Source organism: Apus apus, chromosome 1 (genome assembly GCF_020740795.1).
Source record: "Apus apus isolate bApuApu2 chromosome 1, bApuApu2.pri.cur, whole genome shotgun sequence".
NCBI lineage: Eukaryota > Metazoa > Chordata > Aves > Apodiformes > Apodidae > Apus > Apus apus.
In genome coordinates this window covers 6,371,203-6,515,381 of record NC_067282.1, presented here as the reverse complement: position 1 = coordinate 6,515,381, position 144,179 = coordinate 6,371,203, and the positions used below count along the sequence as shown (strand labels likewise).

Here is a 144,179-nt window from a genome sequence, read left to right as displayed (position 1 = left end):
AAGTGTGGAAGATTCTTCACCAGATTATAACTCTGCAAATGCATGAAACAATTTTAAAAGTGCCAGTGAACAGAGAAAAAAAAAATGCCTTTTCTCTGTGCTGCATATTTACTTAGACTCTGAAGAAAGGTGAAAGGAGCATTCTACTGAATTCCTTTTGAACATAAACTTCATTGCACTCACCTAGCTGAAATATAACTTAGGTTAATGGTGCCACCTGCTGACAAGTCTTACTCGCTGTTCCCATACCTTGTCAAGCAAGAAAAAAGAAATTCATATGCTATATATCTTGAGAGTAACCCCCCGAAAAAACCTGCATCGACTGCAATAATTACTCATCCTAAGAATCGTGGTGTATTTTATGCATAGAAAGAACAATAAACAATCAGAAAGATAATATTTCTTGAGAGTTTAATTTTAGATGCTACCAGATACTTTGAGCTATTAGCTTGTGAAGAGAATGTGTTTAATAGTAAATGAAGGGAAAAGGGAGAAATGACACTGATTTATCTGAATCTGATTATGAGGTGGGGCATTTTGTCAAGCTCAAAAACTTCTTGTTCACTCTGGCAGCGTGTGAGACTTAAACCACCTGGAAGGATTTTACTACCCCCAGGACTGCAGTCCCTAAACAAAAAAAATCAGTGTCTGAGCCACGTGCTCATTGCACCTCACCTGTCAGTGATAATTCACAGAAGAAATTAATTCTGAGGCTATAAATTGCTCCATGGATCTATCTCAATGTTGCAACACTGCTGAATATGATTTTTTTTTTAAAAAAAGGGGGAAGGTCCTTTTCTGGAGTCAAACTCTCCCCCCCTTTTTACTCCAGGTAAATCAGAATTTACATTGGAGGTAGCAGTATGTGGTGGGGGAAGCACCCAGGAGAAGGAGAGGGCAAGCATGGTCATGGAGAAGGAACAAACTTAACATCATGTCACTCAACTTACAGTTGCTATGATAGTTGTAAGATAAAACAGCCAGGATTTAGGTTATGGATCATATTCATGATTTCTCTACAGCTTTGCTCATATGCAAAATAAAAGTTCCCAATCATTACTGCACAACCACCAGTTTAATTACATTACAGTAATGGTTATAGGCGAATCCAGTCATTTAGTAGCCTAACTGCAGCTTTACTTCTACCCAGCTGCCACAGTATCCTATTTAAAATGTACAGTTGCAAACCTGCACAACAACTTCAGCAGGATGAATGCTGATTAGTTCATCACACTTATGAAAAAGAGGACATCAACCTTCTGGGGCATGGACATTTAATAGCAAAAAAGTGTATTTAAAGGCAGTACACTTGCTTTACGGTTTGCCATGTTCACCCAAACTTTGCTAATTATTTGCTAAACTCACCTCTTTGGAAGGGCACGTGAAAGTACCAGACAATTTTTAACTGTATTAATGATGTTCTGTGCTCCTGAATAAAGAAAAACTTCATCCCTTCACCCCCAGGACCTTTTAAAGACTGGGGTTTCCCTTCTATGGAACCCAACAGGGACCTCCTCAATTTAACAAAATAGGAATATCTCAGCTGAATTAGGGACATTCTTCTCTTAGAAGCCTATTTCACATAATAGTCACATGCTGCATATGCAAATTGCAAAACAAGTATCCATATGCTTAATTTATAGACTATTTAACCAAACTGGCATAATAAATATGTCTAGTTAGATACTTGCAGTAAGTGTACAGCTGTCTGGAAGGAGGTACAAAATCACCATCAGTGAAATCCAAACTGCAGCTGTCATTAATCAAAGCTTTGTCCTTGAACATTCATCACTGTGATATTGCTGTGACAAAGTGGACTTTTACTGCCATTTGAGGCAGGAAGATTTTACTTCCTTAAAATAATTCAATTCTCTAGTGGTGCAGATGTTGTGAAAAAGCCAGTTTTCATGTTTGCTCTCAACACAGCAAATAAGCAGAGGAAGGATCATCAAAATGTTATAGGACACTAAAATTATCTGTAAAATTCTGCAGATTTAAATGCTGAACTTTTGCATGATATGTAGAAAATCTCTATTGAATTTATTTGTGTTGAATAGAAATGATTAATGTTTCTTGGATCAATGAACTGCAGATACTGCAGGCAGGAAATATTTGATTCTTAGGTCAAATGAAGATTTTTACAGTATTGAAAAGGTGGTGCAGCAGGAGCTTGAGTCAAGAAGAAGTTCCATTTATAAAGATACACCATTCACTCCACCCTTTGATAAGAAAAGAGCAGTGGCTGCCAAAATGATTCACTCATTGGACAGACAGTGAAGGAGAGTTTTGGACAAGATCAAGGTGTGAAAACAGAGCAATCCAGAGAGCTTTCTCATGCTGAACATGGTCAATATTCACACCATAGAATCACAAAATGGTTTGGGTTGCAAAGAACCTTTAAAGGTCATCTAGTCTACACTTACAGGGATAGGGCATCTACCACTTCTCTGGCCAACCTGTTCCAGTGTCTTACAACCCTCATCATGAAAAATCCTTTCCTTGTACCTAGTCTAAATCGACCCTCTTCCATTACCACTTGTCCTATCACAACAGGCCCTACTAAAAAGTCTGTCCCCATCTTTCTTAGAAGCCCCCTTCAGGTACTGAAAGGCTGCAATAAGGTCTTCCTAGAGCCTTCTCTTCTCCAGCCTGAATGACCCCAACTCTCTCAGCCTGTCTTTGTAGGAGAGGTGTTCCAGCCCTCTGATCACCTTCAAGGCCTTCCTCTGGGCACAATCCAAGATCTCCATGTCCTTCTTATGTTGGGGATTCCAGATCTGGACACAGTACTCCACCAAAGGTTTCAAATTCCCTCAAGGTGCCACTGAGAGCTTTTAAGGATATAACCTACTTACAGTGAACTCTGGAAGTCTTTGCTGCACTATGGAAATTGTACTTCAAAGCAAAATGCTACATTTTAGCCAATAATTGTTGTATGTGTCTTGTTCAGTGAAGGTCTCCTCAAAACTTTGTTCTTCACCCAACAATTGTCAAATATCTTCTGGTTTGGGAAAATGCATTGCAGCTCCTGACACAGTTCTAGCATACAGCAATAGGTGATGAGCAATGGGCCTGACATAGATGACTACCATGTGTCTCATGTCCAGTGATTTTCAGGGAAGACAATGAAGAGGAGCTCTCATATACTCTGAGGCTCTTTTGCAGCACAAAGAAGAGATCTGGCAGAGCAACTACTTCAAGCTGTAATATTTCTCTTCTCACCATGACTGTTTTTGTACTAATGCTTTTCAGATGATGAGGACTGGCACTGAGGAAGCTGGAGGAAGTTGACAATTTGAATGAATGACAATCCTAAAATATGCATTAAAGAATTATGAAGAGATTTTAATGCAGGAACAGCATATCTCCTGTCTTTTGGCAGGGCTTAGCATGTGCTTGCCTTCCACGGTGACATAAGACCTGTTTCAAAGGAAGGTTCTACCAGCAACTTTTAACATTAAACTTATTTTAGTGCAAACTAGCAGAATATGAACGCTGACTGAAAAATCTTGCAGTTCTTGTATGGATCTTTGAAAGTGGTGCTTGATGAGAGCACTTTGCCAGCACAGATTGTCTCAAACACATATGACACAGCTCTTAGTGCTCATTATTTACAAGTCTCTACAAATTTGTAATGCACTTTGAAAATGAGTTTATTCCTTTGAGAACTGAGTATACATGTCTTAGCATTCCTGTGTGTCTTTATCTCTAATTCTTTATTTGCCACAGTGTTGCCTAGCAAAAGCTCAGGAGTGGTCCTTTTGTTGACCCAGATGTGCTCCACTACCTCAGGGTTGTCTTGACTTAATGTCAACTCCCCACCTAAATGCAAAATACACCTGGCATAACATACCTCATCATTACAGCACTACTACTGTGTTGTGCCTCACAAATCCATTCCTGTTTCTCCAGAGATCTGTCTCCTCACCACCTGAAAATCAATAAACAAAGCTACAAGCACAAATATAGATATGATATTCAACAGAAGACCACTAGAGTTCACTTCTTGGACCTCTCTAGTTAAAGTCAGCCTGCAAGAAAACAGGGTACAAAGACAGAAATGCAGCAGTTATCTTTATTCTTTTTTATTAGTGTGAGGGTGGTGAGACACTGGAACAGGTTGCCCAGGGAAGCTGTGGATGCCCATCCCTGGAAGCGTTGCATAGCAGGTTGGATGGGGCTCTAAGCAACCTGATCTACTGGGAGATGTCCCTGCCCATGCAGGGGGTTTGGAATGAAATTATATTTAAGGTCCCTTTCAACCCAAACCATTCTGTGGTTCTATGATGATTCTATTACACTGTTGCTATCCTAGGTCTGAGGAGCAGTATGTCAAAGAAGAGGTGATGCCTTCAAAAAAGCACAAATCCCACCATTCTACTTGAGTTGTGGAGGCCAAAGGTGAAAATGTATTGAAGAAGATATTTAATTCACAATATCCTTTTTAAATGTACTAACTGGTTCTATTGAAGGACAGGGAACTGCTTGAAAGAGCCCAGCGCAGAGCCACAAAGATGATGAAGGGAGTGGAACATCTCCCTTATGAGGAAAGGCTGAGGGAGCTGGGTCTCTTTAGTTTGGAGAAAAGGAGACTGAGGGGTGACCTCATCAATGTTTACAAATATGTAAAGGGTGAGTGTCAAGAAGATGGAGTTAAGCTTTTTTCAGTGATGACCAGTGATAGGACAAGGAGTAATGGATACAAATTGGAGCATAGGAGGTTTAAGGTCAATATCAGAAATTTTTTTTTTACTGTGAGAGTGACAGAGCACTGGAACAGGCTGCCCAGAGAGGTTGTGGAGTCTCCTTCTCTGGAGACATTCAAAACCCGCCTGGACGCCTTCCTGTGTGATGTGCTCTAGGTGACCCTGCTCTGGCAGGGGGGGTTGGACTAGATGACCTTTTGAGGTCTCTTCCAACCCCTAGGATTCTATGATTCTATGATTCTATGATTCTATGATTCTATGACTTTCTCCTTCAATTGAAATTTTAAAAATAATAAATTATCTTGAAATAAAAGGTGGTAAGTGCCAGAAGAGATAACAGAAAAGCATCCCAATGGGAAACTGGTGTTTGGCAGTAAGTCCCAAACCAAAAAGTCTCACATGACTAACAAAACACTTAGCAAAGCAAAACAAATTATGCTTGTCCCTCAACTTCCCCTGAGCCCTGGCAGTGACTTTATCTCATTAAAGTACTGGATGTCCTTATCCCATATTTACAGTCCTGTTTATAGGCTCCTCTAACAATTGCTATAGTTCCAGACAAGTAGTCAATGGAAGATGCATATAATTTAAAATTTGCGTGAAGCATCAACTGGGATTATCATGTTGTCACTAAAACACCTCCCTTAATTCCCAGGAATCACCATCAAAGCTTTTGAGACATCTTGTCCTTCTCACTCTCATGCAACATTTGCACCATACACAGGACAGATTTGCTTGGCTTGGTGGTTTGGATGTTTGCATTTTGACTCTTCCAGTAACAAATATTGAAATTTGTGCAAAAAGTCCATTGTACAACTAGATACCCAGGTCAAGATCATTCCTTCTCCTTCAAGTGTGCCTGTTCACAAAAATAAGGATATTTCAGAAATAATTCCAGCTCCAATCAGAAAAAGATAGTTTTAAGGTATGTTTTAAAGCAATAGTTGTTTTCACTGTTCTTGTATATTTGCTATTTTATTGTTCTGCTTTCCCTGAATTCTTAGTACAGAATTCAGCCAATCTAACCAGGTCATCTCAGCTCAGGCAAACAGGATCTTTCTGCTTTCAAAGGCACCATCACTTTCCATTGCCTACAGAGAGTTATACCCTTATATTACAAGTATAACCCTCATTCCAAAGGCCAATCCAATTAAGGTGCAGACTATGTGGACTGAATCTCACTTTGCAGGTTTTTTTGGCCTGTGGATAATGCACAACTGTAGGTTACAGTCATCCAGACTGACCTCTGCCTCTAGCTCAGCCCACGGAAGACTGGGAACTAAACAAAACCAGTGGACCCTCACTCACAGATGGCTGGAAAAATAGTAAGTAGAATATTAATAAAATATCTGCATTTAATTTTGTATTGAACTTAAAATATTGCTCCTTCTTGCATTAGAGTCCACAAAGCTGGTTTATTCAATCATAATCAGTCAGATTTCAAGCCAAAGCAAGATTTGCAGTAAAAAGTCTCATAGATGGCAGCTCCATCCATAGATGGACTTACATTTGTCCATACTGTAAGACAAATAATTTCCAGTAATTAACAGATTTGGAAAAAATGAATTTATCATGTCCAATGTGAAAATACAGAGCCACATATTTATTAATCATTTGTACACCAGTTATAGCTCACTGCTCCCTCCTATTTCATATGTTCCAATTTCTAATTACTGCCTACCATTTTCTGCCCCACTCTTGCTCTGGATGGACATCATATCCCATGTGCCATAGCCAAGATAACAAAACTGAACAAGAATAGGGCCTTGGTCTAATTTCTCTGCAAGAGAATGAAGTCAGACAATGTTTTCCATTATAACTTCAGCCTGACAGCCTAAATCTGGATGATCTCATGGTGTGATGTAGGCTTTGGATCCCTCAGTTAAGCTCTGTGTTCAGTCACAAGTGTCCTGTGATGTCTTGAGTCAGTCACTAAAGCCTTTGTTTAGATCTGATGGGTTTTGCAATCTGTAAACAAAGTCCCGGGAGTGCCATTGACAGCTGGGCACCACACCACAAGGACAGGATTCCCTGGGGGCTTCTATGTTATTTAGACATGGATATAAGATGTCTCATGCTCACCAAACACACATACTGGGATGTTGGTTAGGTTGTTAAGGGGAGGCACTGAGCATGGCCAGATGTAGGGTCAGGGAGCACCGTGCACAAAGACACCTAAAACTTCTTCTTGATGAAATGGGGGATATTAGTTATCTCCCTGACCTAGAGGAGGGCTGTGAGGTGGTCTTCAAAATAAAAAGGGGCTCCTCTAAAGACCATCTAAATTTCTCAGACTGCTCATCCTTGTTGCAAACTCAGGTGTAGCCTCAGGAAATGCAACGTTGACCTCACATAACACATCCATTTTACAATTAATTATACACCCTGAGTCATGAGGAAAAATTAACTGTCTAAAAGGGTTTTCTGATTTCTCATCTAACAAGACTCTATACAGAAAAGCAGCTGGAGCTCTTGCTCATAATTACAAGAGAAGCAAAAGAATTAGGCTTTCTAATCATAATAAATTAGCAAGCAGCAGACATAATAACAACTAGCAAGGTCTCCCTATATTGCATTGTGTTAATACAACCCTTTTAGTAGCATTTATTGCAAAATGCCATGCATGCAACTAATTAAGTAAAGAGTATTTTTCTCAGGTTAAATAGAGAACCTACACTTCTGCAATTATTATGCCTTTTGGAAAGTCTGTCTTGATTCTGTTTCCATTCAAAGATAGAAGAGAATCCAAGCCAGCTTTACAGCAACATTTGCGTGATCACTCTCGTGCATTTAGTAAGTGGTCAAGATGGCCAGGTAAAAGAGCTCTAAATAAACAAACAATATTTTTCACAGCTATAGTGCCTCTCATCAAAGGACTTTAGTGCATTTGATAAATATCAACTCCCATACTGCTGCCTTGTGGTAGGCAAAGGATATATTTAAGTATCACTTTGTTCGCTTCTCTTTGCATTCTCCCTTTCTGCTCTTGAGCAGGATGCAGCAGATGTTTAACAACACACAGGAATATTAAAGAGTTTCAGAGAAGTAAGGAGCACTTAATCCAAAAGAAACTCCAGAGGGATTTACAAGGGTAGAAAGCAATTACTTAAAGCAATGGCCCCCAAACTCCATGGGTGACTTTGTTCTCCTTCAGCCACCTCCATTTTCAATTTAAATTTGTTGTGGCTCTTAACAATACTGGAGGATCTTGCAGGAAGCTTCTCTCCTCTGAGCTGTAGAGAGAGAAACAGTGGCACAAAATCTGGGCCAGAATTGGTAGAATCTTGTTTTTATTCTGATAAAATGAGCCAGGAACTTAACTGATCACAGCACACTAGTATTTTGTCTTTCTATTGCTGAAAGAGGATATGAATATCTGGTTGGAGCTCAGAAGAGTTAATAATTAAGCCTTCAAATAGCTATTCCTTCCTCCAACCCAAACACTGCCTAACAGATAAGACCTTATTTTCAACACACCCCACCCAGTATGGAGTTCCATACTCAAGAGCAATGGCCACTGGCTGGCTGGGGGGTTCTGCCCCATTTATTTTGGTGGCTGCATCACTGTGTTGCATGTGCCAGTGCAGAGAATTCACCACCTGGAAGTCACAGCTCTGGGGAAATGGGTGGTTTACACAACATCATCTCAGCCTCATGTTCTGCTTTATGGGGATGCTCTCTACATCTACTTAATTTCTAGTGTATCTATCTCAGCATGAAGAGTAAGTTCTTGCTTGGGCAGATGCAAAATATTAGAGAAGATTCAGATCCATAAGAGGACAAAATTCACCTGGCAGCCATTCAAAAACTGCAGCAGGGACATTGCTGTTTGTGCAGCAGAAACCACATTGAAAGAGCAGACAGCTTTCCTTTACCATGAAACATCATCATCAGACATTTCTTCTTGTGACAAAAAGAGAGGCCATTCAAACAAAATTTTCATTAGTCTGGTACTTGACTATATCTACATATTTCTGTATTATTTCAATAGACAGTTCCTCTGGGTGGAGGCATTTTGCCAAGAAAATCTCCCGCTTTATCCCTCTAAATGCATCATTTGTTCACACTTGGAATACTTCAAATACAATTTTTACAAGCTTTTCCTAAACTGTATTTGATAAATTTAACCAGTTAGCCCACTATGATAGGCATCCACATTATTTGCTTAGTTTTACACCAAATCTACATCAGCTCTTCCAGTTTCATTATTGGGATTATATTAACAGCTTAACTCGTATTTAGTTACTAATGAGAAACAATTCTGGCAGGAAAGCCAAACATTCATCCTAGTGGAAAACATCACATCTTTATTTTTCCATCAAATTAATAAATGAGGTCACCAGATGGCCCTTTTAGAATCACTGAGTTGGGCTTCTTCGGTCTGACAATCCTTGTGTGCTTTACCACAAAGCCAAAATAGATCCATGGCATTGCCAGCACAGGATCACAGAATGGTAGGGGTTGGAAGGGACCTCTGAAGATCATTGAGTTCAACCCCTCTTCCAGAGCAGGACCACCACAGAATGTGGAGCAGGTCACACAGAAACACATCCAGATGGATACTGAATGTCTCCAGTGAAGAAGACTCCATAACCTCTCTGGGCAGCCTGTCCCAGGGCTCTGTAATCCTCACAGTAAAGAAGTTCTTCCTCATGTTGAGGTGTAACTTCCTGTGCTCTGGTTCGCATCCATTGCCCCTTGTCCTGTCACAAAGCACAACTGAAAAGAGACTGGCTCCTCCTTCTTGACACCCACCCTTCAGATATTTATATTCATTAATAACATCCCCTCTAAGTCTTTTTTTCTCCAGACTAAACAGCCCCAGGTCCCTCAGCCTCTCCTCATAAGACAGATGTTCCAGTCCCTTAATCACCCTTGTAGCCTCCATTGGACTCTCTCAAGTAAATTCCTGTCCCTCTTTATCTGGGGAGCCCAAAACTGGAAACAATACTCCATGTGGGGTCTCACTAGGGCAGAGCAGAGGGTGAGGAGAACCTCCCTCGTTCTGCTGGACACACTCTTCTTAATGCACCCCATCACATCAATCATTTGCCCAGCAAGGGCATTCTCCCATGACCAAAATAATTCAGACAAAACCCTGAATTACACAATCACAGAATCCTTTCCTGAATCAGGTCTTCTGTATTCACAACATATGACAGCAGAGCTGGGACCACCTGTTAAGCATAATGCACCATGAAGCAATTGTAGAGGGACTTTTTGAAAGGGCTTGTAGTGAGAGGATAAGGGGTAATGGATTAAAACTGGAAAAGGGAAGATTTAGGCTGGACATTAGGGGGAAATTGTTTAGTGTGAGGGTGGTTGCCCAGGAAAGTTATAGCTGCCCCATCCCTGGAAGTGTTCAAGGCCAGGTTGGATGGGGCTTGGAACAATCTGGTCTAGTGGGAGGTGTCCCTGCCCATGTAGCGGGGTGGACCTACATGACTTTTAAGGTCCCTTCCAACCCAGACCTTTCTGATTCTATGACTTTCCATTATACATGCATTAATGAATCTGCTCCCCTGAGAAGATTTCATTTCTTAGAAAGGTCAAGTGTCTTCTGCTGAACAGAATATCAGCATCTTTCTCCTCAAGAACATGGTATAAGCATTGGAATTTGTAGAGTCAGATTAATGGCTGGTATAGTTAGGTTGTGGCTGCACTCAATGATCTTGAAGCTCTTTTCAAACCTTAATGATTCTGTGATCTGAGAGACAGTACCAGGTAGTGCTTTGCTTGACCTGACAACAGCTCTCAGTAGGGCCACTGCTCCCACATTTCTGCAGAGGGCTTCCCAAAAGAAAAAGCAAATCCTACATGTTTTCCCAATTCCTTTAAGGCTCTAATCCCAAAACCATTCTACATCCCCACCTAGCACTGAAGAGATTTGTATTTCTTTGAGAGGTCCTGCACAGAGCTGCAGTTTGAGCCTGTGCCAGGCATTTTGATGAGGTTTGGAGGTGGTGCATGTTACACCACCTAGTACCTTGGAGTCTGATACACAGGTAGAAAGTGTACACACCACTAAACTATGGATCTTAAATGGGCTGAGTCATTTCTACATTAACAAATCCTTCATGTCAGCTGTCTAGACATATTTATCTTTGTGTACAACTAAGCAAATCTTCGGATAGCAAATGAATTAGCACAAACAGGCGTTGCTGAGAGATGCTGTGCTCCTGCTTGCTTTGGCACCACGGCTAATTGAAACTTTTTGAGCTATTCCAAGAGATAGTCAATGGCTGGAAGAGCACCAAAACATCTTAAACTGGAGTTCAAAACACTAGGAACTCACAGGTATTCATGGGATACATTTCATGCAGCAAAAGACAAAGCATGCCTGTAGGACCCTTACCCCCCATGGCAATGTTTTCTCCCATCTCACAGAAGCCCTCAGGATACTCAGAAGTCATTATACCTTCTGCTAAGTAACATTTTGAAACTGAAAACACTACACTCACAGTGGACAAAATAAAATAGTACCAACAGATATGGAGATTTGAATTCAATGTTACCACAAGATGTCACTCTTTATTTAGAGAAAGGATTTAACTAACATTAAAGAACTCAGTGTTGCTTTTTTCCAAGTATATTTATTTTCTTACACATTGTATTTAAAAAACTTAAAACACAAATGATTTTTTATAAGGAAAAAACAACTAAACAAACATGAGAAATACAGTATCACCCACCCAAACTCAATGGTAAATCCACTGAAGGCAGGCTGGGTATGAAATGATGACAAAAATAAAAACCGAACAGGCTTTTGGTTTTAAAGAGGAAAAAGAATGAAGCTACAGTTTCATATAGTCCAGTTCAACACTGGAGATTAAAAATAATTCAAGAAAAAGCATGACTTGGGAGAAAATATCCAGTACACAATGTAACTTTGTATCTATCCTGCTGTCTCACTGTAATTAGGTTGGATTTCTCCTGCTATCTAATTATTTTCTCTTTTGAAAGATACTCCCCTGCAGTGATTCCTCCTACTACCTGCAGGTATTTGGGTTCTGGGAAGACAATCAATCTCCTAACTGAAAATTTTCTCCTTACTGAAAATGAGCATCCATATATACGAATATATATGTAAAAAAGATCAAATTTTATCATGCATGTGTCTATATATATGTGCATGTGTGTATGTATATGCATATAATGCTGCAAATATATGTTATTTGAATGTATATATAACCAGAATTTTGGTGGTAGAAGGCAGCAAGGGCACTCCTGAGCCACATCCCCACCTATCTGTGGTGGAGGCAGAGGACTGTCCCAGGGTATGAAGCAAGGCAGTGGCAGTGCCAGGATCTGGAATTGAGTCCCCCAAGCAGAGCTGCTCTGGCATCATCTACTCAAACATTTCCATGATCAGTAACACATCAAAAATGATGGTGATCCCAATCCCAGTACCTCCAAGAAAAATGCCTTCAAAACATGTATTTTGCAGAAGAAAACCATCAAATTAATCTAAACCACCTAGCTGTTGGGACTTTGGGATAAAAATCAGAGTTAAGAGAAAGGAAACGGTACCTTCAGTACTGTCAGCATCTCCATTAGCTTAAGCAGTGAAGGTTGGTGTGAAGTGTCCATCAGTTTTGACATTGCTTTAAAATATGTCTGCTATGAATGTCACCACACAATGGAATTTTTAATGAGAAGCTCTTTTTACAGTCCTTCAAGTCTAGGAAAACACTACGTAAAATTAACTTCAAAACACTGCTAAGTTGTAAAAGTAACTCCCAAAGTTAGACAGTGTCACAATTTAAGTATATGGTCACATTCCATTGTTCTCTCTGCTCTGACATTTTATTCAGGTAACCGAATGGGCTTGCTCTGGGGAACTGTCTGAGAAAGCTTTTGTACCATTTATCTCGGGAGTTGAAAGGCGTAATAAGATTTCTTGAAGGTTCTTTGGCTTAAGAGCATTAAATGCCACCCTGGGAAGTAGATCCTACCTCTGACTCCTACAGACAGACTCAGTGATAGCTGAGAAGTCATGTATGCTGTATTTTTCAAAAATTATCACCCATCAGATGATCCTCATGTTTTAAGTGCCCAAAATGAGACATGGGGACAATCTTGCTGGAATAATGATACTCCCTGTTGCAGCTGGAGTTGTGGTCAAACAATGACAGTGGTGTGTGTGTTGATGTAACTGGTCTGAAGTGTCTCTAATCAGTCCTCTCAAACAGATATTTTTACCTCCATTTCTCAGGGCTTTGGTACCATCTTTGTAGCACAGAGCTACAACCACCATTCACACAGGAAATAATGCTGGGAAAGCAAATGGATTAAATTCTTGGTCATGAGCTGAGTCCTGGCACTTCTGCACTCTGAGTGAAGCAGGATTTTTTAAGGAGTCTGAGGGTAGATAAATAAGAACTATCACACTGTATATATGTACAGAAATTGAACTCAGTTCACAGGAGTTACCTTAGTTATACCACTGCCCTACCTCTGACCACCTAATTCTCTGCTTTTCACAAGGTTTTGAAATACCACACTATTTCTTTGTGACATAACAGAAAGGTAAGTGTTACAACAGCAACTTTCTGTTTCTAATGCCTGGGATTTTATGCAACAGAGCCTAAGTCAACTACATCAGCAGAAATTCAAAAGCACACAACTATGATGACAAAATGCAGACAGAAGAGAATGGATGAAAGACATAAATTCAGTTGTCTTTGAAGAGAGCTCACAATTATCTCACTGGCAGATCAAGGGGATAGAGCCAAAACACAGTCACAGGAAATGGACCACAGAACAGAATAGACACACAATGGGAATGAACAACACAGTCCAGCATTTCTTGTCAAGACATATTTTAATACCCAACAGAGCACCAAATACAGTCATGCCTGAGCAAATTACAGTAGAAGTTTGAGATAAATATGATATCCACAGTTACCTGTTACTACATATATATTCATTTTTATAAGTATTATATATATATGTATATATATACCCAAATATATACATATATGCATATGGAGGATTAACTAGTTTATTTCCATGTATGTTACTATTCCGTGCTCCATCCTCATTGCATTTAATTCCCCTACATCAGTGTTTTCCACTGACTCTCATGACAGGGAATGCACAGGGTTAAGAAAAAGAATCCTGGGATTCCAGAAGAGCCACGGGGGTGGCACCAGACAGCAGATTTGGCTCATTTATAGCAGTTTTGAAAACTGTAAGGTGTAGCACTCTTCAAAGCTAAAATGTTTCTATGATTTCAAAATTACCATGCAGCTTCCTAAAAAGTTACATTCACTAAACAAAAATCACAGTCTAGCCTAAAATGACTCTGCAGACCAAAATATTAGAGAGGGAGAACAGCTCTGCTATTTTAGAGACAAAAATAAGCATCAGGATTACTGATGGAACAGCTTGCTCCAGATTAATTTCTGCCATTTTATTAGTAGATGTACAAACTACATTAGCAAGTTATTAATCCATTATTTCTTTAACGCCAAAAAAAATCATCTATCTCTTTGTTCTTTTATATTCTCTCAGCTTGAAAAAGGCAAATGCATTATTCAAAATAAAACCAGATTATCTAAATGCATCTCTTAATTTGTCTCTAGTTCTCATCACAAACCAGCAATAAAGGGCTACCCCTACTTAATGCAAAGAGAAAGAAAAGCTTCACACTGGGACAGCAGCCACACAGCAACAGCTGCTTTAACTGCATTTTATTAATTCTAATTATACATGGAATCCATATGGCCAAGACACACTTTAGAAAAAAAAAAAAAGCACACACACACAAAAAAAACAAACAACACACACATAAAAAAACCACCTGAAAAACCAACCAACAAGCAAAACAAAAACCCACTACAGGAGCAAAAAAATTCTTTTATTCCTTGCTGGATATTTAAAACTGACAAACTAACAAGCTGAACAATTATCACGTTGCTCGTATTAAAACCCCATATTAAAAAAGGTTTCTTTTTGCATTTTAAATGAGAAAAGTCCAGAAAGCTGCTGAATTCCTTGGCTGTGATGTCAATGCCATCAGTCATTGGTGATGGCAGCAAAACACCAGCAGAGGGTTGTGTTGGGATGACAAGTGTTTATGTCCTACACAGGTTGTATCAGGGCTGTAATCGGTTTCTTAACCTGATAGGCTGAGAACCCAAATACAGACCTGGGCTTGGATTCTGAATTTTCCAGAGCCCATCCGTATTCACAGCCAATATTTCTGTGCAATTATTTAAGGAAAAAGCAAACAGCAAGGACGAGATCCCAATCAGAATTCTCACCAATGTAAGAGGTATCAGGGCTTTGCTTTTGGATTTGGGTCTTCTCTGATAATTCACAAGCTTTTGATATTTAAATTCTTTCAAACAAAAACTCATTTGGAGGTACCCACACAAAATTCCCACATCTTCTCATGCAGGCTTTCTCTCAAAGTGGAAAATAACCAAATTAACATTAAGAACTTGTTGTGGTAGGGCTCCTCACATCTCCAGGTTGGCCAGCAAGAACAGGGAGTGCCATGACCTGGCTCTATTTGTTCCTCATCTCTACCCAGTAGGGTATTGCTATAACACCTCGTGAGTCCCAAAGGCAAACGTAAGTCTGAAATTTTTGGAGATACAGAAATATTGCAGTTCCTCCACAACTAAGAAAGACTGGATAACATTTCAGACCCCATTGAAACTCCCCTCTCTGGATATCATCAGCCTGGTTTCCCTATCGTGACATGATGTCTGCCTGTCCTTTTCCTGCATGTGCATCCACCTGCCAGCTCTCACCGGTGAACTTGGAACCCTCTGCCTAATGTCAATGCTACTTGAGAGAAGTGAAGAAGCTTCAGCTCTTACAAGGGATCTGCAGATAGCATGGGGTGGGGAGAGCTAGAAGAGCTGGGGAGAAATGAAGATCCTGCAGGGTATATTTCACTGCCATGGGGAGCAAAAATAGTGGTGGACCAAAATCCACAATAAACTATTGGATCTGTTATTTTTTGGAACAAATAGTTCACTTTGCACAACCAGACTTTTGCTAGAGAACCACGAGGGTTAGTTCCTCGAGCTGGCTGCCATCCAGCTCACCAAAAAAAACCTGATTACACAGCTTCAAACCCTCCCCAAGATGTAGCACTGCTACCTTTAGCTCTTTTGAAAGAAAGCACAAATTTGCTTACTAAGAGAATTGGACTTGAAGAATAAAAGCAGCTGCAGCTGTCTTCAGGCAAAACAAAAGCTGCTCTTGAATTTAAATTTCAGTTCTGCTGTAATTTATGCTGCAACAAAGAAAGATGCCAGTTTGGGAAAGTAGGACTCTGTACCCAGTAATAACAGGCTTCCCCATTGTCAGAGATGTCATTTGAGTGCTTCTCAAATGTGACAGAGCACTGAAGGGTTTTTGCAAATTTCTTTTGCTCCTCGACATCTTTAATAGTCAGGGAGGGTTTCAATATTTTTAGATACAGCTATAAAAGAATCTTTATTTCTCAGACAGGGAAGATCTGAATATAAATCTGAAAGAATCACTTCAAGACATGATCCAAGGCAAGTGAAGTCAATGGGAGTTTTTTTCTATTGACTTTGTGAATGCTGGACTCTGGCCCTCAGCGAGAGGATTGTCTAACATCCCTGTGCAGGACACAGGCTTGGCTGCACAGGATTAACTCCCAAGGAATTCACTGTCATTACAGGAGGTGAAAGAGCCTGACATGCCCAAAAAACCAGTTCACTCAGATTAAGTCTAGAGAACAACGACGTACGAGATCAGTGACTTTCCATTCAGGAGCACTGTAAGTAGCTAAGTGTGCCACACACATGAGCAGACTAAAAACATCTTCTGTGAGCAAGCCTGGCAACTATGAATGGAGAACACCCAGTTGTACTTTCCTATTGTAAATTTTCCCTAGACAACAACTTATGTAAAATATTTTTCATCTCTGTTACACTGACACAGCACTAAGTGCTGAAACATGCTTCCTCCTGTGGATTGAGGAAGATTGGTACTAGCAGGGCCACCATTGCCTCACAAAGGGGATTGTCAGTAACGCTCTCCAATTTGATATCCTCAACTTAGCAGGAGCCTTGCGAAATTTGGCATTGCCTTGTTTTCTGTGGTGCCAAGTATGTCAAATTTTACATTTGCTCGAAGGAAGAGGTACAAAAACCACAAAATACCACTGCACTGAGTGTTTCTTTAAGACAGATCACAGAACCAGACCACAACCTGTGGTATTTTATAATTATTTCTAAGCCTTTTGGATAAATCTCATAAGCTTTTTAACACTGAAGGCCAGATTTTATGACTAGCACTAGATTTTTGAGGTGTTGCATGATCCTAACCTTTCCTCTGACATCTATAAATGTTCTTCAAGACTTATTTTGGTGCAGGCTCCATCTCCAGCCCAGGACTGTGTTGCAGGTCTCCTACTTTTCTCACCATTTACCCTGCTGTTCACACATCTATTCCCCCGTCCTGACCCACCTCCTCTAGTCTCAGATTTCCTTCTCTCACTAGTTAAAGATTTTCTCCTTAAACACAACTTGCTTAAAAATTTCCGTGTATTTCCATTAATTGCTTGAATATTATTCTTCTCTCAGTATGGTCAACTGAAAAATTATTCTTCTCAGCATTAAAGCCTAGAAATGGGGGGACTTTTTACCATTCACAGTTGACATGTGGAGCTGTACCTATCAAAATCCCTCCCATTTTTCACTCTTAGTTTTCCTTTTGTGGCAGGGGCATGTTCCAATATCCCATCACTATTCCTATGACAGGTTCCTCTTCAGTTTCTCTCATACCTAAACCATCCTGAAATTTAACCATTGCTTTAATTCCAAGGGGAGTTTCAGTGCCAGCTCACAGCTTTGTAGACACCAAACTCAACCAAATTAAGACAAAACCATAGGAAAACAAACTCTTGACATGCTTCATACTTGCTAGACTCAATGTTTGCATTTGTCAGTGGCTATGTGATTTTTAATAGATTTGTACATCCTAAAATAATTAAAGCAAAGGGGGAATTCCTTTGGCTCTCCTAAATAGTTATAGTTCATACCTTCCTTATATGCCCTATCTGTCCTACAGCACCCTACAGTAACATAGAGGACTGCAAGATACAACTAGATTCCTGGAAGTTTGGACACCAATATAACAGTATTGAGTTACACTGCCACTTAACTGATATAAACTTTATAGAAAAGTAATATGTTGTGATAGCATCATAGAATCATTATGATTGGAAAAGACCCTTAAGATCATGAAGTCCAGCCATTAATCCAGCTGACAAGTCCACCACTAAACCATGTCCCTCAGCACTACATCTACATGTCTTTTAAGTACCTTCAGGGATGGTAATTCAACTACTTTGTGGGCAGACTGTTCCAGTGCCTGACAACCCTTTTGGTGAAGAAATTTTTCCTAATATCCAATCTAAACCTCCCTTGGTGCAACTTGAGCTATTTTGTCTTGTCCTATTGCTGGTCACTAGAGAGAAGAGACCAACCCCACCTCGCTACAACCTCCTTTCAGGTAGTTGTAGACAGCAATAAGGTCTCCCCTCAGTCTCCTTTGCTCCAAGCTTAACAACCTCAGACTCCCTCAGACACTCCTCAGTAAGATCTGTGCTCCAGAGATCTTTGCAGAAGAATAATCTGACTTCCTTTTTAAAAGGTATTACTGCTCTTTTAAAATCAATTGTTGTAATAGGGTTTATTTAAAAGCGAGCTGAATGAGGTAAAGAGTCTAAAAAATCCCTCTTAATAAATCCACAAAATTATATCTTAAGTCTCTAAATAGAGGCTGTGGCACAGATGACCAGTAAATTCTGTAATCCTCACAGTAATGCTTAGTGCAGCAATTTTTATATAGGAGGGTTCATAAGATCCACATTATTTTGCAGAAACAGTATGATAGTATTTACAAAAAAGGTTATGCAGATTTTAACTGAATATATGCAATTTAAAAACTCAGGCAATGGTTTTTGCAAGCATGAGAAAAAAACATAACACATGGTTTCAAAGTCCTCCGGAAATACGTCATCCAGTGCAGATTGGGTTTATCTGAATTTTAGAAAAACCTATTGAGATTAGTTTTTACCTAATACTGTATAAGATGATTATAGCTATTTGTGGCACTTTAATTCCTTCTGGAAACAAAATTATGTTTTATAGAGATGTATCTACAAAAAAAACCACCCCAACACACACACAAAAAAGCACCAAACAAATCCAACCCCAACATAAACCTCTTTCATCCATTCTCATTGCACAGAAAGGCCTTCTAAGCTGCAAAATCATGCACTTTTCTTAATGAAATGAAGCCTAGACAAAAATACACCAGAGGTTTTTAGAAATAAATTATACTAAAGTATGCATTGCATTATAAAACCCGATTAAGTTTCATAAAGAACAGAACTGCAAACCAAAAAGTTTTGGTTGCTTTGACACATCTGGATGCCTGTTATTACTCTCTTTCATGGTTTTTATTTTTTATCTCTGCATGGTGCCTCCAAGATGCCCCATTATGAGACAATCCCAACAAACAAGGCATTTGTATTTCTTCAGGTTTCATTTCCTCTTCCTTGCAGGGTTTTAAAAAAATAAACATTCACATTGGATCAACGTGTCCTACCATCTGAGAGGACCCTGTGATTTCCACATCATCTAGCTATGGGTGACCCTACAAACAGCAGAAATCCTTATGAGCTCATAATAACCACAGTACCATACTCCTCAGCATGCACAGATGGATTGGTACCACTCTTTTGGTGAAAATAATTTTGAATTAACTTAAGAGTAATGTCATTATCTAAAGATGTGTTCTTCTCCTTGCATGCTCCTTCTGAAGAGTTTCTTCTCCCTCCTCTGAGGGCTGGATTTTCAAAGCATTATGTTTGGGCCACTGGAGTGTAAATGGGACTCGAGAGACTGCAGCTCCACACATTGCTTTGAAAATGGGCCTCTCAGCAACCAACTCGGCTGTAACTGAACACAGTGTCTCCAGCAAGAAGTCCAGCAAAAAGAACAGCCCAAAGGGAAAAGGAGATGCTTTTGAAACCAAATTAAAATGTAAAAGGACAATCCTTCAATAATCCTTCTGTAAATCACTTGCAGGACTTTTCCTTCCATATTTGCAGTCACTTCTTGCATGTGTAGAATATGTATTTGAAAAATACTGAATCCTCATTTTCCTCGTGTTACTCCCCTGTTCAGTAATCAACAGTTAATATTTACTTCACACATTGAAGATAAAAACAATCACATGCACACTGAGAGCCCAAGTTCAAAGACAGCTTGTTGAATCAAATCACAAGCAAAATTTGAGAACTAACAGAATTGGACAACACTACATTTGAAAAGTGCCTCTGATAATAATTATTTATCTGTTCTTGTTATACTCAACTTAAGTCATCCTACAGATTTCTAAGGTGTTTTGGAAGCTAACTGAACACATTTAAAGGGCAAGGATGGTTACAGCAGCTGAATTTATTCTACCAAAGCTGTAGGACCTACAAAAATTTAATTTGGCACATAAAATTGTGTTAATTTTATGTCTGGTAGGAACGTGTACTTCTGCATGCAGGTTAATGATTCGATACAAAAATTCACGTTTTTCATCATCAGTTACAGCCTAAATATTCAAAAGATCAATCAGTTCTGGACAAAACCAACCTTTGAGAGCTGTAAATGAGATCAAGTTTTGGAAAGCAATGAACACTCAGGCTCTGAAAATTAAGTCTAATTAAGTTTAGGCACTCAAAAATGGACACTTTCAAGACCATCAGACATTACATGTAGAGATAAAAGACAAAGTAACATGAGCAGTACAGAACTTGAAAAGACCAGAAGCTCTGCCTTTGATATTTTGTATGGCAGTCTGATTTATAGGTGAATGGAAGAAACTATGATGGGAAGCTAAAACAGATGTCATGGAACTGGGTTTTTTTAAAACAAGTATTATGCAATATCGTTGTTATAGACTGTGTAATATCATCATCTACCACACTTACATTACTGATGAGAGGTCACTCTTTTGTGTTATTCAAGAACCTAGACCACCCAAATAGCAAATCAAATGTAAAACTGAGAGACTTAGAACACATCTTGTAATTCCCCCATCTCTTTTTTAAAAAGAAGCATTTAAGAACAAGGACAAGACATCCAAAGGCCTACAAATTAAAATGCTGTCTAAATTTTGTAACATCACACCCCTCAATCTGTTCTTGTGGCAATCAAAAGATTTAATTTATTCTTTTGGATTCAACCTTAATGTATCTATAATCACTTCTTCATTTGTGGCATATGTAATACATCAACAAATATTGCAGTGTAGACACACACAAAGCAGAGATGTTGTTTAAAACACTTTGAAGGAGTACACCAAAGTATTGAAGAAGTAAATGTACAGCTTCTGTGACCTGTGTATTTCTTCAGCACGTACTTCCACATCCTTAGTTACCATCATAAAAATAACACAGAAGGGTCCAATCTTTTTTTCATTATTTAGTTCAAATCTATCTATAACTATTTGGTAAATTCCATTCAATTATGAATCTGTTTCCTTTTTTAAAGAATACACAGAGATTACAAATTATGTGAGGTTTACAAAATTGAGCTAATCACTTTAAAGAAACTGAAAGAAATTACAAGTAAAATGGCACTGACCTTAGTTACTTCCATTTGCAGGAAATGTTAGAGACTGGTAACATACATTTTTCAGAAATGGTACAGAAATTACTGAAACTGTTCCCAGACCTCCATCACCTTCACAGTAATAGTGCAGTATTGGTGTGCTTCTACTTTTATGATGTATAATCAATTTTCCTCCCTAACTGCTCCTGATTGTAGCTCTGCAGCAAGCACACTTGGAACTCTGGCTTTGAAAAAGTGTAACTTGAAGGTACGTGTGCTTCCACAAACATGATTTCTGTTGAGAAATGTGCCCTTCAGACTAGCTCTGCAGAAAATTGGCAGATGTTTGCTAAGGAACAAAACACCAAGGGGCCAATGGAACGTGGGTGAGAAGGCATAGGGAGGTAGAGCAAGGGTGATGCACAGTTACTGTCACCACTCTCCATGACTGGAAGCACATGCACGACACAGCACAAGGGACAACAAAGGTGCTAAAGCACATGGGTAGGTTCATCACCTTGAAAAAATTACATATAATAACTTATGGAGGTTATTTTATATGAAGCTGCAAATCATCAAGTTCTCAATTTTGACAAATTCCACAATTTACAAAGTGAAAAGGGGAACTTCAAGTAAATGGAAAAAAGACTGAGTGATCCTCCAGCACATCTATTTGAACACTGCAACATTGCACGGATGGGAACATTCTGCCAAAATGTCTCTTGTGTCCTTGAGCATTTTCCTTGACTCATTTCTGAGTTTCTGTGGCTGACATTTTTACAAAAACATAACACCAATGACACAAAGATTCTGGATGCTGCTTGGTCCCAGTGAAATCAATGAAACTTTGGCCATTTACCTGTATGGAGATGGCTTCATCTTCAACTTCGCATAAACAGGTCTATCTTACTCTGGTTCAATAACTTCCAATAAACAAAAGAAAGCAGCAAAGTTTAAGAATAACTATTCAATGCCTTATCTTTTATGTGGGTTTTTTTTTGTTACTCTTTCCTTCACTAGAAATAAGCAAATACATTTGAAATACCAGGACAAAGAGTTTCACCACAGACAACCTGGAAGGATCATCTCAATGTGCTGTTTCATTGTAAACACAAATTAAATAGTGACCAATTTAAAAAGATACTAGGTCTGACCTAGTAACTCTAGAAGTCCCTATGGCAAGAGCACACATCTAGTGCTAAGTATTAGTACCTACCTAGAAGTGCCTGAAACAAGCTGCTCTTAAAGATGCCCATCACCTTTCTGATGGCTTTTTTCAGTTGTTGCTCTTCTGGCTTCTTTAGTCTCTTACAGTATTCTTCCAGCAGCACCAAAGCTCGGTCAGTATCTAAAAATGAACAAGTACCAAAGAAAAAAAGAAAGAAAGAAAAAAGTTTTTTATTGGCTCTGGAAAGTATTTAAGTGTTCAAATATTAACTCCATATTTCTAAAGCCATTGTTCACACATGTAAGGAAAATTTACACCAAATGCTGTTGCCTCGTGCCATTAGCTGTATTCCTTCAGCAACACAGGCAAAAGGGAGAGATTCAGCTAACACCAAACCAGAAAGATTGCTGCAGATCTGAGATCTCCCTGCAAATGTAAAATGATCTTTTGAATGGCATCGACAAGAGTCCAACTTTCATTTATCCAAAACCAGCTGGAAGCTATGGAGTTTGGACCAAATTACAATTTGCAGAAGCTACAAAATTATAGACAATAACCATTATGGAGAGCCATGCAGGAAAGCTGGCCTTAAAACATATTCAGAGAAGACACTGAAGTGTTTGCTTGGCATCTGCAATACTCAGTTCTCTGAATAGCAAATGTGTATCTGAAAGGCAGGTGTTTGAGGGGGTTGTTGGTTTTTATTTTCTGTTCCCTCCCTACATCAAATTGCTATCTATCTCTTGAGTAAAAATGACATTTTGAGAGCAGAATTCCATTCATGTGTTGGCTCAAATGTAGCAATCCAGCCTTTCTGGAAGTGCTCAGAGAAAGAGAGCTTCATTTCTCCTACTGCTATTATCTTTGTTTAGTCACTTGCCAAGAGCATGAGTGACGCATAAAATTGTATGAAAACCAAATATCACCATCTTACATATAAGAAAATAGAGAAATATGGGGTATAAGACTTCATCTTCATCCTAACTATCTCACAGAAATGTCCACACATAAGTACACAGAATTATGGCACTGAGATATCTGCACACACTTTTGTAATTATACCGCCTCCAAATTTGCAATAAGATTAACAAACAGTAATAAAAATACAATTTATTTCTAGTGAAAGAAGTTCCTCAATATAAATCTCTTACAGTAGAGTTCAGTGCAAGCTTCATTACCGGGATAAATTCAGAATCCTTAGTTAGATTAAACTCAATAAAGTTGGAAAATCAAAATAGCTGCTCTCACACTTTTTTCTAAGTGAAATAAAACTACATAAAAATGGATCATCTTTGCTTGTCCAAGGATCTTCAACACGATCCCTGTAGCTTGGGCCTTGTGGTGTGACAATTAGGTGAGTTCACAGTAGAGGCAGAAACATTAGTTGTATTCTGGAAGTTGATAATATTCTCAAATAAAAAGGGGGAAATATTTCATAAATTATTAATGTTTAAGAAGATGTAATTTGTTTGTTTGTTTGTTTCACCTCACTGAAATTCTGGCTGGTCACAAGCATTTTACCAGAGAAATGAAAAATATAATTAATAAGGAGTGATGCTATTTAAATGCATGTGTGTGTATATATATGCACACAGATATACATACCCAAAAAATTATGTATATATCACACATATATGAAGATTAGGGAGCATTTTACGGCAGTGCAGACATTTATAAAATGAAGCAGTTCAAAGTTCTCTGCTTCAATCACACCTTGAGGGGGTCTCCTAGAGGAATCCCTTCTTTCTATGAGAGCTGTCCTGGGGCAGGTAAGGGTGAGGCAATTGCCTTGCTTGCACCTAAAGGCACTTAATCACAGAATCTTAGGGGTTGGAAGGGACCTCGAAAGATGATCCAGTCCAACCCCCCTGCCAGAGCAGGATCACCCAGAGCACATCACACAGGAATGTGTCCAGGTGGGGTTTGAATGTCTCCAGAGAAGGAGACTCCAAAACCTCTCTGGACAGCCTGTCCCAGGGCTCTGTCGCTCTCACAGGAAATAAGTTTTTTTCTGATCTTTATGTGGAACCTCCTATGTTCCAATTTGCACCCATTGTCCCTTGCCCTGTCACTGGACATCACTGAAAAAAGCCTGGCTCCATCCTCCAGACACTCACCCTTAAACAGAATTATAAACATTGATGAGGTCGCCCCTCAGTCTCCTCTTCTCCAAGCTAAAGAGACCCAGGTCCCTCAGCCTTTCCTCATAAGGGGGATGTTCCACTCCCTTCATCGTCTTCATGGCTCTGTGCTGGACTCTTTCAAGCACTTCCCTGTCCTTCTGGAACTGAGGGGCCCAGAACTGGACACAATACTCCAGATGCGGCCTCACCAATGCAGAATAGAGTGGGAGGAGAACCTCTTGACCTACTAACCACACCCTTTCTAATACACCCCAGGAAGCCATTGGCCTTCTTGGCCACAAGGGCACATTGCTGGCTCATGGTCATCCTCCTGTCCACCAGGACCCCCCACTTAAGGCCCACTTACAACCTACAGAGAGACATAAGCTCTTTTAAAGGCCAGGTCAGAATACCTGGGCAGGGCTCCCATCAAGGATCACCCAAATGAAAAGCATAGCCTCAAAGTTATGGGTCCAGGTGTGATATGGTTGGAATATTCTGTGTACCTATTCATATTCGACATATGAGCTCAACTTCTTTTCCATGGAAAACCTCAATCACAATGTACCTTCCACTGACTTCATAAGCATATCTGACCCACCTGTGACACCTGTGCTTTCACCTACGTACTGGCTCCTGTCTGCAGAATCATTAGCTAATAGCTTAAAGCAAGGGTTGGAATCAGGCATCCATCTTCCCCCCAATATACACAGGCATATGCAAAGAACACATGATTATTTATAATCATACAAAGCAGAGAGTGATGGAAAACCACTGCAGAGTATCCAGGAGTGAGGTCACTTTTCAGAAGTGGACCAGCTGAGAAATGGGGAAGCGGGGATTTAAATGCCTGTCTCCCTTTGGGAACCACACAAGGGACACCCAACCACTAGTCCTTCTTTCTTAGTCATGTGGTGAGGCATCCTGACATGCTTCATTAATCATTCCTCCCCCAAAGTGTATGGTTCTTATTTTAAAAACAGCTAGAAAAAGTAGCATCCTTTGGGAGTATGAGCAGAGTTTTATTTTCATTTTATTTATTACTTTTCAATTAATCACGATGAAAAAAATGCTACTCTTGCTTGACCCAAAACCAAGTCCTAAAATCTACAAACTGAACAACGAGCAAGAGTTCTAAAGTTAACTCTAAATCCCAGCTAAATCCCAGATCAAGTAATTGTCTTCCTGCCTGATTTTCCTCTCTAGCTTTAATAGGATACATTAATTTTTACTCCCTCACTGAGCTCCTGCATGGAGTTACAGGTTTTTCCTGCACAGTTGGACTCAGCAGCAATATATCTAGTTTTCCAAATAATCTGTAGTGTCCTGGGAGATCCAGCCACCCCCAAACTGACCTGATTTTTCTGAAAGCCACCACTGATGTTCTGATATCAACTGGAAACACAGTTTGACTAAGAGTATCACAGCACGTCAGGGAAGGTGTGGTAACCACTGCTACTGGGGTTTATGAGGACTATTTGAATCTCTAGCCATCCTGGCATCAGACTAGGTTTTCAAAAAAGCAACCTCCAGCCTTCTTGACAAACTTCAGTGGTTATGAATAACTTGGGACCAGAACTTCACATGGATTTGCACAGTATCCAGCACAGCGGGGCATAATCCTGTTCAGCAATGCCACACAACATCCATACCTCTGCACAACAACCAAACAGGAATATGAAGTAGACCAGTGATATGGCATGTTTGAAGAAAACTAAGTAGTCCCTCCAAGATGATAATCATCTTCAACTGCCAGTTATACCCAAAGCAGATGGGGACAATCAGAACTTTGCCTTTTGGGACTGCCTGACAGCTACAAAGTTTAAATAATACTGCAAGAACTGATTGCCTGGATTGAAGCACAATAGACAAATAAGAACCACATTCCCTGTGACCCAAATTAAACCAAAGTTTCTGAAGCTGAATCCATACACATTCTTCTCATCAAGAACAGCAGATGGTGGTTTTCATGAAGGACTGGATCATTCTGTGCATGGGATGGCAGTATCCAGTGGAGCACACAAATCATTTGGAGCAGCCAAAATAAGTCTTGTACCTTACAGTCAGAGTGTATCAAAAACACATCCAAGAAATTTTTTTTCTATGAAACCACAATTCTTCAGTGCTTCCACCAAAATCAAATTCAAGCAAGACCATAAATCCACTGAGCAGACAACTCAATGTCCCAAGTTGTGGGCCTCTGTGTTGATCATTGATAGGTCCTTTGCCTGCTAACAAAAGACCACTAAAAAGTCAGTATCACTTGGATATAGATCTAGATCTTCTTCCCATTTCTTTGCATATTATGATACTATTTTCAAAATTGATTCTATTGGCTTTGAAAGATGACTTTGACAAGAACCATTCAGAAGATAGTCCCACAAAAGCTCACATATATTCTAGACAGTATGTGTCTAGAATAAGAAATAATAAGAAAATTTTCTTTAATTTTATAATAAGAAAATGTCTTATTATATAAGAAATAATTATATTATAATTATTAATTATAATAATAATTAATATTAATAAGAAATAATAAGAAAAATTTCTTTAAGGATAAAACAGAGTTTATGGTGCCACAGTATCTTGTCCAGGAGATGACGGATTAACTCAAACTAACCAGCAAATAGGATGGCCACAAGGTTGATCAGAGGACTGGAGGACCTACCAGATGAGGAGAGGCTGAGAAAACTGGGTTTGTTCAGCCTTGACAGAAGAAGCCTTTGGGGAGACCTTATTACCATGTTCCAGTACTTAAAGGGTGGCTACCAAGAAGATGGAGTCTCCCTATTTACAAGGAGTCACATGGAAAATACAAGGGGTCATGGGCACAAGTTGCTCCTGAGGACAGAAGAGGCAATTTTTTCCCCGTGAGAACAGTCTCCCAAGGGAAGTGTTAGATTGCCCCACTGTGGACCATTTTAAGTCTCAGCTTGACAGGGGGCTGAGCTATCTCATATCAACTACAGTATTACCTAGAAAGGTTGAACCAGATGATCCTTGAGATCCTTTCCAATCTGGCATTCTATGACTCTATGATTCTATGAACAATTCCGTAGATCCTATTGCTCAGTCACCATAATTTTTAAACAGTTCACAAATGTTGGTGGTTTGCATTACTCATCAGGGAACGGGCAACCAGAAATAATGTGATACTGAAAGAAAACTGTAGATTAGTAACTTTGCTTATTGAAATTATCTGGAAGACTTTTTCCACCCTCAATCTAAAGTTTTACCACACATGAAGTTGATTTAATTTTTCCTCTACAGAACGAGTCTCTGTTTAAAGTAATCTATTGATCTATAAAAGAATTTTTAAAAAGGCAAATCCTTTCCTTGGGGTTATTATTCTAAGCCACACTTTATAATCCTCACACTTTACAGACACCCTTTTATGTAATGTAGGTTATTAAAGCTTCATTATTATAGAAAATACACTGCTAATACTACCCAAGTCATATTTGAATGAAACACAGCATCACTGTAAATTCCAGAGAAAAGATTTCTCAGGGATACTGTCAACAAGAGATGAAGCCGTTCCTACCAGCAGGTACAAAGTAATGCACACGGCTCATACAACATGACTTCTATAGGAACAGCTATAGGATACAGGAAAGAGTTCTTCTCAATATCTCCCTGATGTTACTCAAACCATTTATTCTTCAGATGAGTGAAATATATGTGGTCTAAGGTAATTTAGGAATACCTATGGGCTTCAATAACTAAATTGGAAAAGATTTTACTAACAGGATCAATTTAAAGTATACAGGGAAGATAAAGCTAATTCAAAACCAATCTCCAAGAAGTTCCGTTTGTGAAACCTATTTTCAAGCTCTTGTTATTCCTTCTGGCCATAGTAAAGGCACTTAGACCAAACTCTATATGCACCCCTATACAATATCAGCCAGGATCAATCACTGGTTTTGCAGATAAATTGCTATGCTTTGAACACCTGCAAGTCTGCCAAGGGCATCTGCTGCCTTCCACAGGAATCACAGAATCATGGAATAGAATCACAGAATGGTTAAGGCTGGAAGGGACCTTAAAGACCATCAGGGTCCAACCTCCCTGCTATGAGGAACTAGACCACTTTGCACAAGGCCTCAATGATCCTGAAGTGTGATCCTGTCACCCAACTCTTTCTACACAGCAAGGTAGCTCAGAAGATGCAGACTGAAAAGCAATACAATTCCAAACCCATTGAGGAGCTGGAAACTTCTGCCTTGCATGTGCAAGAAATCACAGTCAGCTGGTTAACAACATCCTGCACCAAAACAAAGCAGTATGGGGCAGTCATTGCCTCTCACGGAACATCAAGCCTACAAAAGCCTGTGCACAAGTGTAGGATCCTTGCATCCTTGCATTTCTTTCCTCCCATTGGCATTAGAGTTTGTGAATTAAAAGACTCTTGCAGTGCAATGGTATCGAAAAATCTTGACTTAACAGAAATATTATTTCATCAGTGAGAAATGTTTAACATTAGCTGACGTCTAACCATAGCTGCCTTGACAGGATTAAGGGTGTTTTTAATTTCTATTTCTTTTCTGTTTCTTTGTTTCCTAATTGTATCTGCTCCCTTTCTGAAGAGGGTTTTTATTTATTTTCTGACTTGCAAAGTCTACGCCGTAAGTATCTTTTTAAAGAAGAACACACCAACACATTTCAGGAGACCCTTTCCATCTTCTGGACGACCAGAACTGGGAAAATGTAGGGCACTGAAATTGGAAAAGGCATGAAGAACGGGGGAGGAAAAACACAGCAGCCAAAATAGAAGTGAGAAATTAAATCAGAGCACCAGGAAAGAGAGTAGAGTTTTCTCAGTGAACTTTGATAACTTTAGAAGAAAAGGATCTTAAAAGGTACTTTTACTTTTGAAGCGTTCACACCTTCATTTAGATGACCACTGACAAAAAAGCCAGAGGTCTGAGCAAACACTGTTCCCTGCCTCAATTATTTTAAGATCTCTTGCTTCGAACCTCTGTATTTTAAAATTTTGAACCTGTATTTTAAAATCTGCAGTTTGTAAACTGGAAGTATAAGCCAGATAAAGTTTAGAAATAAACACAAGAAACAGTACACTAAGATGGCTGAGGAAAACGCATGCTGTAGGCTCCAATGCTTCAGAAGGCCAGACAACTATTAGACAAATGACAACCGTAAAATATTTACATCTAAACACAAATATGAGGTGTAAATTAATCTAGCAGATTGCACAGAGGGAAAGCAGACAGGGAATATGTTGCCCTGTACAAACCAGAAAGCTCTCAGCATCTCAGGCTCTTCGTGTCCCCAATAGGACTTTAATGAGCTGTTAAGAAAAGGCAACATATGGGTAATGCAGCCTTGAGGAAACATAAGGCATTACATATGTGACAAGTACTAACACCCAGTGTGATGAGCACTCGCAACAAACAAGCAAAAGGGTTAAAAATAACAGCTCCTGAGAGTACACATGACACATAAACCCATCTTCTGTCTTGCTAGGGAAAACAAGTGGACAGAAAAAGAGAGGTTTAATTGGGATTACCAGGCAGACTTATTTCTGGGGTTTCAGCTTTTTGGAACCAGATCAGCATACAGAGGACACAGAGAAGACTGACACGTGTATGATTACTCTTGAGCCAGTGGAGAGATTCTTTCAAGGAGCTATAATTAAAGTTAAGGTTGCACTCTGAGTTGCCCTTGCTTTCACTTAACTGTAAGAAGTGTAACATCCCTAAATTACCTGTAGCCTTGGTGAGTTCTCTGCACAGGCTGCTTTCCCACAAAACACAAATTTAGGAATGGTCTAGTTTGAAGTGATGTTATTCTAGACCTTATGCTGTAGGCAGACAAGAAATGGGCCCAATACACTTTGAGGAGAACTGCTATGCAAGTACCACAGCACATTTCACAGAACAAGGCAATACTGTGTGCTCAGGTATATCACAGCAAAACTAGGCACCCAAATGTCAAGGGAAACTGGACTAGAGTAAGGAGGATGGGCAGCTCTGTGCTGAACAGTTCTAACATGCAGTTGCACAACCAAACAGTGCAAAAGGCAGCCAGCAAACAGCAGAAGCTGCACAGCAGTCTCCTGTCACAGAGCACTGATTTGTGCAGATGACGCAACGAAGAGCTGAATGGTCTGCGAGTCAGATCACTGTGAGGGGCAGGAGCTGTGCTATGATGTGTCAGCTGAATTCTCTGAGAAACAGAAATTACAGACACATGGAGCCTATAAGAGCCCTGGTAGGTTTTCAGTTTGCCTCCCTGCTGTGCAGGATTTATATCCATCCCACAGATGCCTAACTTCACCGGTACCTTCTACAAAGTCCACAAGATCCTTCATCATCTAACTCCACTGCTTGAAGGTTCTAGTGCTTTGGGGTTTTTTTCTACTATGTAATGTACATTTTTGTTTGCTATAAATCAGGGCAACTACTTCTTGTCATCCAGATGTCAATGCAGAAAGCAAACCATTATTCCCTTTATAGCCTCTTCTATATTGTGTGACTTGTCGTGTCCCTCCCCTGCTCAGTCTCCTTCCTAGGTTAAACAGCTCCATCCCCTGCAACTTTTGTACACTGCTTACATTTCCAAAGCCTGTTCTTTTCTTTTCTGGAATTCAATTTATCTTAAAGCACAGTCTCTAAACTTTGGCTGAAAGCCCAGGAATGCCAGAGAACACTGACTGGTGGATGGAGTTGTGTCAGTTGTAGGAATCATCACCCACACAAATGACCAGGGAATTGAGGATAATAAGAGTGCTTGGGTTCTTGCTAATAATCAAACTTGTATCTAATTTACTATAAGTAAAAATGGTTCCTTACAAAAAATTCCAATTATAAATTAGTTGTAATGTAAGGTCGTTGTCTACATATCTTCATGCTTGATTTTACAACATATAACCATAAATCTCGTATGTTAAACTTCTACCTTTAAATACTTTTTAATTTTTAACGTATTTCTTGAAACTTAACTAAATGTACTTACCCAGGGAACAGGGTAACTATATAAAGATTAGTTAGTCACTGGCTCAGCATAAAATCACAAACTTTTCTCCAGCAAATTACAATTCTTCTCCTGTAAATGACAATTAAATCTTTTAGAAATCCTTAGTATTCAAGTGTGTAATCTGTTCATTTTCTGCTTTACCATAACAAGGAAGAGCTCACTCTGGGACCTGGATTCTTCTTCCTACCATATCACTTCTCTTCAGGAAGCACAGAAGGGCTTCAGCAACTGCTGGCATCAACTGCTCACCCCACCAGAGCCCTTCCTTTTGTTCAATGAACTCTCTTGTCTCCCAGCCCTGCTGAAGGTAATGTGGAGCTTGATTGCAAATCATCCTTTCTCAAATTGTTGTGGCCTGGCTAGGCAGACTGTTTGTGTCTCAGACAGTAGAGTGAGCAGACTCTGGAGCCCTGAGACTCCTTCTGTAACTGGAGAAACTCTGCAAACACAACTAGCTTCACCTGAACTACTTCTTTCTGCATTTCAAGTGTCACAATGTTAAAATCTAGGTGTATGAATGCTGATACTAAATCAACAATGTAAATATGAAGACAGAATGAAAAATGAAGCCACAAACCCCCCAAATGATGTAGAATCAAATTAAAATATCTTATTTATGAAGCAGAATAAATGTAAATTGACATCTTAACAGTATAAAACTATTAAAGAGCCCTGCTTTGAAGAGCTTACAATCTAATTTTATATAACACACAAAACTAGTGCAACTTGATGTGTAGTTGCAAGAGTTAAAATAGAAGTTACACATTTAATATAGCTGCTGTGTTTTGGCTTTTGTTGTTTGTTTTTTTTTTTGCTTTAAGAGAATAGTCAACATCAGAATTAAGATAAATGTGAAAACTGGAATGAGAGAGAAAGCTAACAAAAAACCTGTCTGTTCAGGACTAAATAACTTCCCACCTCATACATACAACCTCATTATATCACATGAAAGAAAGCAATGTGGAATTAAGAAAACCCAGATATAATTCAGTACACTAACTTTTTCTAGTGATGCAAAAAAGTAAAATGGAATGAGATTAAATCACCTTTATTTATTACCAAAATATGCATTGTGCTCTTACATCTTCTCACATTCATGTTTGAATTTTTAATTTAAGAACCTTTGTACTAGACTAGAGTCTCTGAATTAAGAGACAAAACACATGCCTCCAGGCAACAACAGAAAATTAATTCTACATTCTGGACACTAAACAACTGAATCTGTAGATCTGCAAAGTTTGGTTTGGGGTTTGTTTGTGGTGGTTTGGGGTGTTTTGGGTGTTTTTGTTAAAAGCACAGCTCAGCAGGCATCCATCTGCAAGACAGGAGGATTGTAGTACACAGCACCTAGGACTTAATCAGAAAGTGACTTGAATTATTCCACTGCAGCATAATGCAATATATGCCATATAGCCAGGGAAGAGATGAGCCTTGTAACACATAAAACAGTGGTTTCTGTTTGTAAAATCATAAATTGCCCAGATTCCCTCTTTCCAGGAAACTACTGATTCAGTTCCCTGATAAATGTGTTTTGGAGGAAGCACTGACCTCTTCATCCCAAAAGTGAAGACAGACTTAAGAACTTTTATACTAACTTGTCCTGGTGAAGAGAGTTTAAAACCACCAAAAGCTCCTCTAGATCACAGCCATTGGGAAAAAAAAAAACCACACACACACAAAAAAACACACACACACACACACAAAAAACAAAAACAAAAACAAAACCACCACAACAAAAAGCAACCAGTAAATGGTTTCTTCATATATTTTGTATGTTGTTTACTACTATCCTCACCCATCAGGTCAAGGTAGCTTTGCTGGCTATTTCTGGGATGAATATGGAAAGAGAAAAAACATGATCTTTATTTAAATAAAAATGTTGTTTGGCACTGTTTTAATCTACAGTAAATAAAAGAAGATACCATAGTGAAACAGACCTTAAATACTTGCAAGAAGCAAGAACCTGGTATGACCGACCAAAATAAGCAAATTTGAGTAAGGCAGATTTTTCTCATTTTGCTGAAGCAGGGACTGCAAAACCATCTTTTATCACATTTGGCCACTAGTTACAAAATCAGCTTTTTCTCCATGGTCACCCTCTGACATCTATCTTGGCCATCTGGAACAAATTCAGAAGGAAAAGAAGAGAGGATGAGAAGGAGAAAAAATACGCTTATAATGCAAGACACCATTACTTCTACTGAGTGCAATATGCACTTAACAGGAACTGCAGAGAGGATGCACAGCTGCCTCTTGTGTCTGTAACACCATGGTTGCCTCCAGTTCTAGTGACTAACAGTACAATAATTTATAACAGGTTTTTTCCCCACAAAAATAATGAGTAGTGTTAATTTATAGCAAACACACATTGGCTGTCATTAAGTATCTCAGACAGGGAGATGTTTTTTTCCACTAGAATTTGTATGAGAGACTTAGATATCATCTAACTGAGGCAAGTGAGTTAGTGTGGTTACCTCAAGTTCCCTCTATGGTCTATGGGAAGAGAGAAGATGATGAGTGTCAAGAAGACACTTCACATCTTAGGTGAGTTTAAACGCCCTTTGAAGGCAGATCTCTGTCTGCTGACCAAAGCAGCCCTCCAGGGCAACAAGCTGGGCACCTTACATAGGTGAGGCAACTAAGATGGGATGGATCTGTGTTAATCATCTGACAAACACCAGAACAATGGTAGAGCTGGAAAAAGAATATAAATATCACTATTTTGCTATTCACTTCGCTTTGAAGCCTGCATTTACAGAACAAAGACTTGTTCTGTATTATGCCTACTCCTATAGTCCTTTTGTGTGCAAAATGCACTGTTTCTCACAGAGTCAAAAATGGTTGGCTGGAAAGAGATTACTGCCCTAAAAGCAGCTACACCTTTAAACTAAAGCGTTATGGTGAAAGTTGGCAAAGTTTGGGCAACAATTTTCTGCCATTTGTTTAACTCCTGAAAAACTAAAATTGTTCATTCCACAGTCTGTAAACATAACCTACAACTTTACACTGTAACAACTCAGAGGTTTCGGAACAGAACCTGGAGTGAAAAATGTGTCCTTTTAGCCATGCTAGCCTTCTCAGTATTTGAGAATATTCATTCAGCAACTGAAGGGACAAAAAGCTTGTAATACCAACAAGTTATTAGAAGAAAAAGAGAAATAAAAATATCTAATACATGCTGGATTTCCTGCTGTAAGGAGCCTACAACTACATTCATTAACATTTCTGAGCACAGAAAGTTATAAATTTAAATTAAAATGTTATTACCTAAAAATAAAATGCCACATTTATAGAGATTTAGTGCACAAAGAACTTCAAGGCATTAATGGGAGCTAGTCTGGTCCTTTCTGAACTTTGCTTTACAAGTTCCTGCTGAGTTGGCTTTAGACCTCTTCCTTTCAACAGACCAGCCACATAAATAGCATTGCCACTACAGACTCTACCATTTCAGAAAGCAGATCTGTTAGATTCTTCTAAATGGCACAGGACTAGTCCATGTGGGATCAGATTGAGACGTTTTAATTCTTGACATTGATGTGCTTAATAAAACACATCCTTGAAAACATTTATTTATATAAGAGGCATGATGAAAAAAGTTATTCCATGACAAGCAGATTCAGCATGTCTTTATAAACTGGATACAAGGTGAAGGGAGTCAAGATGGTATTAACAGCACCCCACAGGTTTCATCTGGCCAAAGATACAATTCCACTCACTCTCAGAGACAGGAGGTGGGATGAGGGCAGTATCAATCCCAACATCCAAGTAGCTCTTACTGTCTAGACATAGATAGATGTGTAAAGAGTCTCGAAGCACATGTGGAGCCAGGCACCTAGATGTGGGGGCTCTTGCCATCTCCATGTGAATCACAAGTAGGGTTCCAACACTGGAATCTGGTCTCCATCACAGAGGAGGATGGATCTAATTAGTTCTTTCCACCACTGTGAAAGACATGAATGAATTACAGTAACATTTTACACTCTTAACTATTCCACAGATGAGTCTGAAATATATGCAATTACAGATCTAAATATAGTCCCTTACAGTTAGCAGAAATCAATGTGGCTAAGTAACTCTGGGAGGGGTGGAGAGAAGACATGTAAAAACACACAAAAACTTGACCTCTCTTAGTAACCGGACTTCACTTCTTCTGTATGGTAGCACTATTTTACTTTGAAGCAAAGCTTTCCTCAAGAAGTTCCATAAATTCATAGTTGTCTTTAAACATATCCCTGTTTGCTTGTGAAAGTAAAGTAAAAACGAAATGAAAATAATTAATATATTTACTTCTCAAATTTGTTCATCCCACATCATCTCTAAATAGCCCCAGCCGACAAATCATTTTGTAACTAAAATCAAATGTCTGGTTTGATTAAAAAATTTTCAATGTACCTAAGTGAAAGACGAACACCCCAAACCAAATGAGAATAGTCGTTTGTTTAATCACATAGCAATAGTGAAATAATCCATACAATGTCTTGTCCCTTATCTAAAGGGAACACATTCAGTGTCTGCAGGGTATTCCATTCTCCCTTTCCAGCCCTCTTTTTTTTCCCCTGACTCTGACAGCAAGCCTGCCAACTCTGTGAGTATTCCTCAGGATGTGGAGCCTTATTTCCCTTCAGAATGGAGTGAGAAAACAAAATCTTTTCACCCTAGCAAATCAATGACATACTGACACAACCATGATCAGAACCAAGAGCAAGCCTTTTTTTTCCACATCCATAAGAAACCAATGCCTCCTTTAAGCTACATGGTTTTTACTAGTAAGTAAATTATATTTTTCCTGACTAAACAGGCCTAGGCTTTTAAATGCAAGAGGCAGACATTGTATCAAACAGTAAAGCATAAATTTGGTCCAAAATTATGTGAAATGTGAAGACCAGTACTGGATGTGAGAGTTCTTTCAAAGGCAGATTCTCAAAATGCATTCACTGTTCTTTAGAAAGACCCAGAATGGGTCAATGCCAAAGAAAGCAGTGCTCAGTAACAACTTCCAGTGATAAATATCAGGATATTTTAAAACTTGTTTTTACAGGTTTCTCTGTCTCAAGACTGATTTTAGGAGAATATTTTTACTAAATCCAAAACAGCAACAGAGAGAGAAGTGCTGAAAGGGAAAAGGATAATCCTGTCCTTAATGCTGCCAATGAAATACATCCTTTTGCAGAGGCTAAAGAGAGTATCCCACTGAGATTTCTACAGATGAGCACGGGAGAGAACAGTAGACATGAACTCCCAAATACAGAAGACCAGAAAGGGAAAATAAATCATCAACAGATATATGAAACTAGTTAGACAAAAAGTGCTGTCACAAAGCATGAAACAAATAAATGGGGGGGGGGGGGGGAAACCAACAGGAAAAAATCCGCTCAATCTCCCTAATATTCATAGGAGTATTAGGGATTACTTGCAACAATAGATATTTCTTTTTCAACAGTAGCATGTTTCAAGTTGCCAGCAAGGTTTTAATTACATTTAGAAAGTTAAAGTAAATTGCATGAACTAGAAAATTGTCATTCAAAATAATAATAAAGTTGCTGATTAGCTAACGTTTTAAATCCTTCAATTTATATGCTTAAATACATTTTTAAGGATATCTTTTTAGTACTCAAATACATTCACACTGGCAACTTCGATACACTGACTGATGTGACAGTTTAAAGTATTTCTAGGAGGATATTCAGATCTCTTTGAGTTCGTATTTTCTAATTGCCAAAATACATATCCTTGTAAGACAGAAGAAATTAAAGCCTTGACGTACATTAATACTGATCCAGACTGTCATGAAACAAACAGGAAATCCACAGATTTTTAGGGCCAGAAGGGACTGCTGTGATTGCCAGCCTAACTTCCTGCACAAAGGAGCGCAGAAGAGTTCACCCCAAAAAATCCTACAAGTATTTTGTACCTGAATTACAGCTAAACATCTGCACAGAAATATCCCCAGTGCAAACCTCCTAAATCAGGATTAAGGCTTAAAACATGTGAAGTCTTAATTTTGCTTTTGTGAACAGGTAGAGCATACAAGCCTCACCAGAACCTCAGGGTGACATGTTCACAGCACAGCAGGATGAATTATTAAGGGATGGTATTCCTTCACACACCTTCCCATCTTTACTACATATAATTCTAATTACATGAATGACAATATGACTCATTAAAATATTTCGGTCTGAAAATTCATTTCTACTCTCTCATCTGTTAAAATTCAACCATAAAATCCCATTTATTGCTTTTTGTAGGAAAATAATTCTGGCAGTCAGCGTGTTTTTATCATTATTGACACAGTAAATTTTAACTCAAAACAAACGCTGTTATTCCTGCAAGGAAAAGCATCCACAGTCACAATGACTAAATCCCCTTTTCTGTTGTGTAACATTCACTTTTTGCTCCTTCTCCCACATTTTGGTATCATAAGATCCAGGGATATATCAGATCCAGGGACATCTGGATAGATGAGCTGAACAGAAACCGTTCACATGCCATTTACTCTATGAGCATAACATGAAAATTTAAATCACTGTCAAATTTGCAGGGAGCCAGAAACAACCTAAAGTCCACAAGTGTTTTCAGAGTAAGATTTCAACCTCTTACATTCCCCAATTCTTGTTTGAACTCTGGAAACCACATTTTCCAATGCTGTCTCTATACTTTTTGCAATCACAAACTTTAGGAAGGAAGGGGCAAAATGTAAGGCTGGTTGTATTTTCTTAAATGCTGCCATACAACCACTCATTAATATAGTATAGTATTGTTTTAAAGCATGGAAATGGAAGTTAGTTAAAATTACACTTCAAAAAAACACCTTCAAAACACAGCCCTCATAACTTTTATTTAAAACTAGCCTTGAAACTCAGTTTATTTATGCTGCTATTGATGGCTGATGTTTATCTGCCAAACATGTAAAGAATAGATAACAGACTAAGTCCAGGATTTTAAAATTCATTAGTGTTTGTAAGAGAGGCTTCTCACAATGTTAAATGCCAAGCTTTTCCCTTGGTGTCTGTTCAAGATCTCCAATGGCTGATCTTTGCAAAAATACCTATTTGAGGCTGAATTTGAATCTTAAAACACAGCACAAAAATACTTTTTTTTTTTAAAGTGCACATTTTTCTCCCATTTTCAGCACAAAAGAAAAACTATTTCAACGCCCCCCCTCTCCCCCCCGCCCCCCGCCAGTTCAAACGGTTTTAATTTGCAATTTTAAGTAATAGAATACAACAATCTAACAAGATGAAGATGCAATACGAGATATGAAGCTTCATAGCCCACCTTTCTTCTTGACTGGCATTCTTCTTCCTACTGCTGAATCTGGCTGCAAGCCCTTATGTACAGGTATGAAGGACGTACACCTGGCACACTGCGAGGTCTGAACTGGCTACTGCAACACACTTCTACAGTTCAGTTAGGAAATGCAGCTTCAGTCTTCATTTCTATCAATACTTGCTGTTTTCTTGACTTGGACTTCTGATGCTTCCCACCAGTAAGGAAAAAAAAAAAATGGGGGGGAAAAGAAGCTTTTTGATTTAAGAGATGTTTTCAATTTCTTTAAAATGTATTTCAATCTATAAAAAATACCAGAGAAAACGTTCCTTGGCAGTATAAAACCTTATTATAACTCCTCTTCTGGCAGCAAAATTTGAAAATTAAAAGGTTTTATGTAATATAATTAAGGCACAGTCCATCTCTAGGCAGCTGTCTTAATACTCCACCTGTACATACTCAAAAACATATTATTGGCAGGACAAAAACTCCCAAAGAATCCAAATAAGGAGGAAGACAAAAGCAATCCAAAGTGACTGTTTAAACTTCTTGCACTTCTTGAATGAATTCTGCTAGCTATGTATTAAGTGACTACACAGCAGACTGAAAAGGTCCCTGTTTCCTCACCAGACAAGAGCCTTTAAATATCACCCTCTTACCCAACAGAAGTCACTGGCCAGTCACTTCCATTTTTATTATCTGCAAGCCACCCAGCCTTATGGTCTTTAATGTCCCTCTGATCCTCCCATGTATTAAAAGAGAGGATTGAAAACGAGGAAAGCAATCCCTTGACCTGGAATTATTAAAGTGACAGTGCTGCTCACTGGGCACTTGGGCAAAGCAGATTGCTTTACTGGAGTCATTTACTTCGTGCCATTTCTTCCCTTGCACAGCAGCCACCTCGTGGAAAAGGAATAAGGAGAGTTAGGAGAAGAGCTTCACATAAGGTTCATTTTCAGAGATAATGAAGTATTAATTAAATAAAAAGCAAGCCATGAGATCAGTCCAGAGTTTCCCACTCAGAAGCGCAGCTGGTTGGCTTCAACATGAGCCTCTCTCTCTCCCTTTTTCTGGAAGAAAAACAAGAAAAAAAAAAAAGAGAAACAGAAACGAGATCGATTTTCCTCATCTAGCTCGTTAAGAAAAAGTATGCAAAAGGTGGACAAGCTCCGAACGTTTCCCTTCCCCGCCTGAGGAACCGCGATGCACATGACAGGGCTTTGCTTTGCATCGTCCTCTCGAGGAGCTGGACACCGTGTTTGCGAAGGGGGCGGCTCTGTTCGGCTCTTTACTGCTCAGCTGGATCTGTCTGTCCCCGCTTCCCTCCGAGCAGGGACCCTCCCCTCCCTCCTCGCCTCTCCCCAGACCGAGAGGGGCCGTCTGCTGCTTTCTGAAAGCGCGACGAGGCGGGCAGGGCTGGCTCGGTGGCCGCAGGACTGGGACGGGGTGCAGGGGAACCGGCGGGGCCGGGCTCGGCTTAAGGAAGAGGCCAAGTTCTCCCGGGTTGCTGAGGGGAGCGGCAGGAGCTGAGGGAGGAGATGGGAGATGGGGCGAAGCGAGACGCAACCGAGGCGAGGGGAGCGGGACGGGGCGGGGCGGGGAGCACACAGGGACTGGGGGAGAGGGAAGGAGGCGGGCAGGGAGCGGGCTGGGGGGGAGGCAAGCGGAGAAGGGGCGCAGGGCTGCGGGGAGGGGGCCGAGGCCGGGGTGAGGGGAGGGGGTCAGCGGGTTACCCCGAGGACTGGGCCTCCCCCCATCGAAGGCTCCTGGCTCCGCCAGGGGGAGTCCCCGCGTCCCGGCCGCAGGGTCCCGCTCAGCCCCGTCGCCATGGAGGAGCCGCCGCCGCCATCGCCGCCCCTAGCAACCGGCCCCGCGCCGGGCTGACCCCCGCCCGCCCGCCGCCGCGCTCCTCCAATCAGGAGCCGCCATGCTGGGCCGGCCCGGGGGCCGCCCAATCAGCGGTGTCATCTGAAGCCTCCGCGGCACGTGATCGGGCAAGATGGCGGCCCCCGCGAGAGGCGGTGAGGTGGGAGGAGCCATGTTGTGGGCGGCGGGGCCTTGGCGGCGGGAGCGGCTCGGTGAGGGCGGGAGCGGCTCGGTGAGGGCGGGAGCAGGGACGGGAGAGCCGGGGTCCGCCGGGCACCGCTCAAGGTCGTGCAGGTCGGAGCCCGGCCCTGTCGGGAAGGCCCTGAGGGCGAACGCGGCGGGAGGGCGGCCCTGAGGGGGGTTAACGGCGGTCGCTGCCGGGTGCTACCGGCTCTCGGTGGAGTTTGGAAGCGGGGCGGGGGGCTGCAGCCTGCTTCCGGCCTGAGCCAGGCCGCGGCGGGGCTTGCGGGCCTCCCGCTGTCTTACAAGGGGACGAGGAGGGTGGTGCTGCGTCCCGGGCAATGACACCTCCGCGACGTGACGTCTGCGGGTTATTTACCTCAGGAACAGGCCTGGAGACCCTCCTCTTGGACGGGGCAGAAGCGGGAAGCCTGGAGGGTGGCACCGGTCCCGCTGATCCCGGGTGAGAACCTGCTGCTTGTCCCTTGGTCCTGCATCCCGCCAGGCCCGCGTCAGAGCAAGCACGGCCCTGTGGAAAGGCTGTAGGACACAGGCTTCACGTCACACAGGGAGCCTGGAGTAAGTACGACTGGCAAAGTGAGCCTGGGAAACTTTCCTCTAGAGGAAAGAAGAACATCTATAGAAAAAGCATTTTACTCCATCAGGTTTAATCAAAAGCCGGGTCCCCACCAAGCCACTCTCTCCCTCCTCCTCCTCTGTCAACAGGACACGGGCAGAAGATACAATTAAAAGCCCAGGGGTGGAGGGAAGGACTGGGAGATCACTCACCAATTACCATTATGGACAAAACAGACTAGGGGTAATTAATTTAATTTCTTGCCAATCAAATCAGAATAGGGTAATGAGAAATAAAATCAAATCTTAAAACACCTTCCCCCCTCTCCTTTCTTCCTGGGCTCAGTGTTACTCCTGATTCTCTCTGCCTCTTCCCTGTAGACTGCACAGGAGGACAGGGAATGGGTGTTGTTCATGATATGTTGACTCTCCTGCTCCTTCCTCCTCACACTTTTCCCTTGCTCTAGTGTGGGATCCCTCCCATGGGAGACAGCTCTCCGTGAACTTCTCCAACATGAGCCCTTCCCACAGGCTGCAGGGGAATCTCTGCTCAGGTGCCTGGAGCACCTCCTCCCCCTCCCTCCCTGGCCTTGGTGTCTGTAGGGCTGTTTCTTTCACATATTCTCACTCCTCTCGTCTGGCTGCTGTTGTGCAGCAGGTTCTTTTCCCCCTTCTTAACTACATTATCTCAGAGGTGCCACCACCATCAGTGATGGGCTCAGCCTTGGCCAGCAGTGGGTTCATCTTGGAGCCAGCTGGCATTGGCTCTGTTGGACATGGGGGCAGTTCCTGGCAGCTTCTCACAGAAGCCACCCCTGCGGCCCCCAGTCCCACCACCAAAACCTTGCCATGTGAACCAAATACAGCTTGTGCTTTCTGACTTGAAATGTGTCTCTGGCTAAGAGGACCAAAAAGCCAAAAGTCCCTTTTTTGTGGAATATAAAAGCAGAGTAGAAGTCTTCATGATTTCTTTAAATTGTTATAAAATACAGTTGTGTTTGTTTTTTTCTCTTATGGTTCTTTTTGACAGTTAAGTCAGTTTAAACCTGGAGTATTGCCAAAAGCCATTGTCCAGTTAGGATCCTCCCTCATGTTTCAGGCATTAGGGATCATTGTGTTAGAAGATGATCCAGCTGGAAAAAAACAAGTACATTGCCTGTTCTTCTGAGCAGTTTTCATCTGTGGGTTTCTTTATCCAAGCTGCTGTGTGGCCCAAGGGTTGGAGGTGCTCAGGCAGGAGGGTGAGACTGTCCATTTTCACAGAATCACAGAATGGTTTGGGTTGGAAGGAACCTTAAAGCTCATCTTCTTCCAGCCCTTCTGCCATGGGTAGGGGCACCTCCCACTAGACCAGGTTGTTCTCCAAGCCCCATCCAACCTGACCTTCAACATTTCCAGGATTGGAGCAGCCACCACTCCCCATGGCAACCTGTGCCAGTGTCTCACCACCCTCAGTGAAGAATTTCTTCCTAATGTCTTATCTACATCTCCCGTGTTACAGTTTGAAACTGCTACCCCCCTCATCCTATTGCTGCATACCCTTAGAAGTCCTTCCCCAGCTTTCCTGTAGGCCCCACACTTTTACTATTAACACCAGCAGCTACGAGGCTGAATACAAGTTAGAAATTCAGAGGTACTGGTTTTATGAAACTGAATTTAGGGACAAAGATACTTTACATATTATAAGATGTTCCAGGATTATGGGAAAAGTGTATGTATGGAGGAAATTCAGTTTCCTCAGAAGTCAAGATGGGGAAGTCATCTGCATTTCTTCCCCTCACATCACATTTTCATCACAGCAAGTACTTGAGCTGGTTAGAGCACCTGTCAAACCACAGCTGCAACATCACTAAAGGAAGCAGTTTGTTAGGGTTCATGGAGTCATCAGTATCATAGAGTTCTGGAGCTGGATTGTGCCCTTTGCATCTGAAAACACTGCCATGAAAAACAGGAAATGCATTTGTGATTGCACAGTGCCAAGAGACTCTAAATGTTTATTTGATACATACTGGGACTGTGTAACTGATTACATTTGTTTGTTTGTTCCTTCTGATCCAGGACTTCAAGATGACAGGAAGAGAGTTTCTTCAACTAGATCCTCCACACCGAAGCCTATATTTGGAAAGATTTAAGCGGATGGAAGTCATAAAAAAGCTGTTTAATGAGCTTCCTAAAGCAGATCAGTAAGTGCTGGTAAAATAAGTGCATTGAACATTTCAAGGCTTCTGGAAGCTTTTCTTTTCCCTTACTCTTGTATTGCAAATCTTCCTTGAAGCTACAAAAATATTTAATTGTGAAGATGTTTATTCTTGTTCAGAACAGAAAACTTGGTTTGCATTTCTTAAATGTGGTTAGTTCACTGTTCTCTCTGGTCCTGCTCAGCTGGTTTCTGGCACATGCTCCCCAATTCTTAAGGTTCTGGAATGGCTGATCAGCCCTGGCTGGCTCTGAGCATTCATACAGACCTATGCTAGAGCTAATACATTTTCTAGCAAACTGAAATGTTGGACAGGATAAGGCTTGTGATTCTGCAGGAGTCATCTTGTGTCCAGCAGGGCTGGCCTAGAGCCAGAACTGAGTGAGCATCAACCTGCTACTTTCATTCTGCACTGCTCCCTGTTTCAGGAAGGCAAGGCTGAGGTATCCAGGTGGTGCTGGGCAAGCCAGCCGGAGTCATGCAGGCTCACCAGCAGGGTTCTGAGGAGCACAAAATCAGCTAAATGCCTTCTGGGCTTCACAGACAACCTTTTTGTGTTTTCTGATACTGCATTTCACTGCAGAACTTTACTGGACCCGGGCTGGTTCTGTAAGGAGCCATTTGCACATATCATACTGGAAAAATTCTGTATAAATAAGAATAATTGGAAGCTTTTGTTTCATTTTTTAAATAGAACTAAATTGCTGGCTAAACACATAGCCAGTGGTAACCCAGGGCCCTCCCCACAAAGGTGAGAAAGAAAAACACCAAGGCTTTATCCCTCCTGTTCAGTCAGTGCTGCAGCTTTGTGTAGGATCTGCTGCTCTGCCACTCATAGAATCATAGAATGGTTTGAGTTGGAAGGGACCTTTAAAGATCATCGAGTTCCAACCCCCCTGCATGGGTAGGGACACCTCCCGCTAGATCACGTTGCTCAGAGCCCCATCCAGCCTGGCCTTGAACACTTCCAGGGATGGGGCAGCCACAACTTCCCCAGGCAACCTGTGCCAGTGTCTCACCACCCTCACAGCAAATAATTTCTTCCTAATGTCTAAGCTAAACCTCCTCTCCAGTTTTAATCTATTACCCCTTGTCTTCTCACTGCACTTCTTCCTCAGAAGAGCTGGGGAGCCAGCATGGGAGGCAGGTATCTCAGTGGTATTTAGGGACCACTGAGCCTTGGAAGGAAATAGTTGCCAGGGGTGTGAGCTTTTATTTGAAAATGCCTTAGCAGGACTTAAACTGTATGTCCAGAGGGGAGGTCACTAATGGCTGGAAGGGAAGAGGAAGCATGCTGCAGTGAGACAGAGAGTTCCTTTTAACACTAGGGATCTAGTATTTAAAACAAACAATAAAAAAACAAAACAAGAAAAATAAATGAAACAAACAAGAAACGCACAACAAAAACCCCAAAGCCTTTCATCATCCTTTCCTTTTGTGCAGTGTAGCAGGTCTGTACAACAGCAAGCCTGAATAGATTCTTTTGGTCCTGGGTACATTATTTTGGATTCTGCTGCTAAACTTTAATCCTGGTCCTCCATATTGAAGTATATGTGCACATGCATTTCACTGCCTGTGATTGTAAACATACCAGTAGGACGGAGAATGGAGGCTGGTTGGTAGAGACTGTCCTCTGGGGACATTCTGTGAATGATACCTAGTATTGGGAGAACGGGGATTTGAAAAGCAAATATATTTTTAAAACAAAAAACCCAAAACAATAAACATAGCTCCTAAATTAGGGCAAGAGCAATATCTCACCAGTAAAGTTCTTCTGCTATATAGCATCAGAACTGACTTGTTAGTAGCTTATTTTCGTGTTTGAAAATCTGGTATGTACCAAGGATGAAAGTATTTTCCTGTTCAAAATCAGAAATAGTTGGTGACATTGATGTCAGGTATTTTTAATGTTTAAAGTTTTGCAAGATTAGCACCTACATCTCTGAAGTCTTTTTTCTGTGACTTGTCAGTGCTTAATGTTACTCTAAGCATTAAAATGTAGAAGAATTTTGGGGTGGATTTTTAAAAATCACATACTTAATTGCTAAATGGTTTAGAGATTGTCACATTTGATACTTTTGCAAATAAATAGGACATTTGGCCTAGTGTAATTTTTGGGACTGGTTAAGCAAATTTTTTTCTTTGAGGCTTTAGCCATAAATCCAAGTTATGACACACTTTTAAAAGACACTTTTAACATCATAATATTGGCAAAGCCTTCCAGTGAATGGCTTTGCCTGGCAATAGTTGGGAATTTTAGATTTGTGGAAACCTAAAGCAAAGAGTTGTTTCCCCTAATCAACTGACTGTGCCAGGTATAATGCTAAAGATAATGCACAACTTCCTTCTGCAAGTGACAGAATCACAGAAATCAAGTCAAATGAAATAAATCCAGACTGCTCATCAGGCTTGCAAGACTGGCACGCTTCCCCATTCCTTCTCTTGTGTTACCTGCTGTGATGGAATGTACTCACATGGGAACTGTTTGTCAAGATATTAAATGCTGACTATCTCTGCCCAGACTTAGTTCTGTTCTGCCTTCATCATATTACAGATTGCTGACAGGAGTAGCTGCTCTAAACCATATGTTAAAAACATGGTAGGTTAACAGAGTCCAGTCCCTCTGTGATCAAGGGAAAAAGGGAAGCTCCAGTTCTGTAAACCAGGATGTAACCTTGAACAAGCATAGCCTTCTAGCAAGGTAGGACCTTAAATGTAGGTGTTCCATGCACACAGGGAAAGCTTACAGCCCTTCAGCCTACAGGGTCACTACAAATGATCTGCCAGCAGCTGCTGAGATGGCTTCTGCAAGGTGTCAGTTGCCAGCTGTCCCACCGGATCTGTTGTGTAAGCTTTTATGTTGAAAGTAAATCTATAATTTTTGGGTAAGCAGGTTAGAAATAAGGTTGATGACAGGAGCTAGCTGTGATTATAGATTATTTTTTTAAATTTCTTTTGAGAAAACAGTCTCCTTAGAAACATCTTAATTAGAAGAGCAAATTTCATAGTTTCTATTAGCCATAATAGAGAAAAAAATGTAGAAAAGGCTTCTCAGCCATTCTGTCACTTCCTTCTTGATGTGTGTCTAAACTTGGGCATAAAGCAAAGGATGGTGCTTTTGAAAGTAAAGTTTTGCACCAGTGAGAGATTTACATCTCTTACCTCTTAACTGTAAAACATTAAGAGGTGAATTGTAGCGCTGAGTGAACCAAACCTTTTTACAGTTCTCAGTTGCTGAAGTGACTTCCCTTCTTTCACAGGAACCTTTGTAATCACGGATCATACTTCCTTGCAGCAAATTCAAGCTTATGTGGTTTAGCAGCAAATAACTTCTTCAGGAACATCTTACACGTCAGGAAGGCTGCCTTTGTGTCTGCTTTGCCAATGGCTGTTGTTCCATTTCTTTCAACTGCAGCAGCTTATGAAGTTTTTGTGCGTGAGTCCTTGTTTTCAGGTAAAACCCTTATTATTCCTTGTTTTCAAAAGGGCTTTGCTTTCTGTATACAGAGTAACACCAGAGAGGCTTTTCCTCTCTGCACAACAGTGGTCTTGAACTGTTGTGGTCTTGAAGACCCTCACTTTGTAAAACAGGGTTTGAAAAACAGATTATTTAATGCATTGGACAGCAGTGAGTTCTTGAAGTTGAATGGGAAAGGAGATACATGTGTTGAATTAGATATGTTTATAAAAAAATTATTTTAAACATCACTGATTTTTAGCATTTTTCATTCAAACTCATGTCAAAGTGACTGCAACCAAGCAGTTCAGTTTCCCTTATCTGTATGATTTCATTTGAAGGTCAGCTTTAAAGTGATAAATTCTTCATGGGTTGGAAGGAAAGTGAGTGAGTGACTGAGTGACTGAAAAAGGAAGAGTCCTTATTTCCACGTTTCTTGCATACCTGTACAGCTTGGCCATTTCTGTCAAGCGCCAGTTTCCATGTTGTTGGACACAGCTTATAAATGTGTTGGAGCTATGTAGATACTGACAATGAAACATTTTGTTTGTCATGCAGGTGAGCTGAACTGTGAGGTGTGTGCTGTGGTCAGAGGAGGACTGATAGGAGCTGTTGTGGGTGGGCTCTATCCTATTTTCCTGGCTCTCCCCATGAACGCAAGCCTCGCAGCCAGGTACGTCTTACTAACCTGCAAGGAGTGAAATGAGTGTATTGGTCAAATCTGCAGTTCTCAGTTTAAATTGTGTGGATTTTCGGTCTAGGTACATCTGTCACCTTGTAGGCTTTTAGTACGTGGAAGGGGGATTTACATTAAGGTCATCTAGTTACAAGGCAGTTAGCAAGAGCTATGCCAGGCCTCCAAAGTGAAACAAGATCTGCAAGCTGATACACTGCAAAGCACTTGTGTTGAGCTAGAACCTTACAAGCTGCCCATGAGGTACCTGGGTATGTGAAATTGTGGCTCCTGTCCTGCCAAATGTGAAAATTGTTGCTTAGTGCTGTTTGGCTGGATGGCAGAGAGACCTTACTGGGCTGTGCCCAGCAGCCAGACTCCCTGGCAGGTGTAATTGTGGACTGGGACAGAGCACAGCGAGGGGATGGTGAGACTTGGCGAGACGTCAGTAACGTGGTCAGGATGGTTTATAGCAGTTATCCAGAGAGCTCAGCACCACCAAGTGTATTTAACTTAGGAGAGCATGAGTATCTACCTAAATATTTCTAATCACTGTAATGTTAAATCTTGATGCTTACATTGGATGGGGAAAAAAAGTAAGTTTCTATGACTATTTCTGTTGTTTAGGTATTCTTCATCTCCCCTGCCAGGGAAGGAGAATCTGTTACGCTACTGGCTCACAACTGCTCAGCCTGTCTTTAGAAAGATGAGTTGGGCTGTACTTGTACAGCTTCTAACTGGATTGTATCTTGCCACTAAACAGCATGGAATATATATTAAAATACTGCAGCAGATGAACACTGACAGGGATCTCGAAGAGTTACAAGCATGAAGTTAAGCAACTTTTCAATTGCCTTGGATAAGTAACCATAATAAACAAAGAAAGAAGTGGTTGCTTGCTGCCTTTTTAATAGAAAAAGTTAAGACTGCACTGGTGTTCTATTCAGTTGTGACCTTAAACGCAAGTTAAGTTTTTGATGATGTCCAGTTTAGTGTGTACACCTGAATAACAGCTTTATAAGGGACAAGTGTTTTTTCTTTGGAAACAGGAGGGGGGCAGTGGGCATTTCTATTGCCTGCTTATTGTTTGGCTCTAAAGGGATGCTACATCTTTCAGAAGCTGTATAAATGACTGTTATGAAAAAGGTTTTTATTCTTCATAATGCAAATCATAGTGATTTTTTATTTTTTAAAGAGGAGGACAAGGAATGAAGGCAAGTTTTTTCTAGAGATTCCTGAAGATCTGAGTATTTTTCTCCATTCTGCCAGCATAGAATTTCTGTCACATGATTATACTGTTCAGGCTATTGCAAGGGTCACTCTATACCCTGCAGAGAACAGTATTCACAGAGCAATCAGGAGTGATACTTGTGTCAGACTTCCCCACATATAAAGTGACAAAAAAGAAAGCCTAGTCAGAACAAACCTTGTCCTTGCAACCAGTTTGCCTTGAAAATTAGTATTTTCCTGAAGCAACAAACTGTTGAGAGGCCTCAAATGCCTAGTGCTGCTCCTGTGGCATCTCAGCTATCCCTAGTTTTAAGATGAGTGGTCCAAAGGCATTCATTTACCCATCAGGCTTGTCTTCACATTGGCAGCTGTATGTTCAAGAGCAATATAAATTGTTAGTTTTCCTACTGCATTAAACTTGTTTAGTGAATTCTGCAGTTGGAGAACTAAATCAGTAGTTTTCCTACAGAAACAATCATGTCAATTTGATGTATGGTCTCAGCTGTAAACCCCATACAATTACTGGTCAGCAACCATCTACACTTCAGTAAAATTCTAGTAACCTCAGAGATGCACATGGAAGTATCTATGAATGAGAATTTAGAATTCAGCATGAACTTTAATTGAATTAGTTAAAAAATTACAGAATCATAGAATAGAATCACAGAATCAAGGTTGGAAAAGACCTTCAAGATCAAGTCCAACTATCCGCCCTACAACCCCTAACCACTAAACCATCTCCTGAAACACCACATCCACCTGTTTTTTTAACACCTCCAGGGACAGTGTCTCCACCACCTCCCTGGGCAGCCTGTTCCAAGGCCTCACCACTCTTGCTGGGAAGAAATTTTTCCTAATACCCAATCTGAACCTCCCCTGGTGCAACTTGACCCCATTTCCTCTTGTCCTATCTCTAGTCACCAGGGAGAAGAGGCCAACAGCCACCTCACCACAACCTCCTCTCAGGTGGTTGTAGAGAGCAATGAGCTCTCCCCTCAGCCTCCTCTTCTCCAGGCTGAACAGCCCCAGCTCTCAGCCTCTCCTCATAAGACCTGTTCTCCAGACCCCTCATCAGCCTAGTTCCCTTCTCTGCACCCTCTCTGGACCTCAATGTCCTTCCTACACTGCAGTGCCTAAAACTGCACCCAGTGCTCGAGGTGCAGCCTCACCAAGGCCAAGTAGAGAGGCAGGATCATCTCCCTGGTCCTGTTGGTCACACCATTCCTGATACAAGCCAGGATGCCATTGGCCTTCTTGCCCACATGGGCACACTGCTGGCTCATGTTCAGCTGCTGTCAACCAGCACCCCCAGGTCCCTCTCTGCTGGGTAGCTCTCCAGCCTCTCCTCCCCAAGCCTGTATTGCTGCTGGGGATTGTTGTGGCCCAAGTGCAGGACTCAACATTAGGCCTTATTGAAACTCCTGGTATTGGCCTTGGCCCATTGATCCAGCCTGTCCAGATCCCCCTGCAGAGCCTCCCTGCCCTCAAGCAGATCGACATTCCCACCCAATGCAGTGTCATCTGCAAACTTCCTGAGGGTGCAGCACGCACTTATGCTCCAGCACTGCTGAAGTGTCTTCTAAAGGAGTTTTTATCATATTTATCTTTTTTCCAACAGATTTGCTGTTGCATCAGGAAGATCATGCAATTTATTTCTCTCTAACGAGGGGTAGCAGCCTGATGGTGCAGGGAAGCAGCAAAGACAGACTTCCACTGCAGCAGGGGTTATATAGTTTAGTTTTCCTTAATGCAAAGTATTGCTGTACCATGTGTTGTTCTGATACTGACCAGTATCTTAACAGCATCTAACCAGCCATCCTGGCCTTACCTTCATCACCTCTGCTTTATTCTCATGGAGCAAGTATCTTACATGACAGTGAATTATGGTATCTCCAGATGTCATCAGACTTTAACCAACAGAAACACTTACCTGTGGTAATAAAAAGATAAAATAAAGCTATTGCTTCACAATAGTATCTTTAAGAATTAACGGCTCAGTTAATTGTGAGCATTTCACAGATATAGTTAAGATACAGTAAATGGATCCTAGTGCTTTTCAAAAGCATCTTCCATCCCGTGTACTATTTTAATTATCACTTCAATTGATACCAAATTTATTCTCAGTCATCAAAATGCATGCTTGGACAAGCTACATTTTTTTAGATATTAATTTCTTAGGGTGAAAGGTGAAGACTGTATGTAACAACAACGACAATACTCAGTGTTTGCACTAACTTGCAAAGTCCAATCTTTGTTTCTAGCCTGACAAACACATAATTTGCAAATATGTATTTTAAGTCTTCAGCATTGGTCACATCAAAGGTCATGTAAATGCTCCTTAGGCCAGAAAGGTGTTGGATTTATAAAAAAAGTAAACTTCTCAATTGTACCCTGTCTACTTCTCCTTAACCAACTGCGGCAGGGAAAAAAAAAAGTTTTCAAAAGTAAGTTAAAGAATAAAGACTGAAATTTTAGAATTCAGGACACCGAGATACTGTCAGTTAAGTTCTGGCTTGTCAGTTAAGTGTGAAGGAGGGTTCTCATGCAGATCTGGAAACATTCCTTGTGTTCCCCGCTTCATGCAGGGGGTGCAACACACCTCACACCTCTAGAAGCCAAAGGATGAGCTTTTACCAGCTACGGGATTCCTCAACAAACTGTGCAAACACTGCGTCCCTGTTGGAAAGTCTTGAGTTAAAACAAGTTACAGTTGTCTCCTTTCTCCCACTGGTTTAGTAGAAATAAGCCAGTCATGGACAAGGTGTCACAGCCACAGCTTGTACAGCATTCACAGAATGCACAACCCAACATCATGGACTTGTGACTATCCAAACCTGAGCTACTGCAAGAAGAATGCCAAGAGACTTGGCCATAGAAAATAATAAAAAATACTAAAATATCACTGTCTTCTGTATGTACTGGGTTTTGATGCTGAATCTCAACATTACAGTTTCTTCCACATCCTCCTCTCCGCTCTACCCACCCTAGTCCAGCTCCCAGCATCCTCCTGCTAATGAGCAGACACAGAATTATTTCTCCAAATCTGCATATCCCACTTAAACTAGGTGAGAAACTGTAGAATCAGCTACTGTCAGTGTGCAGTTTTACACAGGCTGTTATTTAAACAAAGCCCATTTGAACATCTCCATACCCAACACATCCTTCAGACATTTACAGTCTAATGGCAAATAACAACCCTATAAACAGTTGGTTCTAGCAGAAAACATATTAAACTACAAGCTCTAGAGAATGTCTTTAAAAGTCATTAAGTTTACTATAGCCCTTTGTGTTTTGCCAAGGATCTCTGTTTTGCAAGTAAAACTGATTACAGTTTTGACAAGTGGCATGAGAAATCTGATAATCTGCCAAGTGTTGGAATATGGTTCCCTAGATTTACTTTGATATCACCTCTCTGGGCAGCTAGAGATTGCAGAAACACCAATTTGTTTCTCCCTCTCAGATGCTGCTTAAATTCTTCAGAGCAAAGAGAGTAGTTAATTTAGAATGCTACTTAGTCACAGTACTGGAATCAAACTGTAAAAGACTAACATGAGCATATAACTGTTTCTTATTTAAGTGCTCAATAGTCTTCAAGCAGCTGTGGGCTGGAGAAATACAGGAAAATGAAGGTAGTGCAGCAGTTTGGCACTAATGGCACTTGGTTCTGTGGTATGTAACAAACAAATTTCAACACTGAACAGGCTTTCCTACAACTACTATTACATTCTTAAGCAATTTTTTTGGTCAAGTGTTCCTTTTTATCAAGCTGCAGACAACCTTCACTAGAATGCCTGGATGCTGCAACACCAGCAAGCTATTTTAAACAGCCCTCTACAGATGAAGAATTTAAGTTGAGCAGAAATCAAGAGACATGTGCATGGCTTGCTCTGCAGCTCTAGAAATGCTCTGTCCTTTCAGCACCCTCAAAACTTTATTTACTCTCACTCCAGTGTTTAGTGTGGAAATAACCACCTGATGAAAAATTGTGGTTTAACAACATATTCTTAACCAGTCATCAAACTTCAGAACCTAAAAATGGGACAGAAAGGAGAAAGATGCCAACAGATCATGGAAGTGTTTATGTAAGTTTCACTCTGTGGTTTATTGATCAAATGATATCCACATTAATAAAATATTAAGAAAAACCACTGTAAAACAGAAGGAGTGGCGAGTCTCAGAAGTACAACTCTACGTCATTTTGCCCTCACCACAAACTTCAAGTTGAAAGACAGATGAGGAAGAACTTTCCTCCTGCAAAACCCTGCTCCATTTTTTTCTCATGTTCCAACAGATGACCCAACAGCACCAACAGCCATTTACCCTTTCCTGTTTTCCCATTTTGTGTCACAAACCACTAAACTGAAGCAAGGCATTAGTGAGAAGAAAAAGGTGACAAAAAACAACATTTGAGCCCATAAACTGAAAGATCAACAAGTCTGATTTTATTATATTGTATTCTCATCTGGATGGCACAAAAATTACAAAGAAACATTTACAATATATTTTCAAGTATTAAGTTATGTCATTTCAAGGCTTCCACTTCAAAAAGCTACATTAATAATACACCATACAGATAGTACAGTCAGTTTAGAATTTCAAATAACTTCTGCCCCTCTATTTGGTTTAAATATGATTCAGTAGGCACTAGAAATGCCTGCAGACACTTACTTTCTTGGGACTTGACCTTGTTCTTGTACCAGCATGTATCATTTTGCATGTCAGAAAATCAGCTACTCTCAGACATATCTCACAGGTAGTTCATGACTAGTGATGTGCAGGTTCACAACAGAGACCTGAACTAAGTCCCTGACCTCTACTGTTTAGCAGTGATGTGGAAAGAAAGAATGCATATTTAAGTTAAATTAAAAAACACTTCTACACTGAAGTAATCGTAAAAATGCCATTTTAACATTTCATACTTGCTACATTAGTGTTTCTCTTCTCATCAACTGAAAACTTGATTTAAACTTAAAGCACATTCACAGAATTCTGAGCTAGGCAGATGGAGCCTCGGTTGAATCTAACTCAATTATTTCCATTTTGCATATCAGTCAGTACAGGTTTTGATGGTTGACTCTGGTTCTGTGGCACTAGTACAACCCATCAGTTCCAGCAGGGCTATACAATTTAAGACTGCAACTTTTAACATTGCTGTTGATGCCACCACTGAGGTGTAAGGTAACACATATCCCACTAAGCCTTCTTTGTGCTGGCAATGTACCCTGAACAGATGGAAATCTGCATACAGTGGAGTAAAACCTGTTTGATAGGATATTTTGTTTAAAAAAAAACATCTCAGATGACAGTAAATGATCCCAGCATTCAACCTTTTTTTTTTTTTTTAAACCAAAGACAGCAAAAGCCCTGTTACCTCTTTATTCTCATTTCTTATACTACCTTTTAAAATAAAGCAGGAAATGTGGCGAGCAGCTGGTCCCGTCTCTTCTGCCCCAACACAGCTGAATCCACTTTAGCATAAAGAAAAACAAGGATGCTAAATACACATATACTTTATCACACAGTGATGTTTCACAAAGAAAAATCAAACTCCTCTTATACTGATGAACACTTGATAGGGTCTAGCACCAATAAAGCAAATGACTGGGAGAAAACACTTTCACCTCTACTTAGCCTTAAACACAAAATTTAAGGCTTTAAGAAACAAGACTTCAGAAACACTAAATAGAATCTTTTTTTAAAGAAGTCAATAAATCAAACTGGTTTAGGAAAAATCTATTCTTTGTGAAACCTCACTTTACATATTAGCATTTTCACATTTTCTTCCCCCAACTGACATACATATAAACAACCTAAACATTATCATACAACTGAAAAAACAACCCACTCATCTTCTGTCATAGGGAGAAACACTGACTAGTACAAGAAAACACATGCTATTGTTTGCCAAACTATTTTTCCTCCTATCTCTTAATTATGAAGCATTTTTCAAATCATTAGCCTCAAGATACGTATTTGTTCGTTTCCAAACAGTGCTTAATTATTTAAAGTTATAGATTTCTGGATACTGTAAGAGGCTATATGAAGAATTCTCCAGTAAAATTAAGCACATGCATATACATGCAGTATCCTTAAAATTTAAAGCTACTTTGAAGTAAAACAGGAATATCAGTGTGCACGGGCAGAACTTTACTTAAGGGAAGCTAAAGTAACAAGTTACTTCAATGCACTGCATTCTCCAAACCACAATTCTCATTAGAGGTCCATGCAAAAAAAAACCTGACTCCTCTGCATGAGGACTCCACTGTACAGATATAACCAGTGTGCAGGTTCAGTTTAATCAGGGAAAACTCCACAACATGAATTGGAGTAAGCTAGAGAAGGGCTTTCTATAGGTACCGTGCATCCCTAACACTAGACAGTATTTTAAACCAACAGGTCACAAATTCTGTTTTCCCATTTAAAAAGAAATTTACTTAGACTTTTGGGGACAGTCCCCTATGAGAAAAGGCTGTAAATATCACATCGTTCTTATTAGCATATTTCCCCTTTTTCAGTTCATCAGATACTTAAGTTTAATAGGGAATTCCAATTTAAAATGGCAAAAGCGCTTATTTTTTTCCAATTAAAAACACAGCTTGTGTATTGGTTGCTATGCTCATATTCATTTAAAAAAGGAAACGAGGGAAACAGCTAATTAGAATGACACGATTGTAATCTTCACTATTAGTTATCATTCAGGGCTAGAAACATTTTGGCAGAGTAGGCCAAGGACCAGAGAGATAATTTCCTGAACCAGTCATTAGAACAGACCGGCCTAAGCAAAGCAAGCTGTCTGATACCGCATTATGGGAATATATTGATCCTTACCAGGTTGCGAGGTGGAAAACGACTGTTCTTTAACCCCTACACAACGGAGCCTGGCAGGGCAAGCACCTAAAAGAGAAACTGTCAGAGAGGTTTTAATAGTAATGTATAACTGAGATGCAGTACAATTTTATATGCATGCTTTCTTTTGCCGATCATTACTATTTTCTTAAGTCTGTCCAGTGACGATGTCTTAATGAAGATTTTGGTTTGGATTTCTAAGCAAGCATTTTCGGCTCCTCAGGATAAGCAGGCTAAACATTATCTGACTCAAGACCGGGTAGTCAAGTGTTATCTTTACTGGCAACTGCGAAGCGGAGCCGAGCACACCTTCATGCGTCAGGTCGGCATGATCTGTTCACCCAGGTGCTGCAAAGGGGCTCTGGCGGCACCTCTGCGTGTGTGTGCGCGGGTCAGTTCGCACGGGAACGATCGCAGCTTCGCGCGGCTCTTTACGCCCACCAGGCACAGACCACTACCGTCCGCACGCCAGACGCACACGGCCTGCAACCAAGGCCACCATCTGGCTCCCACTGTGCCGTTAAGAGAATCTTTTTTTTTTTTTTTTTTTCCTTTTGTTCACCCCAGCCACTTAAGCGCCAGGGCCCCCTCCTCTCCGTCTCCCCCAACACCACCCCGTCACCACTGCCTTTATGCTTCTCCTCCGCACCAGCGCCTGCTTCCTCCGCCGCGACGCGAGGCCCCTAGGGGCGAGAACCCCACGAGTACTTGCAGCAGGTACTTGACCCTACATTTTGAAGGAGGCCGCCGCCCGCCGAGCACAGATGGAGCAGAACTCCACCGACACCTGATCCCGGTCCACGTGGAGGCAGATCCCGCCGGGGGACGCCCACTCCTCCTCAGCCTCCGTCACCACCGCCGCCTCCTCCAGGCCGGACGGCCGGGAGCTGGGCAAGGCGTAGTCGTGGTCGCTGCTCTCGCCGGCGGGCTGGAGCTGGTGGTGATGGCGGTGGGGGCTGCCCGTGTCCCTGAAGAGGCTGGTGCTGAGCTGCAGCCCGCCGGCGCGGGTCCCGGCTAAGCGGCTCAGGAGCTGCCCCAGCGCGCTCTGGTTGGCCAGCACGGCCCGCAGGTAGCTGCTCTCCCGCTCCAGCTCTCGCAGGCGGCGGCTCAGGCCGCGGTTGCGGTCCCGCAGCTGCCGGTTCTCAGCAGCCAGGCCCTGCAGGCGGCTCTCCAGCCCCAGCACGTACTGCTTCTTCTTCAGCCGGTTCAGCCGCGCCGCCGCCGCCGCCTTCAGCCGGCTCCCCGTCCCGCCCTTCCTCCGCCCGGGCGCCGCCGGCCTGTGGCCCTGGCCCGGCGGGGGAAGCGGCTCCGGCTCCCCACAGAAGCAGCCGCTCAGCTCCGCCTCCAGGTCCCAGTCCGGCCGGGCCGCTTCCAGCAGATCTCCCAGCTCCAGTCCCGGGAACCAGTCCTCTTGCTCCCACACCTCCAGCGGGCCGGCGGGCGCCTCCACCTCCTTCTCCTCCCGCCGCGGCGGCTGCTGGGGCTTAGGCCGCGCGGGGCCCGGGTCCCCTTCCCCGCCGCCATCCCGCCCTCTCGGGGCCTGCCCCGCGCCGGGGAGCGGCCGGCCGGCACCCGAGGGGCTGGCCCCGCCGGAGGAGCCCGCCAGCAGCTGGGCCAGGCTGTGGCGCATGGCGGCGGCGCCGGGCCGGGGGCGAGCGGAGCCGGGCGGCGGCCGCGCTGCCTGCCGGGAAGCGGCATTCCCGGCGGGACTGCGCCCGCGCGCGGGAACGTGGGGGGGGGGGGGGATGTCACGGAACCCCGGGATCCCTCCGGTTGGAAAAGACCTCCCTCCCAGATCAGCGGGTCCAGCCCTTCGCCCCACTGTGAGATGGGCTTACCCGATTCGCGTTAAAACGGAAAATGCGTTCACCTGATGCGTGGAAAACCGCAGGGTGAAGAGTAATCCTTTACAGAACAGTGTTAGAGTCCCAGAAGGAAGGATAATCCTTTGTATAGAGTATCTCTGCTTGTGCTGCCTCTTTTTGTGTCACGTAACAACATTGGTACCTTCTGCTTGGACTGCTGCTCTTGTGTACCTTCTGCTCGCGCTGCGTGGGATTTTTGTGTCACGGAGCAAAATTCCTGAAGTTATTTTTTAGCATAGACCGGCTTTGTTGTAAAACAATGAGAATAGTATAAAACAGATTCTTGTAAATCATTAACGTAAGCCGACCCTTTTCTCGAAATGGTAGTGCATGTGTATTAGTCAAAAAGGATAAAAACAGAGATGGAACTGTTTGGGGCTCGTCTTGGTGGAGCGGAGACTCCCAGCGTGCCCAACGCTGCTTGCTTGCTTCCGTTTGCTTAATAAATTACTAATTTAGGGAATAAAGATCCCACTTGGGAACGAGTCATTTATCACCCTGCTCTGCCACGTCCCCAAGCGCCGCTAAACACACCCAGGGATGGTGACTCGAGCACCTCCCTGGGCAGTGCGTCCCAAGCTCTGACAACCCTTCCAGTGAAAAAGTTCTTCCGAAGGTCTAGTCTGAACCTCCCCCCGGCGCGGCTTGAGGCCGTTTCCTCTCGTTCTATCACCAGTTACTGGTGAGAAGAGACCAGCACCTGCAGGCCGGGCGAGGGGAGGCCCGCGGGATGTCCCCTGGCTTGTGGGCTCCTGCCAGAGCGCAGCGGGGCCTGGGCTGGGGCCGTGTGGGGCTGAGCACAGGCAGCAGGTGTCCCTGCCCGCTGTTAGAAATGAAATGTAGTGTTGATTTTGCATTCTAGTGTTAGAAACGTAGTGTCAGGTTTGGTTCATATATACATATATATACATATATACCCTAGTGTTAGGAATCTATAGTTTGTTTGAGATAAGTGAGGTATCTGCACATTCCAATTACATCAAGAGTGGCTTACGGCCCAAGGAACTGAGGGACTGAATTGGGCTCCATCTCTGGGATCCGAACACGGAGAAGGATTTATGGCCCAAGATCAGACCCAACAAAGCCACTTCTATCTTGCTCCTAGGGGCAGGATGGCACCAGTAGGTATAGATAATTTGGGGGATTGGGAAGACAGCCAAGGGGGCAAGAAAGGTCAAAATTTTACCTTAAAAGGTAAAAAGTAAACTGCTAGAATGGAATGTGTAAACAGGGGCGGGAAACTTATAGGATAATCTGAAGCGTCGGATGGGCTGTAAACCCTGGAGTACCCAGCCAGTGGGGAAACGGGAGGGAACTTTGCATCGGGAATAGGGAATATAAACCATTATTCACCTTACTATGGGTGTGCCTACTTGCTTAGGTCACCCATTCTTGCAAGAATGTAAATAAACTCTGCTTCGCTGAAGGATCTGTGTGAGCCTGTCCATTGGCACGACAGACGTTTCTCACACCGCGCTGGCACTGCTCACGTACCTGTGTCTAGGTGCTCCTGCCGTCACCCGAGGGGAACGGGCACCACACTCACTGCATTTCAACTCATTAAAATGGAGCAGCCAACTCCAAGTCCTACCGCGTGTCTTCCTCTCAGATTGCCGGCCTGGTTTGTAGCCTGGGTCAGGTAGCATTTGCACTGCAGATTAATTAATATTAATTATTAATTTGATATCTACTACTTACTGAGAAGTGACATGTAGTTCAGTAAGTCCTTGACATAAACTGCTTGCAAGCTGCAGGATCTTCTGGCCGTTTCTGTGCACTTCTGGACACGTGGCTCAACAGATACCAAGTCTGATGCAGTGCTACTGCTTTGTAGATGCTCAGGAGCAAGAACAAGCTGAACAACTAGCTAAACTAACCTCAAGGTATACATGCGTGGGAAAGAACTTGGAGAGCTCTCATGGCAGCTGCCTACAGGCCAGGTCAGAGATGCCATGTGGCTCATTGTGAGAGAGTTCAAGAGCAGAAGCTGAAACTTAAAAGCCAAAAAACTACCTTCTTGGTTAGGAGAGAGGCCAGAGAGAGTGGGATGTCTCTGCATCACAGAATCTTAGGGGTTGGAAGGGGCCTTGAAAGATCATCTAGTCCAACCCCCCTGCCAGAGCAGGATCACCCAGAGCACATCACACAGGAACATGTCCAGGTGGGGTTTGAATGTCTCCAGAGAAGGAGACTCCACAGCCTCTCTGGGCAGCCTGTTCCAGGGCTCTGTCACCCTCTTTTTGCACACTCTCCTTCTCCTTCCCCAGCTGCTGAATTTCCTGTTGTTTATCTTGCAGAATTTTACCCCTCTTCATGGCCAGGTTCGGTAGTTGCTTTCTCCCTCTTGGCCCTCTCCAGCTTGTCCTGCAGCTTGCTGCCCTGAGCCCTCTGCTGACTTTCTGCACGTTCAACCTGTGCAACAGTTTGTTGCTCCTTCTCCTGTAGGTGTTGTAGCTGGGTTTTTAGTGAATCAACTTGCCAGGCACAGGCACTTGCTGGCTCTTGTGAGAAACATTTGTCGCGCCAATGAACAGGCCCACACCGATCCTTCAGCGAAGCAGTTTATTTACATTCTTGCAAGAATGGGTGACCTAAACAAGTAGGCACACCCATAGTAAGGTGAATAACGGTTTATATTCCCTATTCCCGATGCAAAGTTCCCTCCTCTGTTTCCCCACTGGCTGGGTACTCCAGGGTTTACAGCCCATCCGACGCTTCACATTATCCTATAAGTTTCCCGCCCCTGTTTACACATTCCATTCTAGCAGTTTACTTTTTACCTTTTAAGGTAAAATTTTGACCTTTCTTGCCCCCTTGGCTGTCTTCCCAATCACCAAAATTATCTATACCTACTGGTGCCATCCTGCTCCTAGGAGCAAGATAGAAGCGGCTTTGTTGGGTCTGATCTTGGGCCATAAATCCTTCTCCATGTTCGGATCCCAGAGATGGAGCCCAATTAAGTCCCTCAGTTCCTTGGGCCATAAACCACTCCTGGTGTAATTGGAATGTGCAGATATCTCAGTTATCTCAAACAAACTAGATGTTCCTAACACTAGGGTATATATATATATATATATGAACCAAACCCAACACTATGTTTCTAACACTAGAATGCAAAATCAACACTACATTTCATTTCTAACACTCTGAGGTTCTAGCAGCTCATTTTCTCTCTCCTGGGCTCTGTGACTCCTAAAAGCACATTTCTTCTGTAAGGAGTCCAGCTGCTGTGAGACTTTTCTGGCCTGGGTAGGGAGCTGGAGCACTTTAGGTAACGCTAATGCATGTCTCGTTCTCCTGCCATAGGCACTACTCTCCTCCCACGTCTGTGTCTGTTGTTTCCCATGTTCATCCTTGAACTGGATCATTTTTTCATGGTTGTTGGCCCAATCCATGAAGCGCTCCTGCAAATGCTGAATCTGTTGGGTTCTCATTTTTGCAGTATCCTGTCTTCAGTTTCTCCAGCTCAGAGGTGATGCTGCTGTTTGGGGCATGAATGGAGCAGAGCTTTCTGACTCTCCTCTCTGGGGCTCTAACAGAGTTCCTCCAGGGCTTTTGTCAGATCTTTTTTTCCTGTCTCTGGATCACTTGTGGGGTTGGCCATCCCTGCCACTCTCTCATTCTGAGCCATGGAGCCCCCATCTCACACAAACGTGAGACAAAATGTCATCATGACCACTTCTTTTTGTGACATTCAGCATATTTAAATGGTACCCAATGTCTGGGTGGCCAACAACACTGCAACAAGTTGGTAGGGTTCCTCTGGAAGTCAGAGGATATAAAAGCAAAGAACTTAGGCTTAGTATTTATGCAAGCCTATTGATTTGCTAATTACTGGCTTTGCTAATTATTCTTTCTCAAAGCTTGTTGTAGCTACAAGAAGTACTATTATATTTAGGTTAAAAGCTTTCTAAGTGATAAAAGCTGTAAACAACTCCTTAAGCAACCCTTTTGCTTCTGTGTTTTCTCCTACAGATTTGGCATTATAAATGCAAGAAAAACATGGAGGGTTCCATCAAACTTGTAATTGATTTATAAATCTTAATAGTATATTGTTCATTAAAAATAATGAAATAGCCTTATCTGATGCTTAGAGATTTATGAATGAAAGATCTATACAATGCCAATAATTAGTGAATGCCCTGTGATACAAAGGCTTGGTGCCTGGAGAAGTGGTTCATCATTGGAATTTTGACACTGTTTTGCTGCATTATTTTAGGCATGTAATTTCAAAAGTCTGGGTGCTCATGTAAAAATGAGGGAAATATTTCTATTTCTATCAGCACCAAAGCCTAATCATATGGCATGCTAGCCAGATGCATGAAAAGTCACCCTACAACTGATCTGTGAGTTTTTCATTTGGATGCAGACCTGGAACTATGTAGCACACAAAACAGCATGCTGAAAATCAGGTTTTGTGAAGTCTTGGGCTTTGGCTGGAGGTGAAGACAGGTCATGGGAAGGATGAAAAATAATGTAAAGCTAAAGTGAATGAATGCCTGTGAAGCATGAAGAGTTTTTGAACTGCATAGTGGTGACCATCAATAGGGATGCTACCTCTGCTGTCCTGCACTCCCCTGCTGCTGTTGCTACCTTGGATCCTGCCAGAACATTTGGCAATAATGGAGGAGAGGAGGAAGGACTAAAAGGTTTAGGCCATCCACTGGAAGCACAATGAAGAACGGGGCTAAAGAGGTGAAAAATGTTTTCTCACCAGGTGTTTTCTTTCCCCTGAGGGTTTGTTGCCACTCCTGCTGTGGCGTTTGTGTCTCCATGGAGATAAGACGCTGAATACAGTCACTCCAGAGCTGGTGCCTTTATCCGGGCTGGTTGGAACTGGGCCAGCCTCAGGAGAGGGGCTGAAAGAGCTGGGAGCGTTTCTTAGCAAACAAATGCTGCCGACACTCTCAAAAGCACCCGGATTCAGTAGAGGGAAGAAGATTTCCACAAGTCTGAAGAACTCCTCTCTCTCTGCTTGTGCCAGAGGAGATCACAAGAGCTCCAACCATCTCAAAACCTGCCGACAGTCCACGGTAAGTAATGGCACAGTTAATGAAAAATCTGGCAAATATGGTTGGGAAGGGAAAACAAAATGAAGCTAGAAGGAAAAAGTTGGTGCAGGTGTTGCTGACTCCACTGGAGAAGGATACAAAGCAAAGAGGAGGGAGTGATGTGGGTAGATTTTTTAGAGTTTTGGTTACGCATGACTAAAACCTTTCCCTTTGCCTGTAGAGGAAACAAACTGGTTTCCTAAAACTTTTTGTCCTAATCCACTTCATAAATTTGATCTATCAACACATTACTGATCTGAAACATAATACTGTAGTTAGAAATGACCACGAATTTGGTGGGAAGCTGTACATATCGTGTGAACCACATTCAGAGGATTGTCAAGAAATAATCTTTTTTAAAAAGTAAATTTTGCATGACTTCAGTTAGAATTTCTGCTGGCTTACATCATCAGATGTATCCATTATCTTCAACCACCTTCAATATATCAACATAATATCCTTTAGTAGGAGGTGAAATTGCAATGTTTCTACTCCATAATTAAATTTTACTGAATGGACAGGGGAATTATCAGCTTTGTTTTTAATCTTCCCTTTTACTGAAGTTCATCTCACTAGGATGGCTGTCACTTGTCTTGTGTAAAACAACAGTAAAAAAGTAGAAAGCACAGGTACTAAATCTCTGTTGAAGATCTAAACAATCTTTATGCAGATTCTATAGCAGATCATAACATCTTTAAAATATCTAGCACTGTTAAGTGGTACTGTGCTTTTCAAAGACACTGCTGTGACTGCCTCTGCCCACCTCCTGGAAATCTGGAAGCAGGAGGAAGACTCACTTTAGTGTGTGGTGACAACTGTCCTTATAAGTTTACCTGTAACAGTCTCCATTTTCTGCACATGCTGAGCAGCAATTAAAAACTGGAGAGGAGCACTGAATTTTTGTACTAAAGGGCCCATTTTTTGTTACTTGACTCAGTTTCTTGATTAATCTAGATGAGTACATAATACTGCTGTGTCATTAGTTCCTCATGCTAATTAATTACAAGTGCAGTGCATAAGTAATTCTTATGTTCTTGTTCAGTTACCTTTTTTAATTTAAACTGAGTTTTTGTCTATTTAGTGTAGTGGTAAGTTTTGAGATAATGACAAAATGCTGTGCCTGGCTCTAGGATGGTTGAAGAATAGCGAGACAGATGTTCTGCTTGACCAAAAGACAAGGAGACTGACACTGCCACAAACCCAACATTTTATTTTGATGACAGTTAAATGTAACTCTCAAAGTTGTGTAGGGTATAGAACAGAGCAGATTACTTGACGTGTTCCTGAAGATCTGGAGCCTCAAGGCCCCATCCCCACGGCTGAAGTCCCAAAGCTCTTCTGACACAGCAATACATTTCAGCTTCACAGGAAACACAACAGCTTTAATCCTGTGAAATTGTACCTCATGCTCACAGCTACCTACCATTTCAGGTGCAAATGAATCAATATAGACACAGAATGCAAACAAGCTAGGTGCTATTTAAGTACATTGTTCTGAAGTGCTGTACCCACATAGTTCCCTAGTGTGCATCTGGCAAAATGGAATCTGTAGCAGCTATTCATCTCATCCAGAACACCTGAAGCAGTAAGACACCAAGACTGACAAGTACTTTTGGCATTTGGAAACTCCACAGACTGCCTAGTTGATAAGACAGAAAGTGGGTTTCCCAGCAGGTCGAACAGCACCTTTCATTTTTTCCATTCATAGTTTGCAATAAATACCAAGTATTTTTTGGTGAGGCTGCACCTCAAGTACTGCGTTCAGTTTTGGGCCCCCCACTACAAGAAAGACATTGAGGTGCTGGAGTGAGTCCAGAGAAGGGCAATGGAGCTGGTGAAGGGTCTGGAGAACAAGTCTTATGAGGAGAAGCTGAGGGTTGTTCAGTCTGGAGAAAAGGAGGCTGAGGGGAGACCTTATCACCCTCTACAAATACCTGAAAGGAGGTTGTAGGGAGGTGGGGTTTGGTCTCTTCTCCCAGATAACAAGATAAGAGGAAATGGCCTCAAGTTGTGCCAGGGCAGGTTTAGAAGCAACTTCTTCACTTAAAGAGTAATTAAATACTGGAACAGGCTGCCCAGGGAGGGTCAAACCACCATCTTGGGAGGTAGTTAGAAGACATGTAGATGTGGTGCTGAGGGACATGGTTTAGCACTGGACTTGGTAGAATTAGGTTAATGGTTGCACTCAATTATCTTAAAGGTCTTTTCCAACCAGAACGATTCTGTGAAGTATCATTTATATTTCTATTATTAAATGAAGCAACTGAGTTGGAGCAGAGAAAAGCCCACGTTTCCTCTCTGTTTTAAAGGAGGTGCAAAATTTCACCAGCTTTTAGGTTTACAGTTTTGGAGCAAATAAACATGCACTTATTTTAAGCAATGTTTTCTGCCAGCATTTTGTCATACTGCGTGCTGAATTGCTAATGTGAAACACTGGGTTTTAATAAACATGGAATTCCTATTTAGATTTGGCTGCTTTTATTTTAAATGTTTTTTTGTTTGTTTGTTTTTATGCTTTATCTTTCTTTACTAGCATGCATTTCTACAAGTTAAACATCCCAGTTCTATCTCCTGTTCTGTAAAAGAATCTAAAGCAAGGCCGCCATGATCCCAGCGTTCTCCTAAGGGTGGCGCTGAAGCACAGATAAAGTATTTTTGCAAAAAACCTAGCTAATAGATACAGGTACAGACAAGTACACTTTTCAGGATAAATACCCAACATAACTTGTCATAACTAAAAGTGGCAGGTTTAGATCCTTTAGAGTAGCATTGACTAAAAAAAAGTTTCACCTCTATGCCTTCAGCATTTATGAGTAAGGATTGAAAACTAGCAAGATGATTAACAAGTAACTTTTTATAACTGATTTTTTATTGTACATTGGAACTAACAGTCCTCTGCACACCTTGCAGAATAGGACATCTACAGTACTGCTTCATGTGACACTTCTTTCTTCACAGATGCAGCTTTCATAGCCTAGAAAAGTACAACTACAAATACCACAACTTTAAAAAAGATACCTTCATGCTCGTGTTCCTCACTGAAAAGATCTGACATGGCATAATGAGGATACAGACACGTACTAATGAGCATGAACAAAATGCAACCTGTTACTATCTTATTAATAACGCTTCATGAACAATCACAGAACTGGACAGAAAGAGTTCATGTGCTCTTATTTTTTTGCTGGTAATTCAGGCTATTTAAGGGATCAGCAACAATTCAGCCAGGCAACACAAGCTTTCAGCTCTCACAGCTACCTCAACAACTGAATTATGTACGTGCCTTCTTTCTTGAAGTCATAATCAGTGAATAAGAAATAAAACAATCCCTTAAATGTACGTAATAATTTGCAGGCAGGAAGTTTAATTTGAAATCTGAAGTGACATTTGACAGCACAAAACCAGAACAGCAATGGAGCAGAGACTGTCAGAAGAGCTACTGTGTTCCTTTTCCAAGTTTCACCCCCACAGCTTTAATTGAATTCCCAAGGTTTCTTTTTGACACTAGCAATTAAAAAGCCACCTTATTTTGTTAATTTTGCAACCAATAGCATCCTGAGAGGTAGTGTATCTTCTATCCATGTGTTTGGTGAGCTCATCATTTTCTCCCAAAGGGCAGTTTCATCTGAAGTAGAATCCATCCAGTCTACTGTAGTTCCATAACTTCTGCCTAAAAAAACCCATCAGTTTTAAGAGAATCATCACTTAATATGCTGCAGAGTTGAGAGCAGACAATCAAATTTGCCTGTCTGCTAAAACAGTTTCATCTCCTCAGGTAGCTGACCTAGCACTTTGAATCCAGTTCTATGTTTTTAGACTTTAACAATTCTGTCAAATATAATTAATGACAGTTTCACATGGAAACTTTGTCATCTTTCTCCAGGCTTTTTTTTTTTCCTTAGTCTTTTTGTCACAGTCCCAAGGAGAAAGACACATGGGCAATTAAGATCTGAGAGAGTTTAAGAATAAGACAGGACACTGATTTTGTACTGAAATACAGCCTTAGGTACTCTAAAATGGAAATTGAGATTTACTATCCTAGCTTGTATTTTAAGGTTATTCTGGTGAACCAGGTGAGAAGTTAATTTGGGAAAAATCACTTTTTCTTGAAAAGACTCCAGACAAATCCTCCCCTCAGACCAGGGAGGACAAGGAAAGGGACAAATGTAATGATAGGGAGAAGATACAGTTCTTCTATCTATACATCTTACATTGCTTTTATGCCACAAACTAATTTGTATCTGTAAGTTTTCCCAAGACCTTAAAATCTTATGCATTCCTGATCTATCCCTTTATCTCCACCCAGTTCTATCTTTACACCATATACATACTTAGTCATGCAAAAACTAGGTGAGACATTATCAAGATTTTGGGTGCAGGAATAGCTTATTTTTTAACTTAAAACACTAGCAGATACAATGTGTGTGCAAGCAAAGGTTACTGTCTGTCATCCTAACCCTCGTAACACTACTATTTATATTTCAGGATCTGTGCTGAAGAATAGTTAAGTTACTGAATGAAACTCTTCAGTAAATAAGTAACTGAAAGGCTGTTCAGTGATCTTTGTAAAAGAGAAGAAATAGAATGAAGAGGAAAAAAAGGAAAGACTGTCTTTTGTAAATTGAGGCTTAATGTGTTAATTGTCCAGTACCTGTTCCAAGGCCTATTCTGAGACCTCCCAGGAAGTGGTTGGCTAGTTTGTTGTGATCCCAGACTGTGAGTTCTATGCAAGCTTCTTTCAAATCTTCTGGTCTAAAGCCATCATAAACCATGGTGTGATTGAATACTGGATTTGTAGTTTTTGCCACTGTTCTTGTTTTTTGGCGACTTTTTCTGCTAGTATCTGGAAGAATGGTACTTCAGAAATAAAAAGCATGGTCAGTTTGCACTCACACAGGACAGCCTGCATCCAACATACTGCAGAGACAAAAACTAATGATTAACACTGGCCTTGGCATGTTAGATTGTGACAAAGATAAGATGCTTTAGCATCATGGAGAGGAAGTCAAAGGTCTCGTATCTTCAGTCCCTTCCACAAATACTGGCAGCATGTACCCACCCCTTGTGCTTCAGAGGATGGAAGGGCAAGTCAGGTGGAGAAGAGGCACCAGCGAGTTTATTTGCTGTGTTACCACTAAATGATGCTGAAACCTTTTTGTTGGTGCCAGAGATTTCCCAACCATCTTGTTATTCTTGTCCCTTAACATTTCTAGTCCATATATAGAAAGGGAGGAGGAAGAAGTACAACTGTGCTTCTCACTTCTGTCTCCTCCTGCCATGTGCTAAGCTAAAACACACTCTTGAACACTTTGTTTACATGTAAATAAAAGCAGGCACAATTTTGTAACTGACCAGACAAAATGAAAGAGTAGCAACTATGTAGGAAGTTCTCCCCGTATGTTTTTCTTGGTGGTAAATACTGAGCATCTTGGAGTTGTAATTTGCATTACAATAAAGGAGAATCAGAAAGGATTTAAGTGTTTTTTCACTTGAATGTAGAAAAATGAAGATAACATTAGAAAGCACAACAGTACCATTATTAGGCCACCAAGTTTGATGACTTCAACCACAGTTCTTACCACTTAATAAAAGCATTGAGTCTGTTGCCTCTCAGGACAGGAAGGTCATGGCATTCCTTCACCCAGATGTGGACCTCACCAGTAGATTGAGTCTTCTTTCCTGTAAAATTAAAACAAAAAATCTGATTAAGCCTTGTAGAGATCCCTTTTAAAGGTGATTTCTATGGTGCAGCAGTTCCTGCCCATTTGTAGAGGTGATATTCAGCCTAGACTCTCATTATCTCACATCTTAATTCATCATTCCTCTCTGTATTCTTGAAGCTGCAGTCTTCATCCCATCAAAGTACTGCAAGATCACATCATCTCTGTATTCCTACTTTTTTTCCTGTTACAACTAAACAAATGCATGCTACTGGTCTTCTCTTTACAAGCCTCCTAGATAAAGAGATCAGCTTGTCTTCAGTCTATGTGATGTTAGCATTTGTTGCCTCTTGTACTTTCAATTAAGCACATTTGTGATCTATATTTGATACTTATTGGCTGGCTGGATTGAAGACTTGACCTGGCTCCACTGTCAGATCAGCCAGTTATCAGTTGCCAGACAAGATTAAACCAAACAGATCACAGTGGCATAAGTTACAGCATTCTAAATACTTATTGTTATTTTCTACTTCTAATATTGTTCAGATTTAATGTGTTGTCATTGTTTATTTATCGAATCGCAGCACCTGCCTCATTATTTATAATCTCTAAAATTATTAGTGAGAAAACAGAACTCTGTCACACATGCAGACTGCATTACAAATCTAAGATTACAACTGAGTAATTTCTGCTGTAGTGACATGAAAACAAAATAACCTAAGGTGATCTTTGGATCCTAAACAGAATTAATGACCAGGGTGACTTAATACTTCGGAAAAAAAATAAGCCTACTTTTATGTTAAAGAAGATGTCTGCATTGGCTGGAAAACACTAGACAGGTTTTGATTTTTGTTTTTAAATAAGAGAAAAAAAATCCCCAAGGCCTGAGGATCCCAAACAAAGCAGAGGTGCATACCTCCAACAGGATGTGGGACATACTGCAGGGCTAGTTTCATCTCCCCTCTGTTTTCTAGTTCAAGAGCCATTGTTGAAGTCTGAAATGCAAAGAAAATAATCCACAAATCTCAAAGCTTGCAGTTCATGCACAGAGTTTACCAGGCAATTTTTTTCACTGGAACAAGCTTGACTTCTGCATAAGGCAAGTTTTTATTCTTAACCGTAGAGTCATAGAATCATTAAGGTTGGAAGGGACCTCAAAGATCAAGTTCCAACCCCCCTGCCATGAACAGGGAGCCCCACCACTAGACCAGGTTGCACAAAACCTCGTCCAACCTGGCCTTAAAAACCTCCAGGGATGGGGCATCAACAACCTCCCTGGGCAACACATTCCAGTTCCTCACCACTTTTATAGTGAATAATTTATTCTTAATATCTAACCTAAATCTCCCCTCTTTCAGTTTAAAAGCATTACCCCTTGTCCTATCACTATCTTCTCTGATGAAAAGCCCCTCCCCAGCTTTCCTGTAGGCCCCTTTCAAGTACTGGAAGGTGCTCTAAGGTCTCCCCGGAGCCTTCTCTTCTCTAGGCTGAACAGCCCTAACTCTCTCAGCCTGTCTTGTTTCCTTATTCATTAGTCTTCCTTCAGTTTACAGGACCTGAGAGATTTTAGGGCAAGTTTAACCACTTGACAGTTCCTAAGATATATAGCTCTTCCACTAAAGTGGAAAACAAGACCCTGGAGAGGCCAAAAGTCTTCGAGGGTGTATCTTTTCCATAGCTGTGCATTTATTTAAAACTAGAACATATGCTCTTTCAACCGGAAAACTTACTCTGTGCAACAGGAAGTGTACCTTAATAAACTCACTTCTGGAGGAAGATTTTGATCTAAAAATCAGCCTCAACAGGAGTTATCTTCCAAAAAGGCACATGAATATGTCATTTCTCCATATAGAATCATGGACCAGAACATGGCACCTGTTATCATGTGGTTACATTTATCTACCCAGAGCAGTTGTAATATTAGTGAAATTAAACTAGTGCTAAAGACTACCATGGCATTCCTGGTTTGTTCTACTAATTATAGAACTTTGGATTGAGCTAGTTTGGGAATGAACTAATTAAGTAAATTCCAGGGAAAAACAAAACAGAAAACAAAACCACAAAGAAACAAACCAAATAACAACAAGAAAACCAAAAAAACACAAACAAAAAACCCAACCAAACAAAAAAAAACCCAAACCAAACGAGAAACCAGAAGCAGCTTAGCTAAAAATTTAGATTTTTGCTGAAAACCAATAAGAAACAAGAGGTATACAGACATGGAAGTCATCATTACATCTGATATTAAATGTTGCTGCACTTGCTTCTCATTCTCAGGAGGTTTACTTCATATTCAAGGAAAAAGTGTCTTCAGCTGTCTGTTGCAGAAACATGATAGAAGTGAAAAAAATCTTGAAATTCCTACTCCTTAGACTATAAGAAAGGTTTTCCTACTATAATATCTAGCTACATACTTGATTAATAGAAATCTCAGAACAGTTCCATTTACTAGTAAAGAGGTGGTTATGATTATAACCAACACAAAAAACACAGAACATACCAGATCAGGCCTAAATGAATAATGACTTGTATTCGTACTTACACAGTGGAGAATATAAAACAGTTAATCCAGCCTTAGTAACCTACCCTTGGTTTGAGTGGATACCAGTTTATCTGCTTGTTGGATTTATCATTCCAGTCCCAGGTTCCTAAATCCAGCTCCACTTCACCAAGGAAGCTGTTCCTCCCAAAGGTATCATTGTGCCAGACAGAGATATTAAGGCTTTGGTTCTTCAGGAGACCCTTCTCAATTTTATACTGCCAGGAGAAAGAAATGAGAAAAAGGGTAAAACAAGCTAGATTTTCATCAATGCCTGGAAATGACAAGTTTAGAGAACATGTCCGGGTTCATATATCTCTAAAGGTTCACTTCTTCATTTCAGAAGAAAACTCTCATCATGCTTTATTTTTTTCAAGCATCTTAAGCTTGTACGTAGCTTGTGTTTGTTTGAAAGAAGTACAGAACAGCCAGTGCTCTCAGTGCTGTATCCAGAGTACCCTGTAGAGTTAACCTGTCAGTGGAAGGACATAGGTACTTTCTACAGAGCAATCTAACACAGATGTCTCTTTTGAGATCATCTGGATCTGTAACTAGAAGTTAAGGTTCCTCATACTTCATGCATGCAGTATTTCATGGCAACAGTCTGATAAATACCCGCAGTATTTCATTATAGACTGGATTAAAAGTTTTCTTTTTCACAGAGGTCTTCCGTTTGCCCAGCTTGTATTTCTCTGGAAGCAGGTAGGACTTTACATACCTAAAATTTAAACAGGCTGGTTAGAAGAGCAAGGAAACATTCCTTCCAATTCCCCCTTCCAAAATGCAAAAGTATTTGCTTATAAAGTAAAAGAAATCCACTTAACTAGCCATTATGTTGTTCAGCTGTTACACTTAAGAGATGGAACAGCAGTGGTGAAGTATAATAATAGTTCCCCAAATGGGACATTAACCTTTTTCTACCAAGGGAAATCTGCTGAAATGTCTCCTCAACACACACAAATATAGAATATTTAATTATACTATGCCTAGATATCATATTTGTAGGCTCTAATCCTATTGAAAACTTACCAAAGCAGGAAAGTTGAATTTCAACAGAGAATGTCAGATTCTTAGAAGTTTAAGCTTCCCATGCTAACATATGTACCAATTCATAGTGGCAATTCCACTTCATTTCAGAGTAGAAAACCACATAAAGCATGTTATAGCCTCTTCATTTATTTATTGGGTTGTTTACTCCAGCAGGTTATATAGATTAAAAAAAAACAGCAAGAACAAAAAAACCCCACAGTTTACATGTTAAAAGAAAAACTTCCATGATGGAATCAAGATATTCTCTCTACTTACGGGTCCGAACGCTGTCGCTTAACATCTGCTACTGCCAAGTCTTTACACTGGCAAATAAAAATGTGGAGCTCTTTCAGCTGTTCTACATAATCAATAGCAAACTGAATGTTCCCCTTCACATCAACATTGCCAAAGTCTGCACTACAGATGCTCATTAGACTTCCGCTCACCTGCATCACACAAGAGGAGAAAAATTTTCCAGGCATTGCTTTTCACCAGATACATCAAGATTAGGGTAGAAGTTATGCTCAGAAGTCAGGCAGTAAAGAAATCAACCCATGTGTCTTTAGATGCAATAGAAAAATGTAATGGACACTATTACTCAAGCTTCTCAGCAAGCAGATTAACAAAAGAAATTCATTTGTAAATCAAAGGTGTTAGGCCAAGTTTTCTACAAAAAAATCTGGATGTGTTGATCGCATTAAGATAGAAGACATAAAATTATAGGATGCTGTAGATCTAGAGATTGCCTGTGATTAGATCCTTGAAACACTACTTATGTATCTCTTCAGCTGATCTTCCTTGCAGAAAGCAGAGCCTAAAAGTTTAGGACAACAGGCCTTCTGAAAATATTGACCAAAAGGTTAGTGATAAAGTCTATCTGGATGAATTCTTTACCTAACTTAAACATTAAACACTACATATTTAGAAAGAGAAGGATGTACAATCTTTTTTAATCTCAGTATCCTTCCCCAAAATTCTACTTATCCCCATGAAGTCCACAATAACTAATGACTTTTAGTTAGCTAGTTCACTGACTTGATTAGACACCACACACACCAATGCTACCTCTTGCTTTCACTTATTTCTCCCCTCTCTCTCCTTTCCTAAAGATTTATTCTATAAAAATTTCCCCTCACTTTCAGCTGCAGATGTAAGCTCCTGAGGTAAAAGGCATCTCTCAGTTCAGTGTTTATAGAATATGCTGCACAGTGGAGTCCTGAACAGGCTCCAATATATTACTAGAAAACAACAAAAAAAGTAAAACTGGTTTTAGGCAATTCCATGCAAAAGTTCACATAACAGAAGAAGGAAGGAGACAGAGATGCCAAGGGGAGAAAGATAGGAGGAATAAGAAGGGAGGCAAAACAATACTGAAGAGATTAGCAAAAGCAAGTGCCATTAAAAAAAGGCTTTGGTTTACATACAGAGGATAAGGAGGCCATGCCAGAAGAGCCACTAAGATTGGTTAGAGAGCTGGGACTCTTCTTGATTCTGCCAAAGGAATAACTGCTTTCTGATGCTGTATCTGTCTCTCTGTCATCACTCTACAAAAACATCACAGAAAGAAAATCTGTGTAGCTTATTTATAGTCATAAGGAACATTAAAAAAAAAAACAAACACAACTAAAAAAAAAAAAAACACAGAATTTTAATGCAGGTTGAGACTCACTGAAAACTTGAATTTAAATTCCATTGTAGTGCAACTTGAGTAATTAATATTTCTTGAATTAGGTCATGCACTCCAAAAACAAATTTGAAAGGGGATTTTTCTGATGGAAAGCCTACACTGAAATTTTTTTTAAAACAGTAAAGCAACCAGGTTTGTTTTTTTAGTTTTAAATCTCAGATAACAATAAAAAAGTACAAAGGTTACTATATTCAGACAATTAAACTCAACTTCTCTACTACACTGTCTCATGCACAAACTAATGCAAGTGATAACAGTCAGGTTTTTTATTAGTCCCTTCTGTTACACAGCAAATAGTATGAATCTGTACCCTCTGTCTTGAAGGCAGCTAGCTGGAAGGTAACATGCACAGAACAGCACTGGATACAGTGAATGGCTTTTGCAAAAAACAGTCTATGGTGTTTCCAAGTTCGACAACTGCAAGGTTATTTCCTGTTCTCCAGAGCTTCCTGTTCCCTGTGACCAACGGAGTTACCTCTTTCAGGCATTTATGGTAGGAGGCCCTGCTTGTCTAAACACAGTCTCCATTCCTCTCTTTACTGACTGCCTGGGGAGTCACAAAACCAGGCAGTTCAAAATCACTCATCACTTTCAAACTTCAGTGATACTTTAGGAGATTTAAATACAGCCTCAGAGTTTATCCCATGGCCCACACCATGATGATGATGGTGATGATAACAATAGACTCACAGAGGCCCAGTGTGTTGCTGGAAACTGAAATTTTACCTACACAGAGTTAACCACCTGGTACCTGAACCTACACCCCTAAGCAGAACACCAAGCTAATACCCCTCTGAGAAGGGTTACCAGATGGTGACTTTCTTAGGGTCTTACATACTCATTTTAGATTTTAGGCTCTGAAGAAAATTAATTTATGCTCATATATATGTTCTGAAGGGGAAAAAAAAAAAAAAAAAAAGACCTGTTAGTTTAGGGACAGAGATTGCCTTTGGGAATAACAGCAAGCATTCACTCTGCTTCCAGCTCCTATATAAAACATGCTCTGTATGTTGAGCTGTACAGTAAGAATAAGCCTCTAGTTACTGGACTAAAGCTTCAGAAAGGTTAATTAGCCACTGGTTGGTTGGGATCATCTCCTGATTGTTACACCACAAGCTCAATTCCATGGCCTGGTCCAACAGTAAGCTGAGTTAGCAGACCCTGGGAAGTACTACTTGACAAATGCAAAATGACACAATAATCAAAAGTTTTAGTCACAATATTTCAGAGATGGAACTTGCCTCTTCCTGTAGGAATGATGGTACTGACTTGCTCAGTCCTTTGAGTTTTTCAGGATTGGAAAACAGCTTATCAGGCTGGGAAGGCACTGTGGAAACTGAAGAGCAGCAATTCAAATCATTTTAAAAACAAGCTTACATCAAAACAGTGATATTCCATAACAAGATATGTTTAGAAACAAACAACTTCTGATGAAACACATGCACATGCACAACCAGTTTATAACTTTGATGCAAGATTTTATTCCCTCCCTCATCCTCACAGGACTTAGAGAAACTATAATTAGTAAGAAAAATCTACTTTGAAATCTCCTGTAACACTGACCAAATAACTTTCTGGCAGGAGCAGAACTGCTTACATTGCTTGATGTGATGTAAAAGCCTGGGTGCTGAAAGAGAATTCTGATCAAATGTGATGAAGTAATTTTCAATTTACCTTCTAGATTCTCTTCCTGGAATAAGGATAAGTGCACTCATGCACTAACCATGCCACCTTTGATGTGAGAGTCATCATAAGCTTCCTGGTAAGAATTTAGTGTACAAGCCAACTCTGTTCTTTTATTTACTCAGTCTAATTAATTGCAATAGTATTATTTGTGTAAAATAGCAATTTTTAGACTGGAACAAGGAAGTTTCAAGTATTCCTAGTTAATTATAAGATTAATAGTTCATTAATGATGCATCTTTTTGCAGCCTCTCCAACTTCTGTATACCTCTACTGCAGTGTACGTCTAATGCTCTTTCACTGTACAGAGCTCAGTTGCACAAGACAGACTTGCAAAAATTCAGTTTGCAGTAAGCCCTTGATTCTCAGAATTTCCCATGCTCTAGGCCCACTTATATTTAGTGATGCACTAAAGCTCTGCATCTTTGGGCTGGATGCACATTCTGAGAGGCACCAATGCTGAATATTGCATGGCACAGAAACGTGCCGATCCCGAGTATCGTGTGACAGGGAATTATTTGGTGACAAACATCCAGCTACAGGGGGATGTGTCTGTTGCATAAAGTGAAACACTGCACACACAACAGGATTGTTTGCAAGGCCTGAGTTAAGCTTTTGCTGTTGAAGGTCAAATAGTGTTCAACATATCAGTCATTGTCAGTATGCAGCTAGATGCAGTTTCCCCATTGTCCAAGTATCTAGTTCAGATGTGTAACTTGTTAGTTGTTAAATAAAAAAAGGATTTTTAATGTATTAGTTTAAGTATCAGTGGATAAGTCACTCCATTGTCTGCTGGAAGAATCCTATTAATCACTTCCTGCTGCATTTTCATTCCTCTCTTGAAGCGGATCAGGTTTCAGACCTGCTCAGTGCAGTATTTACAATGGTAATTCAGTAGCAGACACAGCTATGTTATAAAGAGCATCCATATATTTAATATGTGGGAAGTTTTTTACTTCCTCACATGTTTCTGTGTTCTGCACCTCTACCCTCCTTTGAGGAGCTGGATCATAACAAAAGTAATATAAGTGTACAAGCTAGCAAAGCCAAAAGCTGAATAGTCTTTCCAAGAGAGCTTGCTTCATTCTGTCTGTACAGCTATCAGCTTGGCTGTGTTTGTAATTTTTTCAAAATTTTACTGTAAATAAACTTAACTCAGGCCATGCCTTTGAACTGAGCTAATGTTCAAAGCTCTCAATTATTTCAGCAACTGTTTCATAGACTGAATGACTAAAGGCAAAAATAATACACTGGTGGGTGGCACAGAGTCTGTACAGATACAGCAGGACATAAGTATATTCCTTAAGAATAAACAATACAACAAAATTCTTCAAAAGCATTTCAGTCATACTGAAGTTAGTAAAATCTAAAAGCACAATGCAATTCTTTATTAAAAAACCCCCTTCACTAGCAAAGAGAGGCCATTGAAAAAATAATAAGGCTTCCATGCAGACACAAGAGATATTTACCATCTTCAGCACTAAGAGCTAATTCCTCCTTTGGATTATTTACTTTTCCTTTATCTGTGCAGGAAAAAAAAAGTAATATATAGTTAGAAATGTTGCTGTTCAGTATGATAAAATGGAAGGCAGTGGTAACTGTAGAATTAAAAGTAATGAGGACAAAAAAACCCAAACAAACCAGCAGAGCCCATGGGAATGGTTAAATTGAAGAGATGCTTTCTACTTCACACACTATTGAAGCCTACATCCCAGCAGCAGTCTCACGTTGACACCGTTCCTACCAGTGTGCTGTTGCAACAATGTTAGTGCACACCTAAAACCTAGGGACTAGTTAGAAGCAAGAAGCAGTAGCATAAGTCGTATTAGAAGAGTAAATTGCCAAAAACAGCCAACATCTTTCAAAATCTACACCTCCACACTTCAGTTTACAAATGTGGTTTCAGTTTATATCTTCCCTGTTAGACATGAGATAAACATGAAAACACTCAGGGGAAGGGTGATGGCAGATAGGAATAATAAAAATAATAATGATAATAATAATAAAATCCTAGGAGGCTACAAACAGAAGTTAGGAATGAATTTAAAGTACAACCTTGTGTCATTGTGTTCTCTGAAAGGAAGTTTGGTGTATTAACTGCTAGAAACACTACTAAACTAAGATGATTTTTTCATACTTCCACTGCCTGCTCATCTGACCCAAGCAAGCAGCCAGATGACAATGGCACATGTTGCTCGTTACAGATTTGGGTAGTTGCCAGTTCCTTCACTACTGAAAAACTATCCAAGAAATAGTTTATCACTGTGCATTTTTGGAAGATGTCTGCTTCATAAACCAGTGTTGTTTCAAAACTAACAAAGAACTGAAAACTAAACCACATGAGAGAAGAATTCAGTCATACAGGACAAGCTCCATACAGCTTATTGACAAGAAAAACCAAAAATACTACTTGGCAAAGCTGTATGGAAGACCAGCATGAACACACTTAAGCCAAACTGGGGGTCATGGGAGACACACACAAGCTTTGTGCTCACTTGAGGTGGCTGATGGAATGTCCTCTAGACTTTTGGAAGGCATTTTCCTATCTGCACTCCTTTTCAAAGCCATCAAAACAGGGTTTAATTCTTCTTCTGAACCTGTTACGAGACAAAACACATGAACACTGCACACAGAGACATGCCATTTTAAGCAAATCACTAAAAAACCAAGAACAGATTTCTCTTTTGACTGTTAGAAAAGACAGTGACTATTCAATGAAAATACAAAATAAATCCAAACTAAACAGAATGTCTAGTTATAAGTGTCCACTTGCTCTCTCTAATTTCTCTCAGCCATCAGTAGAGAGAGGCAGGTTGGCTGATGTGCCCTGTGTAGGTATCTCTGTCTAATAAGGGTGTTTCATGATGTTGTGACACTTCGATATCTAAGAACAATATACAATAAACTCAAACTTTAGTCACTTTGTAACCATCTTGTTATGAATCAGTACCAAAAAAGTAAATAGCTTTCGTTTTTCCCTCTGTGTAAATTCACTGTTATTTTCTCCCCAATAAAAGTAATTTTGTTTCAATACTTGAGTAACAACCACCAAAAACCCAGCTGTGGAGATAAGTGGATCCTTGAAATTATGGAATTGTCTCCAAGGGCAGAATCAAGACAGATGTAGATCCTTCAGAAACCTTTAAGATCTTCTCCCTACCTTACCTTCCTCCCCAACAGCCAACCAACCAGGCCTTAACAGTGGTGCTGTCCATAATTATGGGTAAAAAGAAATTATGTTTCATTTTTCCTCATGTGTCTTGAGTTTTCTCTGGCTTCCATTGGAATCTCTTACAAAACAGGCTCAAGAATAAGTTGGCAGGCCCTGGAAATGTCACAAATTTCTTGGATTCTCCAGGTGAAGAAAACACAATTTCTCAACAGCAGATTAAAGGTTAAATGATCTCTTTCACCTTAAACTCTCTGAGGACCGTCACACACTATACACTGACTAGAGCTGCCATTCAACCAAATAATGAGAATCCTAGTGTAAAGATCACTTCATTAACATGGCCACTTCCCAGTGCAACAGGCAGGAATGCTAAGTAAAACAGCACAGAGCACTGGTATTATCTTTATATCCAGGCATTCCACTGATAAGTATTTATCTTTGAAGACTAGGGGGTCAAACTAAATAACGATTCAGTCAGTCGCTGATTTTTTTTTTTTTTCCTCTTTAATCCAGTATATTTAAAAGAAATACCAGATTTTGATGTTACAATGTTACTCTTTTGAAGGCAATATCATGGGAGAGGAAGAAAAAGGTAAATCATGAAGACTAATGTGACGGATTTGTGCTGTTAAACTCCCCTTACTAAAAATCCTTGCCCAAATGTAGCTCATGGTTGTCAAACACTTCCCAGTTAAAGGACTTAATTAGTTCTTCCCATCCCTCCCAAAAAGATATCCAAAGCATTCAATTAAGAAATAAGTATCACACGGGCTCCCAGTTAACATATTTCAAATTGGCTACCAAAAAAAAAAAATTGTAGCCATGTTTGACAACCCAGCACCATGAATTTTAGAAATCAAATGGCTCACAAGTTGTACTTCCAGTTCCAGAGTGGGAATCAGAGTTTTCATCTGAAAACATGGATCCCAAAACGGAGCCATCTTCTTCCTCTCGCTGAAACATCATGCAGAGTTGAGCTCCTTCTCGCTGGGGGGAGCTGCTTTCATCTTTAAGGGGTGTGCTTGTTGTTCTGAATTCCAACAGGGCTTTAAATTCTGAATTCTTTTCAGAGGCATCCAAGGATGTGCTTTTGTCTCCTCCTCCCTTTTCGTTTATCTGGAATGGCTTCATTGCAATCATATTCGTCTCTCCTTCCAAGGGAGGAAGATCAACTGGAACCATGTTTCTCTTTTCTATTTTATTGATAGCTCCACTTCTTTTAAGAAGATCAGAAGCTTCAGTTTCACTTACTGCAAGATCATTTACTGAAGCTTTGATATTCTGTTGTGGGGCTCTCCCTTTGATAGCTATCTTCATCTGTGTTCGATAGCTACTCACAGCATTATGTGGCTGTGACCTTGTCAAAAATAGAGTCTCTTTTTGTGACTGAAACACATGATCCCCAAACTGCTCCTGTTTATTTAACTCTTTGGATATTAGACATGAAACTTCAGAAGCTTCCTTATGAAGCTTTTCTAAAGAGCAACTAAATTCACTGAATTTTGCAAAATCTGGAATGGAATTTTTTTCTGTTGTTTCTTGTATTTCTTGAGGATGATCTCTATCCTGGTGATGTGGAGCATGCATACTTAAATTGGTCTGTATTTTACCTTGTATTTTCTCACCCATATCTTCCAGCACAGAAGCTGGTGTTTCAGAGACCTCTTTAAGCAGCTTCTGCAAATAAACATCAAATATTCCATATTTAACCTTGGAAACTTCAGATCTTTCTATGGTCTCACTGACTTCCTGTGGCAACTCTTCATCATGCTTATAGGTCGTGCTTTTAAAATCCATCCCACCAGTCCTCTGTACTGTGCTGTCAGCACACTTCAGGTTAGGAGGTGGTGTTTCAGAGGCCTCCTTCAGCAGCTTCTCTAAAGCAGAACTCAAGCCAGTGACCTTGGATGGGGCAACAGATTTTTCTATGGTCTCATCAATTTCCTGTGGCAACTCTTCATCATGCTTGTAAGTCATGCTTTTAGCTTCCATCTCAGCAGTCCTCCGTAATGTGCTGCTAGCACGTCTTGGTTTAGGAGGTGGTGTTTCAGAGGCCTCCTTCAGCAGCTTCTCTAAAGCAGAACTCAAGCCAGTGACCTTGGATGGGGCAACAGATTTTTCTATGGTCTCACTGACTTCCTGTCCATGATCCTCACAGGTCTTGCTTTTAAAATCCATCCCACCAGTCCTCTGTACTGTGCTGTCAGCACGCTTCGGTTTAGGAGGTGGTGTTTCAGAGGCCTCCTTCAGCAGCTTCTCTAAAGCAGAACTCAAGCCAGTGACCTTGGATGGGGCAACAGACTTTTCTATGGTCTCATCAATTTCCTGTGGCAACTCTTCATCATGCTTATAAGTCATGCTTTTAGCTTCTATCTCAGCAGTCCTCCATAATGTGCTGCTAGCACGTCTTGGTTTAGGAGGTGGTGTTTCAGAGGCCTCCTTCAGCAGCTTCTCTAAAGCAGAACTCAAGCCAGTGACCTTGGATGGGGCAACAGACTTTTCTATGGTCTCATTAATTTCCTGTGGCAACTCTTCACCATGCTTATAAGTCATGCTTTTAGCTTCTATCTCATCAGTCCTCCATAATGTGCTGCTAGCACGTCTTGGTTTAGGAGGTGGTGTTTCAGAGGCCTCCTTCAGCAGCTTCTCTAAAGCAGAACTCAAGCCAGTGACCTTGGATGGGGCAACAGACTTTTCTGTGGTCTCATTGATCTCTTCAGGCCAACCAGTTTCATCTTGGCATGTTGATTCTAAGGTGCAATTAGTTTGTGATACACTATTTGTGTCATCAGATGTTTTTATTCCCACCCTGCTATATTCAGAAGGTTGAGATACAAAGGTTTCTCTGAGCAGGTTCTGCAAATCAGCTTGAGACCTCTGAGAACCCTCAAGAGTATAATTCTTGTCTGCTGCCTGATGTTGTAGGTGGAAAGGTTCAAATTCCCTAAACAACCTCCTGAGGCTTTTTTTGTTTTCATGCTCATCTGTTGATAGGATATTCGCTTTCCCTATTTTGCCTATTTCTTCTTTTTGATCAGCAGGAGAAAAGTCATGGCTCTGTTCTGCTGTTCTTTCAAAGACCTTGCACTGATTTAAGTGAAAACTTGTCCCTTTTGAAATGTTTTCTTTTAGGTTCAAGCTAGTTGACATCTCAGAGGCTTCCTTTTTTAACTTCTTTAGGCCTAATTTAAATACATCAAGGCCATCTTTAGGTAGAAATACCTTATCCACAGTCTCTGCAACTTCCTCTTTAGAGAAACTGGCATCTAACAGATTACTTTTGTTCTCCACTTTTATAGGTAAATATAAACAATCATCCATGGTTGTCTTCTTTAAAACAGCTTTATCACCAGGTGATTGGAGCAACTGCAAGGAAACATGATGTTCTTCCAATGAAAAAATACTTTTTTCTATGCATTCTTTAACTTCTTGCTCTGGAAGACCCATTTTTTCCTGGAGTTTTGAAAGACCTGGTTTTCTGTCCAGCTGGATAGAGTCTGTATTTTTTGTGTGTGTCACATTCAGACCTTTCAGGGCAGGAGATCCCAGAGGCAATTCATACTCCACGAAGTCCAATTTCTGTGGTTTTTGTCTCTCAGATGTTTGGCTTTGGTCTTGAATTAACTCTTGCTTTCTCACATTATCTCTGCCTCTCTTATCTTCCTTTGATTTCCCTTCATAAGTTATTGAGCTAGTATTATTTGGCAAATAAACATTTTCACTATCAATGCTACTGTGCAATTTAACTCCAGTATCCCAGAAGTTTCTCAGACTCTGGAACTGTGAAGGATATGAAATGTGATTCTTGGAGTTTTCATTCATTTTTTCTTTTAAAGATGAAACCTGGAAGCTGGGCTTCTCTTGGGAACAAGCAGCAGCTTCTTTAAGTGTTTCTTTCTCATCTTTGTCTTTTGTTTCTGGGGAAGCTGAAGTGGCACCAGCTCTTGGCTGCAAGTTACTGGCTTTTGGCAGTTCTGTATATTCATTAACTTCACCATTAGATGGAAGTGTTCTTTCTGACTTTTCAGCTGCACAGCTTGATCCAAACTCAGAAGAGCTTTGATCTTCATTTCTTGAAGCCTGGCTTGCACAACTTAGTTCAGCAGTTCTTAATGTATTCTTGCTTTGATCATCCAATCCCCTAGGGAAGTTTACTGCAGTTGTTTTTATTTTGTCACTTTCTCCAAGACCTTTCATAGCACTGCCACCTGATGAATTACTATCTTCTTTCTCTTCATGACTGGGGATAGTTTTATCCCTTTCCCAAAATGCTCTGATTTCCCTTATTCTTCTTTTTTCTCTTATTGCCTTCTCTGATTCATATTTCTGAGCTGGTAGCTTGTGTTCTTGATGTTCCAAGAGATTCGATTTTTGATTCTGTTGCCTAATTTCTTGACCATGTTCTTTTTCTTCAATTCTTGTACAGTCAACTTCAGTTTGTGATTTGTCAGTTTGCCCACCATTCTCTTCTGCTTTCTTAGGTTTCATCCTCTCTTTCATCATCTGTACATCTTCTGAAATAAATGATGTAGGTAAGATTCTGTTCTGTTGTTTAAACTTTCCAAATGGTAACTCTTCTGTACCTTCTGTTTTTCCATCCATGCTAGACCCACTGTGCTCTGTAGAAAGAACTGCTGTTCCTGCTGAGGAGTCCACTTCTTCTTTGGGTTCCCTGCCTTGGGACCTAGCTGATACATGTTTCCCATCTTCAGTATCAGAACTTCTTTTAAACCAATCTAAAACTTTTGATACAGATTCATCGGCCACTTCCATGAGTTCATCAGCATGTTTGTCAGGCTTGAAAGTGGTTTTAGCATCTCTCTCCTCAACAAGATCAGGCTTACCTTGTTGAAGACTTGTAGAATTGCTGTTTGACACCTCATGTGCTTCTTTCTTAGGAGAAAGCTGATGTTCATCTACAACATAAACAAACTTATCACAGTTAGGAATCAGACACACAACTCTACAATGTTGTATCTATCTTGAAAAATCTGTCAGATATATATAATTTTTATTTAATTGTTAGTGGAGAAAAGTTCTCTGTACTTGTGTTTTTGAAAGAACCATACTGTGGGCAACAGAGCAAAAAATAAATTCCTGCACTGAGATATCCTACTGGCAGCTAAGATTGGCTATCCCCATTCTAAAGGAAATGGCTACATTGAAGAGGGGAAGGAAACCCAGCATATTTGTGCTTAGTCCCATGAGCAAATTCCCAAGTCACAACTGGGTTACTACCAAGGACAGTTGACAGCAGAACACCAAAGGTGCTTCAGTTCCTGTAGAGACAAACCTACCAGGCTTTCTGTCCAAATGCTGTCAGTTCTCCTTCATCATCCAAAATAAATGTGCCTATCCAGACTCTGATCTGATTGTCAATTCTTAAGAATAACAATAGAAGTTCATATAAAATACATTGACTACATTAGAGCATTAAAATAGAAAAAAAAGTTATTTAGCATTTAATTCTGCAGTATGTAGCACATTCCTGCTATTTTAATTTCCTACTTGTTAATTCTTAGATACAAGGGATTCAAACACTAAGGAATATGTACTCTGTGCTATTGCATTCTGCCCTTCACTCCTATTAGTCTCTTACCAGTAACATTTTTGTGTGACTTGGATTCACGGCTCAAGATTTGGTTGGATTTATTTTCATGTGTCTCATCAGCACTAAGCTCATTGCTATTTGGCAGGACATTGCTGGAGGTCTGTGGACTTTCAAGTTTCTCAGGAGTAACTGTCGTTGTCTGCAAGGTTTCATTAACCAGGGAGACTGACCTCTTAGTGTCACAAGGGCTGGATGCTGATGTATCTTTTTGTAAGCCATATTTTGTTTTTATCTGTACAGCTGATGAATAGGTTCCCAAAGGCTTTACAGCAGGAGTTTGCTTTTTCTCAGCTGAATCTGATCTAACAGCTTCACTTCCACTACTCTTTCTTTCATCAGGCTCTAATAAATCAGACTCTCCTGCTTCTCTACCATGGTGTAGCTGTGGGCTCTGCAGAGGTTCTCCTTTACGTGTGCTAGATGAGAACCTCACTTGTTTCAGTTTTTCAAGTGAAATTTGTGTGGAGTCTTCCACTTCTGTAGGATAGTTGTTTTCAGCTTCTCCTTCAAAAATAGTTGCAGTAGGAGGACCATTCTTTTTCTGAACATCTAACACCTGACTAGCACGAACTTCTGAGTCAGTGGAACTTGAACTCGAGCTGCGCTTCAGAATGCCCCTGGGTGGTGTCCCAGTGCCATTAATCCTTTCGGTCTGTTTGGCTGGCTTTGGAAGAAAGTCTTCTCTTTGTGACACAGGATCTGTTGCTTTGTGAATTAATTTTCTAGCTTTTGGGACAGGATGTTTATCTAGTCCTTTCTGTGATTCATCAGTAGGTTCCATGGAAAGCCTCTTGTGCTTCTCTGTTTCTTTGTTTTGTAAGTTTGGTTTAGCTTGGCTCTCTTCTGAGAGTGACAAAATTTCTGTAAGATGTGTATAGAAAAGAAATAATGAGTTTATATGACATTCATCCAGATAAACGGAGGGGTATGACAGTGCGGATCTAGATTATATAAGTTTTTGTACTAATTACAGTGATTATATTTATTAAAAACACCTGTGGTAAAGCACAGGAAGAAATTCAACATAGGCGTTGACTTCATTTTTATGCAACACATTTTAAGAAGTAACTGCAGGGTTTTCTCTTATCTAGAAATATTAACTATTTGATGATTCCATAGATAGAGAGGACACCAAATATTCCTGTGTTATTCCAGCAGGGAAGGGCAGCTTTTGAATACACATACACCTCTTCAGGTTGAGACCATAAACAGCAGCCTACAGAAATGAAAGCAGGCTATCGCCACATTCATACACAACAAGGTAGAATTCAGAAATAATCTCCTGGTAGGGAGATGATTTTTTTTTTATTCCTAATGTGCAAGTCTTATTTTTTCCTGTTAGCAAGATTCATAACAGAGACAGGATATTATTTTCCATGTATGAGCCTGTAAATTACAACATCAAATGCCTGTAATGTGCTATGTCATCACTCATCTACTTGCTTGCAGAGAATACTGCAGGAAAGGGAGAATTCAGAATAAACAGGATGGAGAAAATAGAGATCAAAGAATTAGGCTTCTGAAGAAGCAATTAAAGTAAAATAATTTCCATATAAACCACCAAGAAACTCAGTCATATGCTAAGCAGGTATATTTACCCATCTTTGATAGTTGAGGTAGAGCGGCTGGTCTGTTTTCTGATTCCCCACTGTTCAAGTTATCACCTGATGCAGTAGAATTAAAAGGATTTCTCCTTTGCTAAAAAGGGAATTAAATTTATAATTGCAGTCAAATTGTTGTATCAGTACAGTCTTGACAAAATAAATTTAAGTGCAGTGATTTACACTGCCTCATTACACAGCTGGCAAAGAATCTGAAAGTATGCCTCTGAAATTGGACAAAACTTAGACAACATGAACCAGGGAACCGTGAGAAATGCTAGTGATAGCCTCATCTTGTTCTTTCTGAAGACATCAATAGCAGAGCTAAGCCACCACTTAAAGGTACTTGAAAATTCCAAGTTGTTGCAAGTTAAATAACTTTATGATTAATTCTGAGACTTTAGAAATACTGGAACACAGCTGGACAATCCTTTTCCGTGGTTGAAGAAGGTGGAAGTCACATCAAGCACAGACAGCCACTGACTAGAGATGTAACAGAAATTTTAGTGCTTTACATTATCTCCCTACAAACAAAAAATATTCATTCATTTCAAATTATTATCCTTCTTCCTCCAATCTTTAGTTATCTTTATCACTAAGGCAAAGAAACACACAATAAAAGTAAAAGATAACTTCTGCCATATTCAAGACTGATCATACCTTCACTGGTGAAATTGCTGCCTTTGTAGGTCTTTCCTCTGGTTTGTCTAACACAGGCACTATTAATTTAGAACTGCAAAGAAAAAGCATATAACAACTTCAGCAACCAGGTTGTTAAGCCTTTCTGAAAAAGCAAAATCAAGATTTGTTTGTACATACTTGAACATAAACTCCTGGCATCTAAAATTTTCTATTTAGCCTGTTCTCATCAGATTTAGAAGCAAACCTTCTCCCTTCTGTAGTAAGGGGATATTCTTGACACTTTCTTTCCTTGCAAAAAATTGTTTGCTTGTTAAAGAAATCAATACAACTTCTCCTTGGCATGACAGAAACTATATTTTTTGTTGTCTTTTAGATTTTTGAGCACACTGTGTAAATATGGCCACTGTCCAAACCATATCAGTTGTCCTACATTTATAATTCTAGGACTGAAATCAAAGTGGAGGGAAGAGTTGATGAAAACAGAGTTTTGCAAAATCTCCAAGTCAGAAAATTCAGAGGAATCTCACTATAGCAGGGAGGTCGGATCCTGATGGTCTTTAAGGTCCCTTCCAACCTTGACCATTCTATAATTCTATGATAGTAAAGATGTGACATGCTACAGACAACAACAGATCCCCATAGACATGCAGTTTATAACCTATTCTTTTAATTAATATCTCTAGATAAGGAGAAATTAAAAGAGCTAGAATAGACAGTTCCTACATTATATCAATAAGTATTTCATCTATTTGCGGAGTGATACAAGGAATTTTTTATTCTAAAAGAATCAGATTTGTATAATTTGAGTTTATCTAAAAAACATCCCAGATATGACAAAGCATTTGTTCTTTGAAGATGAAAGTTAGATGTGCATTTAAGTATAAGTACCACATTCAGTACCTCAACTTTATATAGCCAGTGCTGACATTAATGAACTTACATGCTTATGATTTTGGGGATGGGGGAAATTGTATAAGACAGGAATAAAGAATATTCTCCAGGTAGGAAGAATAACCTCATTTTAAACAAGAAAAATACTGTTATGTACCCTGGGCTGCAAGAAACCTTTATTTGGTCTGCAGTTTTTACAGGTGGAGAGGTAAATTTAAGTCTCATTGAGCACACATACACAATCTCAAAATATTTTAATGCAATGCTAATTCAAACTTACCATAGAAAAATTAAAGAGTTGTTAATTTGGCATTACATACTGAAAACCCTGCTGTAAAGAATACATAAGGTAGAGAAAACAAAACAAAACAAAACCAAAAAACAACCCATGCCCAGGATCCTGTAACTGAGTTTCACAACAAAGGGTCTGAAAATACAGGTTTAGCCTCAACTCATACAGATGGGAAAACTAAACCAACAGTTTCCAGATATGCTGCATTCACAAGGATAATTTAGGAGAGTGTATGAAACCTAGCTGATAAATACATGCAGGTTAAAAATTTCCACACTGCAATTCAGCAAAACAAAGTCCTGAGAACCACAGCGAAGGGCCAAACACACTACAGAATGAACAGCACTGGACACAAACCAAGAGGCAAAAAGGCAAAGGCAGGCACAAGGCAGGAGAAAAGGTTTATAGATTTGCAGGCATTGTCAATAGTCTACTCAGAAATATCCTCCCATTCAAACAACTAAGCTTTCCTGGACTCATCCTGAGGGGTTAAGAATTTGGTGTGAGAAAAGCTCGTGTGATTTAACAGTACTCTATAAAAGTGTCCTTATCTACATATCCCAGCACCCCTATTATTTCAGAAAAGGTACATGATTTTAAGAATCAGGGCTTTTGTGCAAATTTTCACTTTGCAGAACTCTAGGACACTTTCTAGCCTAGAGAAGAAAACAACCTACAAATCTTGATTTGAAAGATAAAACCCCTGAGCATTGCCCTTCTTTGAGACTCAGCATATAGACAGATGGTATCACAGAACAGATATAATATTGACAGTCTGAGTCACTCCATCAAAACTTGTTCTGTGCAAGGTTACACCTTCAAAGACACTTCACACACCTGGCTCTAGTATACAAGAGAAGTATCACAGTGATATAACACCGAAAAAAAAAAAAAGTAGCTCATAGTTTCATTACTGAATTTAGGTATTTGGGATGCGGGGATGAAGTTCACCACACTAACTTTAGGAGTATAGTTTTGGCTGATTTCTGTTCCACGTAATATAGCAGCACTCTGACTCTGCAGAGGTTGAACTGACCCCAGGGCTGGATTTGACCCTCAGCAGTTTACAGACAGATCTAACAGACCTAAACTTTCTTCACATTAGGTAAGAATTGTTTTGGTTTAAGAACAGGACAGAGAACAAAAAGGGTCTGGGTAATTTGTTATTGTATATTTTCTGGTCCCAATCCTCAGGTTAACAGTTCTTCAGTTTATGCAAAACCTGCTAGCCAGTGCTGGCCTGAAGCCTGCTCTTAGAGGAAGAAGGGGGGAAAAAATCTCAACTCTTAAAACCTGAAGCTCTCACAAACTTACCATTAACGGAGGACTTGAAAATGCTCCAAGTGTCTGAACCACATGTAGCACTTGGACACTAGAAGCTGTTAATTCACTTCATACAATCCTAAACTCCAGAACAATACCCAGTTTCATCCTCTTAGTTGTGGCCATGTTGAGACTCTTGCCTTACAAGAGGAAGAGTCAACAGAAACTAATTCCTTGTGGCTCTGCTATCCTAACAACCAAATTAAATGTTTGTAGAGTCTAGGCTTTCCCTTCCCACCCCAACTGTAGGGTTACTCATTTCCCAGCATTGTTTGCCCTCAATTCCTGACCAGCTGCTTCCATTAGAGAGAGGCCCACAGCCGTGTCAGAACATCTCCTCTCGAAGTTCAACATGAACAAGGCATACAGATTAATTCCTGACACATTTTGCAGCAAAGGGCAAGAGAAATATATTCTAAAAGATATATTAAACAGCAGCATGTCTTGTGCTGTCCTTAAAGAAATAACTCCACAACAATTTCCTGAAGGTAAGAGGCACCTGTGAAAAGACTACATTCAGTAACAAGTAACTTAGTCAGCATTATCAGCCAACTTGGGAGGGGGAGCTAACCAACCTTGATCAGCCTTAATGTGCACCTTCATTTTTTTGGTAGTCTGTAACAACGCAGTTTATTTGACCTTTTTGAGGATGATTTCACATGTGGGTAAGACAGATACACCTCCAAGTTCATTGATAATGAAACATAAAGAATAATAAAGACAATTAATGCAAGCCAGAGTTTAGACTTACACCAGCCTTTGGTGCCATTCATCATGAGTGCCTGTGCTCCGCTTGCAAACCACGAAAGTGAAAGATGAAACTGCTACTAGATATTGTAAAAATGCATAGTAGGAGACAAGCCTTGCTGCAAAGAAAAAACAGATGACAGACAGAGAAGGACTTAGAAGATAGACAAGAAAATGAAATGTTGCAGAGCTGATTGGTGACACAACCAGAAGTAAAAGAGTCAACCTGAGAAGTAACTCTAGCTCTCACTTCACTCCATTCACTGAAGGCACAAACAACAGTTACCTGTTTTAGACCCTGGTTCTTGTCTCCTCAATGCTGTTGAGGCATCTAGCTATTAAGACGTTTCATTTCTACCCACTGTCACCCTAGCTAGAAGATCAGCACTTTCCTCTTTGAATGCAGGTTTTTTGAAAGTTCTTTATTCAGCAAATTAATTTCTATTTAAAACACCTACATGTAGTAGACATTTCTCTCTCAAAAATAAATTCAGGATATTTCAAAACAATATGGGTCTGTTTAGGATCACTCAACCGGTTTGATAGAGTGATTTAATACAAAATCCTCTGTAGTTCAGAAACTCCTGCAACAACTATAGCCATTCAGGCATACCCAAACCGACCATATTGTCCTACTCTGAAAGGAAGCCTCTCTCATCCAGAAAGACATTTATCTTTCTTGGTAGAACCAGATTTGTTTTTCACAAGTATTTAAAGATTCTGGTTCTTTCCACCTCAAATACATTTGGTCTCTCAAAACAAAGAAGTGTCTCAGATGTCTTAAACTGTGCACCCAAAAATCTGGAAAATTTCTAAACAGCAATTTCTCAACCTTTGATTCTTCATATGATCCAGGTTTAAAATTCAGGCTGAATCAATAGTCTGGTCTCATTGAGTGACTGAATGAAGAGATGCAGAAGTTATTATCCCCACATTAGTAACTGCAGAGGACTGGTTGTGGCTAGTCATCCTAACCAGAAAATCCTGGTCTCACTTCGGGGAGCCAAACTAAATTGTAACTTGAGAATGCATGTGGGACCATTCTATACACCACTGACAACTTTCTCCTTGTAGAGATAAGCCAGAGATTGTTCTGCATTTGAATGCAGAGCAATTAACAATGCATGACTATCATTTTTCAGCCTTGGGTGATTCTGAGGAAACATATAATATTTGAAAAAAGAGGAAAGTATAATATTTTGGATGGAATTTACAGCTCAAGTTCCACCAGTCCTGCTGTATACATACTAAGTGTGATTAAACAGTTTACCTTGAACTAGATTTCAGTTGCTCTTCTTCTTGATGTTCCACAATGCCATGTAGTTCTGGTGGCACAAAGACTTCTTTATGAACATTGCTCACCCAGCTGTTCTTTGTTTTGTTTGATTTGTTCTGACTCACTTCAGCTAAAACATGAAACCAGAATATTGTTATCTCTCATATGTTCATACAGAATTTTAAGAATCAAATACAAGTATGTGCATTCAGTCCTACAGCTATTTCAGAAGCCCACTGTACTTGAATTGTGTACAGAAGCAGATCTGGTGTGTTCTAGAGAATAACTTTTTCTGATGGCAGTAGAAATATCACATACATCTGCTTCAGACCTTGAAGTGATCCTAAATAGAGAAGTTTTCTAAAACAATCCTGCTAAAGACTTATCCTGTAGTTCTTGCAGCCAGAAAAAAAAAACCAAAACAACAAAACAAACAAACAAACAAACCCCAGAAATTCAACCTCTGTGTCCTGAGGAAACAAAACCAATAAAACCATAGGAAACTGAAAATATGCTGAAGGTCAGTAAATCAAGTCAATTATTCGCTCCCTACAGCAGTAACTTGGAAGTTGGCCATAACTTATTTAAGCATATGGTTAATTCTTTATGGATAGAAATATCATAAGAAGTTAAGTATTAAAAAACAAAACAAAACCAAAACAAACAAAAAAAAAAAAACCCAACCAACCAACCAAACAAAAAACAAGCAAAAAGGCCCACTCATTCAGCAAATGCAAATACACTTGCATTTCTTTTGGGGGTGGGACAGAATGCTATCATAACCTCTTTCAGAGTCAAAACATAAGTTTATATTACTTCCTCTACCTCTTTTTTACACTTCTCCAACAGTTTAGAAATGATTAATTTTTTAGTGTGCAAAAACAAGGAAGATTTTTATTCTCCCTTTTTGCTATCCATAAGTGCAGGTAAAAATATCTTGACATCTTATGAGTCACTGAAACCAAGCAATTGCACATAGTTCTCAATGTACTAGCATGCCTCTTTGTTCAAATAATAAGACTGTAATTAACCTTCCTTTTAGATATTATGACTTTAAGTACTTTGCTATAAACTATAACTTGCTGTAAAATTTAGCTAGAATTTTACCAGCTGATTTTCAAACCTTCAAGTCTAAAACCAGCCAAAACCACAAACACACTGCACTAACCACCTGTAAATTTTCTGCATTCTTTTCTGATTCAGGCCTTTTCTTGGTAACTTAAAAAGCCAAAACCTTCACACAGTACCCTCAGACTGACTAAACTGCCATTATCCAAACTTATCTCAGGGAATACGGGGATTGAGAAGCTTTAACACTGTAGGATTACTCATGGGAAAACAAGGCTAAATTCTAGCTGCCAAACCCTATAGAAAGTAGCAAACTGTAATCCATCCAGACTATCAACAGAAGTACCTAACTTGCTTCACTAGCATAAATCAAAATCCTTAATAGAACTTAAAAAAATAAAGATTACAAATTTCAGTACAATCTGGTGAGAATAATAAAAGCTTTGCCTTCCTAAATCAAAAGGATTAAGTAGAACTAGAGGAGGTTAAGAGGGGGTGGGGATCAATTTATCTAAGAAAAAAAATAATATTCCATATAAAGAATGACAACATAATGAGGACTCTTCAGATCAGAAGGTCAGATGCTGAGAGATTTATAGCAGAAGTCTATAAAATCCTATATACTGTATTATATGTATATTTTGTGACTAGAGATCGACTGTTCACTTTCTGTCCAAGGGATTATGCTAATAGTGATAAATTCAAAACCAGAAAATGAAATGGTCAGTTCTTCTGTGGAAAGCCTTCAATTCAATATGCCTCGAGACAGGACATGGTGAATGCTAAAGAGGCATGGCTTTACAGAACTTCTTGAACAAATTAGTGGAGAAAAAATAATCCAGAAATACCTCCTCTATTTCATAAATGTCTGAGGTGCAATTGGCTGCAGACTGGTCCTGGTCTTGGAGCCCACAAATGCTGCCAGGCATTCTCAGAGGCAGGGTGCTGGGGAGATGAGCTTTTGGTCTAGTCCAGTAGACCAGCTCTTCCATTCTACTTTTTAGTTTTGTTTCTCTCCAAACAAAACATTACACTTACTTCTGGTGTTAAACAGCATAATATCTTTCCACATTCTGATTTTTTAAAATAAGTTTTAGAATATATTTATTATTAAGTGAGCACCAAGCTTGTCAACAGCTTACAGACAATATACTACTACCTATCTGTGCAACTAAATTAATGTCTGCAGCTGTTATCTGGCACATGAACACAGCTGGCTTTAGCATATATTTCTGATAGATCATTTGAGGGCACCCACCATGATCTGGGGGATGGTGGGTGCATTGAAAGTTCATGTGGACACAGGATGCCAGTTCTAGCTGCCAGAGATGCCAGCACATATATTCTAGTAGTAAGAACCACTATCTGTAGCTCATAGTGCCTACCATTAAGTCTCAGAGGTTCCAAACTACGCACCCCAAATCTTGGCAATCCAAAAGGAAGAGCAATTGCCTTAATCCCCGATTCTTTGCATATTCCCAGGTAGATCACAGGGTCTCAAAAATGGAAATAACGTAGCACAGGGATGCAGAGGACTTTTAGTCCTACCCATAAACTCAAGTCAGTCCCTCTTGTTAGCAATCACTACATAGAATTATCTCTTGAATACATATCCTAGTTTGAGCCAGGATGAAGCCAATTTTCCTTATACTGGTTTTGTTGTGGTTTTTTTTTTCCTTCAGTGAGCTCTCTTTTAACCACCAGCGAGTGTTCCAGCTAGTAATAATACTGGAATGTTTATGTTACTGCTGAGATGCAGAAGTCACTTTGCTCTATCCCATGAATCTGCAGCATAGATACTACAGGGAGGAGAAGAGTCTTATCTACAACCCCCCGTGGAGACGAGTGGGCTACACAGACAGCAAAACTGACCCAAGTATTCCATTCCATGTATCTGTGTAAGCTCAGTGTAAAGTCAGAGATCACAGAAGACAACTTCCTTCCTGCTTCTTCCCTCCTCTTCCATCCATGGACAGTGACCAGGGAGGACTCTGTCTGTCCATCACCATTATCCCCAGGCTCGTGTGTTCCTGACCCTCATCACTCACCCCTCAGCTCCTGTCTGCTCTGCCCTCTCTCCAGCAGCTCCAGGACATTTCAGGGCTGCTCACAGCTCAGGAGGTACCACGGAGTTGCTGGGGGTGGGAGGAGGGTTTTGCACATTCCTGAACACAATTGTGTATAATCCTATGTATTTTCTTTTATCATTAGTGTTTATTTAAAGCTGTCTAGTTTAGTTTTCAATCCAGAAAGTCTCTCTCCCTTTAATCTCTCTTCTTTTCCTACCTGGGGGAGGGAAAGGGGATCAGGAGCATTGTTGTCGCTGGTTTAGTTGCCGATCCTGAGTCAAACCGTGACAATACATAGGAGAGGAAAGCTTACACTGTGCACTAGATTAGAAATATCTATTTTGCATACTTTTCTCCTTGTAGACATACCAATATTGTTCTTGTGTTTCACAGACAACAGTGTCTGAGGTTAGCTGAAGTGAGAGCCAGCCTTTACAAAATAAAATATAAATTGAATGCTTACCAAGAGTGGCAGGCTTCCGTCGCATGGAAGCTCTAATAATATCTGCTCCATGTATCTTATCTCTGTGCCTCTTTGACTTTGCTTCATAAAACCACTGTCCACTCATATTCTTTAGCTGAACATCATCCTTGACTTTTTCTGGTAAATGCCTGGGGAGGAAAATAAAAATAAGATACGTACACAACCTACTCACCCGTGCAACCAGAAGTCAAGCCTTTAGTTGGTTGGTTGGTTTGGTGTGTTTATGTGGGGTATGGTGTTTAGTTGTTGGGTTTTTTTAACACTGTCTCAGCATGTAATTGCCATCTTCTGACCTGTTACTCTAGTTATTTAATTACAAAGGATGACAATGAGCTAGAAAAGCCTCAGCCCTGTAACCATTAAAGATTCAGTTGAAGTACTTCTTCACAAAAAATATGCTTTGCTGTGATAAACTCTCAAGCAGATCTAGCCCTGGAGAAGTCTCCAGTACCTGTAGAACTTGATTTCTTGCCTCCAAAGGCCAGTTTTCCAAGCTTAAAACAGATAAACTAGCAGGGCAGCGTAAGAAATCTGTGCCAAAATTAAATCCATGGCTGTTTTGGGGCCCAGAAGATACCTTTTCAGGCTGTTCATATGACACCTCTTTTACACACACATTCCAAAAGTGCACTGGAAAGATGGTGCTATTTTTTCCCCAGGATACACAAAAATCCTTTCAGGAGTACAACAAGTTCTAAAGGAAGGGAGCATCACATGGAAAAAACAACAAAATAAACTTGTGCAGTTTAGCAATCTACACATATCCATTAGAAGAACTGCAGTCATTTTAAATACTGTGTAGCAAATTTTTAATAATTTGATTTCAGGCCTCAGGGTCACCCTGTTTTAATGAAACATACATCAACAGAATAAAAAATTGCTGTGTGCAATTTGAGAGGTTGTGTATTCTTTCCTCATTAGGCATATAACACTTTAGGCATATATATTATTATATATATTATACATGGCCTGGAGACCATCCTGCACTACAAAGATTTAGAGAGTACTTAATAAAAAAGAAGTTAAGTCAGGCTTAATCTGCCTTCTCTATTTATGTCCTTTCCTTCAGCAAGCAAGCTAATAAGAGAGCAAAAGGGAGAAATCAAATCAAAGCAAGTTACTCAAAAACTTTAAGGCTAAACACAGTCCACATTGCTGTGGGATCTTCCACAGTCCTGATGGCCAGTCATAGGACAGTTTAGGTTGGAAGGGACCTATAAAGATTATCTAATCCACCGCCAATAAGGTACATCCCAGTTTTATATTGCTCTTGAGTTTAGGAGAAGGAACTTCTAGGTGCAATCAAGTATCTATGATGACAGTCCTTTTATTATAGGTTGCAGATTTGACTGTCAAGTACAGATAAGGATTCACAGCAGAGAAAGGACACTGAGCCAGTTCCAACCTGCACACTAAGATAGGTCATTCTCACCTATCACTCAACTTCTGCTTCATCCTTGAATGGCCAGAAATGAAAAGAGTTATTTGAATGCATAAGCTATATTTGAATTTTAATACCTTTTGAAAGTACTGTCAACAGTCAGTCCCTACTAGGTGTGTAAATAACTTCTTTGTCTCAAATCGTATACATATAGTTGAGGCTGCCAGAAGCTGAGGTCACTATTAGCATTTTTAATGCCAAGATTCAACAGTCCATAGTACTACTGGACCATTTCAAATTTGGCCCTCCCTCTTGCTTATAATTGTGCTTCTCTAAGAGCCCAAATACACACTTCCCACATGCTGCAGGCCCTCTAAGATGGAGCAGGAACTCAGCAGTAGCTTTCTTCTCTCCACAGGCAAATATATTTCTGAGGTATGAGGCAGCTCCTCATTGCTCAGCCAGTTTATGAACACAGCCAGCAGGAATAGTGGAAATATGGCACGCAAGAACTTTTTACACAGATGATTGTTCCTCCCTTTCACCTTGTTTCCCTTGTGTTATTTGCCTTCTCAGAACAGATGTTCCTTAGGGCGAGGGACTGGCTTTTCAGCTGTATGTACAGCCTGCAGGGCAGCAGAGCTCTGACCCCAGCTAGTGCTTCAGGGCAGTATGGCAACACATGCCAAGGGAGTATCTTCCCCGTTAGAGAACCTGAGTCACAGGACAAATATTCAATGCCCTCACCCTGTTTGATTTAACCCTTTCAACCCAGACACTGCTCACTCCTTTCCCCTTCATACTCAGCCACAGAAACTAAGGTGTGGTAGGAGACCTTTGCAAGTCAGCTCAGACCTGTGGACATGAACGGGATCCCAGACCTCTCAGCTGTGTCAGCCTGCTCACCTGCTTGGTGGACTCAGATCTACGACCAGTTAACATAACATGAGCAGGACAGACACATGGATTTGTCATGGTCACCCATGACCAATACAGCTGTCATTTTGCCTGAAAGAGAATGTCAGGCACCTTGGTCCCAGCCCTGCTTGCTGCCTATGGAAGTTAAGTGTACTTTTACTCCAACAGCTCAACAGGCTTCCTAAACCTTGGGAGATAATTATGCTTGTTAACAAAGGTATAAACGTGCTGTCAATTTACCCAGTACTTCCTTTACAAATGACCAGTCTGGCTGATAGGGCTTGCATGGCAAGAAGTGACAGAAGCTCACAGCAGCTGACCTACAAACTACTTCTTTTCCCTTCTCTTCCCACCTTGATAGCACCTTTGTTAGCTTGGCTTACTCTTCAAGATAAGTATTTAGCCTTTATATCCCACCTTTTGAGGAACTAAGAGCAACACAAATATCAGAGCCATTCCCAGGCATTCCCCAACCACAAATAAAGAAGCAGATTTCCATTATCAGAAAGACTATCAGTTCTAAGTCTTGGCAGGGAAAAAAAAAGCCTGAGTTCACCAGCACATCATAAACTTGTTGCAAAAACAGCTGCTGATGCTATGGGAATTTTTTTCAATGCTACTTGAATTCTCAAGCTCTATGAGCTGACCTTACCAGTAATAGCAAACTGCTTGCGCTGCGTGGGCCTGTTTGACTGCTAGGCATTAGATTTTAATTGTGGTTTACCTTGAAAGGAATTGTGAAGAAATCAGAGTGCAGCCATGGTTCTCCACTGCTACATATGCCTCCCAGCACACCACAACAGGATCAGAAGCCAACAGTTGATTCTATGTCAGCTCTCCAGTCAACAGAAAGGCTAACCAAGTTATCATTACATTATTTTCATCTTGGTGACCAAAGAAACAGTAGGCCTGATTAAGATTCAGATTGCAGGCTCAGATGCCAAGTTTGTAATTAGGAGAAGATGCAATAATGGCTTTCCAGATGATGTAAGCATGTGTTCTGGAGTCAAATAAAATGTCAGTTAGCCTATGTTGCAGTTTTCAGAGTGAAACAGCCTAAAGTTATAATAAAGCTAGTTCCTGTTTCTTCCATAGGAACATTAAACTCAAGAAAATGAAGGAACATAGTTAAAAGTAATTCACTCTAAAACCCTCTTTTAAAATAAGCCCGAGTTCCTCCATTACTTAGTATGATTTTTCCACAATGCCTAGGTGAAACATTTTTGATGGCAAGATGACAAATTTTTCATTCTGCTAGGGCATGAAGTACATGCAGAATCACACAGAATGGGCATACAAAGCAACTGCCCAGCACTCTGCAAGAAAACAGAAAAACTTGTAGCAATGGGGTTATTTCTCTTCGCCTCCAGAATATCTGACAGTGGGCTAGATCACATGGCACCACTGTAAGGCAGGAAATCTGCTCTGATATAATCAGGCCCTGTCAACCTTCCTATCAGCAAACTCAGAATGGTTTATCTTATGCTTTATAGCTAGTTTATTAGCTCACTGCACATTAGGGTGAAGTGATAATGACTTCTATTTTATTTTTTGAAATAACCTTTTCAACAGAAACATCTAGCAAAACATACCTGATTCTAAAACTGTTCAGCTGCACCTCCTCAGTGTCTCTTAATTCCTCTCCCCTTATTCATAGTTTGCATTACCAACCAATTTGAAAGATGTGACAATTGACTTCTGACTAACTTATTTTATTGCCTTATTCCTCAATCAACAGCTTAAACTGAGCTTTTCAGCCAGGAAAGTGTGTGAAGCCAGCACATTCTGGGACTTCCTGGGACCAAATAAGAAGCAGTTAAATTAGGGTCTCTGTTTGGCTCAAAGAGACAGATTCATTAGTGTCTCACACTCCCTTATCAGAACATACAGAAAAAGCACCCCAGCGACTGGTGGCAAAATAAAACCTTTTTAAATGCTGATACCACCACCTCATCTACAAATTCACTTCCAAAAACTCCCTCCTGCAAATGAAATACCAAACAAGTGGAGAAGGTGGAAGGAGAGAGAAATTTGAGGGATGTATCCTCAATCGGATTTGCTGCAAGCATAACAAAGCTCAAACCAACAAAAAGGTGACAAAGGATTTAGGTTTTGGGTTGCCTTCTGAACACAGACAACATGAACTTTTTGTACTGTCACTCAAGCAGGAACAAGAGTAAAAGGATATTAGACAAGGCATTAGAGATTGTAAAACAGTCATAAAAGATTTATAAGGCAAAAGGAACGATTGTTTAAACATTGCACTTTGCATGAGCATGCCTCTAGTCTGCACATACCTAGATAAGGTGTAGGAAAACAGTCTATTCTGGTATTTGTTACAGAACTACACCCAAAACATTTATAACAGGCAGTCCCAGGTTGAGAACATGGATTATTCCTTTTGCATGATAGCTACATACATGAGATTTTTTTAAAAATCCGTTACTATATGATTTGTTTAAGCAATAAAGCAATATAATTTTAAACTGGTTGAGGGCTATAGTAGGAACAATAAAGTAAACCAGTGGGGTTATGCAACCTTTTCCCATCCTTGTCACCACGATACCTCATCAGCAACACCTCTTTAATCCTTGCCTTTAGGGTCTCTTTGGATAGTGAGGTTTTGGGTAGGTAGAAAGAGGTTGAGACACGAGAAAAAGGAAGCCAGTTCTGTTTGTAGTAATGCACGTTCTTCCATTTTATGCCTATTCAGAAGCCTGGGTATTAGGTCTATTAACAATACCCTGATGAATTAATCTCAGCTAGCATCTTGGCTTTGGATCCTTGGAGAACTAACTAAGCTTTAGGCAGCACAAGTCTTTATGACTAACAAGACAAACTGAAATTTATTCTGAACTCAGAAGGGAAGACAGACACGTCTAGGCCTGGAGCATTAGAATGAATGAGTTAAGGGCTCATCAGTGTGAGGTAAGTTAAGTGATATTGGAGAGGAAGAACTGAGAGCAGGCAGCTGTTTCCCATTTAAATGTGGTCTCCACCAGAATGTGAACCACAACTATGATCCTGACTTCTGCACTGAGCAAGTGTCTGTGAAACACATTTATCAGACTAACTGCTATTGCTCTCCAAAAAGATGGTCACACACAAGGCACCACCCTGGCATGTTGTCCCCATACTTTATTGAAAACACATATATTCTGCACTGAAGAAGGAGTCTAAATTTTTATATGCTTTTCTACTCTGACACCTGCAGTTAGCAGTCATACTTACTCTCCTATTAGTAGTTGCCCTGTCAGGTTTGAAGTAAGCTTCATATTCCAAGTAGACTGTTACGAATAATTTTATTAGATACACCCTAGGCAGACACACAGAATATGTACATTTGTTCAGGCATTTCTTACTATATCAAAGCTTAACTTTATTCCATTCAGGAAATCTGTTACAGAGTACAGGAGGCAGGCTTTCAAGGTCTGTCAGACTTCAAAGTTTCTATTAGCTTCCACCTGTTTTCTTTCTGTAACAGCCTTCCACTGCTTAGTTTGCCTCCTTGTTTCAAAGGATTTGCTTAGAGGTTCCCAATGGCCTCCCCTCCTAAGTAAAACTGCCAGAAAAACAAACACAAAACCCAAACAAACAGCAAAACCTTCACAAGGAAGGGAAAGCTATCCTCTGACAATACATCTTGAGTATTAGAGTCAGCTGGACAGTGTACAGGATGACCTGAAATTGGAGAGGACAGGTTGCTAGAAAGTACATGCATTCCTCACAGGTTCTGCTGAAACATGGTGTTCCCTGTACTTTATAGGCTTTCAGAGTAGCTGTATAAAGCATAAAACCAGCCCTGATCAAATGACATGCAAGCAACTGTGAGTGAGTAGAAGAGCCCACATCTGAGATCTCTCTGCACTACCAGCAAGAGCATTTCCAATAAATTGACACTGTGCTAAATAATAGGCTGTATTTTACAATTTCAGGCAAGCTACAAATCAAGACTAATCTAATCTGAAGACAAAGGCTTCAGGTTGGCACTCAATACTACAATACAGTGCCAGGCACAAACATGATAGAGAGATCTTAACAAGGCAGCTTTTGCACTGCAGGGAAAACTATATTTACTAAAGGAGTACTCAGTTTAGAGGTTAAAAAGCCTTACTAGTATCCACTTTTTTCCTTAAGCATATTCTTCTTACCATATAAACTCCATTCACCCTGCTTCACTAGCTGTTGCAAACAAGCATCATCCAGTCAAATAATCCATTTAGACAAGGTAGTGATGGATACTGGGAAGAAAACGTATCAATTCCCAGTATAATCCAATGCCACATCTCTTACCAAGACCAGTAAGTAGAGTCTCTTCCTTTACTCTAGTTACCTCACCAGATTAAGAAAACAGGCCTGTTTTTTCTTAGTAGCTTTTCATGAGGTGAAGAGGCTGTAGGTAAAGGGGTGAGACCAAGTTAGGTCACTGTAACTTTGGTCTGATGAACCTGGCTGAGTGTCTCAATGCTCAATGTCCAAATGGAGACATGTGACAAGTGGTGTTCCTCAAGGGTCCGTACTCAGACCAGTGCTATTTAACATCATTGTCACAGACATGGACAGTGGTATCAAGTGCATCCTCAGCAAGTTTGCTGATTACGCCAAAGTGTGTGGTGAAGTCAACATGCTGCAGGGAAGGGATGCCTTCCAGAGGGACCTTAACAGGCTCAAGAAGTGGGCCCATGCTAACTGCATGAAGTTCAGCAAGGCCAAGTGCAAGGTTCTGCACCTGGGTCAAGGCAATCCCACGCATGAGTACAGGTTGAGAGGAGTAAGGATTGAGGGAAGCCCTGTGGAAAAGGACTTGGGGGTGATGGTGGATGAGAAGCTCAACATGAGGTGGCAATGTGTGCTCACATCTCAGAAAGCAACTGTATCCTGGGCTGCATCAAAAGCAGTTTGGTGGAGGGAGGTGATTCTCCCCCTCTACTCTGCTCTCGTAAGACCCCACCTGGAGTGCTGTGTCTGCTTCTGGAGCCCCCAACGTAAGAAGGACAGAGTTCTTTGAGTGAGTCCAGAGAAGGGTGACAAAAATGACCAGAGGGCTGGAGCACCTCCCCTCTGAAGACAGGCTGAGGAAGTTGGGGTTGTTCAGCCTGGAGAGAAGAAGGCTCCGAGGTGACCTTACAGCAGTTTTCCAATACCTGAAGGGGGCCTACAAGAAAGCTAGAGCAGGACTTTTTGGATGGGCATGTAGTGAGAGGACAAGAGGCAATCATTTAAAAATTGAAGAGGGGAGTTTTAACTTAGATACTAGGAGGAAATTCTTTACTATGAGGGTGGTAAGGCACTGGAACAAGTTGCCCATGAAGGTCACGGAAACCCCACCCCTGGCAATATTCAAGGCCAGGATGGATGAGGCTCTAAGGAACCTGATCTAGTGGGAGGTGTCCCTGTTCACACAGTGGGGTTGGATCTAGATGATCTTTAAGGTCCCTTCCAACCCAAACCTTTCTATGATTCTCTGATCTCTCGGTTTGAATTTTCAGCAAAAGAGTTGAAGTCACCCAGTTCTTAGTCTCTTACAATATATGAACCTATGGAGACTTTTTATCACCAAGGGTAGAATTAATTTCAGATTAAAAAGCTTTGCTCACATTGTAAGCAAGCTCCTTGTTGACCCAAATGTATGGCCTAAAAATACAATAATTAAATATGCTGCAAAGCGTGTCTGGTTTTTTGGGTTTTTTAAATTATCTTTACCAAATCAGCTCCACAAGAATTATAGACTTTATTTTCTTATTAGTTGCACCTGCTTATTACTAGACTAATGAATCCACTAAGGCTTAAGGATAACATCAGTACCCAGAGAAGAACCTCAGAATCCTGTAGCTAGAGGGGATGCTCTAACAAGATGCTAATATATCCTTAGCTCTAAATTTAGAGGAAGTCATTATTATCTGTGGCAGCCTCAATCCAGAGCCCAAGCAAGCTTTCAAAAAAATTCAGTGTGGATCAGAAGAGGTGATGGCCAGCCTAAGAGACCTCAATTAGACACAAAGTGCCATTCCATTTACTGGTCAGGACAGACTGCAGAACACACACAAATGTACTGGGCTGTTGCCTTGCCTGTAAGCCACACCTCTTCCACAGGCTACATATTTACAGCATATTTACAGATGCTCAAACTTTTATCATGAAGTAGTGCAAATAATATATATTAAGGGGTTTGTAAGAAAAAAGGGGTGGAGGACAGGTAAAATGAACATCTTTGTAGAGATTCAGCATTAAAAGGAGCCCCCAGGTATAGCAAGGCAATGAGAAAGAGTGATACTTCAAATTAGGAAGTTTTAGTTGGCACCTAGTTACTTAACTGTGCAGACACTATCAAGTTGCCACAATCATTTGGGTGGATATTAAGTACATACATTGAAAGTTTCCAGAACATTTGGAAGAAATACCCTGGAGGCAGAGTAGGAAAAATGGTGATTCTTTTCAGAAATGAGCAGGTTAGCTTTCATAGAATCACAGAATCATTCTGGTTGGAAAAGATCTTCAAGATCATCAAGTCCAACCGTCAGTGCTACCACCTCCAAGACAGAACCTCTAAACTGTTCTATCTCCGATCAGCCCTTTAAACTTGAACTGGTACCCATGTTCAAAACCACCAAGAGCACCCTCAAAACTGTTACATCTAACAGAAGAGTATTTTATGAAGATTTAAAGAGTGCATTCTGGTGGCAGTCATCAAACGCCATTTTCATACTACAATGGTAAGCCCAGGCCCCCAGTGCCAATGTTCAGCTCACTCCAATACCTTAAATAAATTCCATCCTAGGAAACAAAAAGCACCACAAAAAAAAAAGCTTTTCTTCTGACAGTCTACAATATTAGAACTGCCTTGAAAAGTAACTAAAGAGGTTATCTGTTAAAGCTGAGCAGAAGAAAAAAAAAAACCCATGTTTACACTAGGGTTTCCACAGCCATGCATTCCCATTCAACGTTGTGAGATATGTTAAGTGTAGGCAGCACCCAGCAGAACCCAAAGCTCTTTTTTTGTTGCAATGCCACACCAATGTATGTATTAAAGGGGTTTGGCATATGGTGGTCACCACCCACCACACAAACAATTCCACATCATAATTTCCCTATCACTCCTCTTCAGTTTACACAAGGAGCAAACAATCCCAAGCCCTGCCTGAGACAGTGGGCCCTGGGAAGGGCCGAGGGCCACGGCAGGGAACCCTGTCACAAAGGCAACCACACCAGCTTTCTTCCTCAGACATGCTGGTGCCAGGGGCCAGCCACTTCACCACAGAAGAGTCACCTAACCACAACAGAGATCTTCAGACAGATGTATTTCTGTTCCATATTACTGACTCCAGAAAGGGCCCGAAACTGTGTTAACTCTGAGCTACCCAGCTGCAGAAAGAGCTAGGAGCTACACTAAAGCTACTGCCAGGAGACTCAGTCATGCGCTTAGCCCACTCATTTGTGCAATACTCAAAACCCAGCTGGAGCAGGGTATATCAGAGATTCCTGGACAGGACTGAGGACAAAAGCAAAACAAACAAAAAAACCCAAACAAAATATCAGCCCTATGCTGAAAAACAGCTTCTAGTCTCAACAAGCTGTCACTCAGCTTTTCCATCCTATTCCTTTTTTTCATGACCCTTACTAGCAACACTGTGATTCAGGGGCTGGCAGCAGCTCCTGGGCAATGAAGCAAAGAAAGGCACTTCTTGCACTAGGAAGAAGAAGGGATGCTATATCTTTGGATTTCCTTGCATCACATCCTCTTGTCCTCTGAGATTTCTTCATCACCCTTTTGCCAATGAGAAGAAAACATCAGTATCTCCTCCCTGTGGGACAGAATTCAGCAGAGGTCAAAGAGGAAGCAGGCATGCTGTTCCCAGAATGATGCTGTTCATAAAACTATCAGCCTGATTCAGACCAACACAAGAGCAGCTGTGGGACAAGACAAACACTTATTATAGTACCTGACAAACCAAGAATTAAAGCAGGCTGCCTGCACTGGCCAGTCCAATCAGCACAGTTTTACTCCGATAAGCAATATTAGGAGCCATTACAAAAGGGACTGCATCAGGTAATTTGTACAATTCCACTAATAAGTTGCTCAAAGAAGATTTTGTCATGTTACCAGTTTGTCCATGCTCCAGGAACATGGCACAGATTATTAGAACACCCTTCAAACCTCAGAAGTTCTTCTAGAGGGAAAAAGATCATGTTGAAAGACTTCCATTATATACACATACAAACACCACTTTGTCAGGATGTGATGTTTGTATGATGACATTCGATCCCAGCTCTTGGAATCTTCCAGGTGTGCAAGGCTGTAGAATTCAAACTGAAATACCGTATCTCCTTGGCTGGAGATAGAATTCAGGTAGTGTTTTACTATGTAATATATAAAAAGCAAGGTCCATGTGCTATATCTATGCAGAAAAATCAGTTTCATATGTAAGCTTCCAGCTTCTCAGAAATTATAATACCCAGAAGCCAGAAGAACATTTTATTGTAGTAACAAACATGCTGATGACAGGCTGCTACAACCTGTAGTCCCTTGCATTTTCCACCACACCCGCTTGAACTGTAATTACAAATGGCAAAAGTGAAGTTACAGAGACAAAAATACTTGTTGGCAGCCCTTTCAGACCACTACTGAGAGTGGATTTTTTATTTTCTGTTCCAGGAAGGGTTCCTTTCCCCAGATACTGTTTTCAAACTAACATCTACAATTACTTTCCCTGAGTACTTTCAGACCTGGCACTGATGTACCATTCCAAGCTAAAGCCAGTAATTTTCTACCTACAGTAAAGAAAAGACAATGCCCACTCTGTTACAAAAGTTTTCTGCTTTTCTGAAGCAGGAGACAAAACTATGGGGTGAAAACATCTCCTCCTGCATTCTGACAGTGGGGGAAAAAAAAATGGGAACATCATTGCCTGTAAAGATTTTACCTTCAGTCTTCAGTGAAGCAAATGCCTTGAGAGGAGAAGCCTTTTTAACCAGGAGAAGCTACTGGTTTGGTTTTTATTGCTCTTACACTGAAAGGAGCAAGAGAAACAGCTCAACAACATGCTGGCCAATGACCTCAAGGCTGCTGTTCCATTTGCAGGGTAGGATATGTCTACACAGAGGACATTTGTCAAAAAATATTTATCAGCAGAGGAGAAGCATCACAGATGCATCATAGATTAGATTCCTAGAATCATTTTGGTTGGAAAAGACCTTTTAAGATCATCAAGTCCGACTGTTAACCTAGCACAATGCCAAGTCCACCACTAAACCATGTCCCTAAGCCATGGTTGGAATACTTTTAAAACATTTAAGTAGGAAACACATGACCTCATGAGGAACATCACAATGAGAAAGAATCCTAGAGAAGATTACTGAATCAATGAAAGAAAATCCTGCCTTAGCAGAGACCTGTAACCATCTATTGGTGTTACAGCACTGACCTTTCAGCATCAAAGTGTCCATTTTCTGTTATTCAGTCACTTGTCATTTTGTGTACCCTGTAATGGATACCTTCCTTCATCCTGAAAAAAAAAATCCTGACTACTAAAATCCTCATTCTTGAGCTGGTAGCTATCTGTATTAGCTGAAACCACTATTTGACTGCTATTTAGGCCTGTGTAGATGGCTCTCTCAAAGTCATCTGGGCAATGCTGCTTTCCATGTATGCATTTCCATTCATGGCAGACAACCACAGCAGTAGCTCTAGGAAAAGCTCCCAGCACACAGAACACTTCAGAGTAGCATAGCAACACATTGCTCCTTCTGTGACTCCACAAAAGAAAATAGGGAGCAATTTTCCACTTTAGCCACAGATTGCAAGGACTTCTCTTGGCAATGGAGAACAGTGGTGGTACCACCTCTGGCCTGCAGCTCTGATGCTCCATGTTTGAGGTGTAAACTCACCAGACATTGCTGACTGCAGCCAAGACTTAATTTGTCTGTTTGAGGCTCTGTGCTCCTTTTGAATCAAATCCCCATCTCTTATAACACATTCAATTTGCAGAGGTTTTGATACTTGCAAACTGAATCCTCTTCTGAGGAAACCAAGCCAGATGCATAACAAGCCAGAGGCATACCAGGTGTGCTTGGATCCCTAGGGAATCGCAAGATTCCAAATCAACAGTTAGTCTTTTGGCCAGTAAGGAACCATTTGTGTGGTAGAGGCGTTTCATCCAGAGACTATGCTAAATCTAGTCCAGAGTACAAATTTGCAAATCATACATACAGTGGAATATGTGCAACAACTGCTGAGGCCCCCCATGCTCTGAGTATATGAACTGTGTAGGTCTTCCCAGGACAACCCAAGGTGCTGCATCCCTTACCTGACTCTTTCTTCTTCAGCTTTTTTAAGCTCTGCATCACGTTGCAGCACCTTCATTATCGCCTCTTGCTCCTCCTCTGTTAGGAAGCTTAGGTCAATCATCTCGTTGTGAGTGTAGAGGCTGGTGAAGTGTCCAGGAAGATCTTAAACCCTGCTGAGGATAGTCTTGTAGTCTGCTTTAAAGGTGTAGGAAAAAAAAGTCTGCTTCAGCAGGCACTGAGAAAGCTAGACAAGGTTACAGTCAGTGGTTTAAAGAGCCCCAAATGCTGCTTTCTTGCAGTAGAGTATGTGTGTGTGTTTCCCTAGATGACAGACTTCAGGGGAAGTTTTGCATTCCTGCTTGCCATTGTAATGATGTCTTCTCAGCTTGTCCTCTCAGCTCTGCATCCTGGACTGACGGTTCATTGACCCAGCATATCCAGTGTTTAAGAACAAACAAAACATCCCCTAAAAAAGAGACATGGGAGAACAAGCTGTAACATCAGGGAAGTATATTAAGTATGCATTTTTAATTAAAAGAAACAAGTTTTTCAGTGCCATTAAACTTCTTTGTGAAGTTCAAATGGTCATTTCAAGTCAAACCTGTTTTACAGACCTCTTTAACAAGGTGGCCATGAAAATAAACTCCTTTCCAATATGACAACTGACACCCTAAAACACAGAATCAAGTGTCATTCAAGTGATACATTTTAAAATAAGTGCATTTTAAGTTGGCCTTTAAGTCAGTACAATCATTTGGAGGAGAGGGAAGAGGAAAAAATAAAATCAAGAACATTTATCACATTTGTCTAAAGTAAAAAAAACCAACCAACCAACCACAAACGTGTAGTCACAAGTATTGACATTCTATTCAAGAACACAAAAAATCTGTGTCTATGGCTGTCATATAGACAAGAGCCAGTTATCTCAGAGGAAAAATCCATGGCACCTTGCAGCCCTGATTTGCAGCAAAGCAGTCCACAGAGTGAGGTTGCCCAACATGCATCCATGGTGTTCACATTCTGCCAGCATAGACTTGGATCACATCCATGAACTCTGTTCACAAGGGCTAGAAGTTGGATTTTGTTTGTTTAAAGAAAGATTGCCTGAACTCCAGGAACAGAAAAAATCAACCACTTAGGATAAAACCCACAAGCTTCCCATGTTGGTTGACTTATTGTTAGCACATTTCTAGGACACCGTTTTTGGCAAGTCACCAACCAAACAGAACAAAAGAACCATCCCATTAGGACAAGCCATTAAACTTTCAGACCCTACTCCATTCCTACCAAACTGTGTGCCTTGCCTTCCACACCAGTCTTCCCACTTTAACTCTTCAAAGACTCCTTTTCCCTTTCAAGAGATCAGAAAGGCAGCAGTCATTGCAAGCCCTGGAGGAAAACCCCAAGGTAGTTGGCAGAACCCTGCCAACTGTAACATGTTGAAACACTGAGATGGGAGGAGGCTGGGAATGTGTTAAAAGAATTTGTATGCTCCAGTTGAAGGCTTAGGGAGCATGTTCTCAAATTGGTGCAATGCTCTTTCTGCAGGATTTTGTCATCTATTTGTAACAAAAATGTGTAATGCTCATAAAAGCTTCTCACATGCTACTCAAAACTAAAAGCAACAGGTTTAAGAGATTATTTCCTCAGAATCCCCTCAAATGGGATTTCTATAATAAACCTTTGACCAAAATGTTTTTTTTTTTCCCCAAAACACACAACACTCCTCACCAGATGGTCAGGTACCAGGTTTGCAAAGTCAAGTTTCTTACAGTTACCCTAGTAAACCTTCTAGAAGCTTCTGTTAGCTGCTGGATGGAGTCAGAACTGCTGTGTCATTCTGATGAGTTACATTGAAGTCAAGAGGAAGGGAAACATTTGAGTAATTTCTCTTTCCTTTATATCAGTCCCTGCTTCGGGTAGGAAAGTCAAGGTATCTATGGCCAATATAGGCTGCAATAGAACTTAATTTACAGGATATAAATGTAACTTTTACTCACAACATTCTACCACTAATAGTGTATAATTATGTCAGGAATATGATCCCATGTAGGCCAAATCGCTGTCCTACAGGACATAAGGAATAAACATGAAATAATTTTCACATAACCATCTTGAGTATGTGGAATTATACGTCACACAGTAACATGAACCTCACTGCTTTATACAAACAAAAGTGCATTTACAAGCAGTAATTTAAAATACTGTTTTGCCTCTGCTACATAGGCCTACAAGGCAATCCCAGTTGTCGAAGACAAAACCAACTTCTTCAGAAAAACCTCAGAGGAATAAAAGATGGGAGGAGGACTTGGGGGGAAGGTTCGAGAACTCAGGTTATCTAGAGTCTCCTAGTGCCTCAGGGTTACAGCACCATGGATGCAATAAAGCCAGAGAAAAATAAGTAGCTTGAAATTATTGTAAGCCCGAGAGGCATCCCTACTGACAAACCTGGTGAGAGACAGAAGAGAAGCAGATGTTGTTATTCGACTGGTGTCTCTATTAGGCAGCTGCCCTCACAACCCTTTAGGTATCTTCATATCTAACCTAAATCTCCCCTCTCTCAGTTTAAAATCATTACCCCTTGTCCTATCACTATCTTCTCTTACGAAAAGCCCCTCCCCACCTTTCCCCTTTAAGTACTGGAAGGCCACTATAAGGTCTTCCTGGAGCCTTCTCTTCTCTAGGCTGAACAGCCCCAATTCTCTTTAGGTACCTGTGTTTGCCTCAGGGCCTTGCAGTCAGACATGGCCAGCTGGCACACAGGATGCTGGCATTGTATTGATCTAATGATAGCTAAAATCATGCAACAAGTTATTGTGCTTGTTCCCATGGCCACAGAGTTCAACCAGGTGATTAAAACAAGAACTTGGCACTGGAAGTACTCAGAGGGAAACCTCATGGGGATGTCAGCTGATGAAAAACTCAACCTGAGCCAGTAATGTGCACTTTCAACCCAGAAAGCCAACTGTATCCTGGGCTGCAGCAGCAGCAGCACTGGCAGCAGGTCCAGGGAGGTGATTCTCCCTTTCTGCTCTGCTGTTGTGAGACCCCACCTGCAGTGTTGTGTCAAGTTCTGAGGCCTCCAACACAAGAAGGATGTGGAGCTCCTGGAGAAAGTCCAGAGGGAGGTGATCTAGCAGGAGGTGTGTCTGCCCATGAGAGGGGAGGTTGGAACTAGATGATTTTTAAGGTCCCTTCCAGCTCAAACCATTCTACGATTAACCTCTAAGATAACAGCATTTTTTACAGATATGGAAGACAGCTGCAGTCAGGTTAATGATTACCCCCCCTACTGGGAAGAAAAAAAAAAAAAAAAAAAAAGTGCCCAACACCCTTCTGCTTGTGGTTATAATTGGCTGCTATTTCGATCTTCTTCAGGATTCTCATTGTGATCTTGTTCCATGACCTTGATATAACAGTTTCTCAAACAACCTGCCATCCGTAACTTCATTTATATTTAGGAAAATACAACCTTATAATTAGGCAGAAGTAAGAAGTGCTTACTATACAGTGACCAACAATCCTAATTTGTTGAATATCAACAATAGCACTTCTTCAGTTTATGAACAGGTACAGATATCTCTTTGACTGCCTTTTGGAAACTTTTCACACCATGTGATACACCTGTCAGCATCCACAGCACTAACCCGAAGCCCTGGATGGTGACTGGATGGCATATGCACTGCTGCCAACAGGCACAGAAACTTATGTTGCAACCACAAAACCTGGACAGCTCTGAACTGGCATTACCAAGGATTTTTTCATGTAAGTTAGGCAAATCTCTTGCCTCAGGTCAATGAAGTCATAAGAAAGTTAATGTAAGTAGGATATCTTACCATGCCTTTGTGTTTAAAGAATGCTGAGGCAAGAAATGTTATTTTGTCTATTAATTACAAATCTAAAATACATTGGACAGCATTTATGAAACAAGTTGCATGCTTCATCAGTGTCTCACAGCATACAAATTAATAAAATTAGTCAAAGCAGAACTTCAATTCTCCCCAAATGAACAAGAGTTTACAAGGGCTGACTGTCCACACAGGCTGTGGGAGCTCAGAGCAAGCTGTGCTGCTGCTCAACTTGCCATCATTCTGTAGAGCAGTTTCTGCAACTAAGGTTGAAAACAAAGTGGGACTGCAATCAGGTGCAAGATACCACCTACACTGAAACAACCTACCCTGACAGGCTCTTAGCCATTTTTTTCCTGATATTGTCCATTCCACAGTTCACAGAGCTGTGTTCTGCTGAGTTCAACATACCTACATTTGGCTTATCTGGAGCAGACTCTCCTCCCAGCTCTTCAGAGGAGAATGCTACATTAATTCTGTTCCACTTGCACTCACCCTGTAAGGCATCACATTAGATGATTTTGCTCCCATCTTGTTATGATAAAAAGCTTTTCCAGTCCTAGCTAGTGCAGCTGAGATCTTCTGGGTTCTTTTGCAAAGCTAAAAACATAATGCTTTGGCTGAGGCATATTTGAGTACCTGAAAAACTGACCCCTGATCTCACTAGATAGGCAGTTGTTTTTTTTTTTTAAAAAAAAAAAAAAACAACCTAGCAATAATCAGTTTGATTCTCACCTTCCCCCCAACTTAATGCGTATCACCCATATAGCGCAAATTGTATGACATTTCACTGTGATAACAAGTATTTAGTCACTGGAGCCATGCCAGCCACAAAATGAAACCAGAGCAGACTTTAGTCTCTGCCTAAACAACAAGAAAACCTCTTTCCATATGTGGTATACTTGGCCAACCTTATGAGACCTGCTGCAACAAGTTACTGCAAGGCTGGCTTTCTGCAGAAGTTTGGTAGCACTGATTCCAACCAGAGATGGTAAAAATTGCTGGCTTAGAGTGTAGCAGCCATTATAAGACCTGAGGCCAATTAAACAATTAAAAATGGAAAAAAAAAATAGAAAATATAATCAATGCCTTCCTTCACTGCAAGTTACCTGCCACCACTACCCCAAGATAAATTATTTTAATTTCTTTTTGGACATTTTTTTTCTCTTAAAAGCCTCTGTACATGCCAAAGAGAACTACGAGGTCCCAAGTTAGTTTGGTGCCACTGCAAGTTTTCCTTTGACAGGAAAGTTTTTAGACCTAACTTTCATTTAAGAGTGAAAGATTCATATCAGACTGATTAAATCATGGAAATTAATAGAAATACCATGTTGACTGATTTCTGGAGAAAGGCTGCAGACTACCATTTCTGAGTCTTGGGATATTTGGCATGATTTTTTTCTTAAATCTTAAATTCAAGTAATAACACTCAAAAATCTTCCCTTACATAAAAGGATTTCTAATCCCTATAAAAAAGAGGAATCTGAAATTATGTTTTATGTAACTCATGCATGAAATCTTCTGTGTCTTGGCAGTAAAAGAAACAGAAATAAGATCGAAGATGTAGCTTTCCCCCACACACTCTTAAGCCACTCACAACTACCAAGTTCTTCAGGCCAGGCATTCATCCAAATATTTTTTCTCATAAAGTTTCTCCAAACCTCTCAGGCAGTTTTACACCTTGATTCCTTTAAGTAATGGCTTTACATTTACTGGAACATAACTCATAACAAGAAGACAACCTTGTCCACAAACCTATTTTCTCTCTAGAGAGCTCTGTTTGCCCCCCACCCTGCTGCTTTCTCCCAGGCACAAAAGGGGAAAGTTAATTCAAATACTGCATTCCAAGCAATATGAGATATTACATTAAGAGGCTGGAGTAGTTTGGTACTAGCTGACATTAAGTTCATCAACAGGCTCAGAAAGCAAACAGCAGAACCCCAGAGTCAGCTGTTCCAACAAAATCAACAAGATTTCTTTTTGCATGCAGAAACTGCACAATGTCTTAAATTTCCATTGCAAAATTACTTTTCAAGTGCTCCTTGCACAGCAGACCTAAGCTGATAGAGCTTTGCCCCAGAGAATCTGTGTTGTAGCCAACACTTTCTAACAAGAGGAAGAAGATGACAGCCAATCCTACACTTTTGGCTCCTTTCACACCCCTATTTGTGCCAACTCTTTTGGTTGAACCGTTACCCTGCAGGCCTGGCTGATAAGCAGCTCCAATCTGTATACATCTTCATGACATAAAGCTTTCAGTGACAAGTAACCTAGTGGCTCTTCAAAATTACAGGGCCTAGTTTTATGCATTGGAAAGTTGCACGTTTTCCTAACTTCATTTCTTCACTGCAAGGGACTACAGGTTGTAGCAACCAGGATGTGCTGGAAGTCCAGACATAAGGCAGCAGGAAGCTGAGGAAGACAGATAAATGGAATTGTGTACTATAACAATCTGCATCTGCAGAGAAACTAATTCTCAAAGAGAAGTAACTGGGTTTGGCCTACAACCAAGTTCAGGGAATAATAAAACTTTATTTTCAATCAAGGAAGCCAAGAAGAACATTAGGAGCAATAAGAGCTTTGCAGAATTGGCGCCTACTACCCTGGGAGGTCACATCAGGCAGTAATGGTACCTTTGACTATGAGGCCTGAAAGCCACAGCTTTACAACAACAAACAAATCAACACACTCTCCTGAACAAATCTGATTCTTCACTGGCATTTAAGCAATACAGTCACAAGCAATTCAACACCATTCTAGACTTAGGGAATATATTTTCTTCTGTAAATACATAAGACAAATCCCATGAAGACAGAACAGCTGATTAAGCTAAATGTCAGTGTTGGCACCAGCACAAATAGTTAACGACAGTCATGACCATATTTGTGCAGAAGATCAGAGGATTACTGATTTCAGTTTGAGTAGTGGGGAAAGAAAAGCTATTAACTTTCAAGAGGAACTTTAGTCATAATTCAAGAGAGTTTTAAATATGTTTGCCTCCAATGGTAAGGACCTGAACTTAAAACAGAAGAAGGCCTGCAGACATTTTGATTCTTGAAGGGGCAGAAGGGAAGAGATAATTCAGTAAGATATGCAGTATCTGTAGCCAATCCAGCTGCTCTTTCAAAAGATGTTATCAGAGCATTTTCAAAATTATAACAGCTACATGTATAGAGAGCATATCATATTTCCAACAGTCCCAGAGATTAATTTAGAGAACAGTATTTGCCAACATGTATGCTTAGTCAGTGGGAGCTAGAGAAGTTCTCCAACTGGGAAGTGCAGAGTGTTGGTATAACAGGGAACTTTGCACAAGTGGGGGATAGCAACAATAAAGCAACATTGAAGTTGCTCTTACAAACACAGCAATGCTTTATTTCATTGCTATGGTAAACCTACAAGTTCTCCTGGTTCAATATTCAATACAGCATGGTTAAGGGAAGGAATCTACTTATACGTAGTTATAGGATCAGGCCACTACTAAAAACAGCCACAATGGGGAAAAAAATTAAAAATACACAACAAGCCTTGCTGAGACCTTCCCCTTCCTCAACAGTATCAAGATGATCCTTGTTGTTTTCAAACTTGCAAAATAGCTGCAATCTTAAAATATTCTTACTGGCAGCCTTTTGTAATGATTTTCAGGCAGCTGGAAGAGGAAGAATTACAGCTAGAGTAATTCAGGCACTTAAGAAAAATTCCACTTGTCTCCAGGAATATTTCCTTTGCTGGTCCACACAGCTCCCTGCCTATGACTTAATTTTACTCATTTGGTATGAAGTCAAGATCTTCATCACTTTGAAAACCATACAGGCAATTGTTCTCTTTTACACAAAATCTACTCTGAGCAAGAGAGCAAAATGTTAATAACAGACAGAAGATAAAAGTTAATAACTAAAAATTGGAAAAGAACAGAATAATTTTCTCTATTTATGGCCTAATTCCTCTAATGGGATCCCACATATGGCAGCTTGGCATTTCTCTCATAGGGATTGGATACTGGCAGCAGTGCCTAAGAACATCAATTTCTGTACCTCTCACAGCATCCAAGCATGAGGCCAGTGGTTTCAAGAGGATGTGGTTTGTGGAATAAGAAGTTCATAAATTAAAGAGAAGCCTCAGAAAAACATACCTCAGTTTTTATATCCCCCATGACTACTGCTTGAAAGACTATCTATAGATGCCATGCCATCTATTTACATTGCCATCAGCATAAAACTACTTAAAAAAAATTTGAAGCGGCTTCAAAATTAGACATTTCAGCAATTTAACATCAAGAACATCAGCATATCTCATTACAAATTCCAAGGTTCTTAAAATCTCCCTTGCACATCATACCATTGGCACTTTGTTGTGGATTAATCCCAGTAAGCACATTGCTTGAATTAATAATGATTCGTTTCCATGAACTTGATTAAAAGAATCAGCAACCAGAAAAATAAAGAGTTACAACACAAAGAATGTTTTCTCAGCATAAGGGACTTGAAATATAATAATGAAAGTGGCTCAATCTCTAGATCTGTGAAGGCAGAGCACTGCCTGTTATATAACAATTATTCTCATCTCCCTTTACAGAGGAACTAGACCCCCTCCAAAAGCAGAAGTGTGGGGGGCTCACCAAGACTCAATGTCCCATTTTCACTTTCTCATTCTTCATGTCACCATTGGCACCAGGCCCATACAGGGCCCATGATAAGAAAGAAGGTTTATGTCTTCTTTGAAAACAAATCTAACTAAACCACTAAAACTTTTAGGAGAGAATTGGAAGAAAAACAATTACTTGGGAAGTTCTGACCATACATATGATTATCTGACACACTTCTGTGTTACATGGATAGCTCTTTCTGGATGTTTTCCCAGCATAATTCCTAGACAGATTCTAATCTTAGCAAGAAAGTTCCACATGAAACAACTAAAGGATTGCCCTCCCACCCAAAACTCATAATGCAATAATTGACTAATTCCTTAAAAAGGTTTTGTTAAGATGCCAATGGCTTCATTTTTACAGGAAAGCAGTGCTCACCCTCTTCTGGGGAAATGCTATCTTAAATGTACAGATTCAGTACAGAAGATACAAATGAGAAGGGGCCAGAAAAATTACCAAGAGGCTCAAGTGGCAGAATTCCCCTAGACAGACTGTGCTCTGAATAGACTTCTCCTTCATTCACCTTAGGCTCTCTTTCACTTAGATGCTTCTCTGTAACAAGCAACCTGAAAGGAATTTTCCTAAAAATATCAGAACAAGGAGCCTCCATCTGGTTTCTAACTTTTCATGTGTTACTGGAATTTCAGAAAGGGAACTAATCCTACATTCCTCACTTATTTGCTTAAAAAAAAAAAAAAAAAAAAAAAAAAAAAAAAAAGTAATCCCAAAGTCTGTAAGCAGTTATAGCCCTGAGTTAAATCATAACTAGTGATTTACTATACTTTGTTTTCTTCCTAAGTAGATGTTCACAAAGGAGATGTCCATTGTACTTGTAGGACGTTTTCTGCATTAATTTCCTTTATATGGATGGTCAAAGAGTAATGTTGTGAAATTGATTGAAATCCATCTTGGTAAGCACTGTTCTTGGCTTTAGCAAATTTTAGCCCTAAGCAAACCAAAATTAGTGTTCCAAATGTAGAAGTTTTGACAAGTTTAGATATTGGAGACTTCAGGGGAACTATCCCACCTCTAATCTGTTTCCTTGCTTTCCTACTACTTAGCAAGTACTTGGGTACTTTTTAGCTAGAACTCTATTCTGGAAACTGTAGCACTCAAGAGTGGAAGAGTGCAAAACAGTGCAACTAATTAACAAGTATTTCCTACCAGTGGCTACTGGGAAGTGACACATTTCCTGCACCTTGGTTAGATAATCTTTTGTATATGAAAGCAAGAACACCAAGCTACAGTTGATAGAGTCACTGTGTACTTCTGACTCTGCTAACGCAGGCTTTCTAACAAGAGGACTTTCCTAAGGAGCTATCAGCATTCATGCAAAGAAATTCTTGTTACAAATAGCAAGCATGGATTTGCATTCAAATATTTACTTAGACTAATGTTGAGCTGACAGCAAGACATTTTGTAGAGCAGTTTCATTCTTGGACACTAACTGGAAGACTCTAACATATGCATTTTGTGAAGAAACTCTGAAAAGTATTCATTCAAAAGCTGGTCCACATTACTTCTCTGATGTTTTTTATCCCAATGTTATGGGAATCCATTAGCCAGTATCTGTTGCATCAATTTGACTTTAAGAGTCCCCACTCTTACTCCTCCTTTGAGTCAAGGTAATGAGCTAATTAATCAAGGACAGCCATCACCACTGACAAACTGATCTGCCTCCACTATGTTTGCAAAACTAGGATCGTGTGGGTTAACAGGTTGCCCCGTTTATGCATCACTTCAAGCTACTCTAAAGCACCTTCACAGGTGACTGCTCAGGTCACTGGGGGCAGCAGGTTTCCTCTGCAGGAGGGTGCACAGTACAGCATTGTGGTACAGGCTGAGCACAAAACTGCCAGATTGGGAGGGCAGCATTTTACGTCATCTTTGCCTCCCCTGAGGGAGGTCACTGATCTCAGCTTCACCAGAGCAGCTTTGCCTGTAGCCCAGCACAAAACTGAGATCACACAGAACATTGCAAAAGGCACTCCATCATTCTCAGGCACGATTAGCTGTATGAATGAGTAGCTGTGGAAAACAAAATCACTCCTTACTCATCTAAATCACTACTTTATTTGTCCCTGCAGCTCCTCTGCTTGTCAGCTACCAACCTTGTTATTTGAACTACAGCTCTGTTTAACTGATTACTAATGTGCAGAAAGAGCCAGCAAACAAAACAAGTCCTTTGGCCGTCCTTTCTCACAAGATGACTGACTAACCATTGACCTTAAGACACTCATTTGTGCAAGTTTTTAATGTTAAAATTACCAGCCTAATAACTGATGTAATCTGAAGGCTGCTAAGAAAGCTTGCATCAATTAATCCAGTCCTTGTTACAGTAACTAAGGCACACACGTATACTTGAAAACAGGGTCTTACACCGAATCCAATTACCAGCAGAAATCAGGTCCCAGAGCAAAAAGGATGATCTTTAGGAGTCTTATGGTCATAGGAACAGTAAATAAGCTGAAGAGGGAGATGGGAGAAAAAGCACTTCGGCAAAGTTTCCATTAAAGTTAAAAGTCAAAACTGTTAATAAAAGCTAACCTACAGCCTGAAGATAGAATCAGGTCACAATCAGGTCCCATCTCAGCCACCAAAATTATCTTAAGCTTTGCAATGAAGTTTTTATTTCAGGGTTATTGCTGATTTTTTATATATATCAATACATTTTTAAAAGCTTACTGTAGCTCCCTACTAAGAGCAAAATCACCCATCTTCCCATGCGTAATGATGCTATAATGAATAGTCCCATAATATGAATATTCCATCTACTAGCAGGTTCATTCTGGCTAAGTTGAAAGCAGCAAGGAGCAACGTCAGTCCTCCTTAATAGAGATATTAAATTGCAAGAATAACAGGAAGTCTATCAGCCATGAAAACTTCACTCATGACATTGTTTGCACTGCTGGGCTGGGCTGTATCATGCAAGAGCCAGTCTTTTCCCTGACTGGCAGTAGTTTCACTGAATACTTACATCAGATCCAAACAGAGCACTCAGGCACCGAAAAGCCAGGTAGGCTATGATGCAAGGAGCCTAAAAGGGCAGGGTGAGAGTTAAAGCCCATTGCTAAACATGAAGTGAAGGAGCAGGGAAGAATTTCTGCAGCCTACAGTTGCACTGGAGGAGATGTGGTGTCAAATCACACTGTGTGAATGGGATTTGCCCTATAAATGTTGCAGAACAGCACAGGGATAGGAAACAGGGAGCAAAAAGTTGTGATTGAAATGGTTTCTCAGACACAGGTGTGGTGGTGCAGACCCCTTGCTCACGTGGTCTCATTGCAATGTCAACACCAGCCAACATGGTTCTTGCTTTTGTTACAAGTTCCAGTCCTGTCCACAACAGGCAACAAATCAGGAGTTCAGAGTTTGTGAGGCTGGGGTTTGGAATATAATGCCTGTCCCTGGACAGGTATTTAGTTTTGCAGGAGTGGCTCATTCTTTAAGAGCATAGCTATGCAAGGTGTGAGCTCTCTCTTGCCCAATGGCTGGAGCACACACCCAGAAAGCAGCCAAAACCAGAGGCCCCAAAACTTCTTAACCCAAGAGGATTGAAATGCACATGCCCTTGCATACCAAAATATAGAACAGTCTCTGAAGGTTTCACTTGGTTCACTTTTAACCCTTCCTAAGGCTGTGCTACCAGGGATTACACCACCCGTCTCACAGAATGACTATTACTTTAAGGTGATGTCACAACCTTGCAAACAGAAACAAGAACCCAGGTCTACTTTCTCTCAGTCAGGCCACCACATAACAAACCAAACTCCCTCTCTCCTGACTTCACTCCTCATCCAGCCAGCTGTGCATTCCTGGCTACTCAGCAGTCCAGTTCTAGTAGGGCAGAGGGAAGAGGAGAATAAACCCAGGGTATTATTTTTTAATACAAGTCTCTTAATCTCCAGACAAGTACTCTCATCACTATGAAACAAGACAAATTTAATGACATTTCCACTAACATAAATTATCCTAGGCTTAAAACCGAACAAACACACAAACAAAACCAACCAACAACAACAAAAAACAAACAAACAAAAAAAAACCCACAAGTCAAAAAGCTACATACTCATCCAAAACCCAGATATAACACAAGGCAACCTGCAAATTCAGCACAATCAAAATACCAAAAAAGACCACAGCAGTTAGTTTGTGTGGGCAGGACCAGAACAGATGTTCAAGGGCCTACTACTTCAGGCTGTTCAATAGGTTTCTACCAAGGACTTAGAAACATGCTTAAGGTGGCTAAAGTGCAATTACACCAAATTTTTGGACCTCACCCTTAATTTTTCATAAATGATGTTCTATTTTTAATGCTTTTTTTGAATCACGTAATCCATTTAAATTCAGTAGAGAAGAAAATAATGAAGATAGACTTAAACATCTAAAAAGCTGATGGTCTAAAACCATTTCCAACCCAGGAGCTCTTGAATTTGCTGATCTACTTCTGGAGCTCTAGTCATATGGCTGAGATGACACAGTCTAACAGTAGTTCATCCAGCCTGTAGAGAAGAAAATCACTGTCAATTTATTAGTCAGTCAGAATCAGACTGATAGTAACATTGGACAGGCTATTTCCTGTGGAGTTTGCTAATACTCAATTTGATCCTTTTGTGGAACAAAAGCATCTGGCAATGAGTCTCATTTATTGTTCTGCTAGTTGCTCTGAAAATAATCATCTCCCTTGTTCTTACCTTTATTTTTATTCGTACACACAAGTTTATATAGGGACAGACAAACACAATTTTCTTAACTTGAAGAAAAAAAAGAAAAATTTTTTAGAAGATTTATAATACAGAGCAAAAGGAGGATAGCAAGATGGAGGAAAAAAATATCAAGTTGTACATTAATTTGATATATACGCAGAGGATACTGAATGGGATTCAGATAAAAAGCAGCCTGACATTATCCTCAGACATATATCTTTTCCTGTTGCCACTCTCAATGCAATAAACAAGTATCAAGTTACATATAGAAACCTTATACTATGAAGACTCTAGCACAGCCAGTTGCTGTACCCAAGTGAATTGGAATGACTCCCTACCACAAGAAGGAAGCATGAATGAGTTGCCTAAAATCAGCTGTCACTCACTTTATGCCCAAATATACTGAAGAACTGGATACTGCTGATACAGCAAATGCAACATCACTGGCTTGACATACCATAATGTGGAACTGTTCTAGCAGATCAAACTAAGGAGCCTCCTTAAATCAACTTATGAACAACCTAAATAAGCTGACTTTAAATGCAGCAGGTGATGAACTTCGAGCACCAGAAGGTTACCTACTCCTTTTAGCAGTTATCCCACCCTGAATGAAGAGCACTTGCTGGACAGAGAAATAAATCGTTTCCTATGTTGCAAAACAAGTCCCTATTGAATGAAGACTGAATTTCATGGGACAGGTCCACATGCCATTTACGTGCATCCAGAGTTGGTGATTCCACCACTTCCCTGGGCAATCTATTCCAATGCCAGACAACCCTTTCAGTGAAAAAATGCTTCCTAATATCCAACCTAAGCCTCCCCATTAGGTCCATTAGGCAGATGCAGAGAAAGGAAGATTTTTATTATTTGCTTGCCTCAAACCCAAACACAAGCACACTAAAATATGGTAATTGGTAACAATACATAAGCATTTTCTAGCATTTTAACATTACTAGCAGCATTTTATAACATAGCTATGCATAAGTAGATAAATAACACATATGTGCAAATGGACAGAGACTTGCAATATACTTGCCCAAACAGTGCACAGGAAAACATAAGAAAATGGTAAAATCAGCAAGGTAAGAGCAAGGAACTAGAGGGGTCAGGTCAAAACAAAATAAACCTACAGAACAAAGGAATATATTTATTTTGCAGGATTATTCTGGTTCCATCAGGTGTAAGAAAGATGCCTAGGAAAACCAGAGTATAGTCTTACTCCCCAAAATAATATGAACTATATCAAGGGCAATTGAGCTCGCCTCCTTTTCTTCCAGGGAGGCAGCAAGATGCACAAAACACTAAGCAAAGAAATATGATAATTTATGAAAAGAAATAAAAAACCACTTTGATTCCAGCTTCTTTGCCAAAGAGCTCTCAAGTACTTTGCACTTACCTCAGCAACTGAAACCAGGAAGAACTGTAGTGATGAGCACTAAATACAGGGCATCAGGTCCATGGCACTTACACTCCTAGGTTTACTACCACTTTCAGATGTGATCACTGACCTTTTGGAAAATGTAGTGACAATGACAGGTGCTAAGTAAGAACGAAAGACTAGAAATCTAGACTGCTGATGTATTGGTAGTTGATGTTTTTCATGTTGATGTATCATATAGCTGCACTGTGGTTTGATTCATCAGTCTTTAAACACTCTATCACAGAGATCTCCAACTACCTGATATATGTAAACACACAAGTATTTTGTTGCAACACTTTGCTTCTTTTATCAAAGAAAATCGAGCTGCTTCTCAGAGCATCCTGTAAGTCCACTCCCCTTACACTTTTGGGAAAGTTCAGAAATACTTGTCTTGCCACTTGACAATCTGTCCTCATGTTTAAGTGACCTTATCCTGCAATGGCAAACATATAAACAGATCCTTCTGTTCCCACAGGAAAGACACAACTGAGTGTACCAGATTTGAGGGCCAGCTCCAATTCTGCAAGTCACTCCAGAGGCAGCGTGAAAGATGCAATTAATTTAGTGTTGTGAAATGGAAGTGTGTTTAGTATTTACATAAAGGTCATTAACATCTCTCAACTGAGATCTAAGCACCCTCTTCACATGAAGGGAGTCCTTTCATTAAAAACTCTACAGAAGCTGGGGGTAGGTAAGGTGTTAGAGTTTCTCAGCTCTCACCACCAGACAGGAGCACAGAAGGGCTGTCCCAGCGCACGGCCCTCGGTGCAGGGGGAGGCTTCAAGCCCCTCACATCGGCTCCAGAGAGCGGCTCCGGCTTTACCAGCCGGGGCTGGGCAAAGGAGAACCGGCCCTGCAGGCTGACCACAGCAAAAGCCCCCGAGCACGGAGCAGCCGAAAGCTCGGAGTGAAGCCTCCTCAGCTGCCAAGAGACTTAACCCTCACGCTGCTCAGCGCTGCAAGCGCGAGGGGTTTATATACTTTAAAAAAAAAAATAATTCCAGAGTCGATTAGCAGGACCCTCCTGTCCCCCCGAAACCCCTCAGGGCAGCCTCCCCCCCTCCCGGCGGGCCGAGGGCAGCGCGGCCCCCCCAGCCTCAGCCCCGCGGGACCCACCGCCCTCTCCGCGGCTCCCCCAGCCCTGCCCTCCGCTCAGACCGCGCGGTTACCTCCTCCCGGCCGGCAGCCGCGCTCCCGCACCGCCTCCCGCTGCTCGGAGGGGAAGGCAGCCCCGGCACCGCCTCCCTCGGGCGGGGCGGCTCCTCCCGGCCCGGCCCGCCCCGCAGCCCCGCGGGCCCCGCCGGCCGGGCCGCCCTGCTGCCCCTGCCCGAGCGTCCTCGGGGCGGCGGGAGCCGTCGGGGCCGGACCCGAGATGCTGCTTGTGAGGGAGCGGCTCGCCGCCTCCACAGCGGAGCGTGAATGTTTCACGCAGGGGAGACCAGCTGGATGTGACGAGTTAGGCGGAGGCGAAACGATCCGCGTTTTTCACTGTACCTGGCGACAGGCAGCCCAGGCGGGGTGAGCACAGGCAGCCATACCCGAGGTTCCGGCCGTCTGTCTGTCCCGGAAGGCGCTGTTAAGTGCTTTTCTGTTTAATTAGTGGCACAAAAACGCACAAGCCACCCTGTCGTAGGATGTTTCGGCAGGACCCTCCCTGTGAAGCGCGTCTTGCTGAGCGCCGAGGTGAAGGGAGGAGTCCCTCAGGGAGCAGGGTGACAGCCCCGTGGGGATGCTTTCTGGTCCTTCCCATGGGGAGTTTCGTACCTGACAGTTGTCCTGTACGTGCACGTGTCTGTACAAAGGTGCCAAATGATCAGAACACGGAGCCAAAACCTGTGGCATGTAATAGCAATGTATTAAAAAATGCTCTGGTACTTTGCTTGGAAATTTCCAGTCTGGCTGTGGCTTTACCCTACCTTATCTGATTTGCAAAGTTTAAAAAAAAAAAAAAAAAAAAGGTCAAAGAAACATGAGAACTTCTCTTCCAGTTGTCAATTCAGTGGAAAACTCAGCATTAGGAACCAGTTCTCTGGAGTGAACTTTGCTATCAAACTTTTACTTGAGCAGTACCTTCTGCAGCCCATCTTAGAAGGTTCCTGAGAAGGAAACCACATTCTCTATGTTGCCTCTTTTTGGCCCAAGCTGTGTTTTCTGGGTTTTTTTCCTGCAGGCTGCAAGGGTGACAATTCTGGAAAGAAATACCCCGAAGGAGTGAAGGCTTGTCCTTCAGTCCTAGAGGATGTTCACAAAAGGTTTAATTCTGTTTCTCTGGTGACCTAAAAAGTAACCACTCAAATGGCCCCCACTTCCTCTGCTCTTTTATCAATATTGATGTTTATTGAATACAGCAGAATGTGCCCATTCAAAACCAACCCTACCAATACTTGTCTGTCTTTATTTCTTGTGATGGACATCTTGTTGGGGGAATTCAGCTCTTCCAGAGCTATATGCTCTGTTTCTGCCTTGCTCCCACGTTCCATACATTTCAGAGCCTTTCCCAGGTCCTGCTTCTGCCTCTTTCAGTTCTCACTGGGGTTTCTGTATGGCTTGGGAGGAGCATGAGAGAGAAGAACATCTTGGTCCATCCCTCCTTCAGTATAGCCAGAGCTGTTTGTTTCTCCACCAGGAACAGCTCATCATTTTTACCCCATCTCAGGCTTTGCAGAGGAGCAGGTTTTAAAAAGAGCGGAAATGGGCTCCCAGTGCCTACTGGAGTATTCAAACACCTCTTGGATATTTTGCAAAAGAAGGAACAGGGACTCTCCTTCTCTCCTCAGATCCTCCCTAGGATTTACTTGGGCAAGCCCCCACTGAAGGTTAGGCAACATAAAAACCAGAGTTGAAACTCCCAGAAATGGTTCTAGGCTGCATCTCCTCCAGACAAGGTCTTGCCAAGAGACCCTGGGTCCGAAAGACCCTGGGTCCCCTGGGTTCTGCTCAACATTCAATGCTTTATTCTTCCCTGCTGATCGCACTGGCTCCGTGGTAATGCAGCCAGCAAACTCTTGCTGGCCTGGTTGCTATTTCCTTGCCTGTGTGGTCTGCCTGTTCCTCACTTTCCTGTGGGAGGTGCTCTTTGATGACTTCTTCCTTGGTCTGGGAGATTTACAGGTCTGCTCAGTTGTCCCTTGGGACCTGAGCTGCTGCCTGATGCACAGCAGTAGGATGCTTGTCTTCCTGCAGTCACTGGAGAGCTGATGGAACACGGGATGATGCATCACTGACTGTGAAATCCCAGGTCAGGATAGCCATGCCTTCCCTGGCTTCCTGAGCAAAGCAATACTTGAGAAAGCTTAAGAGCCTTCCTTAGGTTCAGTTTCCTATCGAGGTTTGGGACAGGGCTCCAAAGATAAGGGACAACGTAGGACAGCAATTAAGGTGGGGACATCCTTTCCCAGCAGAGGAGACAAAGTAAAGGAGGAGGGGCAATTTTAACCTACATATCCTCAGAAAACTCATACCCTGTTCCATCAGCCAGAGCATCTGGCTGTGTACATGCCCTTGATACTCTTCTTTGTGAAGAAGAAGGCCCATCAAAGCCACCACAGCTCTCATGATGGCCTGGTTGAGCTGAAGTTTGCTCCAACTGAACTTTGTTGAACTAAGCATTTCCCACACACAAGCTGCCTCTTCCAAAAGAGAATGCTTGCCCTTCTTCTCATGGAGAAAAATGGCTTGCTCAAGAGGAGAGGGAATATTAGGCCATTGGGATTCAGGTGTTTCTGAGTAGGAGTTGTCCAGGCCCAGCCTGCTGGAGAGGTGGGAGGCAGGAATCCACACACACAGCATTTCCGTGCTCTTTACCAACACCAACCCTCCAGCTCCAGATATTTTTGTAGAAAAGCTGCTTCCTCCCAAAGCACTTCTGACATGCCATGGTTACACCGAAAGGCAGGTGAACTCCGGCATCACAGCTACTGCTGAAGGGCCAACAGAAGCAGTAAATCTCACCAGTTCTTCACAGTCCATCCAATTTCTGACCACATAGAAGAACAGAGGGTAAATTTTGTCACAAAGCATTTTCCCCAGTCTTGCAAGTCAAAATTGAGACCTTTTGACCACTTTTCCAAAACTGCATCAACAGGAGGGAAGAAAAGGTCCCCACGAAAAGTATGTACCAGTGAGAGTATCTTGTATTATAACTCATTTTGTGGAGCTGATCTTCCTGGCACAGTGCTCAGGCTTGTAACAGAGGTTCAAAGACGAGCTGAAAGCTCTGCCTGATCCTGGAAAACACAGTTAGGGACTCAAACTAAAAACAATAGATTTATCTTTCTGTATGTAAGAGAAGACTTTCTAAAATATGTGTTTTATCTGTCCATACAGATAGAAAAACGTGAAGGTTGCCCACAATCAAGTTTAAGCACAGTTACTTTTTGGCATAGTAGGATTTAAAATCTAAGTTAAAGATCTTGTGCTGCAGAGGAAGATCAAGACTTTGTCTTTGATAGGTGAATTAAGACACTTCTCTTTCTTTTTCCCCGCCTATTCAATGCCTGGTTTACATGTCAACTGGCTGCTGTGTCCTGAGAGCACCATTCAATCCATAATACAGGTGAAGAAAATGAAAAGTCACTTTTTTTAATAATTTGTGGGTTTTTTGGGTTTTTTTTTGTTTTCTTATCTGGACAGCTATGTGGGGCTACTGAACGAAGCATCTTCCTACTGTCTTCAATATAGATGCACAGTAAATTATGATCCCTACCTATGGAATTAGAACTGTTCTATCCTTGCTTTAATTAATATGTCTTCATTATAGAGACTGCTGTACCATGTCACAGAATCACAGAATCTTAGGGGTTGGAAGGGACCTTGAAAGATCACCCAGTCCAACCCCCCTGCCAGAGCAGGATCACCCAGAGCACATCACACAGGAACGTGTCCAGGCAGGGTCTGAATGTCTCCAGAGAAGGAGACTCCACAACCTCTCTGGGCAGCCTGTTCCAGGGCTCTGTCACTCTCAGAGGAAAGAAGTATTTTCTGATGTTTATGTGGAACCTCCTATGCTCCAGTTTGCACCCATTGCCCCTTGTCCTGTCACTGGACATCACTGAAAAAAGCCTGGCTCCATCCTCCTGACACTCGTCCTTAACGTATTTGTAAACATTGATGAGGTCAAACAGGACTTGTTATAGGGTAACATAAGCTCTCAACAAGACTGGCCAAAAACTCTGCAACACAGTAGGTAAAAGCGAATTTTTGCCCAAGAATCAAGGCATCTATTGTAGTGATTGACAATTTATTTCTGTGGCAGAGTATGACTCCCGGGGTTACATGCCTCAGGCACTGATGTCCTGCAAAGGAGGACAACGTATGGAGCTGACCCAAATCCAGTGGAGGTCCATGGGCTAGCAAGAGAGAAGAGGAAGCAGTTCAGGATCAGCCTTTCCATCTTCTCACGCCCCGTCTCCACTGTCGGGGCGCACGGCTCGTTGCACAACACTGGTGTGTGGGGCAAAGGGGGTTACAGGCAGTACTGAGGAGCTCCTTGGGCACCTTGCGGAGCTTCTTCCTGAGGAAGCAGCTCTGCAGCCATGCTTGACCCTCTCACGTTCTGTGTGGAACTTGCAGCTACCCCTGCGAGGCTTGGCAACACCCTTTTTCTCGAGCAAGGCTGCAGTTTTACAGCCTGATTTTAAGCCGCAGGTATCCATTTGGCTGAAACGCAGGCTGGCCTTTTTTTTATAATTATTTTTTTTTTTTGTACAGGCACAGAAACCCCGCTCAGGACTGAAATCAACCCCGTGCTGCTGTCAGCCCCGGCTTCTCCTTTCCCGGAGAACCCCGGAGCAGACACCCCCCTCGCTCCCCCTCACCCCGCGCCGGGCGGGCCCCGCCGCCCGCAGCTCCCGCGCGCCGCCGCCAGAGGGCGCGGCCGCCCCGCCGGAAGGCGCGCGGGGCGGTGGCTCCCGTTGCCCTGGCGACCGGTGGCGGGCGGGGAGCGCGCTAGGCCCCGGCGGGGCGGCGGAGGGGCTGTGCGCCGTGGGGAGGCGGGGGGTGGGGGTGGCGGCGCCGTGGGGTTGTGGTGACCGTTTAAGGCCTTGGCGGCACGGAGGAAGCAGGTGGCCTGAGGTGGGGGGCGGGGGGGGACGGGACTTGGGCGTGGGTGGTGGCAGATGAGGGGAGATCACAGGATGGTTCGGGTTGGACCTTCAAGATGGTTTCGTTCCAACCCCCCTGCTCCGGGCAGGGACGCTTCCTGCGAGACCAGGTTGCTCCAAGCCCCATTAAACCTGGCCTTGGACGCTTGCAGGGAGGAAGGCACAACTTCTCCTGGGAACCTGTGCTAGTGTCTCACCACCCTCCTTGCGAAGAATTTCTTCCTAATGTCTAATCTAAATCTCCCCTCTTCCAGTTAACGCCATTCCCCCTTGTCTTATTGCTACAAGCCCGTGTAAAAATACCCTCCCCTGCTCTCCTGCAGCCCCTTCAGGTACTGGAAAGCTGCTGTAAGGTCTCTCCAGAGCCTTCTCTGAGCTGAACAACCCCAGCTCTCTGCCTGCCTTCATAGAACAGGTGCTCCAGCCTCAGATCATCTTCACGGCCCCCCTCTGGACTTGCTCCGAGAGGTATTTCAAAACATGGCTGTACAGGGCACTGTTTGGTGCTGGCTGGTCAGAGGTGGTGGAGGACAGTATGAAGGTGCTTAGGCACAGAGCAATAGCACCAGTGGGGTCTGGTGGCTGCAGACAGGGAGGCTGTGGCCACTGTGAAGGGTGGCCCAACTTTTGTCTGCTGAGGTGCCTGGTGATGAAGGGAATAGCAAGGACTATGTGCAAGGAACATGCAGGAAGGGTTTGGTAGAAGAGAGGACAGAGGGACTTGTTAGCCTGCTTTGGAGACTGGGAAGTGGTTACCATGTGGCTGCAAGAGTGATGAGGTAATTATTGACCAGGATTGAGGGAGTGGAGGCTACTGATAATGCAGCTGCGTGAGATACAGGGATAACAGTGTGAGTGCAAGTGCTGGTGTGGGTGGCACTGATGATTGTGTTTGAGCTCATGTGAGTGATGAGCCCCCATTACAGGTGGTCCTGTGATTAGTGTCTGAAAAGTGACAGTAGTTGGGTTGCATTGTCTGGATGCTGCTTGCTACTTCCAAGGATGTAATGGCAGTGTAGTTACTGATTGAGGAAGTACTGATAGGGATAAAGAAGGCCTGTCAAGAGTTATGCCTCATGATTTGAGATATGAGAATAAATAAATACTGCCTTTTGCAAATGTTTTCCTGCTGGCTTAAAATCTGCAGTCAATTCTCGGTCCTCCTAAATATGTTCCTTTCTCAAGAGTGTGTATTTTCTATGGTTTGCAAAATCCAGCAAATCAGTTACCATAGTATGTTGGGGTTTTTTTACCTTGTTGTACAGCTTGGAGGCTTTCTTCTTGTTCCCTGCACAGAAGAACTTCATAAATACGTCACTGGAATTCACCTGGGGTTAGAGTTGAAAAAAAACAACAAACCCAAAACCTTTTCAAAGTACCAATGCCCAAAACCTTTCAGTTTGTATGCAGTTTGAAGCAGGGGACTTGATTATCCATTTAAGTGGAAGGGACAGAAATTATATATATAAGTTGGGAATCCTGCAGAGATCTTCCATTTCTGAGGAAAATCAGTAAAATAAATGCTCGAGTGAAAGTGGAATCAATACCAGCTGAGTTAATTCTGCACTGAAGAGGGATGACAAATTCAGTTTTTTATACTTAAAAAAAGTATCCTGCACTTGTGCATCGGGGGCGGAAATTTCAGAAGGGTCATGGGGACCTAAGTACCTAACTTCCTGTCTCACTGAGATTTTTTTCTTAATTCACTTGGTCTTTTTTTAAAATCTCAATCTTAAAACAGTCACGGGTTTAAGATATCAGAATCATAGAATCATAGAATCATAGAATCCTAGGGGTTGGAAGGGACCTCGAAAGATCATCTAGTCCAACCCCCCTGCCAGAGCAGGGTCACCTAGAGTACATCACACAAGAACGCATCCAGGTGGGTTTTGAATGTCTCCAGAGAAGGAGACTCCACAACCTCCCTGGGCAGCCTGTTCCAGTGCTCTCTCACTCTTACAGTAAAAAAATTTTTTCGGATATTCACCTTGAACCTCCTATGCTCCAATTTACACCCATTACCCCTTGTCCTATCACTGGTCATCACTGAGAAAAGCCTAACTCCATCTCCCTGACACTCACCCCTTACATATTTGTAAACATTGATGAGGTCACCCCTCAGCCTCCTCTTCTCCAAGCTAAAGAAACCCAGCTCCCTCAACCTTTCCTCATAAGGGAGATGTTCCACTCCCTTAATCATCTTAGTAGCTCTTCGCTGGACTCTTTCAAGCAGTTCCCTGTCCTTCTTGAACCGAGGGGCCCAGAACTGGACACAATGCTCCAGATGCGGCCTCACCAATGCAGAATAGAGGGGGAGGAGAACCTCTCTTGACCGACTAACCACCCCCTTTCTAATGCACCCCAGGATGCCATTGGCCTTCTTGGCCACAAGGGCACATTGCTGGCTCATGGTCATCCTAGTTTTGTGTTGAACTCAAATCTGCAAAGGTTGTGAATATTAAGGATTTAATATGGCTTCAGACTCAAGTGGATGCTCAGGTGTAAAAGGATATTTTCTGGGATGGTAGATGTCAGTGAGGTTTATTGCAGTCACGTGGTGATACTGTGACAGAGGCTTGATTCTACTGAAGTTCCACGGTAGAAGTACTGTACTAATGTGTAACAACCATTAAAACTTGTGATTTGGGGCATTTCAGAAGTTCAAGGTATTGGTGGGAGCCAGAATTTTCTGGGTTTATGTGAATGGAATTAGCTACATTTGCAACAAAAATAATCTGTTGGTGTGAAGACTGTAATTAACAGCTCTAGACAACTGTCCCTAGGAGTGTGATTTTTTTTCTTCAGCAACACAACAGACAAAATCTGCACAGGCAGGTTTCCAACAGAGTAGGAGTAAAATTCTTCTGGATAAAACATTATGAAAAAGATATTCTAAGGTCTGAGGAGCTGCGTGGGAACACAGACTCCAAGGTATGTTTACCCTTTCTTTCACTTGCCTTGCAGAGCTGCCATCCAGTGAGAATTCCTTTTACATGCCTTTCTGCCACATACAGCGCTCTGCCTGCCCTCAGCACCCTCACTGGTTTCATCAGCAGGCACCAACTACTCATTGAGGGTAGGAAGTTATTTTGTATACAAAAAATTGACCTTGCCTTGCTCCAGGGTGTGGTGATTGCAGCCAGAAGGCACAGGCCAGCATATGATCAGAGTGCATCTGTCAATACTTGGTTTTAGCTTCATTCTCTTCATTTTGCATCAATTTGGCAGCCTTGCTATGTGGCTTTCTACTGCTCAGAGTGGTGGGTTTGGTTTTTTTCTGTTTCCTTATGCTTGTTTTAACAGGAAAAGAATGCAGCTTACTCTATTTAGTCACAGAAAAGTTGGTACCAATTATAGCTATTAGAAAGATAATTGTGAGAATTCAGAACTTTTATTCAAAAAAGCAATTTAATATTAAAAAAAGGCTATATGCAATGTTTCTACTCATTCAGTCTAACTAACTTGGTTTTAGCACTTGATTATGTGACTGTGAAAAGTGAGGAATCTTTGTAAGTGCCCTTTTCTTGTGACTTTTTTTATTTTATATAATATATGCTACCAGTTCCATTATAGAACTATTCACTGTCAGTTGAATTGAGGATGGAAATTGTGACAACACACCCAGGAAATGCTGCTGATATGCCTATCCCTTCAGAGAGTGGTTCTGTTCCAGCTCTGACAATGAAAACTGGTATCAGAATTGCAGAGAAAGGCAAATAATTGCAGTTCTAGGAGAACCAGAGAGCAAAAGGAATGCATATTAACAAGTGGAGTTGATAAAACAAGCCTGATAGAGAAACAGGAAGAAGGAACTGGAAAAGGAACAACTGCCTGGTTGATTTGCAAGGATGTAAAACGCAGCCCACAGCAATGGATGCAATAAGTAACTAGTGATAGAGAGTTCACAATTTGTGAACACGACTTTACTGGGACAACATTTCAGGATGTCTCCAAAACATGGTCCTGAGAGCTACCCTGGTCAGGATTATTGATTAAAAAAAAATAATAAATCTTGTTTTGTGTTATTTCAGTACTGTTAGGAACTTGTCACAAGTGACAAAGCCTGGTGAACATAATGTCATTTTGTAAATCACTAATTTTTCCTTTTTCTTTTCTGCTTGCCCTTTCCTTCCTTCAGATCTAAACTTCTAGCTCAAGTGTAACAAAAACCATGGAAGACAAGAAGAAAGAGGAGAAACCGGAAGAGCAATTCACAGAACCTGAATCAGCTTTCCCAGAAGCCTTACTAGAATATGAGTATGTTTAGTTTATTTACCTTTTCACACACATAAAATACGTGAATGGATAGAGGAGGTAACAAAACTTACCAATTCAGAGCCTGAGTTAATTGCCTGTGACAGTTGCGTAATGTTCTTTTGTGTTCTTATTTTGGGTTTTTAAGGCTATTGCAGAATCACAGAATGTTAGGGGTTTGAAGGGACCTCTGGAGATCATCAAGTTCAACCCTCCTGCCAGAGCAGGATGAACTCTAGGGCAGATCAGTCAGAAAAGCATCCAGATGAGTCTTGAAAGCCTCCAGAGAAGGGGACTCCATAACCTCTCTGGGCAGCCTGTTCCAGTGCTCTGTCACTCTCACAGTAAAGAAGTTTTTCCTTGTGTTGAGGTGGAACTTCCAATGATCTAGCTTGAATCCATTGTCCCTTGTCCTATCACAGGGCAAAAGTGCAAAGAGGCTGTCCCTGCTTTCTTGATGCCCAGCCCTCATATATTTATACACATTAATTAGGTCTCCTCTCAGTCTTCTCCTCTCCAGACTAAACAGCCCCAGGTCTCTCAATCTTTCCTCATATGACAGATGTTTCAGTGCCTTAATTGTCCTCGTAGCCCCTTGTTGGACTCTCTCAAGTAGATCCCTGTCCCTCTTGAAATGGGGAGCACAGAACTGGACACAGCACTCCAGGTGGGGTCTCACTAGGGCCGAGTAGAGCCGGGGGGGAGAACCTCCCTTGATCTGCTGGACAAACTCTTCTTAATGCACCCCAGAATACCATTGGCCTTCTTGGCCACAAGGGCACATTGCTGTACCATGGATAACTTCTTGTCTATCAGGACTCCAAGGTCCTTCTCCACAGAGCTGCTTTCTAGCAGGTCAGGTCCTGGTGCATGGTGATGTTCCTCCACAGGTGCAGGACTCTCTACTTACTCTTGCTGAACCTCATTAGGTTCCTCTTTGCCCAGCTCTCCAGTCTGCCCAAATCTCACTGAATGGCAGCACAACCTTCAGGTGAATCAGCCAATCCTCCCAGCTTTGTGTCAGCAGCAAACTTGCTGGGTAGATACTCTGTCCCCTCATCCAAGTTGTTGGTGAAGATGTTGAACAGGACTGGACCCAGCACTGACCCCTGGGGAACTCCACTAGTTACAGGTCTGCAGCAGGACTCTGAACCATTGATCACCACCCTCTGGGCTCTATTGTGTAGCCAGTTCTTCATCCATCTCACTGTCCATTCTTCTACCACACACTTCCTGAGCTTGCTCACGAGGATGTTATGGGAGACTTAGATACACACTTTTAAAACTATAAGAAATTATATAAGTGGTTCAGAAATAATTTTATGCAGTTAAGTTATAACTTAGGTAAAGGAGTTTTATTAGAAACAAAAAAAAAACCCACAATTTTGTCTGTTGGTAGCAGGCTTTTGATCAGCATACTCTGAAGTTGCAACACCACACTGAATTGGGTTTTTTGGGATATCTTGGTGCTCACAGAGGTAGGTGGTCACTACCCAAAACCTCAGGACCTACAGTTTGCTCCTTTGGTGCAGCTGAGAGCAGAGCACAAAAGAATATTTTTTATTTTTAATAATGGAGGAATAAGTAAAAGGTATTTTAAAATCAAGCAGAGAAAAAAAAGAGCTAAGAAGGTTATATCAGAAGTAGTTACAAAATACTCCAATTTATTTGATCTTCAGTATCTTGAGTAGGAGAAAAGTTAATCTCTGTGCTGTGTATCAGAGATGGAAATTGAAAGGGAAGAACCTCAACAACATCCAATATTCAATAATTATCAGCATTTCGGGAACAAGTATAAGTGCCTTGCTGTGGAAATGAAAAGCAGGCTGAAGAGCAACCACATACAGTTCTAGTGACATCTACAGGAGTTTACGGGGTCTATGTGGGATTTTCTGTTTGATTTTACAAAGAACAGAGTACAAGTTTCCATAGTGAAACAGACCAGATTTAACCAAATCATGTTACAAACAAATACAGTTCAAAAAGGCAACAAGGCCATCTATTTTGCTAATAAATAAGCAAACTGTATTGCTAGGCTGAGGAAAAAAACCCCACAACACACGACTTTCTGATGAAATTATTGTTATGCATATTCAAATATCCAAGAGAATGACTCAATTGTCTGAAGAATCTTCCACTGAAATGTGAGCTGTTTTGACACAGGATCTTTAGTTTCTAGGGGGGAAAGGGAAGAAAAGTATTTTTCTTTCTGTATTTATCTTTCTACCTCTAATTCTCTCTCCACCTCTGTCATCTACAATATCTCTGTGGCACTTGATTGAACAAAGCAGCATAATCTTACAAGTGAATATCTGTCACATTTATTTCAGGATTTATCAGGTGTGTAATATTTAATTTCCATTCCTAATTTTTCTTCTATACATTGAAGAATGGTTGCTGTTCATAGCAAGTTTGTTATTTAGCATTTTCAGTAGTTTTCTTTTTCTGGATTGGTTAGTGACAACAATCTCATTAATCACTTGCCCTAGTAACATCCTGTAAATGACTGACAAAACTGTCATGGTACTGGAGAGGAGTGTTGTTTCTAGGTGATGAAATCATCTAGATTAAACTTCATATACAGAGTTGAGAAAAATAGTGTCAAAGGAGTCATCAATATAGCTGTTTTGTGGCTTTAGTCTGACAAATACTGTAGAAAAATAATCTAAAGAGGAAAGTTCCAATATGTAGCTGACAAAATAGCAAATTCTACTAGAAATTTTTTACATTAACAAAGTGACAGATGTAGACTGCCACTTCATGGAAAATTTTGAAGTACTAGAAATTAAGATCAGCATCAGTATCCAAAATACAGAAATGGCAGGTAATTTAGGAGGTAACAGTACATTACCAAACTGTTGCCTGTGTCTAATAAGTGAGATATTTTTGCTGTAGCCATCACCACTATGCCCTTGTATCTTCGTTCTAGTCCCTCTTAGTAATATCCTTTTACTTCATGGAAAATCTGAAGAATACCTTGGAGCACACTGACACCAGAGGATGCAAATCTAGCAACCTGCAATTTGCATGACTGGGTGATCTAAACTTAGCCAGGAAAAAACACACAATAGGGAGGGGCAAAAAAATGAAAACAAACAATACAACCCAAGGAACAATAGCAGTTGAAACAGTAAAAGATCCTGTGATAATGGTAATACTTGCCTTTGTTGTGCTGTATGGTGAATGAATTCCAGGAAGAGAGAGAAAGATTACAGAGAATTTTGCAAATAGGCACCATTTGCAATCCAGCATTTCTCATTATAGAAGAGGGAACACCAGGAAAAAAAAAGCTTATTTTGCAGCTGTGGCAAAGAGGTTGACAAGTAGTCTATGAAAATTGTGAAAGCAGTGAGTTCTTTCACAAAAATGTATAAACATACTGAAAGGAAACTACTTGGGCTGCAGTCCCTACTCCCTTAGTGCTTCTTAAAGGCCAAAAAGTTCTTTGTGTACAAATGCACTCTATGAAGCTCATTGGAATAATCTAATCCCGTTTAATTCTTCAGTTTGGGATTCATCTGACCTAAGTCTGTCTGAGTCCTCTAGGCTTCCTCTGTTGTGAGTGGTGAGTAATAAATATTTCTGGAGCAAATCTTGTCCTAAAAGAGACCTGTGCTATAGGTCTGTTAAACCACATCCAGAAAGGAATAAACCAGCTTAATCCTTTCTGGTGGCTACAGAGGAACAGTATAATCAGGGAGTCTGATTCTCAGTAGGATTATGATATCCAAACTAATATGAAGGTTCAGATGTATATGGGAAATATTTATTTTTATGTGTAGTAACTGGACAGCAGTATCAAATTAATCAAGCAATGTGATAGAAAAATAAACATTTAAGAAGTGTTTACATTTAATTTAGCATAAATGACATTCCTCTCTTTTCTGTTCTTTTAAGAACTTCCTTTCTTTACTTGCTCTTCACAGAATTGAGACAAAAGAAACAGCAATTGATGAAACGTTGTTTGATCTGAAAGTGGCTGAAAAAAAGAACAAAGAATGTCACAAAAGAGTAAGTAGCCATGCATTCTTCTCCCAATACACTATAGATGTGGTATTTTAACTCACAGATTGAATTGGATTCTTTTAGTCCTAATACTACATTCACTGTAAGTGGAAGAGGCATTTGGCTCTTGTCTTTGCAGGCATTTGAAGTCTTTTACAGTTATTCCCCCAATTTGCTGCTAGTTCATGGTCTCTCAAGGACTTATTCATATTTTAGACTGTGCAGGGTACTTCAGGGCATGCCTGAAGTGCCATTTGCTCAGTTTACCCATGTTTTGACAGTTCCTTGAACTCCATTCTTTGTTTCCTGCTTAATGTTTCTGAGTGGTTTAGAGTTAATCCTTCTAGAAGTGAGAAATGCTTGTGACTTACTGCTGCACAGTTACTGTTGCAGTTTGGCTGGTATGGTTATTTGCTCCTTTATGGTATCAGTAGTTTCAGAGTGTCTCTTGAGAGGATCAGGGCAAGGGGATGTAATCACAGTTAAAGAATCAGTAGGTATAACCAATTCTAGCTCTGACAAGACTCTCTACTATGGCTACGTGCAAGTGACTTGATTGTCTGACATCTATATGAAGGTGGTAAATGGTCATGAGGAATGTTGAAATGAAGTAAATAACTCCTACAAATAAATACTGTTATGAAATCAACCCACAAGGAGCTTTATTTCCAGGCAATGGAGGCCTATTCTTGTGCTGCACCCAGTACAGCAGTCATTTGACTCCCTTTTCCTTGTAATGCTCTTGAAGTTACTGAGAAACATCTGAGACTTGTAAACTCTCCCTTTTGCTTCATCCTTTTTGAATATGAAGAACAGGTGTTGAGCTGAGTGCTTTTGCAGTGCGTCCTGCCACGAGGTCAGATTTTACTTCATGACTTAAGTCTGTAAATTTGAAAAGTACTTTGAAGTGTTTTAATACGTGCCTTTTCTTCTCTTGTCCTTTCACAGCATGACCTTCTGAAGGAGGAAAAGCAGGCACACATCAGGCGTATCCTAAGGCAAGTAGAAGAAGAGGAGAAAAACCGAGATAAAAAGGAAGTTGTAACCAGGGATGATGTGGAAGATTCACTGAAAACAGTATGGCAATATGAAAAGGACCAAGAACAGCTTCTGAAAGGTGAGTTGTGGAAGTGTGGTTTGCAGTTTACACAGTTAGGGCTGAGTACTTTTTTTTTTTAATTTTAAATAGAGATTCAGTTTCCTCGTTGTTTAAAAAGCATAAGGCTTTCCCTCCCCAGAGTTAAGCTATCTAAAGTGGTATGAGATTGTGGAGGGCTTAGAAGTGAATCTGTCAATTAAGTTGAGTTAAAATTGAAAACACGCAGGTCTTTTATAGAAGCAGGCCCAGTATATTTGACTCTGTTTCATTCCTTCCAAGTGGTGTGTATTGTTGTGTGAGTAATATATGAGATAATAATACAATATACAAAGCAAGAGACTTTATATTTTCCATTAAGTTCAAGCTCCTGAAAGCCCTATGCCCTGGCTCCACTGGAAGGCAAGAAAAATTGGTGGTGGTAGAGAAAATGAGCAGTTTTGATTGTTGAAAGTTCTGACTGCCATCCTTGCCATTCTCCCTGGCAGTGAAGTCATGTGTGTCTTTGGTTACATTTCAGTGAGACCTGTTGTGTCTCCTTGGCAGAATAAGAAGAAGCTGATGGCCCTCGACACCATGTCAGGCCATCATGTTGTAATCATTATAGTGTGGAAGAACCACCCTTCTTTCCCCAATCTCAGTGAAAGTGACTTTATTAAAGAATTTGATGAAGTCATAAGAATTATGAACTTTCAGTTCAAGAAATTGGTAGTGAACTTGTCTTCTGACATTCTCACATTAATAGATATACAGTCTGAGATTGAAGAAACTGAGCAAAGAATTTCAGTAACGCAGGATGAGAGAGATTATTGGTTGGAGTACAAAAATGTAGGAAGTAAAACACATGCCAACAAGATTATGAATCTGGAAAAAGACATCCAGGAAGTCAAAGATGACCTTCACAGGACTACAGGTCAGTTTTCAGCTAGTGTAATGCAAGTCTTATAAGCTCCTTCTGTATTACTTCTTGGAATTAATTAAATTCTAAGTCTAGTTTGCTATGAAGTTACAATAACTTGTATGAACATTTGCAAGACAGTACACCTGAACTAGACTGCATAATCCTATAAAATGGAAGAGCTATCTCCATGAAAGTCCCTTTTTAATACATTTTGTGAAGTTGCAGAAAATACAAGCACTTAGAGAAACTGATAACCTTGTCTTCTGAGGATTTTCTTGCAAAATATAGGCAGCCCATATTTTTTAAATGTTAAAGTAAAGGACAGCAGTTTTCTGAAACTAAGTCTGCATGTATTTAGGTCTCCTACAGACAGGTCTCCCTTGGAAAGTGTTGACTCTGCTCTTGTTGCTTTGTATCATGCCACAAGCTCTTTACATGTTGAAAACTCTTTTGACAGAAACATAGTATGAGCTCATTCTTGGAACAGTCTCTCCAGGATTGAGAATCCTGGTTTCAGTCCAGAACTAGAGGGAGCTGTTCAGCCAGTGGTCTGAACTTTGCTTCCTGGTTATAGTCTCTTACCTAAGGCCCTGCAAAATTGCCAGAACAGGCATCTACAAACTCTGGGAACTGTTTCAGTAGTGACACCACAGTAGACTTAACTTGAGAGCTTATGTATTCTGGTGCTGATTTTTTTTACTACTGCATTATTTAAAAATCATTTACATATTTTGCTGTTGCATAACCCAGGCTTCTAAGGGGAGAAGGATGTTCTGGTTTTCTTCCTTTATGACTCTCAGTATGCATGACCACAGCCGAGCAGCTGGTAGTAACAGGCAGTGACACTGCTCTAAGGGTCTCTGTATATTCTGTGCCAACCATTACCAGGCATCAACTACTGTGGATGAGAGCCAGCTAGCTATCTTTTTGTTTCTTGAAGCATATTTTATCACAATTAAGATCTGCACAGTGTTTTTTGTATTGCCAGTTAACTTGTCAGGTATTCATCTCTGTATTCAGAGAGATTGATATTTTTCATTATGCACGTTCTGTTTTCTTAATCCCTTTAAAATTTTGTTATACAGCTCCTGAAATATGAAATGAAAAAGAGAATGGACTTTTATATAGAATGCCAGAATGAGCCAGTAGGAGCATTCAGTCTGGCCTCCTGCTTGTCACAGGGTACAGAGCCAAAAATTTGCAGTTGAACGGAAGTGTAGTTATAGAAAGACTGTAACAGAGGCACATGAATTAGTTGCCTAATTAACATACTGCAAAATGATGCTCCCAGTACTGGACATCAGCATACTATTTTACTCAGCTTCCTAAAATTGAACTTATGAAGTGGCTGGGGAGTACAGCCTTCTAGCCTATCAAAATAAGAAAAAAAAAAAAAGTAACAAGATTCCATGTGGCAGCAAATTGGGCTTGTTCACTCCCTGAGTTTGCTCCAGGCTTAGGGAATAAGCATAATTGAAGAGTTCTCTATCTGTAGGTGCCACTGAAGGGCTTGAAGATGGCTTAGTTCATGTTGTCTGGAGATGACATTTAAAATAAAATTGCTGAAGGAAAGAGGAAGCAAAAGAGAGCCATACACTTCTGGGAGGTCTGGGGAAAACCAGTGTTGTAGTGAGAGGCTTAGGGAAAATAGCCTCCCTAGAAACAGTAGGTATGTCTGACCCATTCCTCCTTTTCTTCATTCTCCCAGTACAACTCAGGTTGTTTAGCTGTCTGAAAGATTAATTAATTACAGTATGTACTTCCATTTCATGAGCCAGCAATGTGCCCTTGTGGCTAAGAAGGCCAATGGCATCCTGGGGTGTATTAGAAAGGGTGTGGTTAGTAGGTCAAGAGAGGTTCTCCTCCCCCTCTATTCTGCATTGGTGAGGCCACATCTGGAGTATTGTGTCCAGTTCTGGGCCCCTCAGTTCAAGAAGGACAGGGAAGTGCTTGAAAGAGTCCAGTGCAGAGCCACAAAGATGATTAAGGGAGTGGAACATCTCCCTTATGAGGAAAGGTTGAGGGAGCTGGGTCTCTTTAGTTTGGAGAAAAGGAGACTGAGGGGGGACCTCATCAATGTTTACAAATACGTAAAGGGTTAGTGTCAAGAAGATGGAGTTAAGCTTTTTTCAGTGATGACCAGTGATAGGACAAGGAGTAATGGATACAAACTGGAGCATGGGAGGTTTAAGGTGAATATCAGAAAAAATTTTTTTACTGTGAGAGTGACAGAGCACTGGAACAGGCTGCCCAGAGAGGTTGTGGAGTCTCCTTCTCTGGAGACATTCAAAACCCGCCTGGACGCCTTCCTGTGTGATGTACTCTGGGTGACCCTGCTCTGGCAGGGGGGTTGGACTAGATGATCTTTCGAGGTCTCTTCCAACCCCTACGATTCTATGATTCTATGATTCTGCCAAGTCTAGGTGGTTGAGAGATTAAGGCAGGCCAGCTTCCACAGTGTTCAATTAAGAATGAATGCTCAAGTAATGCACCTTTCAAATTTGTTTGCCTTTGACTCCACAGTGGGTCCCTGACCAGATACTCATTTACAGCCAGATCAGCAATAGGCTGCCTGTAACACAAGTGCAGAGCTAGGCTGAATTTAAAGCCTCTGGAACAAGTATGAAGTGCCTTCTTTTAAAGAAAATTACTCCAATCTCATTTGTTCCTTCAAAAGAGAAAATACCAAGCAGCAATGGCATTCTTTGATCCCTTCTTAAGGGAAGGATGAAATAATTAAATAGCAAGTGACTGGAACTTGAAGCCAAACCAATTCAGTTTGACGTAAGGCACACTTTCTGAATAATGACCACAAGTCATGATGAAAGCAAATCACTGAGGCAATTGCCACATTGTCCTTTTTTCCTGTTCTCAATTAGAACCCTCCTGGATGACTGAGGTAAGTCAGGACATTTATTAAGCTCAGTACAATAACGGAAAAAAAGCCATGTGCATAAGGTGATGCAACATGTTTCTATACCTAAAAAATAAGTTTTCTGAGCAAATCTCTCACAGGACTGCAGGAACTATCTATAGATAGATATCTATCTATCTATAGGCAAATTTTAGTGGCATGATACCAGTTTTTTAGCAGGGAATTACTCAGTTCACTGCTCAGTTAACAGCAAATTGTTTAGCTGTGGCCAACAGAAATGTGTAAAGCTCTTAAGATTTTTAGTTGTATAATTCACACTGCTGTCCTTTGGGCTTAGGAGGTCCATTTCTATGGGGAAGGACGTTTGAATCCTTCTCTGTGAACCATCTATGCACATCATACTGGCTGATGAGTTTAGAAACAACGTGCCAGTTATCTGTTTGCTGATAGGAGCAATTGATACCAAATAATGATTCCTGGTTTTCTTTTTGTTTGTTTGTTTCGAAGAATATTTTAGAAATACTTTGAAAGCAATGAAAGAAGAAAATGACAGACAGGTTCTGAAGCACATGGAGCTAAGTAAGGAACAGGCTCCTGAGGTATTTCTTCTGCCTTTTTAAAAGTTATAACTGTATCACAGTTAGGATTCATGTACTCTACATTAATAATTATTTTAACTCAAATTATGACTTGGAAGTTTTTTAATAAATTGAAAGTAAAATAAACTGTAAATCTTCTTACTAAACGTGACATTATTGTTACACACACGTGTACTTTTTTCACATCAGACTGACAATGAGTAGATGTGAGGGCATTTTACAAAGGAGGTATGGAAAACTGGGGCACCATGCACTGATATGACTTGTTCAAGAACATGTCAGTTCTGCTCTGACCTTAATTTTTGATGTTTGCATATACTTCGAAAAACAGTAACACACTAAGAGATTGTCTGCAGGGAAATACACATTTGACAAAAAAAAAAAACCACAAAAAAAACCCAGTTGTGTTGTACTTGTAAGCTACAGCATTTTCAAAATGCCAAAATAGTGCAGTCTACAGTAAAATTTTGGCTTATTAATATATAGATTTTTTAGTCAAGTCTGCCAGCTCTGATTTGCCAACAAGATTTGCAAAGTATTTATGGTGACGACTTCTTACACTCACAAAAAGCAAAGCATGAGCAAAGCATTCTTCAGTACAAATCACAAAGTGGGCCCATTAGGTGTGTAAATTCTTTGACTTCATTGCTGGGATTTTCAGCCCTGTGAGAACATAATCCAAAGGACTCCGCTTATGGTGTTTTACAGGGGCATCTTCCCTCCCACTTGTTCCCTTCTACTTACTGTTATCAATAATTAAATTGTAGCCTCAGCTTACTAGCACAGACCTCTACATGTTTAAGTCACTTGTCATAGATCAGTACTGCCTCATTTATGATTTTCTAGAGTTTTTTTATAGTTAAAAGTTTGATTTCCTGAAAACGGGAAGATTTGAGCAGTAGTGGGAACACAGCAGAACTTGTTAGGTGAAAAGGAAATGTCTTATTTTAATATGAGAAGTTATAAAATATTGGTAAATTGCTGGACATATAAAGTACACTAGGCAGGAGAAGAAACAGCTGGCCTTGTGGACTAAATCCCCTTGTAATCCCTCAGGGGATTCTGCAGTCTGTTGTGTGGCTGTTTCTTAATTATTTCCTGCTAAACAAGAGAAGGTGGTACATATCTGTATCTATATCTTTAGTATTTAGCATTGTCAAAGTCCTGCTTTCAGATGAGATGACCTTAAATTGTGTTTTCTCAGAATGCTGTGAGAGACTTAGACAAAAACACCCTCAGAGAAATTGAAGAGAACGAATGGCTAAAAGCAGAGGTAAGAGGATCACTTGTGTATAGTTTATCATGGTAGTTAGGTTTGAAATCCTATGGCCAACAATCATACCTGTTCCCACTGATGGGCCTCTGAAGGCTTTAATAGGAAAAGGAGTGCAAATTTCCTGTAATTAACCTGTAGTCCTGAGTGGCAAGCAGTGTATGTGGTGCATAGAGGTAAAAGGTGAGCATCTTCTTTTGCAAATGAAGGACCCTTTTTTCCTGCCCAAGCAGCTATATGAAGGAGTACAACATTCCATACAATTAAGTATTTGTGTATGTGGAGATTGGGATGCTGTGTAGTGTAAAGGCTCATCAATGTCAGTATCTGAAAAGTGTAGTTTTGAATTGCAGTGAAGTTTTAGTGCTACTGTATTGAAAAAAAAAATTATTAGGGATGTTGGAAAGATTTTTGGAGAAAGGGCTTGAAACAGCTTTAAATGGAAGATAATGAAGAAACGTTGGAGATGATTACACTGAAGAGAGAAAAATCAGAATCATACCAAGTTGTAATTGATTACTTGATAGTTTTTACACTGTCTTTTGATTGCAATTTAGAGCTATATATTAGATAGTTGTAACTTTTCTTGTCAAGAAAGAACCTTTTTGTGAGCTAGATTTAGGAAACAGATTTTTCCATGGTGACAGTTTGATTGTGTTTGTTCCAATCAACACAGGTTCTTTGTTGCGATCAAATCTAAGCTAGAAATTGGGTGGGGAAATACTGTTCCCCACCTTTACAACCTCACAGCTTAGAACTGAGCCAAGCTTTCTGGGAAATTAATAAACTTACTATTTTTCAGTGCCACATGAACAAGCTGGGCAGAGGTTTCTCCATTTTACTTACTAGGTTTAGATACTTGCCTGTATGCAGGGACATGGCTTTCCTTCTTCTCCTTAATGAGCTCTGGCCCTACATGTTTAACCTTCCAGGGAGGGTGTCCAAACCACAGCTTCTGAGGCAATGAGATAGGGGTCAACAGGAGGGAATTCATGTTTCAGTCTGTATAAACAAACAGGAGCCTGAGTCTATACATCCTAGCACGGAATGAGTAGGAATTCCCTTCCCATCTCCCAGTTTCACTAAACAGTTAATGAATGTTGGACACATCAAGTAGTGTCAACAAGGGAGATACACTTCACAATATTCTTATGTCCTGACAGGCCCTCACCTCAGAGATGAGGGATCTGGATTTCTTTCCTTTCAACTAGAAGTTTCCTATATTATGATTTAGTTTCCTATGTTACCAGTTTGCTAGGTTATAAATTATTGCTTTGAATTGTTGTGCAAAA

At 41.0% G+C, this 144,179-nt stretch overlaps 4 protein-coding genes across 11 annotated transcripts in view; 1 reads left to right on the top strand and 3 right to left on the bottom strand.

Annotated features, from left to right (window-relative positions):
• The window catches only part of DLG2 (discs large MAGUK scaffold protein 2), a 1,033,121-nt gene extending 992,389 nt beyond the window's left edge, over positions 1-40,732 (bottom strand). Inside the window, exons 1-3 of the mRNA XM_051620514.1 lie at positions 40,600-40,732; positions 38,876-39,936; positions 22,530-22,661 (exon numbers count right to left, since the gene is read on the bottom strand). Of these exons, the coding sequence (XP_051476474.1) occupies positions 22,530-22,661; positions 38,876-38,894 (151 nt within the window). The 5' untranslated portion in view covers positions 38,895-39,936; positions 40,600-40,732. The remainder of the gene's footprint in view (positions 1-22,529; positions 22,662-38,875; positions 39,937-40,599) is intronic.
• Positions 40,733-40,898: 166 nt separating this feature from the next.
• Positions 40,899-48,706, top strand: TMEM126A (transmembrane protein 126A). Of its 4 annotated transcripts, none has more exons than XM_051621031.1 (6): positions 40,899-40,944; positions 41,297-41,491; positions 43,547-43,671; positions 46,946-47,139; positions 47,701-47,815; positions 48,443-48,706. In XM_051621031.1, the coding sequence occupies exons 3-6, from the start codon at positions 43,556-43,558 to the stop codon at positions 48,645-48,647; spliced, it is 630 nt and encodes a 209-aa protein (XP_051476991.1). In that variant the 5' UTR covers positions 40,899-40,944; positions 41,297-41,491; positions 43,547-43,555; the 3' UTR covers positions 48,648-48,706. The 4 variants fall into 4 exon arrangements, with proteins under 4 accessions (XP_051476991.1, XP_051476972.1, XP_051476983.1 ...); XM_051621012.1 differs by having other exon boundaries at positions 40,916-40,964; XM_051621023.1 differs by lacking the exon at positions 40,899-40,944 and adding an exon at positions 40,951-41,026.
• Positions 48,707-53,465: 4,759 nt separating this feature from the next.
• On the bottom strand, positions 53,466-57,558 carry CREBZF (CREB/ATF bZIP transcription factor). The gene is made up of 3 exons (XM_051620975.1): positions 56,623-57,558; positions 55,874-55,951; positions 53,466-54,513 (listed from the first exon to the last, which is right to left on the bottom strand). Exons 1-2 carry the CDS (start codon positions 57,519-57,521, stop codon positions 55,903-55,905), a joined length of 948 nt encoding a protein of 315 aa, XP_051476935.1. The 5' UTR covers positions 57,522-57,558; the 3' UTR covers positions 53,466-54,513; positions 55,874-55,902.
• An 8,586-nt stretch (positions 57,559-66,144) lies between these two features.
• Positions 66,145-122,972, bottom strand: SYTL2 (synaptotagmin like 2). Of its 5 annotated transcripts, none has more exons than XM_051620283.1 (19): positions 122,953-122,972; positions 107,185-107,630; positions 94,561-94,709; positions 90,955-91,090; positions 86,450-86,522; positions 85,787-85,886; positions 84,177-85,049; positions 83,422-83,493; positions 77,901-78,002; positions 76,875-76,928; positions 74,964-75,058; positions 73,460-73,579; positions 72,312-72,481; positions 71,622-71,724; positions 71,054-71,224; positions 69,384-69,462; positions 68,387-68,486; positions 67,459-67,664; positions 66,145-66,477 (listed from the first exon to the last, which is right to left on the bottom strand). In XM_051620283.1, exons 2-19 carry the CDS (start codon positions 107,283-107,285, stop codon positions 66,332-66,334), a joined length of 2,850 nt encoding a protein of 949 aa, XP_051476243.1. In that variant the 5' UTR covers positions 107,286-107,630; positions 122,953-122,972; the 3' UTR covers positions 66,145-66,331. The 5 variants fall into 5 exon arrangements, with proteins under 5 accessions (XP_051476243.1, XP_051476253.1, XP_051476273.1 ...); XM_051620293.1 differs by lacking the exon at positions 122,953-122,972 and adding an exon at positions 121,760-121,789; XM_051620313.1 differs by lacking the exons at positions 90,955-91,090; positions 94,561-94,709; positions 107,185-107,630; positions 122,953-122,972 and adding an exon at positions 89,689-89,722.
• Between the last annotated feature and the right edge of the window lie 21,207 nt (positions 122,973-144,179).

Coding starts and splice junctions, on each gene's coding strand:
- TMEM126A (XM_051621031.1), top strand. CDS start 43,556: ATGACAGGAAGAGAGTTTCTTCAACTAGATCCTCCACACCGAAGCCTA. Junction 43,672..46,945: donor GAGCTTCCTAAAGCAGATCA/GTAAGTGCTGGT, acceptor CTTCTTTCACAG/GAACCTTTGTAATCACGGAT. Junction 47,816..48,442: donor AACGCAAGCCTCGCAGCCAG/GTACGTCTTACT, acceptor TCTGTTGTTTAG/GTATTCTTCATCTCCCCTGC.
- CREBZF (XM_051620975.1), bottom strand. CDS start 57,521: ATGCGCCACAGCCTGGCCCAGCTGCTGGCGGGCTCCTCCGGCGGGGCC. Junction 55,952..56,622: donor GCGGCGGCCTCCTTCAAAAT/GTAGGGTCAAGT, acceptor CCTCTCTGACAG/TTTCTCTTTTAGGTGCTTGC.
- SYTL2 (XM_051620283.1), bottom strand. CDS start 107,285: ATGATTGACCTAAGCTTCCTAACAGAGGAGGAGCAAGAGGCGATAATG. Junction 86,523..90,954: donor CAACTGAAATCTAGTTCAAG/GTAAACTGTTTA, acceptor TTTTCTTTGCAG/TTCTAAATTAATAGTGCCTG. Junction 69,463..71,053: donor GGTATCCACTCAAACCAAGG/GTAGGTTACTAA, acceptor TTTGCATTTCAG/ACTTCAACAATGGCTCTTGA.